Source organism: Ranitomeya variabilis, chromosome 5 (assembly GCF_051348905.1).
Source record: "Ranitomeya variabilis isolate aRanVar5 chromosome 5, aRanVar5.hap1, whole genome shotgun sequence".
Taxonomy (NCBI): domain Eukaryota; kingdom Metazoa; phylum Chordata; class Amphibia; order Anura; family Dendrobatidae; genus Ranitomeya; species Ranitomeya variabilis.
The window spans coordinates 555,010,552-555,154,730 of NC_135236.1; the positions used below are offsets into that span (position 1 = coordinate 555,010,552).

General features: G+C 43.2%; 1 protein-coding gene across 2 annotated transcripts; it reads right to left on the minus strand.

Annotated features, from left to right (window-relative positions):
• Positions 1-6,508: 6,508 nt before the first annotated feature.
• Positions 6,509-121,162, minus strand: DBN1 (drebrin 1). Of its 2 annotated transcripts, none has more exons than XM_077265922.1 (13): positions 120,789-121,162; positions 36,782-36,837; positions 30,869-30,981; positions 25,657-25,731; positions 22,538-22,684; positions 21,546-21,623; positions 20,668-20,819; positions 20,462-20,525; positions 20,304-20,363; positions 19,726-19,831; positions 18,313-18,953; positions 14,683-14,785; positions 6,509-7,480 (listed from the first exon to the last, which is right to left on the minus strand). In XM_077265922.1, exons 1-13 carry the CDS (start codon positions 120,872-120,874, stop codon positions 7,392-7,394), a joined length of 1,770 nt encoding a protein of 589 aa, XP_077122037.1. In that variant the 5' UTR covers positions 120,875-121,162; the 3' UTR covers positions 6,509-7,391. The 2 variants fall into 2 exon arrangements, with proteins under 2 accessions (XP_077122037.1, XP_077122036.1); XM_077265921.1 differs by having other exon boundaries at positions 20,304-20,387; positions 120,789-121,117.
• Between the last annotated feature and the right edge of the window lie 23,017 nt (positions 121,163-144,179).

A 144,179-nucleotide genomic window follows, 5' to 3' on the forward strand; every position in this document is an offset into this window, starting at 1 on the left:
CTGTTAATTTATTTAACCAACCCAGCCTGGAACCCTCTGTCCACGGGATCCACAGCAAGTGCTTTAAAAGGTATCTCCCTTCGTCCTTGCTCAATCTCCATCCATTGCTTCTTACTGGGGGAAAATTGCAAATCTATGAACTGAGCTATGGTAGAGGCTTGGAAGTATGTTTTCAATTCAGGAAGCCCTGCACCACCCAATTTGCATACTAATTCTAGGCCTAGATCTCCCCCACACAAATCTTATCATAGCAGAACGAAGCTTATAAAAAAAAAACTGCGTGAAGGAGAAATCAATGTAGTATATCCATTTTAATGGCATTCATCTTTCCAAACCATGATATGATCCGAAGTCCTTAAGAGTTCGGTCTAAAAAGTTTTTGATAGTCAAGAGAGAAAAGTTTGGATGGGTCATAAGGAATGAAGACTGCCAAATATTTTATGGCATCTGCATGCCATTTGAAAGGGAAGTTTGATGTTGCTAAATAAACCTCCTAATTGGAAAGTGAGATATTTAACGCTTCTGACTTTGAATAATTCACTTTGAAGTTGCTCAAGAAACTAAAGGTACCTTCACACGAAGCGACGCTGCAGCGATAGCGACAAGGATGCCGATCGCTGCAGCGTCGCTGTTGGTCGCTGAAGAGCTGTCACACAGACCGCTCTCCAGCGACCAACGATGCTGAGGTCCCCGGGTAACCAGGGTAAACATCGCTTCCTGCACTGTGTGAGCGCCGGCAGTAGCAGGGCACAGCGGTGACGTCACCGCTGTGCTGTGCTTTCACTTTCACTTTGCGGCGCTCAGTCAGTGTGGGAAGCGGACGCCGGGGGACGCATGTAAGTATGTACTGTTTGTTTTTTTTACATTTTACGCTGGTAACCAGGGTAAACATCGGGTTACTAAGCGCGGCCCTGCGCTTAGTAACCCGATGTTTACCCTGGTTACCAGTGTAAAATATCGCTGGTATCGTTGCTTTTGCTGTCAAACACAACGATACACGGCGATCGGACGACCAAATAAAGTTCTGAACTTTATTCAGCGACCAGCGACATCACAGCAGGATCCTGATCGCTGCTGCGTGTCAAACTAAACGATATCGCTAGCCAGGACGCTGCAACGTCACGGATCGCTAGCGATATCGTTACAAAGTCGTTTCGTGTGAAGGTACCTTTAATCAAACTCTCATTGCAGAGGGTAAAGAGATTTGGGGCTGTGATACTTACAAAAGGAGACCATCTGCATATAATGCTGTTTTGTAATTTGCTGAGCCTACATTTATCCAATGTTTGTTAGGATATAAAAAAATTCTTGATCTGTAAATTTGTTCATTCTGCCTCCCAAAGATCGCAGTAAGTCTCGGCTCACATTAATCCTGCGCTCTAGGCTGAGCGCTTACACCAAGGTTTTCATGTAAATCTCTGAAATACGTGTTTCAGATGGAACCCCCGATGGAAGATTCCCTATAATGAGGCACTTGGAGACACTGCGGACACAGTCTGGCCTATGATCTGGCGGTGTCAGTCTTATTACAAATGCATAAAAGTGATGTCGGACACAGTTTTCTGCACCTGTGAAATATAGGATACCGCTGAACAGAGTCTCGAAGGAGTCCAGAATAACTCTGCTGCCTCATTATATAGAATGGATCCCTCGGTGGTTTCATCTGAATCACGTCACTCAGATTTCGCAGCATAAATATGATCCTGTTATGTTACGATATGCAAAATGTTCCCAATAAAAGCTTCAACTCAATCCAGAAATAAAGCACGTCCCCATTCCCGTCTGTCATCTGAAATATAGGTGGCTTCCACATTACTGTTAGTACAAAGGCTCTGGAAAAGCCCTATGGTTCTCCCGCCCAAAAAAAGAAATCCAGCGAATTCTGCACTCCCAAAGTCCAAATACCCCCCTCCCTTCTGAGGCCCAGTATGCTTAAACCACATTTAGTGTCCACATGTTTGTCATTTCAGTAGCAATGAGCTAGGTAATAATGTACTGGGCAATACAGCTTACTGGGCACTACAATAGAAGATTTGCAATTTTCACTCCGCAACATCCACTGCTGCTTTTTTCTGGAAAACACCCATGGAGTCAAAATAGTCACCCACATCTGTAGATAAATTCCCAAAGAAGTATAATTTCTAAAACAAAGCCACTTGGGGGGGGGGATTTGGCACTTCTAGCAATTAGGGGCTCTATATGTGGAGTCCGCAAACTATTCTAGGAAAATCTGCGCTCCAGGAGGCAAATAGCGCTCCATCCCTCCAGAGTCTCACAGTATGGCCAAGCAGTACTATACAGACACGGAGTATTTCCATGTTAAGCAGAAATTGTGGAACAAGTTATGGTGCTATTTTTACACATTTTCCAGTGTGAAAATGTAAAATCTGGGATAAAATAAACTTTTTGTGGTAAAAATGTAATTTTTTTTTCACTGCCCAATGGTATAAAATTCTGTGACACCTGTGGTGTCAATATGATCACTGCACCCCTAGATGAGTTCATTGAGAGGTGTAGTTTGTAAAATGGGGTCACTTATGGAGGGCTCTGCTGTTCTGGCACCTCATGGGCTCTCCCAGTAGGTCATGGCAGCCACAAACCATAAGGGCTAGCTCCCACTTGGGATTAAATCAGATGAATGCAATCTGATTAAAAATCGGATTGCATTCGTACCAATTTAATCCTATGCTTGTGTTCTCAATGGCATTTAATTTGGCCTGTGAAAAAAATCACAATGAACTTGATTCCTGCAATCATCGGCAATGGAGGAGATGGAGAAATTTCTGTCTCCTCCACACCTGATTCTTTGATGCTAGAGGATCAGAGCACTGACACTTGGCTTACACTCGCAGCAAAGCAAGAGCAGAGGGTCATTAGCATTAGCTCTCGCATCGGATGTGATACGCTAATGTAACTCTGGCCTAACAGTAAAACCTGCATTAAATTATGGCGCTCCTTCCCTTCCGAGTTTTGCACTAAAAAGCAGTTCCCAATTACGTGTAAGGTATTGGCACAATCAGGATAAATTGCACAACAAACAGGTTCATTTTTTTCCTATTAGCCCTTATAAAAATTAAAAGTTTGGGGCTAAAACTTTTTTGCGGTAAAAATTTAATTATTCTTTCTTTACCGCCCAATGGAATAAATTTCTCTGAGGCACATGTGGAGTCAACATGCTCACTGCACTCCCAGATTAATTCATTGAGAAGTGTGTGTGGGGGGGTCTGCTGATCTGCCACCTCATGGGATCTGCCAATGTGACATGGCACCCTCAAACAATTCCAGCAAAATATGAACACCAATATGACTCCATCTCTTCTGAGCTTTGCACTGTGCCTCAAAAGTACCATATATACTCGAGTATGAGCCAACCTGAGTATAAGCCGACCCCCCTAATTTTGCCACAAAAACCTGGGAAAACTTAATGACTCGAGTATAAGCCTAGGGTGGGAAATGCAGCAGCTACTGGTAAATTTCAAAAATAAAAATAGATACCAATAAAATAAAATTGAGACATTAGTAGGTTACATGTTTTTGATTTTCCGTACTGAATCAGGAGCCCCATATAATGGTCCATACATTTCATGATGGCCCCATAAGATGCTCCATATACAAATATTCCCCCTTTTAATGCTCCAAGCAGTTCATTATGGCCCCATAGATGCTCCATATAACAATGTGCCACATATAATGCTGCAATAAAAAAATAAAAAAATGACATACTCCCCTCTCGTCGCTGCTCCTCAGCGTCCCATCTCTCCGCACTGACTGTTCAGGCAGAGGGCGGCACGCACACTAATACGTCATTGCGCCCTCTGACCTGAACAGTCACTGCAGAGGACGCACGGACGACTGAGCAGCGCTGACTCTGGAACAAGGGACAGGTGAATATGAAATACTCACCTGCTCCCGGCGCGGTCCCTGCTTCTCCCGGACAGATGGTCTCTGGGCGTGGCAGCTTCTTCCTGTGTCAGCGGTCACTGGTACCACTCATTACAGGAATGAATATGCGGCTCCACCCCTATGGGAGTGGAGTCCATATTCATTACTTTAATGAGCGGTATCACGTGACCACTGAACAGAGGAAGAAGGTGCCGGTACCGGAGACCATGGGACATGCAGGGACCGCGTCAGGAGCGCCAGGAGCAGGTGAGTATGCGACAGTCGTCGCTCCCCCTCACCCACTGACCCTCCCCCCGCCGACCATGACTCGAGTACAAGTCGAGGGGGGCACTTTAAGCCCATTTTTTTGGGCTGAAAATCTCAGCTTATACTCGAGTATATACGGTAGTTTGTTTTTGCTCACGTATGCAGTATCAATGTACTCAGGAGACATTGCACAAGAAATTCTATGGTCCCTTTTGCTCCTATTACCCTTGTGAAAATGAAATATTTGGGGCAAAGCCAATATTTTTGAGGGAAAATGTTTTTAATTTTCACAGTTCAATGTTATAAACTTCTGTGTAGCACATGGGGGTTCAAGGTGCTCACCACACATCTAGATACATTGCTTGAGGGGTCTAGTTTCCAAAATGTGTTCACTTGTGCGGGGTTTCCACTGTTTAGACACATCATGGTCTCTCAAAAAATGACATCCGCTAATTATTCCAGCAAATTTTGCTTTCAAAAAGTCAAATGGCACTCCTGCCCTTCTGCACCCTATCGCGTGCCAAAATAAGAAAATGAAAAATTTGGGGCTAAATACATTTGTGTGTGAAAAATATGACTTTTTATTTTCACGGCTCTACATTATAAACTTCTGAGAAGCGCTTTGGGGTTCAAGGTGCTCACCATACATCTAGATACACTACTTGAGGGGTTTAGCTTCCAAAATGGGATCACTTTTGGAGGTTTTCTACTGTTCAGGCACAACAGAGGCTCTCCAAACATTACATGGGGTCCCCTCTTGATTCCAGACAATTTTTGCACTCAAAAAGACAAACTTTGCTCCTTCTATTGTAAGCCCTGCATCCAAACAGTAGTTTTCCCCCACATATGGGTTTTCGACATACTCGAGAGAAATTGCAAAACAATTTTGGGGTTTATTTTCACTTGTTACCCTTGTGAAAAAAAAATATTGGGGGCTAAAAGTTAAATTTTGTGGAGGAAAAAAAAAAAAAAAAAAAGGTCAAATGGTCATTTTTTTCTTTCCACATTACATCTATTCCTGTGAAGAATCTGAAGGGTTAAACTTCTTGAATGTGGTATAGAAGACTTTGAGAGGTTCAGTTTTTAGAATGGTGTCACTTCTGGGTATTTTCTGTCAAAGGTCCCCTAAAGTAACATCAAATGTGATGTGGTCCCTAAAAAAATGGATTTGTAAATTTTGTTGGAAAATGAGAAATCGCTGGTCAACTTTTAACCCTTATAACTTCCTAGCAAAAAAAATTATGCTTCGAAAATTGTGCTGATGTAAAGTACAAAATGTGGGAAATGTTATTTATTAACTATCTTGTGTGATATAACTCTCTGGTTTAATGGCACAACAATCAAAAATTTGAAAATTGCAAAATTTTTCAAATATTTATTTTTTCTCACAAATACACGCAAATCGTATTGAACAAATTTTACCACTATCATGAAGTGCAATATGTCCTGAAAAAAAGACTCAGAATTAGTGGGATTCATTGAAGCATTCCAGAGTTATTACCACAAAGTGACAGTGGTCAGAATTGTAAAAATTGGCCTGGTCGGGAAGGTGAACACAGGCTCGGGGGTGAAGTGGTTAATTAAAATGTACTTTGCTCATGATACTACCCCTTTAACCACCAGTACTGGCTATGTCCCTATAGCCTGCTGACAACGTGTTTTCCTAAATCCACTGAGATGTATAGGAGAAATATAAATACAAATGCAGCCAGGTTTGCAACACCACTTGCCTGCTCCACTGGAATTGTGAAAGTTTGTCCCTAAACTTTGAGACTCACCGACACTCTGAGAAAGTAGGAAACTATTGGCAACAGTGAAGATGTTTGAAGATATTGAGGATACAAGAAACCCAGTAAATGGACCAAGATAACGCATAGTTTAGTACTACAGTATACAGATAAGCCTTGGAATTAGGTTGCATATACAGTGATGTTTTTTTGAAGGTAGGTAGGTTAGGGAGGTTAATCTGATTTTACTGTCTTAACACATCGATTTTAAGAGAAATGCAAAGGAGAAAAGACAAGTGGCTGCAAAGTGTTTGGAAACAGAAGTGGCATGAAAGCAGATTACAGATTTGTTAAGGTTCTCATAAACTCTAGAAAGGCAATTCATGTGTTCTTGATGGGGAGAGGAGGAAAAGCCTCTGGCAACGGCTTATCTCCTGGAGAACAAAAGGATTGGGCATTCGAATTCAAACTTGTTGATCCATAATTCCTCCTCCTCATCGTCTGTCAGTGCAGAATTGGAAGGCGATCAAGCACAAGAGATGGTCAGCCGATTCCGAGGCATTTTTTACTTTATTTTTTAGATGAATCGAGGCCACAGTATCCACTCTACAAAATAACCACAGTAGTCCCGATTTGGATCCAGACTCCTTTATTAACACACGAGCACAGTCTGTACAGTGTTGTGCTTTCAGAACATTACTAAACATGAAAAAGAAAATGAAGCTTTGCTGTAGGTTATGAAATGAGAAGGCGCAATAAGTCAAAGAGGTGGTCAACAGAAAAAAAAGCATCTGTGTGCACAACTTCCCTCCCTCTTCACTAACCTACCAGCAGGAGCTTATGATCCAAGAACAAGGCATGGCACCCCCGCATCCAGGGAATAAATAGGAGCACAGAGCAAATGAATAATATGAAGGAAGGGGGGATGCTACAGTGGAAAATATGCCCCCCTGCCCTGTGGGATTGTGCAGGGGTATTAAGGGTTAATTATTGCCATAAGTTTCTATTTTGTCTCCTCAAAAAGCTGCAGGAACAAGTTACAAAGATAAAACTACAACAAGAAATCCTCTCTGCATCCTTCAGTCCGAATGCAAAAGGCAGTCGGCACGGGCTGGTCAAAAAAAAAAAATAAAGTCAGCTAATAACACTGAGGGCACCAGTGGCTAAGTTGCCACTCCTGGATCCGATGCACAAGTTCTGCTCAACCTATAGGGGTTCATAGCAATCCCCATAAATCGGGTCGAGTAAAGCAGGGAGATGCCAGAGGGTATGTCTGGCTCATTAGAATATATAGAAAAGAATAATTGAAAGGTGGAGAAGTAAAAGACAGCCTGGCTCCTGCTCCCCCTCCCCTAAATAGTGGCATTACAAGAGGGGAGAAGCAGTCAGGGTCTTACTAGCATGGCTCCAGCAAGAGCAGAAACCTCAGCCATTACTACAATACTTTGCTGTTAAACGGCTGTGTCACATATTTTAGTCACGTGTGTCAGCACTTGTAAAGTGGAGAATGGATTACTAAGCACTTTCACCAAAGCCGCCTCCTTCTTCATCTTCTTCCTCTTCTTCCATGACCGGGTCAGAGTCCCAACAGGTGATGTCAATCTCTGCAAAGAATAAGAACACGATCAATAAACACCATACATTTCATAACGCACAAGATTTACAAGGGATGAAAACCTTAAATCTTCCATTATTATCAGGGGGGGTATCACACTCTTCTTAAAGGGAATCTGTCACCCCAAAAATCGTATATGAGCTAAGGCCACCGGCATCAGGGGCTCCTCTACAGTATTATGTAATGCTGTAGATAAGCCCCCCATGTATCCTGAAAGGTAAGAAAAACAGGTTAGATTATACTCACCCAGGGGCGGTCCAGATCCGGTCCGATGGGCATCGCGGTCCGGGTCCGGCGCCTCCCATCTTCATACGATGACGTCCTCTTCTTGTCTTACTCCCGTGGCTCCGGCGCAGGCGTACTGATTTGCCCTGTTGAGGGCAGAGCAAAGTACTGCAGTGTGCAGGCGCCAGGAAAGGTCAGAGAGGCCCGGGACCGCGACGCCCATTGGACCAGACCGCAGCGGATCTGCCTCTGGGTGAGTATAATATAACCTGATTTTCTTACCTTTCAGGATACATCGGGGGCTTATCTACAGAATGCTGTAGATAAGCCCTTGATGCCGGTGGCCTTATCTCATATACGATTTTTGGGGTGACAGATTCCCTTTAAAAAAAATAACAAAGAACTATAGATTTTATCTGCATAGCAGTGGGTGGACCTTTTTACATTCCATCTGGTCATGCCCTCGGATTCTTCCCGTCTGGTCGGAGGTACTCATTTATGTAAGCACAATTTGAATTTCATAGGATTTTGTCTCAAATATGGGTAACACTCCTTTAAAGTGAATCTGTCAGCAGGTTTTGGCTATTTAATCGGAGCAGCATAATATAGGGCAAGTGAGCCTGACACCAACCATGTATCACTTAGTTTACTGGGTGTAGTAGTTGTGACACAGAGTTCTTAGAAGCAGAGCTGAGAAAATTGCCACGCCTACACCACAGCTTTCTGTGTACATTGTCTATTGCTAGTAAGCTGCTAATCACAAGAGGGGACTGCGTCAGACCAGGAGGCACAGGGGCACCTAGTCCAACAGTGATAATTCCCAGGTGATGAAACCTTCATTATAAGTAAACAACAGCACACAGCCAAAAAAGTGACATCATTGAAATCTGTATTCCAGCCTCCATTTCCTGCAGTATTCAGATTACACAGCAAAAATCTGCTGATAAATTGCTTTAAAAGTTTTTGTTAATTTCTACTTTTCTCTGCCAAGAAGTTGGTTATGACCTGCTATTCTAGAAATACTCAGAATAATTCTCATTGGAACATATGTATAGAGTAGCTGAATCCAAATGACTGAATCTTCTATTAACAGGAAATATGCTTATTAATAAGCCTACAACCTGCAGTAACCACCGATCGACCAAACCGCTGCACGACCAGCTCTATCCTCACCTACTGTATCCACACCCATCCCTTGTAGACTGTGAGCCCTCGCGGGCAGGGTCCTCTCTCCTCCTGTACCAGTTATGACTTGTATTTTTTAAGATTATTGTACTTGTTTTTATTATGTATACCCCTCCTCACAAGTAAAGCGCCATGGAATAAATGGCGCTATAATAATAAATAATAATATGGGAAAGTTTGGTATAGGTTGCTGGCAACATCTGTGACAGCTCTGTAAGAACTTTGTCGAATAAAATTATCATTAGTCCTTACGCGCGTCTTGTTTGGGGCGGTTCATGCATGATAAGATCATGGGAAAGGAAAGCACGGAGGCAGGTGTGTGGTGATATTTATGGGTGAGTGACTGGTTTGAGTGATCATTAGTTTAGGTTTCATGTGGTTGAGATTTCTAAATATCTTTAAAGGGCCACTGTCACCCCCTCCAGCCGTTATAAACTAAAAGAGCCACCTTGTGCAGCAGTAATGCTGCATTCTAACAAGGTGGCTCTTTTAGTTTTTGGTTCAAGTATTCCCAAAATAAAGCGTTTTGAAACTTATCCAAAATACCTGTCTTTAGCCAGGGAGGCGGGTCCTCACTCCCCAGCTTGAACCGCTACTCTGCCGTCACTCAAATCTTCAGGGGCTTTCGGCGCCGCCCCCTCCGTGCTTTTTTCGCTTCAAAACCGGCGCCTGTGCGGTGTTTAAGCTCTGGCCGTCTGACGTCCCAGCCAGGCTTGCAGACTGCGCCTGTGCGGGCATTGCGGCCACCCACCTTGGGAATCCCCGCCCCGCAGTGTGTTATGCATTATGCACAGTGCGGGGCTAGGATTCCTGGGCATGCGCACTGCGTGTGCCAGCCTGTCACCCAGGTCCCCCGCCTTACAGCGTCTGTATACTGTACTGTACACTGTACTGTGTACTGTATGAGGAGGCACGATCAGCTGAATACAGTATACAGACGCGGTAAGGGAGGGGGCGGCGCCGAAAGCCCCTGAAGATTGGAGTGACGGCAGAGTAGCGGTTCAAGCTGGGGAGTGAGGACCCGCCTCCCTGGCTAAAGACAGGTATTTTGGATAAGTTTCAAAACGCTTTATTTTGGGAATACTTGAACCAAAAACTAAAAGAGCCACTTTGTTAGAATGCAGCATTACTGCTGCACAAGGTGGCTCTTTTAGTTTATAACGGCTGGAGGGGGTGACAGTGGCCCTTTAAATACCTTGTCTTCAAGGGTCTAGTATCGATCTCTGAAATGTTACAATGGCCCTCAATAAAAAGGTTAAATATATTGTGTCTTATTCGTGTATTTTTCATGTATAACAATTTCAAAACACGTGTGACCTGTTTAATACTGGCTGTTTGTGTATTAAAATTTACAAATAAAGTTAAAATTGTACATTTTATGAAGAAATGTTAAAAAGTAATGTTTTAAAAAAATTGTTTTAAAGCATTTTTGTTACTAGATTTGTCAATAAAAACTGCACACATTATTATAGAGAGTTTATAGATCAAAGGAGACCTACGTAATTTGAAAATCCATGGCAGAGGAGCTGCACAATCCGCATATTAAAATCAGCTCTAAATAATGAACAATTTAATATCAATATAATTACCATATATACTCGAGAATAAGCCGACCTGAGTATAAGCCGAGGCACCCAATCCTACCACAAAAAAAATGGGAAAACTTACTGACTCAAGTATAAGCTGGGTATACATTGGCCCTCATCCCTATCCTGGTCTGCATGGGCCCTCATTGTTGTTGTTATTATTTATATAGCACCATTGATTCCATGGTGCTGTACATGAGAAGGGGTTACATACATATTACAGACATCACTTACAGTAAGCAAACTAACCATGACAGACTGATACAGAGGGGCGAGGACCTTGCGGGCTTACATTCTACAGGATGGTGGGGAAGGAGACAGTAGGTTGGAGGGTTGCAGCAGCTCTGGTGGTGGTGAGGAGGCAGTGGGGACATTGCAGGCTGTAGGCTTTCTTGAAGAGATGGGTTTTCAGGTTTTGTCTGAAGGATCAGAATGTGGTTGATAGTCGGACAAGTCGGGGCACAGAATTCCAGAGGATAATAATAATAATAATAATTTTATTTATATAGCGCCAACATATTCCGCAGCGCTTTACAACTTATAGAGGGGACTTGTACAGACAATAGACATTACAGCATAACAGAAATCACAGTTCAAAACAGATACCAGGAGGAATGAGGGCCCTGCTCGCAAGCTTACAACCTATGAGGAAAAGGGGGAGACACGAGAGGTGGATGGTAACAATTGCTTTAGTTATTTGGACCAGCCATAGTGTAAGGCTCGGGTGTTCATGTAAAGCTGCATGAACCAGTTAACTGCCTAAGTATGTAGCAGTACAGACATATAGTGCTATTAACTGCATAAAGTGTATGAGAACATGATGCGAGGAACCTGATTATGTTGGTTTTTTTTTTGCTTTTTTTTTTAATTGGGGGATGGATGGGGGATATTCGGGAGAAGTTTTGGCGGTGGTTGGGTGAGAAGCAAATAAGTGTGGAGGAGAGAAGGAGGTCTTGGGAGGACCTGATATTATGTGAGGGAAGATATCAGGAGATTAGGTTAGAGATATATGGAGGAGACAGGTTATGGATGGGTTTGTACGTCATTATTAGTAATTTGAACTTGATACGCTAAGGTCTGCGTGGCCCCTCAATCCCATTCCTGGTCAGAATGGCCCCTCATCCCCAACCTGGTCAGAATGGCTCCTCATACCTATCCTTGTATGCAAGGCCTCATAAAAAAAAAACATTTAAATGAAAAAAAAAACACATCCTACTTACCGTATATACTCGAGTATAAGCCGACCCCCCTAATTTTGCCACAAAAAACTGGGAAAACTTAATGACTCGAGTATAAGCCTAGGGTGGGAAATGCAGCAGCTACCGGTAAATGTCAAAAGTAAAAATAGATACCAATAAAAGTAAAATTAATTGAGACATCAGTAGGTTAAGTGTTTTTGAATATCCATATTGAGTCAGGAGCCCCATATAATGCTCCATAAAGTTTATGATGGCCCCATAAGATGCTCCATATTAAAATATGCCCCATATAATCCTGCATAAAGGTTAATAATAAGATGCTCCATAGACACATTTGCCCAATATAATGCTGCACAAATGTTGATTATGGCCCCATAAGATGCTCCATAAAGATATTTGCCCCATATAGTGCTACACAAACGTTATGGCCCCATAAGATGCTCCATACAGACACTTGCCCCATATAGTGCTGCACAAACGTGGATTATGGCCCCATACAGACACTTGCCCCATATAGTGCTGCACAAACGTGGATTATGGCCCCATACAGACACTTGCCCCATATAGTGCTGCACAAACGTTGATTATGGCCCCATACAGACACTTGCCCCATATAGTGCTGCACAAACGTGGATTATGGCCCCATACAGACACTTGCCCCATATAGTGCTGCACAAACGTGGATTATGGCCCCATACAGACACTTGCCCCATATAGTGCTGCACAAACGTTGATTATGGCCCCATACAGACACTTGCCCCATATAGTGCTGCACAAACGTTGATTATGGCCCCATACAGACACTTGCCCCATATAGTGCAGCACAAATGTTATGGCCCCATAAGATGCTCCATACAGACACTTGCCCAATTTGCTGTTGCAAAAAAAATCACATACTCACCTCTCCGTCGCTCAGGCCCCCGGCACTTTCAATATTCACCTGACTTCGTTCCGGCGCCACTCCATCTTCAGCGTCTTCTGCACTGTCGTTCAGGCAGAAGGCGTGCACTAACATTTCACCGCTCCCTCTGACCTGAACGTCACAGCAGAAGACGGAGCGGCGCCGGAACGAGGAGCAGGTCCCTGGCTTCCCCGGTGCCCCAGCTTCTTCCTGTACTGAGCGGTCAGCGTTACCGCTCATTACAGTAATGAATATGCGGCTCCACCCCTATCGGTACCATGTGACCGCTCAGTACAGGAAGAAGCTGCCGGGGGAGCCAGGGACCTGCAGGGACCGCGTCAGGAGCAGCTGAGTATAATTAGACAGCCCCCGCTCCCCCTCCCCTGCCGACCCCTGGGTATGACTCGAGTATAAGCCAAAAAAATGGGCTGAAAATCTCGGCTTATACTCGAGTATATACGGTACCTTCCTGCGCTCCCTGACAGCATCTTGTTCCAGTGCAAGCAACTAATTTATGCTTGTAAGCAGCGCATGGCAGTGACATCATGTGCTGCTTTCAAGGAAAGCATGGCTGCCGGAATACTCGCTGCTCTCCACGCCGGGACTCTGTGCATGGAGGGCAGTGAGTATTCATTACCATTTAGTAACACACGCAGTGTCAGCCTCAGTGTGATCACAGTACCCGCTACTTAAGAGAAATTAATATTCACTTTTCTCCACGCCCATGGGAGTGGAAAAAAGTGAATATTCATAACTCTTGAGTAGCGGGCACATGTGACCGCCCGGCAGCTGCAGGAAGCCAGCAGCTGTGGCTGACATTATGCAAGCTATTACACAGAAATTAATATTCACTGGCAGCGAAGTGAATATTCATTTCCCTATAGCAGCGGTCACAGGCTTTAGCCGCAGTGGCTGGCTCCTGCCTCCTGTGACCCGCTGCTCCGCCACCATCTTCTGGACCCTCACTAGAGTAAAAGCCGAGGGGGGTGTTTTCAGCACAAAAAAAAGTGCTGAAAAACTCTGCTTATACTAGAATATATACAGTAATTGGGAAAATTTTTAAAAAATAGGATTATACAGCTGGAATGGATTTTCAAAATAAATACACCAGGCTCATCAGATCTCAGATTTAATTACTAAAGTGTGCATTTTGTATTGAGATCTAGTCGTAGACCCCATTTAAAAGGAGTTTTCCAGTTTTAAAAATTAAGGCCCCCCATTGTTTCCAATGAAGTAAATATATATTTAGTTATTAAATCGTATATAATTGTAATCATAATAAAAAAAGAGAGAAACAAGAAAATCAGATGGTACTCGCCCTCCTCCACCAAAAGCAGTTGCTCCCCGCCGCTGCTCTGATCTTAGTGTTTTGGCTGCCAAGGTGATGTCTTGTCAACTGCTCACAACAAGGCTGCAGTCAATCAAGCGAAAAGGCTGAGCTCAGCGATTGGCTGCAGCGGCAATGTGAGCCATCAACATGACATCACCACTGCAGTCAACACACGGACCAAAGCAGAAGTGGAAAATCAGCACTGGATAGGGAGAACACGAGTACTATTTGGTATTGTTATTTTAGATTACAGGGAACATTTGGTGTCCACTTTTCTAAAAGTAGAAAAAAAACCTTTAATATTTATCCCAAAAGTTATTGCTTGGATTTGCAAAATCCTACACCCACAGAATCTGTAGTTTGTTCTCCAAGAAGTTTGGAACAACCTTCATGCAGAGGTCCTTCATAGGGTGGCCACACCAAATATTGAATTGCTTAATTGATCTCTTTTTTGTTAATAGATGAGAAGAAGCTAACTTATATTTGTGCAAGCATTCTTTGCAGCATTTTCTCCACAACTAATGGAGGTTTACAATGTCATTTCCTACACCTCTAGGCACTGGCAGACAGACCGAAAAGGGCCCCTGTGCAAGAACAATATACAGGCCCTTTGAAGCCCAAGGGGTTACCTCTTGAGCCCCTGTGCAGCTGCACAGGTTGCATCATTGATATGTCCATCCCTGCCTCCAGGAGGAACTACTGTAAACTTGGGATTTTATTTAATTTTATTTTTTTATTTCCAAAGCCTGAGGACAGGAAAATTACCTGGTGGCTTGTTGTAGAACACTGGAGGTGGCGCTTTAGCAGACATGTCATCGTTCTGGGCAAAATCTTCATCCTGTGACTGGCTAAAGTAGCCTTCACTTGCCTGGAAAGCGCAAAGTCAAGAAATGTATTAGACAACTATGTAATCACAACAGAAAAAGCATCCCCGAAATTTTATATGAAGGTTGTGGAATAGACTTGTAGCCTACAGCTATAAGTCCCAGTGTTATCGTTGACTGTTTGCCAACTGCTAGTGTGCACATAGCCCAAGCCGCTGACTAGCCACAACTCAGATTCCAAAAGATTGAAAAAAAAAAATTATATATAAAATCCTTGATTGAAAATTTAAAGTAATGGCCTCTCATCACTAAAAAATTACTTCACATTTTTCAACATATAATGGACAATAATAATTTTATTAAAAAAAGGTTGTTTTTTAACACCTTTTAATAGTGGATTTTGGAAGGTTTGATTCAATATGAATAACAAATCCTTCCAATAGGGTGAACAATCATAAATTAAACAAAAATAAAAATAAGAAAAGTGTATAATTTTATTGATACATGTGAATTAAAAGCACTTAAGAAATAGGGGATGAGGAAGGGTGCCATACACACATGACCTATGGCATGTCTGCCTTTTTGATAAGTGTTGTGGGTCTCTTATCTTACCATTTACCTATCCGTTTGACAATTATTTGTATTTTTAATGACCCTGTTACCATATTTATAAACAGACCTATAAACTTAACTCTGGGAATATAATACTGCTATTTACATTATACCCACACTCTATACATTTTATTGTGAATTTTCAGTGTGTATGGCCCACCTTCCCCATCCCTTATTTAAGGGTTTTTAATTCATATATGTCAATAAAATGATATTCTTTATTTTTTTTTTATTTATTGTTATTCACGCTATTGGTATGATTTCTAGTATTCATATATTATAGTGCATATACACATATGTAATGTTTTATGACTCACATGTAGGGTGTATCGATTTGTATAAGAGTAGTAACTGATACACAGGAGCGCATACATACAGTATATAGCTCATATGCTGCAGTACACTATGAGACCCATAGGGATTACACTGTTCTTAGAAGATTTCACTGTGGCATCTGCTGACTACCTTATGACTGAAGAGAGACTAAGGCTGGCCATACACATCAGATGACTGTCAGCTGAATGCTTCAACTGATCATTCAGCCGACATTCCCATAAACAGGAGAACTCGCTCAGCTGAAAGTTCCTGTGTTGTCTATGAGAAGCTGCTGACTGACATGATGGCTAGAGGCTTATCTCAGGGAGGACAGCACGATTGGGTGTCCGAAATTGGACATGCGCGATTGACTATTTTTTTCATTTTATCATTATTTAAGCCTGGTGAGCACAGACCAACGCTAGACCTGAAGTGCAATGTAAATTGGAAAAGTAAGCATAGTTTGGTCTCTTATGGTCCATTTTTGACACGGGTTAATAAGCGTCTGTAAAATGCTGGTTCCCAACAACCAGCTATCAGACGGTCTAAACAGACAGGCAAACACCCGGTGAACGATCACAAGGCTTTGTATGGCAGATGTGATGATTTTTAAGTCGGCTTAAAAAAAAATTGTTAAATTGGCAGCAAATTGCCTGACAAACATGGTATGTGCCGCTGATAAAATGATAGTCAATTTGCACAGAAAGATCTTAATAATCATTCTGTTTAGACAGAACATTGGTCAGCTTATATAAACAGGCCAGTAAACAATAGCTGATTGCCGATCAATAGGTCTAAACAGACTAAGGCCCCAATTCACTTAAAAAAAAAAATTTGACACCAAAAAATTGGTATAAAAACTTTGAAAGAAAAAGTCACAACAATTTTGGCAAAACTCTGCGGCTTTTGCAGTCTTCATACAAGTTTGAAGCCACAGCTTGTCTCATTCATGATGCCACAGCTTGTCTAATTCTATACATCAGAAATCTCACTCCGGGAACCTCACTGGGGTAAGATTTCTGGCATGGTACACGGAGGCAACCATCATTTGTCAGACACTCCAGATTCATGAAGAAGCGAGCACATGTTCATGAATCAGGAGCACTCCACCACACTCCCTCATCAAGACCAGTGAAAAAACTCGGCGTCTTGATGACTTGAGACAAAAGTGTATTTGTATTGTCAATGGGAATATACACGCAAGCTACTGCCAGACACGTGAGAATAGCTTATCTGTAACAAAAAGAAAAATGGTGAATGCTCATTAATTGAACAGCATAAAGTATTGATAAGATAAGGTAATAAGCTTTACCTGAATATCCTGAAGACGACAAAAAAAAACACCACAACAAGCCAAAAGAATAACCAAAACTGTTCAGACATAAAGCTAAGCCTAGGTTCCCACATATACAGTCCTCTCTGCTGTGCACTCAGCCAGGGGTTCAATTGAAATTCCCAAGAAAAATAATTCCTTTGCAAACCCCAACAGGGCCTTGATGGAGCCATTGACTATTATGAGGTTATCTGACACTTTGATCACTGAGCCCTCCATCCTGACAGTTCTCACCTTTTCAGATGCCATCTGCCTTCAAATAGTTAAAGAGGATCTTTTACCAACCGCTGCACGATCAGCTCTATCCTCACCTACTGTATTCTCACCCATCCCTTGTAGATTGTGAGCCTTCGCGGGCAGGGTCCTCACTCCTCCTGTACCAGTTATGACTTGTATTGTTTAAGATTATTGTACTTGTTTTTATTATGTATACCCCTCCTCACTTGTAAAGCACCATGGAATAAATGGCGCTATAACAATAAATAATAATAATAATACCAATTTTTTCATGTGGAGCTTGACATAAGATTTAAAAGTGGCTGCAGAACAGAATAAAAAAAAGGCTTTTTTTGCCTCTCCGTTGCAGAGATAAGTATTGGCAATCACAGTATTCAGCACCTCTTTCATTGCAAATGTCTCTACAATGAAGAGGCTAAATAAAAGTAAAAAAAACGTGTTATTCTGCTTTGTAGCCACTATTAAATCCTGTGTCAAGTTCATCCTGGAAAATCTGGTGAAAGGTCCTCTTGGGCACATCATGGCGAAGTCAAACACTTGGACCCAGATTCAACAAAATTTGCATTTAGCACACCGGTTTTGAAGAAAGAGGCGCTGTAAAAAGATATGCCAAATTCATTATGAGGCATACGCCTCTTGATGAATTTGTTGCCTCTTCCACCTGTCATGTATCAGGGTAAGAGATGTACTCCAATTACTAATTCTAGTAGCCTTCTTTGACGATTATCATAATTTGTGTTACTTTTGAGACATAAATTATGATAACATTGTCTTCCGTGTTTGACCATGCATCATCCACAGAAAGCTCCACCCACTTGGAAGTTGCAAAAATTTTTCCAAACTAATTTTGAGACATTTCAAATAGTTTTACGACAGAATTCTGAAGCAAACTGATTCGACAATCGGGGCCAAGGTTCAAATTTACCATGTGACAATGTTGCAAGTCTGCTATAAACTGTATGAAATATAAAAAAGCAAAGCTGTGCCTGGGTCATTAACAGGGGAAAATTATCTGTTAAGGAAGAGAAATGGCAATATTTTATTCTAACATTCATATTAAAATTTGAGGCACACCTGAGTTCCTTCTCTTTGGGAGGTCTCCCCGTTTGTGAGAAGAGAGTCTGTAAGCTCTGGCTGATGACAAGAAGCTTCTTGCAGTGCATGCTGATAGCTCAAAGTCATCTGATGAGGACCCTCAATATGAATGATACTTTGGGGATCCTCCTCTGCCTCCATATCACAGAATGTAGGAGGTGGTTGTGGTAGCTCCTCAAAGTTCAGAAGGTTATCCTCAAGGACAGGAGGGCATGCCTCAGTTTCCACAAGAGGTTTTTGCTCTGTTTGGATGTCCTCATGGGATGTCATCATATTGCCATCTGTCCAGGTGGATTCCTGAGGCTCATCATTCTGCCAGAGATCAAGAAGACTAGGAGCTTCTTGTGTCGGGGGAGGAGGAGCGTCTGACATCAAGTCAACCTCTCCCAGCTCCATAACAGCTGCTTCTTCACTCCCGGTCAATTGTGGAGCAGCTGGGAATCCAATATCTTCATCTCTTGTCTCCATAAAAACATCTTCGGTGAGCCCTTGTGGCTCCCATGCACCATCCTGGACAGTTTGCTCAGAACTCAGGGCTTTGTTCCACTCTTCACCTAAGCTATTACGACGTTCTTTCTCAGGAGTACGAGGTGGTCCTGCTTCTGAGGAACTTCTAACTGCTGCAAGTAAGTGAAGAAAAACAAATCAATGAAGGAAAAAAACAGAATTATTATTTTGACAATGTGAATGTCCTGACAAACACCAAGGAGATAAAAATTTCTTTCAAACGAGACATCAAGTCAAGATGAGCCAACATGTGGAGGAGCCACCACTTGTAATCCTTATGGACTAAAACAGAGTTGAAAACAGCTCTAAACATGGAGAAATACAAGGCACGGTGGTTCAGTGGTTAGCATTATTGCTTTGCAGCGCTGGGGTCCTGGGTTCAAATCCCACCAAAAACAACATCTGCAAGGAGTTTGTATGTTTTCCCCATGTTTAAGTGGGATCCCTCCAGGTACTTCTGTTTCCTCCCACATTCCAAAGACTTACTGATAGGGAATTTAGATTGTTGAGACCCAATGGGGACAGCGCTGATGATGTCTGTAAAGTGCTGCAGAATATGTATGTGCTATTTAAACAAAGCAAATCACGGATTTCAGTCAATCCTTTATTATTTGTTTAGAGTATATAGGCCTGTGGTCTCCAAAAAGTGGCTAGGGAGCCACATGTGGCTCAAGAACCAGCGTGTGACTTCCCCTATTAGCCTGAAGGCAAAATGAATTGGCTACAATGTGACATCCACAGCAACACTATTAGAGACATACCCTAATGCCACACTGGCACAGTTAAGAACCTCAGCCATAGGCATAAACATGGTGACAAGAGTTTGCTGCAGAAAGGGAGCCAAGAAGATGCTTATTCTAGCTAGCCCTTTTTGTCCAGACATACCAGTCCGAGGAGTTAACAAAGAAACATTAACATCTGTAGCCTTCTCCTGTTGCTTGAAAAATTCCCTGGGGTTTTCTGTACGCTGGGCAATTATGGCAGCAGCTTCCTGTAAAAATAGAACAGAATAAACCTTAACCTTTGTATTATTTTATGGAACTTTAACATATACAAAAGGGTCAAATCTGTTAAGAAAATGAACTAAACATTGGGAAAAATGCTACAGAAAAGTGTTAGGGAAAGCTGTCAGTAGTGGAAGGCCTTTTTCCCAACAGGTACAAGATGCCATGTAAATTTGGTCTTCATAACAAATGCCATTATCACGAATGATAAAAAAAAAAAAAATATTCAAAGGGGGCAGTCTGGCTGAAAAAATACAATGCTGTGACCCCAGAAGGTCCTATAAGAATACTTATGGGGAACTCTCAACATCTTGTCACAATGACAAAAGAGTTCTTCACCCCTGAATAAGTATTTGCTTGTTGTATTGGATCAGTAAGCTTCTTTTAACAGATAAGTAACATTTTTATCTGCACCAGATACAATAGTGGCATATGTTGAAGAAAAACAAACAAACACACCTCCACTTCACTTTCTGTCCTTTTTAGTTCTGCTGCCTCGTCATCCTCTCTCTGGTCCATCTGGCAGGGTATAAACAGACAGTTCTATTAACAATAATCAAGCACTGCCGGCTACATATAGGGGGCAGAAAAGGTCTGTGTACTTGAAACTAACTCACAAATATGGAGTTGCTTTGTAATCTTTTCTTTGTCTCTTCTTCCTCTTCATTTTGCAGTTTCCTCCTGCCATGGAAAAAGGGCAAATTATGCTGATCTCACATGTGTATATTTTTAAGTCTAACAAGGTATAATTGTTTTTTAATTTATTTTTGTAAAGACTTGTTTTTAAACTAATGCAATGACTTGTCTAGAAGGAAGCTGGTACCTGTGTTCCTCTATTTGCTGTTCTCTTTCCTGGTAACGTTTCTCACGCTCCTCTTGCTCTTTTCGTTCTTGTTCCATGCGTTCTTGCTCAAAGCGCAATCTTTCCTCTATAGCCTTCTGCCTCTCTTCCTGCTTCCTTTCCTCCTCTTCTCTCTGACAAGAACATATCACTGGTCATTGGGTAACCAATACTTTCATGAAAAAGATGGCAAAGCATTCACCCGGAAGGAAAGGGGCGCCTCTTAATGAGTAAATATGTGGCCATTACATGGACAGGGAGTCAACACTAGATTAGTATAAATACCATAAAGACAAGGGAGGGGGGAAATGCAGAGAGCAACCATTACATTTATGGTGGAAACTTACTCTGTACAGCACACGTTCAAAAACCAAGAATTTTAGTGGCAAAACCCACAACAGCCGAGATGCAGAAATAATTTGGTGCCTTTATGAAAATATGGTGAAAGTGTAAACAGCCTGTAGTAACGACATGTCATGGAATGCTTGCGACCATGCCAAAACAGAAGGAAATTGAGGCAGATGTGAAGGTTAGTTTTGATGATAGAAATCGTCTTTAATGCCTATCCAATGGATAGATTATTAAGCATTAGATCATTGGTTGTCCCAATGCTGGGACCCCTGCTAGTCACGAGAATGTGATTCTGTGTGCCACATTAGTATAAAGCATGTATGCTGCCACTACTATCAATGTCTATAGAGCAGATGCCGAAGAAGCTCAGTCATTTTGGGTTCCTATGGTGGACATGGGAATCAGTGTTCTCATGTCTATTGGGATAGGGGATACACTTTGATTATTTGAAAACCCCAATAAAGTACAAGGTGTGTTTGGCGTGGGACATGGGGGAGAAGGAGGTTTACTTTTGCTTGCTCCCAGAACTGTTCCCTGTTGAGACGTTTCATTTCCACTGCTGCGTCTGTCTTTTGATAGTTGGTTCCCTGTGAAGCACACACACAAAAAAAATCTCATAATGAGGAGTACCTGCATTTATCAAATTGCAAAGAGGGACTGTTGAAACGTTGACTATATTTAGCTATAAACACTACCGCATCTGCGGTATAGCATATTGCCAAGTATTTATCCAGTGCACGTTACAATTAGGTGATGTAAATTTATCAAGCTTAAATTTTATCACATAAGTTTCCCATAGGTATAAAATGTTAAAGGGGTTTTCCCATCCCTAAGATCCTATACCAATGTGTAGTCTGTGTAATAATAATAATATCTGAAAATACCTCCAATTAGAAATTTAGTAGAGTTCTTCTGATTCGCTATGTCGCTTACCCCATGGGCATTGCATGAGCTTAGGTATCCATGGTTACAATTAATAACAACTAATTGTCACAATATGAGTGGTCGTAACCATGGATACCCAAGCTCCTGCAATGCCCTGCACATGAGGTAAGCACCATATCGAATTAGAAGAACTACTCAATTTCTAATTGGAGGGATTTTCTATTTTTATAGCACCTACTACATATTGGATAGTATCTTGCAGATACGAATACCCCTTTCAGCCATTTAATTAACGAAAAATTACGGTAAGTGAAAAATTTATGCTATTTAAATCAACCAAATATACTAGATTTCCCCATATACTAGTATTTTTTCACCATGCTACATTACTTGCATCATGAGCAATATAGTGCTCTTGAAAATGCCCCACACGTACATTTCTTGGATGCTGCAAGTGTTATATTTACCGCTAAAAATCTGTAAAAATCCAGTGGTGATCTAATAATATGTCTAACTAATGGGAGCAGATTATTAACTCATAGTATTGTAAACAGGATTTAGAATTTGTTCACAATTGCCAGTTTTAGCTTTTATACTCAACACAGTGGCCACTTACCACAGGATCCGTGCTTCCTTCATCTCGGAGTTGCAGTCGTTGCAGGACTGGACTTGCCAGCCGCCCAGAACCATTGGAGAGACGCTGATTTATGGCCAAAGGATCTATGTCATCTACGCTGCTTGCGTTCACTATAACATCCACACCCTTTATAACAAGGAATTAAAATGACAATGAATACAAACATCCGAGCCATAAAAGGTTGATAAATTATGGTGAGGTCTTCCCTAGTACTTTAAAGGCCCCCATACACATTAATATCAGCCAAACCATAAAATGTGTATGGGACCTCCTGACTGCCCTCAGACAGATGATGTACAAGAAGAGGATCAAGAAAGTCAGACTTCTGATGGATGATCCTTGTGTTTTCCAAGAGAAGTCGCTGCCAAAAGGAGTCTGGCAGCAACTCTCTCAGGCAAGACAAGAGCACTTGGCAAAGGCAAGAATTCCTTTATTTGGGGGAGTCCGGAGAGCGAGCGGTGGGCCGAAAATCAGCCAACAGTCATCTATTGTGTATGGCAGGCTTAAGTGTTGGATCAAAGAACAAGCGGCATACAATAAAGTACATGCACACACAGTTAAATACATACTGGTATTCTGAGTAAAGACCCAACATAAAATATACAAATGCACACCATGTCTGCCCCACTATTCTCCCCAGAGTAGACTCAAACGAGTTGAAGACAATTAAAAAGAACTGAAATAACTGCAGTGCAGGGCAGGCCTTCCACTTCAAGCCATGCTTTGTAAAAGTCCACACTGAATATGTACCATATTTTGTACTTTATCTTGTTTTCATGTTCCTTGTCTTCATTTTTCTCATTTAAAAAAAAAATAAAAAATGATAAAATCACATTTGAATATAAAAATAAGAAATCACTGGCATAGAACTGTTGTATCGGCAGGAAGATACTTATGGTAATTAAAATAGAGCCCTTGATGACCATGACCTAGATTTTACATATGGGACTTCAACTGTGTACAAAATCTATTCTCCCTTCCTATAAATTTATAATAAGGACCAGAGACATTTATACACAGCTGTCTATTCCATTAACATCAGAAAGGATCAGAGTCATAAGATAGATATTTACTCCTATCTGCCAGTCTCCTGTCACACTGAAGGTGCACCTCAATAGAAAAGAAATAAAATAAATCACAGTGCTTAAAGGGAATCAGTCAACAGGATCTTGCCACATCTGAGAGCAGCATGATGCAGAGACCCTGATTCCATGTCTCACTTGAGCTGCAAGCTTTAGTTTTGATAAAAATCACTGTTCTATCAACAAAGGAAACCTACTGTGATGTACTCCTTCATATTCATGAGCTCTGTATAACCCCGATTTCACCACTGATTGGCAGTTTTCTGTGTATCCCATGCATAGGCAGAAAACTGCCAATCAATGGTAAGGTAGGGTTATACAGAGCTCAGAATCCAGAGGGCCAGTAGAACTTCTTAATCAAACATGCAACAACCATCAAAGTAAGTGAGCAAAGTATTGTAATGTGCATGAGCGGGAAAAGGCCAGAGCGGCGACGCACGTTCAGTACAATGCTTTGCTCTGCAGTCAGCAGGGCAAAGAGAGATATGCCTATGCAGGAGCTTGATGGAAAACACTGCGTGAATGATGTAGGACGCATCATCCACACGATGCAAGGAAGGAGGATGGTGATCGCAAGAACAGAGGTGGTGCTGGGTCAAGACTAGAGACACCCATCAGACAGAACCATGGTGTAGGTGAGTATAATAAAAGCTATTTTTTTCTGGCCTTGCAGAGAGAATTTGGGGACATATATACTGTATTCTAGAATTCTGTATATGAGGGCTTACAGGTACTGGCCATAATTTATATGAGGAAAACATGGTGACAGGTTCCCCTTAAAGCTCCACATATACAGTATCTATGAAGCATACAGCAGAGCTGCAGCCAGGTCATGGTTGCTCTGTCTACAAGCGATTACCCGTGCCTCAAACCGTGTACAGAACAGGACACACACAGCACGTAATTCCTAATTTCTGTAAAACATTCAGAGTGCTTCAGCTGTATCCATCTAGTTATTGCTCTCCCACTCCTTGGGAAAGCTTGGGTGAAACGTCGTCGGAGAAGGAGCTCTTATTTTTGGTAGGTCCAGCTACGTTTGTGATCTACCTTTATGCACATCACTATTTTTCATAGGTGTATATATAGCTTTTTCCTACACTTTAATTCATATAGGTTTTCATTATTGTACATTTTCTACACTATACATATGCCTTGGGTCATACCCTTTCCTTACATTTATATAGTGTTTCTCTATGCAAAGTTTACCACAATACCATGCTGTTGACCTGCCTCATGGTGTTGCCTCGTATCTGATGTAATTCTCAAGTTTGTGTAGCACTCCATTCATTTTATGAATTTTATCATTTTATATGATATATTTTATGTTAATAAAAAATATTTATATACCAGTGTTCTAGTTTGGAGGCTCACACTATTGTGCAGTAATAATTGTTTGCGCAGAAAAATGATGTAAATCCTCAATATATGCAAAAGATCACTTCTGCACGGAATGTCGGAAACGTCCAGAAACGCAGAGAATTTATACTTTATTCAAACCCATAGGTGATTACAGACAAATTCCCCACCCCACAGTGAGACGATGTATACGATCAGCAGACGCCAACCTTATCCTCGATAAAGACCAAATGGTCGAAACGTTGAGATATTTGCCCCTGTAATCACCTGTTCGTTTGAATAAAGTATTAGTTCTCTACATTTCTACATGAGTGGTTATGTTATTTTCTAGGTTGGTTTTTTTTGTTTATTTTTTTTTAAACTTTTTGGTACCCACACTATACAGACTGAGATGGTGTTTTTTGTAAGTTTTTAGTTGTCGCTCTCCATAAGAAGTAAAGGGCTGCAGTAGTTTTAGCCTCCTGTTATTTTGCCCTATGCTGGAAGGAATGAAGAGTGCATCCTGCGAGTGAATGGAGTGAGCCAGACAACTCATCCTACTTTACAAACTTGAATTAGGTGGATCACTGAGGATACAATGCAGTAATACAAGACAAATTCGACAACTGCACAATAGGCCATTAAATTACAACAATGCTGTACATGTATTCCAACCCTCACCTGGAAAAAGTCTGCCACCTGCGCTACATGACTAGCACAAGCACACTTCCTGGCATCGGGTACATCTTCACCAACCTAAAAATGATACGCATGGGTAAGCATGACAGCAAAGGAGCTCTAGAACATTCATAGATTTTCACTGCAAATTTACATGCATCTGTGACTGAAGTCATAATAAAGAATCTGCAACATCCAGGACTGAAAAGTAATCTCCGCAGGCGAGAACTGCACAGCATAATACATTCTTTATTGGTGTTGCACCTATGGGAGAAAGTACTAGTATAACCAACTATACAGTCAATTTTTTATTTTATTTTTTTTTAACAAAACCATAATAGTATAAATGTAGCCTATAGTAGTATGTTAGTAACTGATTGGCTCCAACCAGAGGAAATCTGCTGGGAACTCTTCGTCTATTAAATGTAAATTCTGAGACGATATGTGGGACATTTTTTTTTTTTTTTCACAATGCATAATAAAAAAATTATACACAATATTTTATGGTGATATTAATTCATGCTTTTGGAATTATCTATTTGCACAGGTCTCCGTTCTTACTAGCGTTTCAATTGCATAAAATGATGGAATTCTCCTTGGGATAGGATCTTAATGGGTTCTTACCAGTTAAAAATAAAATTAGAAGGTTTCTCTTTATTTTATAAATTAATAATACACTTAAAAAAATAAGAGGCTTTGTAATATATCTTAATCAGAGAAATCTACTTCTTTCTGTGTCAGAACTGATAGTTCTGAAAGTTCTCAGTTCAGGGGTAAATCTGTATTCAATGAAAACAGATTTTTACATTACCGAGCTAGAATCTTATGAGTAGCACACTGTCATTTCCTATGTAGAGGAGAGGTGGGCGCTAGGACAAGAGCTTTTCCTACACCTCCTGACTACATAGTTGAGAAGACTGTCATCTCAGCAGTGTAACAATCAATTTTGAAGACATTTACTCCAGGTAGAGAAAGAAGCAGGTATACCTGATAAAATGTATTGCAAAGTTTATTTTTATGCTTACCATTTATTTAGGGAATAAAAATTGTTACTGTTTAAAAGGGCAACTGTGCTTTCAAGTAACTTTTCAGAGTAAGGCCTCTTTCACACTTCCGTCTGCTGGTGGGTGTCGTAATGCGTTGTTGTGACGTATCGACGGACGTCGTGAAAATAGTGAAAAATGTGTGTAATGGATCCAGTGTTTCGACAGATGTGTTGTTTCTGTTGTTGCCTGAATTTCAATGGAGAAATTTCCGGGGAGACGAGAGAGATAGAGAGAGCGAGAACGAGAGAGAGCGAGAACGAGAGAGAGCGAGAACGAGAGAGAGCGAGAACGAGAGAGAGCGAGAACGAGAGAGAGCGAGAACGAGCGAGAGCGAGAACGAGCGAGAGCGAGAGCGAGCGAGAGCGAGAGCGAGCGAGAGCGAGAACGAGCGAGAGCGAGAACGAGCGAGAGCGAGAACGAGAGAGAGCGAGAACGAGAGAGAGCGAGAACGAGAGAGCGAGAACGAGAGAGAGCGAGAACGAGAGAGAGCGAGAACGAGAGAGAGCGAGAACGAGAGAGAGCGAGAACGAGAGAGCGAGAACGAGAGAGAGCGAGAACGAGAGAGAGCGAGAGAGAGCGAGAACGAGAGAGAGCGAGAACGAGAGAGAGCGAGAACGAGAGAGCGAGAACGAGAGAGAGCGAGAGCGAGAGAGAGCGAGAGCGAGAGAGAGCGAGAGCGAGAGAGAGCGAGAACGAGAGAGAGCGAGAACGAGAGAGAGCGAGAACGAGAGAGAGCGAGAACGAGAGAGAGCGAGAACGAGAGAGAGCGAGAACGAGAGAGAGCGAGAACGAGAGAGAGCGAGAACGAGAGAGAGCGAGAACGAGAGAGAGCGAGAACGAGAGAGAGCGAGAACGAGAGAGAGCGAGAACGAGAGAGAGCGAGAACGAGAGAGAGCGAGAACGAGAGAGAGCGAGAACGAGAGAGAGCGAGAACGAGAGAGAGCGAGAACGAGAGAGAGCGAGAACGAGAGAGAGCGAGAACGAGAGAGAGCGAGAACGAGAGAGAGCGAGAACGAGAGAGAGCGAGAACGAGAGAGAGCGAGAACGAGAGAGAGCGAGAACGAGAGAGAGCGAGAACGAGAGAGAGCGAGAACGAGAGAGAGCGAGAACGAGAGCACGAGAGAGAGCACGAGAGAGAGCACGAGAGAGAGCACGAGAGAGAGCACGAGAGAGAGCACGAGAGAGAGCACGAGAGAGAGCACGAGAGAGAGCACGAGAGAGAGCACGAGAGAGAGCACGAGAGAGAGCACGAGAGAGAGCGAGCACGAGAGAGAGCGAGAACGAGAGAGAGCACGAGAGAGAGCGAGAACGAGAGAGAGCACGAGAGAGAGCACGAGAGAGAGCACAAGAGAGAGCGAGAACGAGAGAGCGAGAACGAGAGAGAGAGCGCGAACGAGAGCGCGAACGAGAGCGAGAGCGAGAACGAGAGCGAGAGCGAGAACGAGAGCGAGAACGAGAGAGAGAACGAGAGAGAGAACGAGAGAGAACGAGAGAGAGAGAAAACGAGAGAAAGAAAACGAGAGAGAAAGAAAACGAGAGAGAAAGAAAACGAGAGAGAAAGAAAACGAGAGAGAAAGAAAACGAGAGAGAAAGAAAACGAGAGAGAAAGAAAACGAGAGAGAAAGAAAACGAGAGAGAAAGAAAACGAGAGAGAAAGAAAACGAGAGAGAGAGACTTTTTCCCGGACTTGAAAATCCTTCCGGGCATGCTCAGAGTGGAAAAACGTGATTCCTGTGTGTGACGGTTAGCGACGGATCCTGCGCCCATAGGCTTCCATTATAGCCGACGACAGGCAGCACAGGAAAATGATGTTTTAGCAAGCAATTTTTTATTTTTGCAAGGGTAAGAGGAGAAATTGGACCCCAAAAGTTGTTGCCCAGTTTGTCCCGAATATGCTGGTACCCCATATGTGGGGGTAAACCACTGTTTGGGCGCACGTCGGGGCTCGGAAGCGAGGGAGCACCATTTGACTTTTTGAACGCAAGATTGGCTGGAATCAATGGTGGCGCCATGTTGCGTTTGGAGACACCTGATGTGCCTAACCCTAATCCCAACTCTAGCCATAACCCTAATCACAACCCTAACCCCAACACACCCCTAATCCCAACCCTAACCCCAACACACCCCTAACCCTAACCAAAACCCTAACCACAAGCCTAATCTTAACCCTATTTCCAACCCTAGCCCAAATTCCAACCCTAACTCTAATTCCAACCCTAACCCTAAGGCTACGTGCCCACGTTGCGGATTCGTGTGAAATTTTTCCGCACCATTTTTGAAAAATCCGCAGGGAAAAGGCACTGTGTTTTACCTGCGGATTTACCGCAGATTTCCAGTGTTTTTTGTGCGGATTTCACTTGCAGATTCCTATTGAGGAACAGGTGTAAAACGCTGGGGAATCCACAGAAAGAATTGACATGCTGCGGAAAATACAATGCAGCGTTTCCGTGCAGTATTTTCCGCACCATGGGCACAGCGGATTTGGTTTTCCATAGGTTTACATGGTACTGTAAACCTGATGGAAAACTGCTACGAATCTGCAGCGGCCAATCCGCTGCGGATCCGCAGCCAAATCCGCACCATGTGCACATAGCCTAATTCTAAGCGTATATGCACATGCTGCGGATCTGCAGCGTGTCCGCAGCCGTTTCCCATGAGTTTACAGATCAATGTAAACCTATGGGAAACAAAAAACGCTGTGCACATGCTGTGGAAAAAACTGCGCGGAAACGCAGCGGTTTACATTCCACAGCATGTCACTTCTTTCTGCAGATTCCGCAGCGGTTTTACAGCTGCTCCTATAGAAAACTGCAGTTGTAAAACTGCAGTGAAATCCGCAGAAAAACCGCGGTAAATCCGCGATAAATCCGCAGCGGTTTTGCACTGTGGAAAAATCCGCAGAGGACCAGAATACGTGTGCACATAACCTTACCCTAATTCTAGCCCTAACCCTAACCCTAGTTCTAACCCTAGTTCTAACCCTAACCCTAGTGGAAAAATAAAAGTAAATATATTTTCTTTATTTCATTATTGTCCCTACCTATGGGGGTGATAAAGGGGGGGGGTTCATTTATTTTATATTTATTTTTTTTATTTTGATCACTGTGATAAAACCTATCACAGTGATCAAAATGTACATGGAACGAATCTGCTGGCTGGCAGATTCGGGCGGGCACACTGCGCATGCGCCCGCCATTTTGGAAGATGGCGGCGCCAATGGAACAGACAGACGGACACCGGGAGGATCGGTAAGTATGAGGGGGCTATCGGAGCACAGGGGGGGTATCGGAGAACGGGGGGTGCGGACAGGACGACGGGGGAGCGGACAGGAGGACGGAGGGGAGCGGACCACAGAACGGAGGACTGGGGAGGAGATCGGTGGCGGGGGGGCAGATTAGGTTTTCCAGCCATGGCAGATGATATTGCAGCATCGGCCATGGCTGGATTGTAATATTTCACCACTTTTCATAGGTGAAATATTACAAATTGCTCTGATTGGCTGTTGCACTTTCAACAGCCAATCAGAGCGATCGTAGCCACGTGGGGGCAAAGCCACCCCCCTGGGCTAAAGTACCACTCCCCCTGTCCCTGCAGATCGGGTGAAATTGGAGTTAACCCTTTCACCCGATCTGCAGGGACGCGATCCCTCCATGACGCCACATAGGCGTCACAGGTCGGATTGGCACCGGCTTTCATGACGCCAACATGGCGTCACAGGTCGGGAAGGGGCTAAGAAAACACACTAACCGTGCACTCTGTTCCTGAATCGTTACTTCTGGTCTGAGCTGACAACAGAGAGTGCGCCATCATTCCTCATATTGCACATACCGCTGGGACTATCCCTACCCTTGAAACAAGCGTCAGTGACACTGAGTGTCCCAGCATGTACGGAGATTCTCAAACAAACAGTCATCAACAAGGAAGTCAAAAATTAAAAACAGAAAAGCAGTTAGTGTAGTTAGAGAACGGTATGGAATTTTTAATTCAAATACATAAGAAATTAATTTGGATTACGGCACTAAATAGATATAGATTTAGGAGAAAAATTACTTTGGACCACCACTTTAATACTTATACCTGAAACCATCTGCATTATTAGTGACATGTGAAAGGACTACTGCATGCAACACTATTGTTCTCAGGTCAAGTAATAAGGGTAAACTTCTCACCCAGTTGATGAGGACATATCGAGCTAGCATGGCATGAGGCTCTTTCACACTGCAGAACCCATACATCACTTTCTGGTTCTCAAAGTGGCTAGCAAGGTCAGGTAATCCACCACCTAGAAGTAGAAAAGATATATTAAAAATAATATATATCTATATGGAAAATGAGAAATCTGTAACGAAAACAAAAACACTCTAGAGATAAACGAGGAAAAACTATGTAGTCCGTAAAGTAACCGCTCTCCTTTACTGGTAGTATTCATAACAGAAAGTCTACTATAGTGAAGGAATATCTTTTATGAGGTAAAGTTATATGGATGCATTGAAATTTTATTTACAGTAATATTTAGGTAATTTGAAGGGGTTCTCCAGGAATAGAAAGAAAAAAAAAACACAAATAAAATGTAATTATAAAGATATTACCAAAAACCTTTAATTAGCAAATCACATTATCATTTCATCCCAGAAGATAAACATATTATCCACCTTTCTTAACCCCTTTACCCATCAAGACTGTTTGCACGTGAATGACCAGGCCAATTTTTACAATTCTGACCACTGTCACTTTGAGTTAATAACTCTGGAACTCTTCAACGCGTGAAATATTGTACTTCATGATAGTGGTAAAATCTCTTCGATATGACTTGCATTTAAAAAAAAAAAAATTGAAGTTTGGTGAAAATTTTGCAATTTTCAAACTTTTATTTTTTTATGTCCTTAAATCAGAGAGTTACGGTATATAACACAAAAAGTTAATAAATAACTTCCCGCATGTTGACATTACACCAGCACAATTTCTGAAATATAATTTTTTGTTAGGAAGTTATAAGGGTTAAAAAATGACCAGCGATTTCTCATTTACAAAACCATTTTTTTTTTTTTAGGGACCATATCACATTTGAAGTGAGTTTGTGGGGTCAATATGACAGAAAATACACTAAAGTGACACGATTCTAAAACCTGCACCCCTCAAGATGCTCAAAACCACATTCAAAAAGTTCATTAGCCCTTCAGGTGCTTCACAGGAATTTTTAAAATGTGGAAAGAAAAAAAAAAAAAAGATCAATTAACTTTTCAGCACAACAATTTTACTCCCAAGGGTAACAGGAAAAAAATGGACCACAAACTTTGTTGTACAATTTCTCCTGAGCATACCAAGATCCCATATGTGGGGCAAAACCACTGTTTGGGCACACAGCAGGGAAGGAGCGCCATTTCACTTTTTGAATGTAAAATTTGCCGGACTAATAAGCATACGCCATGTTACGTTTGGAGAGCCGCTGATATGCCTAAACAAGCGACACCATTTTTGGAAACTAGACCTCTCAAGGAATATATCTAGATGTGTGGTGAGCACATTGAACCCCCAGCTGCTTCACAGAAGTTTATAACATTGAACAGTGAGAATAAGAAAAAAAAAAACATTTTCCCCACAAAAATTGATTTTTAGCCCCAAAATTTTGCATTTTTCACAAGGGTAACAGGAGAAATTGCACCATACAATTTGTTGCGCAATTTCTCCTGAGTACATCAATACTCCATATGTGGGCAGTAAACTACTGTTGGGACTCCGAAAAGGAGTGACGTTTTGGACCACAGACTTTGATGGAATGGTCTGCCGGTGTCATGTCTCGTTTGGAGTGATGACCCTAAACAGCGAAAAAAAAACACACAATAAACACCATTTTGGAAGTTAGACTCCAAGGAACGTATCTAGATTTGTGGCGAGAACCTTGAACAGCTTCACAGAAGTTTATAACAGCCGTGAAAAAAAAATAAAAATGCACAATGCAAAGCTCAGAAGAGAAGCGGCGCCATATTGGAGTTCACATTTTGCTGAACAGGTTTGAGGGTGACATGTCACATTGGCACCCTCAAACCCATGTCACATTGGCAGAGATCCTGAGGTGCCAGAACAGCGGAACCCCACTTAAGTGACCCCATTTTACAAACTACACCTCTCGATGAATAAACCTAGGGCTGCAGTAATAATATTTAGACCACAGGTGGGTCACACAATTTTAGACCATTGTGCAATGAAGAAAAAAATAATTACTTTTTCCACCCAAATTTTGATTTGGCCCCAGATTTTACATTTTTACACTGGAAAAAGGTAAAAATGGCACCAAAATTTGACACATTTTCTGCTGAATGTTGAAATATCCCAGATGTGGTTGTAAAGTACTACCTAGCCATATGGTGAGACTCGGGAAGGATGGAGTGCTATTTGAAAACAGCGATCAGTCACTCCCAAGTACTGCCGTATGGCTAAGCAGTACTGTTATACAGGAGGCATCCTGGAATGCAGATTTTGCTGTAATAGTTTGCAGATTCCATATGCAGAGCCCCCAAGTGCAAGAAGAGCAGAATCCCCCCTCAAGTGAACCTATTTTGGAAATTATACCCCTTTGGGAATTTATCTACACGTGTAATGAGGATTTTGACTCCCTGGGTGTTTTCCTGAAACAGGCAGAAGTGTATGTTGCTGAGTGAAAATTGCAAAACTGGCGTTGTAGTAACCAGTATATTGCAGTACTGGTCACTGTACATTAGTAGATAGTGCCGAGCTCACGCATCTGTAAATTAGGCAGGCTCTCCTCGCTACAGAAATGCCAAACATGTGAACACTAACTGTGGTCTAGGCACACTGCGGGGCTCATTTGGATTTCATTCACTATAATGAGACAGCAGAGTTACTCTAGACTCAGTCTGGCCTCTGTTCAGCAATATTCTTTTTCAGACGTGCACAAAACTGTGGCCAACAGCACTTTAATGTACTCCTAATAAAAAGACAGACATGGCCAGATCACAGGTTCTTTAGCTTACACAGTGCCTCCATCTGCCTAATTATAGAGAATCTTCCGCCAGAGATTTGGTCTGAATTACATATTTCAGAGATTTACATGGAATCCCCAGTCTAAGCGCTCAATGAAGAGTGCAGGATAAATGTGCACAGAGCCTTACTGCGATCTTTGGGAGGCATAATAAAACAAATCCACAGCATGTGAAGATTTGGTTTTATTGATTTTTTACGTTGTTCCTCTTGCGATATAAGGGATTAGGTGACTTAGGTTTGTCAGCGTTCACACACTAAAAACATTTTTTTTTCCAAAAACGAATTTTTGCATCACCATATTTTGAGAGCTATAATTTTTCCATATATTCGGCAGGCAGTCATATAAGGGCTTATCTTTTATTCTTCGGGTCAGTACAATTACAGCGATTGACATTTATATCATTTTTTTATGTTTTGGCGCTTTTACACAAACTATTTTATAGAAAAAAAATTATTTTTGCATCGTTTTATTCCAAGAGCTATAATTTTTTTATTTTTCTGCTGATGGAGCTATATGGCGGCTTGTTTTTTGCAGGACTAGATTAAGTTTTCAGCAAGACCATTTTTATTTACATTTGTCTTTTTGATCATGCTTTATTACACTTTTTGTTTGGAGGTAGAGGATAAAGCATTGTTTTTGCACCCCTACCCCCCCACCCCCCACCCCTTGGTTGGGTCGTTCCAGAGGCGGCAATTCCAAATGTGTACTTTTTTTTTTTTAATCACAAAATAATAACAAAATAATAAAAACAATAAATCATAAAAATTATAACTGCGATCAGACTGCAGAATGTGAAAGTATAGCAATGCAGGTCGGCAAGCACCAGACGACCTGGACATATGGATACGTCTAAGGTCGTAAAGGGGTTAAAGAGGTTGTCCACTACTTTTTTTTGTTTATCAGGTCATTTTTATTAAGAAAATTACATAATAACATTTTTTGCAAGAAGATCAGTAGAACAAAGATTTTCAGTATTACATGGTATCAATATATCAGTATTTTATACATAAAATACCATATTGTTGTCCATCTTCAAAGGATTTGATTTTTTCCATTCAAACAAACTATTACAACCATACACCTCCCCTGATAAAACTCCAGAGAAATCTATATTCATACTATTTATCTTTTATTATGATTTATATACGTTAGAATATCTGCCATTCAGTTATAACAAATAATTATTACCGGTAGTTTGAATGTGTAATGACTATATCTATATTATTTAACCTGGAATGATCATACCACAAGTGGTCCTGAAGCCAGAAATTGCCATATGTTATCTCTCAGGAGTACTCCAGATGGCAGGCCTGGAAAATTCAACCAGGGTCCCCAAGTATCAAATTTCTTGATTGCTTTTCTTTCCATATACCCCTGTTTTCAACCAAATAATACTGTTTAGCTTATTAGCTCATTATCTGTCGGTGGTTGAGCATCTAGCCAGTGTTGTGCAACTGGCTTGGTTCAATGTTTGTGAAAGACCTATAGCCATGGGGTACTCAAAATCCACCAATTCTCACAAATTTCCCAATATACATATTTTATGGCCTGCTTGGATTCGCACACCAAATACTCTTTTTTATTAAAGATAAAGTGATTTTCCAGTAGGAGCCCAATCTACTGAACTCCCAGAACACGTGTAACTAATGCACATCTCCAGTTCCACATCTTTGATAATCTGCATTTGACGTACCCCAATTTTAAAAAGAAAGCTCGGTGTTCTATATACTCTATGAATAAGGTATATCTGCGAGAGCATCTGAGAGTCACATGGGGACAGTCTAGGAGTGAGTTCCAACACCTATTTCCACTGTTCTGGGCCAAAAACGCTAAGGAATTCTTATGCCAGCTAATTCAATGAGAATCCTGAAGTGCTGTGCACATGGTGTCAGTGACAGCTGCTGAGTAGTGATCAGCGAGTGTGCTTGTTACTCGAGATTTCCGAGCATGCTCGGGTGTTCGCCGAGTATCTTGGCCGTGCTCGTAGATTATGTTGTGTCCCCGCAGCTGTATGATTTGCAGCTGCTAGACAGCCTGAATACATGTGAGGATTCCCTAACAAGCAGGCAATCCCTGCATATGCTCAGGTTGTCTAACAGCTGCAAATCATGCAGCTGCGGTGACTCAAACATAATCTACGAGCACGGCCAAGATACTCGGAGAACACCTGAGCATGCTCGGAAAACCCCTTTGACAAGCACACTCGCTCATCACTACTGCTGACACCAAGCCCTAATGCCATTATCCTGATGCCACTACATCAGAATTAAAAAGAATGTGTTGAACCAGAAAATTATATCACACAACATATATATCTATATATATATATATATATATATATATATATATATATATATATATATATATATATCTATATAGATATATATATAGATATATATATATATATAGATAGATATAGATATATATATATATATATAAAAATAATTCATTGCTGTACAAATACGTGCATTTTTGCTGCAGCGTTTTGATGCCAGGAGATGCAGTAACCGTGCAGAAATTTATGCAAGCAGATACTCAACGTACGCACATACCCTAAGAGTTGCTGATATATCCACTACTTTTTCATTGATGACCTATCCTTAGGATAGGTCAACATCTGATCGGTCGAGGTCTGATACCCGGCACTCCCCCAGATCAGCTGTTGTTGGTGACTGCAGTCCGGAAGTACTAACTTGCGGACCTGGTCATCTTCTGATCATGTCTGTGGCAGTGTACTACAGAGCCGCCTCATATTCAAATTAGTAGGAGGCAGATGTGTAGTACCGTGTGCAGCAAGTTAGTACTTCTGGCTGGTGGCCGCTGACGCAGATAACCGCTGACTGGTGCGGGTGCCGGGTGTCGGACCCTGACCAGACACTGATGACGTATCCCAAAGATAGGTCATCAATGTAAGCAGTGGACACCCTCCCCATGTACATGGGGAAAAAAAATCCAGCAAAAAGCAAAAGTAATGTTAATTGGAGGCAGATCCAATTTGTTTTGCAATGTGTTCAGCAGGACCTTACCAACAGCGTTATATCTGTATACATATATTAATAATACAGAACATATAACTTACCTCCTGATGATGCCAAGGTTAGAATATCTGTGTCATCCTCGTATGTGTACAATGCCCTGATGAAAAAAACAAAAACAAGTATTATATCAAAATACAGGACTATCAACCCTTCTGCAATGATGAAACCCCTACAAAATATAGACTATTCCAATATACAGCTCTGGAAAAAATTAAGAGACTACTGCAAAATGTTGAGTTTGTCTGATTTTTCTTTTTATAGGTATATTTTTGAATAAAATGTAAAATTGTTCATTTATTCTATAAACTTCTGACAACATGTTTCCAAATTTCCAAGCAATAAATTTTGTATTTTTTTCTGACAAAGAAAAATGGTCAAAATTAAAACAACAACAACAGTGCTTTCAGACCTCAAACAACGCAACTCAAAAAGAGTTCAGAAATCAATATTTTGTGGAATAACCATGATTTTTAATCACAGCTTTCATGTGTCTTGGGAAGTGGATTAGGGTTAGCCGTATGCTGAAATCCACTCAGCACCATACGTGGAGGAAGGCAGAACAGTAAAAATGGACCACCGGTCACACGTGGTGATTACACAGACTATATGGGACCGCTACCACCCAGACTGCACTGCATACGGGTATTACAGCAGCCGTCACACAGCAACAAGGAACAAGAGTCCAGGCCCCAGTAAGAACAGATTAGCTGCCTGATAGCCGGTCACAGGCTGTAGCTGATCAGACTGTACCTACATCTACCTACACAGATCTCCACCAACCACTCATGGTGAACTAACACCTCTACATGGACAGTAACATATGACTAGTCTCTTTGAGACACCACAGGGTTCCTCATCCCTTCTCTCTGTACCCTTTTCTTACCTGGCACTGGAATAAGCGATTGTGTGATCAAGGCTCCAGAGGAGCAGAAACGTTTTTTATTTGTATCGTTTCCACTGCAGTATTCAGTTGCACTCCCAGATTGTGTGTTAATAAAATTTTGTTATTTTGGAATGATAATCCACAAGAGTGTGCAGTGAATTATAATGATCTCGCAGTGGAGTTGGCCGAGCTCATCTCAGATGGGACGAATCTGGAGATCAAAGATGCAGAGTTCTACACCGACAGCAAGGTGGTACTGGGATACATCTGCAACGAAACGCGCCGCTTCTACGTCTGAACCCGGGTACTGAGGATAAGGAGATCCACCTGCCCTAATCAGTGGCACTACGTGCCTACTCACCACAATCCTGCAGACCATGAGACTAGATCCGTTGCACCAAGTCATCTTAAGGACACTACATGGTTCACAGGCCCTGCCTCCTTGAACCTTTCTATGCCCCACATCAGCAGGTCTGATACATTTGAACTAGTGGATCCAGATACCGACGAAGAGCTCCAGTCCTCGAGTGTCTGCTCTACATACAGTGATTTCAAGTCAATAGCTCGAATCTCATCGGTTCATCGGGTTTTCAACCTGGAAGTCACTTGTTCGAGCCATCGCTTGTCTACTTCATGTAGCCCAGTCCTACAAGTCAGCACTACCTGCATTCCAGAAACCTTGTAAAGGTTGGCATCACTGCAAGCATGCGTTAACTGCACCCAACCTGGAAAGAGCCAAGGTTACAATACTTTGTGTTGTACAAAGCATGTCCATTGTCTTTTGGGACAGATGGAGAAAGCAATATCTCTCCACCCTGCAAATCAGGACAAAGTGGCAGAAAGACCGCCCAAACATCCAACCTGGCGATGTTGTACACGTCAAAGACAGTCAGTCGCATCGAAACGAGTGGCCACTCGGCCTAGTCACCAAGCCCTTTCCCAGCAAGGACAGGAAGATGCGCAAAGTAGAGGTCAGAGTGTGCAAGCTCGGGGAGAACAAACTGTTCCTCAGGCCAGTTACTAAACTTGAATTGTTATTTTCCCCAAAAGAACCAAATCGTGGCATTCGTTGATGCCAAGCAGGGAGTGTTTTACCCATTAATGTGCAGCAAGTTAATTCACAATGTAGTACCAGTTGTTACCATTAGAGGTCATTAGGTACATATTTATCCTATTCCTGTATTCAGGAGCATTTCGCTTTAAGCCCGGTGTTCTGACTAGAATGGCCCCCCCTGGTTTCCCAGGCAAGAGTAGCCATTTTCCCCTGGACCTTGAGTCTTACACATGTGTTCCTGGCTCTCTCTTCCTGCAGATCACTGCTCTTGATAAGCAGATTCCGGTGAGGCACAAATGTACTTACATGTGTGTGTTATGTTAAGAATCTATATATGCAGCCACCGTGCAATGTACTGTGTAGTTAGGTATATTTTGCAATGTATCCTGCACTTTATTATAATGCCTTTGCACTGCTTGCTTGCTGATAAATTGCATTTCTGTATAGAGCAGAACAGTGTTGCAGCTTGTATTTGCCTTAGATATTATAACTGCATTCCTGTTTTGTAATGTTACTGTGCAGCCTCTGTAATGGGAGCTACTGATATAATTGCACTCTGTATCATGCTTTTGTCTCTGTTATTTGCCAGTACTGATACACGGTTTATTCCTTTTGTAGCAGAGGTGTGAAACTGCATTCCTCGAGGGCCACAAACAGGTCATGTTTTCAGGATTTCCTTGTATTTTACAGGTGATAATTTAATCACCTGCACAGAATGATTCCAGCACCTTGTGGAATGCTAAGGAAATCTTGAAAACACTCATGGTTTGAGGCCCTCGAGGAATGCAGTTTGACACCTCTGCTTTGTAGTTTTTACCCATTATCATCCACTGTTCGTCATGTCAATAAATATAGAGTTAAGAATCCATACAGTTTGTTTACTGGGAAGTGAATGAGGGTTAGCCGTATGCTGAAATCCACACACCACCATACGTGGAGGAAGGCAGAACAATGGGGTTCAGGTCTGGAGATTGGGCTGCCCATGACATGGTTTTGATGTGGTGGTCTCTTTAATTTTTGCCCGAGCTGTACAATCAATTGTATAACATTTGATTTGCAATCAGATGGAATCATCTGAAGAGATAGTTTAGAACAAGGCTGACACAGTAATTAGATCCCTTTAAAAACGTTATATTGTTATAATTTTAAATTAATAAAAAAAAAAAAAAAAAAGATCAAATTCATTAAAAAGAAAGCTCTGGAACTATTTGTTTGGATATTGAGCACAAGGGAGGACTAGATAGCCCTAGTTTTCCCTTCAATGATCGCTACCAGACCGCAGTTTGGCAGCCTAAATATAAATGGCGCCCCTATCGTCTCTCCCTCTATGAATACCCTGGAAGTCCCTCATATGATAGGATATAACCCAAGTTATCAAAAAATGTATACTATAAAACATGAAGATTACAAGACAAATTTCAGGACAAAATTGATATTTAGAAATAACAAGTGCACTATTTTTAGATCGCTATGTGTCCAATATTATTTAGGACCAAAGAAGATTTTGGTGTCCTCAACTCATAAGTCCAAAAAGATACCGGTCCGAAGATAATGCGATATATGTCAAAAAAACTGACAGTCTAGAGGTAATGCAACATATATGTAATATAGAGAAAATAATCAAATACGATAAAAGTCATAAATCAAAAAGGAACAAACTTCACGTCAAGCATGTGTCTGCTCATTTTTACCAGTAAACACTCCACATCTCAACGTGTTTTCCCTGAGTCCAGGGTAATCAGAAGGCCAATAATGTTACTACATAGGACCTAAAAGAATCCGGCGCCATGAAAGCAGAGCGTATATTTTAATATACCGTATGTGATCTTTGGAGTTTTCTTGTTGTTTTGAGAATCCTAAATTATAAAATTAAAGCCCCTTTCCCCAAAACATTTGCTAACAATGATAAAGTGGCAAGCCCCTTTAAATATATCTAATATATAAAGGTGTGTGTGTGTGTGTGTGTGTGTGTGTGTCCGGGATTGGCATCTGCACCGTCGCAGCTACAGCCACAAAACTTTGCACAGTCACACGTCTGGACCCCGAGAGTGTCATAGGCCATGTTGTGAGGCGAAATTTTAACCCCGCGCGTTCCAATTCACCAAACAATTTTGCCCCTATCTACATAATGGGGAAAAAGTGAAAGGAAACGTGTTGGAGGCAAATTGACAGCTGCCAGATGTGAACAAGGGGGACTTAAAGAGTGAGAGCGATGGCGCCAAAGAGTATATACCATACAGTTGCTAAGGTGGGGCCCTGACATGGGATACCACATACGGGGATATGAACACACACACAAAATGCGCCACACACTACCACGTGCTTGAACACATATACCACCCTCAGCACACATTTCACCACACATACACCAACCTCGCCACATAAAAGTCGAAACACAAAAGTCGCCGCTCAAAACTCACCACGCGCAAAACTTACCACATGCAAAACTCGCCACACGTGCAAAACTCACCTCATGGAAAACTCACCACACGCAAAACTTGCACACGCGGAAAAATTGCCACATGCACAAAAGTTGCAACACATGCAAAAGTTGCCTCACACAAAACTTGCACATTCTCAAAACGCACCACACATAAAACTCGACTCGCATAAAACTTGCTGCACACAACTTGCTACACTAACCTGTCACATGCAACTCGACACACAAAAAGTTGCTGTACCATATAGGAATCCGGCAGCTGTCAGTCACATGACCAGTCTATTATGTGTATGTGTGAGATAATATATACTGCCAGGGGGTGGGCTTACTGTTGGCTGGGGATTTATCAGGCTGCCAATTTAGCTTACAAATACTGAGGTAAAAATACTGAGCAAATAACGTGTGAACGCGGTCTAATACAGGAGGAGATGACATACAGATATATACTATATACAGGGGAGATGACACACAGGTATATACTATATACAGGAGGAGATGACACAGGTATATACTATATACAGGAGGAGATGACACACAGGTATATACTTTATACAGGCGGAGATGACACTGGTATATACTATATACAGGGGAGATGACATACAGGTACATACTATATACAGGGGAGATGACAGGAATATACTATATACAGGGGAGATGACACAGGTATATACTATATACAGGGGAGATGACATGTATATACTATATACAGGAGGAGATGACACACGTATATACTATATACAGGGGAGATGACACATATATACTATGTACAGGGGAGAGGACATACAGGTATATACTATATACAGGAGGAGATGACACACATACAGGTCCTTCTCAAAAAATTAGCATATAGTGTTAAATTTCATTATTTACCATAATGTAATGATTACAATTAAACTTTCATATATTATAGATTCATTATCCACCAACTGAAATTTGTCAGGTCTTTTATTGTTTTAATACTGATGATTTTGGCCTACAACTCCTGATAACCCAAAAAACCTGTCTCAATAAATTAGCATATTTCACCCGTCCAATCAAATAAAAGTGTTTTTTAATAACAAACAAAAAAACCATGAAATAATAATGTTCAGTTATGCACTCAATACTTTGTCGGGAATCCTTTGGCAGAAATGACTGCTTCAATGCGGCGTGGCATGGAGGCAATCAGCCTGTGACACTGCTGAGATGTTATGGAGGCCCAGGATGCTTCAATAGCGGCCTTAAGCTCATCCAGAGTGTTGGGTCTTGCGTCTCTCAACTTTCTCTTCACAATATCCCACAGATTCTCTATGGGGTTCAGGTCAGGAGAGTTGGCTGGCCAATTGAGCACAGTAATACCATGGTCAGTAAACCATTTACCAGTGGTTTTGGCACTGTGAGCAGGTGCCAGGTCGTGCTGAAAAATGAAATCTTCATCTCCATAAAGCATTTCAGCGGATGGAAGCATGAAGTGCTCCAAAATCTCCTGATAGCTAGCTGCATTGACCCTGCCCTTGATGAAACACAGTGGACCAACACCAGCAGCTGACATGGCACCCCACACCATCACTGACTGTGGGTACTTGACACTGGACTTCAGGCATTTTGGCATTTCCTTCTCCCCAGTCTTCCTCCAGACTCTGGCACATTGATTTCCGAATGACATGCAAAATTTGCTTTCATCAGAAAAAAGTACTTGGGACCACTTAGCAACAGTCCAGTGCTGCTTCTCTGTAGCCCAGGTCAGGCGCTTCTGCCGCTGTTTATGGTTCAAAAGTGGCTTTACCTGGGGAATGCGGCACCTGTAGCCCATTTCCTGCACACGCCTGTGCACGGTGGCTCTGGATGTTTCCACACCAGACTCAGTCCACTGCTTCCTCAGGTTCCCCAAGGTCTGGAATCGGTCCTTCTCCACAATCTTCCTCAGGGTCCGGTCACCTCTTCTCGTTGTACAGCGTTTTCTGCCACATTGTTTCCTTCCAACAGACTTACCATTGAGGTGCCTTGATACAGCACTCTGGGAACAGCCTATTTGTTGAGAAATTTCTTTCTGGGTCTTACCCTCTTGCTTGAGGGTGTCAATGATGGCCTTCTTGACATCTGTCAGGTCGCTAGTCTCACCCATGATGGGGGTTTTGAGTAATGAACCAGGCAGGGAGTTTTTAAAAGCCTCAGGTATCTTTTGCATGTGTTTAGAGTTAATTAGTTGATTCAGAAGATTAGGGTAATAGGTCATTTAGAGAACCTTTTCTTGATATGCTAATTTATTGAGACAGGTTTTTTGGGTTATCAGGAGTTGTAGGCCAAAATCATCAGTATTAAAACAATAAAAGACCTGACAAATTTCAGTTGGTGGATAATGAATCTATAATATATGAAAGTTTAATTGTAATCATTACATTATGGTAAATAATGAAATTTAACACTATATGCTAATTTTTTGAGAAGGACCTGTATATACTATATACAGGGGAGATTACAGGTATATACTATATACAGGGGAGATGACATACAAGTACATACTATATACAGGTAAGATGACGCACAGATATATACTATATACAGGAGGAGATGACAGGTATATACTATATACAGGAGGAGATGAGACACTGGTGTATACCATATACAGGGGAGATGACACACGTATATACTATATACAGTGTCATGATTCCCAATGGCAGGGAAACATCAGAACACAAAATAACGGACGAGCTCTGGGTGATGGAATCTCGAGCTGACCGTGAGCTAAATCTACCACACAACTAATAGTAGCCAGGGAGCATACCTACGACTTCCTAAATGCCACGCGCCAGCCGGACGACTAACTACGCCTGGTAGAGGAAGGAACAGACCTGGCTTACCTCTAGGGAAATACCCCAAAAGATGATAGCAGCCCCCCACATGTAATAACGGTGAGTTAAGAGGAAAAGACATACACAGTATGAAAGTAGATTTAGCAAAGAGAGGTCCACTTACTAGATAGCAGAAGGATACAAAAGAGGACTTCACGGTCAACTGAAAACCCTTTCAAAAAACCATCCTGAAATTACTTTAAGACTCCTGTGTCAACTCATGACACAGGAGTGGCAATTTCAGCCCGCAAGAGCTTCCAGCTACAGAGAATAACAAAAACTGCAAACTGGACAAAAGATACAAAACAAAAGGACAAAGTCCACTTAGCTGATCAGCAGACTAGTAGCAGGAACATGCAACAGAAGGCTCTGGTTACAATGATGACCGGCAAGGAAATGACTGGAGAGCAAGGCTAAATAGGAAACTCCCAAACACTGATGGGAGCAGGTGAACTGAGACAGCAAAGCACACACAAGTCACCAGTATCACCAGCAACCACCAGGGGAGCCCAAAAAGCGGATTCACAACAATACAGGAGCAGATGAAACACAGGTATATACTATATACAGGAGGAGATGACACAGGTATATACTATATACAGGAGATGACGACATACAGGTACATACTATATACAGGAGGATATGACACAGGTATATACTATATACAGGAGCAGATGACACATGTATATACTATGTACAGGAGGAGATGACATACAGGTATATACTATATAAAAGAGGAGATGACACATAGGTATATAGAGGAGGAGATGACATACAGCAGGTATATACTATATACAGGGGAGATGGCATACAGGTATATACTATATACAGGAGATGACATACAGGTATATACTATATATAGGAGGAGATGACATACAGGTATATAGTATATACAGAAGAGATGACAGGTATATACTATATACAGGAGGAGATGACATACAGCAGGTATATACTATTTACAGGGGAGATGACATACAGGTATATACTATATACAGGAGATGACATACAGGTGTATACTATATATAAAGGAGATGACAAACATGTATAAACTGAGGGCAAAATGAGAGGTGTGAGGTGAAAATGAGGGGTGTGAGGTGAAAATGAAAAGGTGTGAGTGCAAAATGAGAGGAGTGAGAGAAAATAGTGGAGTGATCAGAAAATGACAGATGTAAGGTCGAAATGACAAGTGTTAGGGGGGAATGAGAGGTGTGAGGGGAAAAATGAGAGGTTTAAGGGAGAAAATGAGAGATGCGAGGGGGAAAATGAGAGGCGTGATGGGAAAATAAGAGAAGTGAGGTGCTATAACTAACCACAGATATGTACTATGCTCAGGCAACGCCAGGCTCTTCAGCTAGAGATATATATATATATATATATACACAAGTCTTAGCACAGGGTCAAATTGGGCAAGTTCTAAAGAGACAGCATTATAGCAGAGCGGATACATCCTCCAGCATCCCATTAGTGAGACTGCAAGATTTCACCCACAGGCCAGTTTCTTGTGGCCACCTAATCAGCTGTACTTACATACACTACATGTCTGCCAGAGATGAAAATGCTAAGTAAAAGTATATTTAGAAAAACTCCCTCCCGTCAAGCTCCTGCCGCAGCCCCTGGGCATGCATAATTGATCATCCATGTCATACGACTTTCTAGGGCTTGAGCATGTGAAAATCTATACATTCCAGAATGCATTTCGGTCGTTCAGGATAAACCAGTGGGGATGTCTGCAAGAGAGAACACGGGGAGAAATAATATTTAAAAGAAGAAAAAAAAAACCCTGAGAAAACACATGAAAGCTAGATGAAACATTTCCACACCCCCAGTCAGTCATTCTCCTCTAAGTATTTGGCTCTGATAAACCAATTAGTCTGCCTAGAAGTGAATTTAAGAGCCTAAAGCATGAGTAATGATTTGTCTTTGTTATCCTGCAATTATGGGGTTCCAGACCGTGATGCTACTCTGCACCGATTTTTTGGGGTCCCTCAGTTGCATAGTGGGGCCAGGTTCCAATATTACTCAATATTCGCAGCACAGCATTCACAGCATACAGGCGAGGAGAGGATTATAAGCTGGCACAGAGCTGCGGGCTGGAATCCAGGGGGTAGTGTCCCTAAATGTGAAACGCCATTTGAAAAAGCCAGCGACCACCCCTTTAGGAGCGGAGCACATGACAATATGAGATACAGCCTACAGAGGGGTGGCGAGGGGGACTGCTGGAAAAGCATGGATATGGGTAACATGTTCCGAAATAGAGTTACTACAAAGAGCTTATTCTAGAAATTCACTTGGAATAACAGAAGGCTATGACCATTGTATATTTGTGATTGACAACCAATAACACTGCTGATTAATCTAACCCCTTAGTGACAGAGCCAATTTTCACAATTCTGACCAGTGTCACTTTATGAGGTTATAACTCTGGAACTCTCCAATGGATCCCAGTGATTCGGAGATAGCTTTTTAATGAAATACTGTACTTCATGATAATGGGAAAAACCAAATCACATTGGAAGTGACTCTGAGGGGTCTGTATGACAGGAAATGCCCAAAAAGTGATATTCTAAAAACTGCACCCCTCAAGGTTCTCAAAACCACATTCAAGAAATGTATTAACCCTTCAGATGCTTCACGAGAACTGAAGCAATGTGGTAGGAAAAAAAAAATTAACAATAAAATTTTTTCACAAAAAATTACCTTTAGACACAAACTTTAATATTTTCACAAAGGTAACAGGAGAAAATGGACCACAAAATTTGTTGGGCAATTTCTCCTGAGTATACCAATACCCCATATGTGGGGGACTACTACTATTTGGGCGCACGGCATGGCTCGGAAGAGAAGGAGTGCCATTTTGATTTTTAAAATGCAAAATTGGCTGGAATTGCTAGCGGGCACCATGTCGCGTTTGGAGAGCCCCTGATGTGCCTAAAGTGGAAACCCCACATATGGGGTACTGGAATACTCCGGAGAAATTGCACAAGTCCATTTGCTCCTGTTACCCTGTGAAAATATGAAAGTTTGGGTCTAACAAATCTTTTATGGAAAAAGTTAAATGTTCATGTTTTCCTTCCACATTGCTTCAGTTCTTGTGAAGCACCTGAAGGGTTAATAAACTTCTTGAATGTGGTTCTGAGTACCTTGAGGGGTACAGTTTTTAGAATGGTGTCACTTTTGTGTATTTTCTGTCATATAGGCCCCTTAAAGTCACTTCAACTGTGATGTGGTCCCTAAAGAAAAAAAAAAAAAGTGGTTTTGCAAATTTTGCTGGAAAAATGAGAAATCTCTGGTCAGCTTTTAACCCTTATAACATCCTTACAAAAAAATATATATATTCAAAAACTGTGCTGATGTACAGCAGACACATGGGAAATGTTATTTAGGAACTATTTTATGTGACAGGACTGATTTGAGGGCACAAAAATTAAAAGTTTGAAAATTGCAAAGTTGTCAACATTTGCCAAATTGTTATTTTTTTCATAAATAAACGCAAGTCATATCAAACAAATTTTACCATTATCATGACGTACAACATGTCAGGAAAAAACACTTAGAATCAGTGGGATCCGTTGAAGCGTTCCAGATTTATTACCACATAAAGTGACATTGGTCAGAATTGTAAACAATTGACTGTCACTAAGGGGTTAAAACGTACTTTGTGAGACAACCCATTTAAGTTTCTTCTATAGGAAAAAGTTTATTATATTTGATGACAAGGAAAAGGTTCATCCATTGTAGATTTTTTCTTCGATAAATATCAAAGTTGGCCCACGACTTTGTCCAAGCTTTTAATATTTGCCCTTGGTGAATTTGAGTTTGACATCGCTGGCTTAGAAGGATTCAGCTAGTACGGTTTTAATCACATGATGTCATAGACAGAATGGAAAAGAGAAAAATTAACTGGGCTGAAAGGCAAAATAAGCAATTGTAAGTACACAGTGCTATATAATATGATGACTGCAATATAAATTGTAACTTTGATGAGAGTGCTTCTATAACTTTGAAGATGAGCTACGCAAATTAGTGGTTGACTAGTCTGAGGCAAGGTGGGGCCCTGATTACCCTGGACAATCCCTCGTTTTGCCTTCTGAAAAAAAGTCAATGAAAATATATTGGTGGCATATACAGGCTGTAAGATTGGCCATCTGTTTCTAGCCAGAAAATGTGGAGCTCCTCTGCAGTTGCCCGAAACATTACTGCTGCCTTCCTTCTGCATGCACAGACATACAGGGTAGACTGTCAATCACTGAGTAGGACCACCCACTGGACACACATACAAACAAGGATTTCACGGAATAAAATACAAGTTACATAGAAACTTTCCCCACAAAAGAGTATATCAATCTGATCAGCTCGATAACATCCTGACTGCAAATCAGATACCATTTTCAGCATGACCCTTTAAAGTAATCCCAATAAGACGAGTGGGAAGCCGGTTACCATAAAAGTGCTTGTAGCATATAGAACATGCATAGATACAAGTAAAGATCCATTTCCTGAAATAGAATATTCTTTTTTCAGTGTGAATAAGTAGCGGATCTCTTTATTTTGTGTATGAAGTCATTCACACAATATACATTGCAATGAATCACTCCACGCTGCTGAAGCGGAAGTCGTCAGATAACACAGGTCTGCAAAAAAAAACATTTTCTCAAGAGCTGTTTTGGCTATTCCACGTAATCTTTATGTTTTTAAGTGCGCTGAATCCGAAAATGACCTCCGTTTTGTCATAGGACATTACGTTTTCTGACAATTTAAGTAACTATGTTAAATAAGACAATACCTCAAAACATATGAAAATAGACTCATAAAATTAATTTTTTATTACAAATGTTTCATGAAAATCATTTTTTAACTGCAATGAGCTCACTAACACACACAAAAATCGATTCTTCTTCCCTGTGAGGCTTCTCTTGGTACATTTATGCTTGTGAGTAGCATCTGGAATGTCTCTCTGAAGCGTCCAACAGTAGTCTGCCATCCTTGTAATGCTCCATCTTCCCTAGTATCTTCTTTCCATCTGTTTAATGTCCTGGTGGAATCGTTCACCTTGCTCTTCACTCACAGCTCCCAAATTTTCAGGAAAGTTGTCAAGGTGGGAATGGAGGAAATGCACTTTCAAACTCATCAGGCAACATAAAGCTTGAAATGCTTTCAGCATTCGTCCGACGATTTTTTTGTAGTCAGGGTCTTTGTTATTGCCGAAAAATTTATCTACGACCTCTTTAAATGCAAACCACCCTTCTTTTTGAGTATGCGTCATGGTATTGATAAACTCTTGATCAGCTATAAGCCTTCTAATGTCTGGTCCGACGAACACACCTTCCTTCAATTTTGCCTCCGAGAGGCCTGGAAACTTGATGACCAAGTATTTGAAGCATTCTCCATCTTTTGGAAGTGATTTTACGAATTGCTTCATCAATCCCAATTTTATGTGGAGAGGTGGTAGAAGAACTTTATGGGGAGGAACCAAAGTTTCTCAGAGGACATTTTTTTCACCAACTGTGAGCACCCTCGGCTGCCAATTGTTCTTGGTCCAGTAATTTTGTCAGTCTCGACTGTCCCATAGAAACAGAAAACAAGGGTATTTGGTATACCCAGCTTGTTTCCTGAGCAGCATGCATAAGACTTTCAAATCCCCGCACACTTGCCAACCGTGGTCTTCATATTTAAGTTTACGAAGAACCAATTCCAAGTTCTCGTAGGTTTCCTTGAGGTGTACAGAATGACCTACAGGGATGGAAGCATAAAAACCGCCGTTGTGGAGTAAAACTGCTTTGAGACTTCTTTTTGAAGAATCTATAAAAAGACGCCATTGCACTGAATCATATTGGATTTTGAATTGACCCATCAAACCTTCGACATCGATGCAATAAACCAACTTATCTTCCTGGGCAAAGTAAGGAACGAACTTGTTTTCATGATGTCTGAACCATGAAAAAGACACTCCTGGCAACAATAAATTCTTGCTTTTGAGCCTTGATCCGAGTAACTCAGCGGCATCTTTGGGAAGATTCAAGTCTCTTACCAAATCATTCATCTCCTCCTGGGAAAACAATTTTGGTCTTGTATCATCTTCAAAGTCAGAATTTGATTCATCATCTTGTTCAGGTATGACTCCACCTTCATCGGAGCTAGTTATCTCTTTCAAGGTAGCAGGGGCCTTGGGTACTGGTATATCTGTGCCATGGGGGATGGGACGAATTGCTGAGTGAATATTGGGGTATGAAATGGAATGCTTCCATTTTGAATTATACCCTTTTACATCGCATGAACAAAAGTAACAATCGTCACTATGGTTCTTTTGCTCTTGCCATACCATAGGAATCCCATAACGGAAAGCTTTTTTCTTACCCTTGATCCAATTTCGGAGGTCAGCAACACACCGTTTGCACACTATGAGGCGCCCAAGCTTTATCTTGATCTCCAAGCTTTAGTCCAAAATAAGCGAAGTATACTTTTTTCACAAAGTTTGTAATATTCAGCTGTGGCTTCAACACTGTATATTTACCACAAATGTAACAGAAACTGTCAGGCGAATTAATACACTTCCGCTGAGCCATAATGCTAATTTTGGGAAACAGTTGAATATGACGAGCTAACACGAACGGAGATGAAAAAGTGTGAACAGGCGAGAACCAAGATAAAACAACTGAATCAAGCCCGAGCATGTCAGAGCCTGCTCGTTCAGCTTACAACATGTTGATGCTGGTTTCATTAGCTCACTCTGAAAGTTATTTTCTTTGAAAGTTATATTTTTTTGGCATTGTATATCTTCAATGCATTGACGTGAATTAATTAATAGTAATTTTGACTTTCAAAACCCTAAGATAAAAAAATACCAAAAATTGAGAAAAGTATACTAAATTTGAAGAGAATTTTGCATTTTGTGGCAAATCCTTACATCCAGGATTTTTTTCAATATTTTTTTCGTTTTCAGCACACTAAAATACATGGATATTAGATGAAAATAATCAAACAGCTTTTTAGTCGCATACCTGTGTAATATATAGCACCATATCCACCCAACCTGACTGCCAGGAGCCTTTTCCCATTTCACAATACAGGAATATGCATGACGGGCTTATGAGAGCAACTGAATGGCAGGAGGTAAGTGACGCAGAGGCAGTAGGAAGCGTGGGAGGAATAAGAGCATAATTACATTATACATCTATGAACACTTCACTGTTTAGAAATAAAAATAAAATCTTATTTCTATGCCCACAAATTCACTTGCCATTAATTTTTCTGCAGTTACTGGGAAAAGCAGGCTTCTCAAAATGAACCCTATATACTCCTCTTCCCTGGAGATATTTTCAAGGAAACTGAGATAAAAAAAACTAAATAAAGTGTTAAAAATGTTGTTTGTCCATCAAGCCTAAGGTGCAGCTCTGATCACCAGGGCGGCAGGCATTCTCTAACACGATACTCGAATGGGTTGCCTTTATGTCCCCACAGGTTAATGTGGAAAACACATGGAGATATAGGGTTAATCTGCATGTAAATGTCTTTACCATGCCGCTTGCTGACCATATTGAAAGTGCGGCTACCAGGAGAAAATGAACTTATTTCCACTAAAGAGCAGCGGATTGTCACGAGAGCGCGCACAAAGAGGCTAGTCAGCACTCACTGAGCGGCAGCAGCCAGCATGTCCCGGGACTTTGACAGCTCGATCTGCCCTGATGCGCTGCAGAGTGCCGGAGCATGCTTACAGCCAAGGCTCAAGGTATAGTGAGTGGTGGCATGCTTACAGCCGAGGCTCACGGTATAGTGAGTGGTGGCATGCTTACAGCCGAGGCTCACAGTATAGTGTAGGGGTCCCCAACCTGTAGCTCGGGAGCCACATGTGGCTCGCGGTCCCATGAATTGTGGCTCATGGCTGTCTGCCAGCTTGGTGAATTAGCTCCAGGTCTAGCAAACAGGTATGAAGAGCACATCTGAAAATGGTGAATTTTGTGAGCAGCCCTGCACAGAAGAGCAGATCTGGACTCACATATACTGGTCTTAGGGGTTTTGAGATGATTTAAGTATGGTACGCTGGAGACAAGATGATACCACCTGTCAGAGAAGATGTTTGAAGCTGGATGTGACAGTGTCTTGGGAGTGCTTTATAGGAGAATACTGAATGGGGTATTGTGGGAACTCCTGGATCTTAGTATACTGCTTTGGCATGATTTTTGTGGAAAAGCTTTGGTTAACCATTATGCCTGTAATGGGGGCTTTGGTTGCCACTATTGTGAGGGGGGCGGGAGCTGAATGTGGCTTGCGACCCTCTCTCAAGGCTGGATGTGGCTCCCGACCCTAAGAGCTGAATGTGGCTCTCAAGGTCAGAAATGTTGGGGACCTCTGGTATAGTGAGTGGTGGCATGATTACAGCCCAGGCTTATGGTATAGTGAGTGGTGGCATGCTTACAGCCGAGGCTCACGGTATAGTGAGTGGTGGCATGCTTACAGCCAAGGCTCACGGTATAGTGAGTGGTGGCATGCTTACAGCCGAGGCTCACGGAATAGTGAGAGGTGGCATGCTTACAGCCGAGGTTCATGGTATAGTGAGTGGTGGCATGCTTACAGCCGAGGCTCACGGTATAGTGAGTGGTGACTGTAGTCGCTTTGTGCGTTCTCACGTGACAGAACATTGCCTGCTATGAAGTGGAAAGAAGGTAATTTTCTCCTGGTAACCGCACTTTCAGTATGGCGGCCAGGCACAAATATAATGAGATTTACATGTTGATTAACTCTATAACGGCAGGTAAATAGCATTTTCCAAAGTAACAGGTTATCTTCAATAGATCAGGTATGTTTTTCTACCGTTCCCCACAAATCACCGACTGGATTGAGATTTGGAGAACATGGAGGTCAAGTCAACACTGATCTCTTGTTCCTCACACCATTTCTGAACCCTTTTGGAGCATATACACGTTTTAGACTAGTCCCAAAGAGCTTTAAGAGATTCCCATACTAATTAGTCTGTATATCAACCCCTTCATGACCCAGCCTATTTTGACTTTAATGACCTGGCCGTTTTGTGCAATTCTGACCAGTGTCCCTTTATGAGTTAATAACTCAGGAACGCTTCAACGGATCCTAGCGGTTCTGAGATTGTTTTTTTGAGACATATTGGGCTTCATGTTAGTGGTAAATTTAGGTCGATAATTGTTGCGTTTATTTGTGAAAAAAATGGAAATTTGTCGAAAATTTTGAAAATTTTGCAATTTTCTAATTTTGAATTTTTATTCTGATAAACGAGAGAGTTATGTGACACAAAATAGTTAATAAATAACATCACCCACATGTCTACTTTACATCAGCACAATTTTGGAAACAAAATTTTTTTTGCTAGGAAGTTATAAGGGTTAAAATTTGACCAGCGATTTCTCATTTTTACAACAAAATTTACAATACCATTTTTTTTTAGGGACCACCTCACATTTGAAGTCAATTTGAGGGGTCTATATGGCTGAAAATACCCAAAAGTGACACCATCCTAAAAACTGCACCCCTCAAGGTACTCAAAACCACATTCAAGAAGTTCATTAACCCTTCAGGTGCTTCACAGCAGCAGAAGCAACATGGAAGGAAAAAATGAACATTTAACTTTTTAGTCACAAAAATTATCTTTTAGCAACATTTTTTTTATTTTCCCAAAGGTAAAAAGAGAAACTGGACCCCAAAAGTTATTGTACAATTTGTCTCGAGTACGCTGATACCCCATATGTGGGGCGGAACCACTGTTTGGGCGCACGACAGGGCTCGGAAGGGAAGGAGCGCCATTTGACATTTTCAATGGAAAATTGGTTCCAATCTTTAGCGGACACCATGTCGCGTTTGGAAAGCCCCTGTGTGCCTAAACATTGGATCTCCCCCACAAGTGACCCCCATTTTGGAAACTAGACCCCCAAGGAACTTATCTAGATGCATAGTAAGCACTTTGAACCCCCAGGTGCTTCACAAATTGATCCGTAAAAATGAAAAAGTACTTTTTTTCACAAAAAAATTATTTTAGCCTCAATTTTTTCATTTTCACATGGGCAACAGGATAAAATGGAACCTAAAATATGTTGGGCAATTTCTCCTGAGTACACCGACAGGGCCGGCGTTAGGGCCAGGCAGACTAGGCAGCTGCCTGGGGCCCCCACTCCCTTGGGGGCCCCCAGCCCCTTGGGGGCCCCCAGCATCTACAGCAGATGCTTCACTGATAATAGCATTATCAGTGAAGCTTCCGATGTAGAGACTGGTTAAGGACCTGTAGTGACATCACGATCAGGTGACCTGCCATGTGACCGTGATGTCACCACAGGCCATGTGCTCAGGGACTGTCTGGATGTTTCTGCAGTGAAAAAGGAGCGTGCAATGAAGCACAGGAGCTGCGGCCACTGAACCTCCCCATCAGAGTGATAGAAGCGCTCATTGGCCAGTGCTCCTGCCCTCCTGCACGGAGCCTCTGAGGGGGAGCTAGAGATGGCAGCTACCAACCTGAGCTGGCAGATAAGTAGTAGAGCACCGTCCCACTGTGTGTGCTGCTCCTGGTGATGATGGCTCCTGTCCTGCTGTCAGCTCCTCCTGCTCTTGTCGGCAGTCCCAGCAGAGGAGAGGGCAGGAAGGTGTCTGCTGGGACAGTGCTGCTGGGAGCAGGAGGGCTGCAGCTGATAGTGTGGAACATCTCATTCCCTCCAGCATAAAGCATGTATCTGAGGTGTGTGCAGTGTATATGGTGTGCTGTCTGTGAGCTATGTGTGTGTTTATGTGAATCACATGTATCAAATGAGCATTTGTTGTGCTGCATCTGTATGTGTGTGTGTGTGTGTATATAAGTGTGTGCCGTGTATGTATATAAGTGCGTGCCATGTGTGTGTATATACTGTAAGTGCGTGCCATGTGTGTGTATATACTGTAAGTGCGTGCCATGTGTGTGTATATAAGTGCGTGCCATGTGTGTGTATATACTGTAAGTGCGTGCCATGTGTGTGTATATAAGTGTGTGCCGTGTGTGTGTATATACTGTAAGTGCGTGCCATGTGTGTATATAAGTGCGTGCCGTGTGTGTGTATATAAGTGCGTGCCGTGTGTGTGTATATACTGTAAGTGCGTGCCATGTGTGTGTATATAAGTGCGTGCCATGTGTGTGTATATACTGTAAGTGCGTGCCATGTGTGTGTATATACTGTAAGTGCGTGCCATGTGTGTGTATATAAGTGCGTGCCGTGTGTGTATATACTGTAAGTGCGTGCCATGTGTGTCTATATACTGTAAGTGCGTGCCATGTGTGTGTATATACTGTAAGTGCGTGCCATGTGAGGGTATATACTGTAAGTGCGTGCCATGTGTGGGTATATAAGTGCGTGCCGTGTGTGTGTATATAAGTGTGTGCCGTGTGTGTGTATATACTGTAAGTGCGTGCCATGTGTGTGTATATAAGTGCGTGCCATGTGTGTGTATATACTGTAAGTGCGTGCCATGTGTGTGTATATACTGTAAGTGCGTGCCATGTGTGTATATACTGTAAGTGCGTGCCATGTGTGTGTATATAAGTGCGTGCCATGTGTGTGTATATAAGTGTGTGCCGTGTGTGTGTATATACTGTAAGTGCGTGCCATGTGTGTGTATATAAGTGCGTGCCATGTGTGTGTATATACTGTAAGTGTGTGCCATGTGTGTGTATATAAGTGCGTGCCATGTGTGTGTATATAAGTGCGTGCCATGTGTGTGTATATACTGTAAGTGCGTGCCATGTGTGTGTATATAAGTGCGTGCCATGTGTGTGTATATACTGTAAGTGCGTGCCATGTGTGTGTATATAAGTGTGTGCCGTGTGTGTGTATATACTGTAAGTGCGTGCCATGTGTGTGTATATAAGTGCGTGCCATGTGTGTGTATATACTGTAAGTGCGTGCCATGTGTGTGTATATACTGTAAGTGCGTGCCATGTGAGGGTATATACTGTAAGTGCGTGCCATGTGTGGGTATATAAGTGCGTGCCATGTGTGGGTATATACTGTAAGTGCGTGCCATGTGTGTGTATATAAGTGTGTGCCGTGTGTGTATATACTGTAAGTGCGTACCGTGTGTGTATATAAGTACGTGCCATGTGTGTGTGTATATACTGTAAGTGCGTGCCATGTGTGTGTGTATATACTGTAAGTGCGTGCCATGTGTGTGTATATAAGTGCGTGCCATGTGTGTGTATATACTGTAAGTGCGTGCCATGTGTGTGTATATAAGTGCGTGCCATGTGTGTATATACATGCATGTCATGTATGTATGTATGTATGTATAAATGTGTGCCATGTTTGTATGTATGTGTGTGAATAAATGCATGCCATGTATGTGTATAAGTGCGTGCCATTTACATGTATGTATGTGCCATGCATGTTTGTGTATAAGTACATGCCATGTATGTGTATGTGTGTATAAGTGTGTGCCATGTGTGTGTGTGTATAAGCATGTGCCGTGTAGGTATGTGTATGTGTGTATATATATATATACATTTTTTGCATTACTCTAACTTGAATATATGTTAGTATATGTAGATGGCTGGGTATAGACACACAGTGATAGCGTGTGAGTGTGGTGTGTGTGTGTTTGTGTGTCATGCACATTTTTAAATACTGGCTGAAGAACAGACGAGAGTTCATTTATATATATATATATATATATATATATATATATATATATATATATATATATATATATATATATATATATATATATATATATATACACATGTTGGCAATCGTGCAACAAATGAGCAAAATGCTCATTTATAGGACATTTCATAACTTTCCCACATTATTATGAAAAAATTACAGCACATCCTGCACCCAATGTATTATATAATGTATTTAAGGAGACAGAGTCTGTCCATTTGATACCAACTACACCAAAATGGACACTGACTCCAACTTTCCAGCCCTCCTGCTTATAACATGATACTATATGGGGACAGATTAATCTACTAGTGTTCTGTCCCCATCGTTCTTCATTAGCCGGTGTAAAGAGGCCGAGAAACAAGAGCCAAACAACTTCAATATTGTAGATCACACGCATTGAACGGCCTGAACTCAGCTCATGTCAGTACAACCAAAATGTTTGAGAGTCATGGTGCAATATGTGAGCATTGGGGGCCTCATTTTAAACTTTTGCCTAGGGCCCCACATTGTCTAAAACCGGCCCTGTACACCGATACCTCATATGTGGTCACAAATGACTGTTTGTGCACACGAGAAGGCACGGAAGGGAAGGAGCGCCATTTGACTTTTGAATGAAAAAATTAGCTCCAATCGTTAGCGGACACCATGTCGTGTTTGGAGAGCCCCTGTGTGCCTAAACATTGGAGCTCCCCCACAAGTGACCCCATTTTGGAAACAAGAACCCCCAAGGAACTTATCTAGATGCATAGTGAGCACTTTGAACCCCCAGGTGCTTTACAAATTGATCTGTAAAAATGAAAAAGTACTTTTTTTCACAAAAAAATTCTTTTAGCCTCAATTTGTTCATTTCCACATGGGCAGCAGGATAAAATGGATTCTAAAATTTATTGGGCAATTTCTCCTGAGTACACCGATACCTCACATGTGGAGGTAAACCACTGTTTGGGCACACGGCAGGGCTCGGAAGGGAAGGAGCGCCATTTGACTTTTTGAATGAAAAATTAGCTCCAATCGTTAGCAGACACCATGTCGCGTTTGAGAGCCCCTGTGTGCCTAAACATTGGAGCTCCCCCACATGTGACCCCATTTTGGAAACTAGACCGCCCATGGAACTAATCTAGATGTGTGGTGACCACTTTAGACCCCCAAGTGCTTCACAGAAGTTTAAAACGCAGAGCCGTGAAAATAAAAAATCATTTTTCTTTCCTCAAAAATGATGTTTTAGCAAGCAATTTTTTATTTTCACAAGGGTAACAGGAGAAATTGGACCCCAATAGTTGTTGCCCAGTTTGTTTTGAGTACACTGATACCCCATATGTGGGGGTAAACCACTGTTTGGAATGTTGAAATCAATGGTGGCGCCATGTTGCGTTTAGAGACCCCTGATGTGCCTAAACAGTGGAAACCCCTCAATTCTAACCCCAACACACCCCTAACCCTAATCCCAACTCTAGCCATAACCCTAATCACAACCCTAACCCCAACACACCCCTAACCACAACACTAACCCCAACACACCCTAACCCTAATCCCAACCCTATCCCTAATCCTAATCCCAACCCTAACCACAACTTTAACCCCAACACACCCCTAACCCTAACCATAACCCTAACCACAAGCCTAATCTTAACCCTATTTCCAACCCTAGCCCTAATTCCAACCCTAACCCTAAGGCTATGTGCCCACGTTGCGGATTCGTGTGAGATTTTTCCGCACCATTTTTTAAAAATCCGCAGGTAAAAGGCACCGCGTTTTACCTGCGGGTTTACAGCGGATTTCCCGTGTTTTTTTGTGTGGATTTCACCTGCGGATTCTTATGTTGGAACAGGTGTAAAACGCTGCGGAATCCGCACAAAGAATTGACATGCTGCGGAAAATACAACGCAGCATTTCTGCGCGGTATTTTCAGCACCATGGGCACAGCGGATTTGGTTTTCCATAGGTTTACATGGTACTGTAAGCCTGATGGAACACTGCTATGAATCCGCAGCAGCCAATCCGCTGCAGATCCGCAGCCAAATCCGCACCGTGTGCACATAGCCTAATTCTAACCCTAGCTCTAACCGGAACCCTAGCCCTAACCCTAGCTCTAACCCTAAACCTAGTTCTAACCCTAACCCTAGTGGAAAAATAAAAGAAAATATATTTTCTTTATTTTATTATTGTCCCTACCTATGGGGGTGATAAAAGGGGGGGGTTCATTTACTATTTTTTTTATTTTGATCACTGTGATAGGTTTTATCACAGTGATCAAAATGTACCTGGAACGAATCTGCCGGCCAGCAGATTCGGTGGGTGCACTGTGCATGCGCCCGCCATTTTGGAAGATGGCGGCGCCCATGGAGAAGACGGACAGACACCGGGAGGCTCGGTAAGTATGGGGGGGGGGGGGGGGGGGGAGATCGGAGCAAGGGGGGGATCGGAGCACGGGGGAGCAGATAGGAGGACGGGGGAGCGGACAGGATGACGGAGGGGAGCGGAGCACCGGACGGAGGACTGGGAAGGAGATCGGTGGCGGTGGGGGGGCAGATCAGAGTTTCCAGCCATGGCCGATGATATTGCAGCATCGGCCATGGCTGGATTGTAATATTTCACCAGTTTTCATAGGTGAAATATTACAAATTGCTGATTGGCTGTTTCACTTTCAACAGCCAATCAGAGCGATCGTAGCCACGAGGGGGTGAAGCTACCGCCCCCTGGGCTGAAGTACCACTCCCCCTGTCCCTGCAGATCGGGCAAAATTGGAGTTAACCCTTTCACCCGATCTGCAGGGACGCGATCATTCCATGACGCCACATAGGCGTCACAGGTCGGATTGGCACAGACTTTCATGACGCCTACGTGGCGTCACAGGTCGGGAAGGGGTTAAAAAAAAGTGGAAATTGCGGAATTACCCACCAGTCTAATATGTAAGGAGTAGTGATGAGCAAGTAAACTCGTTGCTCGGGTTTTCCCGAACACACTCGGGAGGTCTCCTGAATATTTGTGACTGCTCAGAGATTTAGTTTTCCTTTGCCGCAGCTGCATGATTTACAGCTACTAGACAGCTTGATTACATGTGGGGATTCCCTAGCAACCAGGCAACCCCCACATGTTCTCAGGCTGGCTAGCAACTGTAAATCATGCAGCTGTGTCAACAAAAACGAAATCTCTGGGCATTCACAAATACTCGGAGACCACACGAGCAACGAGTACACTCGCTCATCACTAGTAAGGAGCCTCTTGACTCTTCCCCGACAGAGGAGGTCAGAGAATACAAGAGTTGGGTAGTTAGAGTTTTAACCCTCAACCTTATTGTTTCTCAGGGGAAAAGCTACTGCCACAGCAGCTTGGCAGCAGCGCTCTCCCTTCTAAAAACACAAAGGCACTCGGCTAACCCAAATGTTCAATTATACGGAGTCGTCAGGAAAGATAGCAGATGGCCAAATGAGCGCTTGGATGTCAGCTATTGTATCTGTATGGGTAGCCCCATAAGCTACATCTATTCTGATCCTGTCAAAAAATATGTCTAGATTGGTGGGGAATAAAGAGAAGGAAGCAAGCAAGATTAAGTTTCTTTATTTTATGAATGTGAGGGATAAGGCAGAAAATTTCCAACATGTAAGAAATATGCAATGTATAGTGTCTCAAACAATAGCTAAGAGCTTGAAAGTCCAATTATCTCATGTATAGTATTGTAATAGGAACTATAATGGATAAAATAAAAAGGCTCCCTTTATTCTTTATACATTGAGTTTATATTTTAGCAATAACCTTTAAGCTATGTGCACACAATGCGTTTTTGATGCGTTTTCGCAGCGTTTTTTTCCGCACGGAAATGGTCCAAAAATGCAACGGAATCCTTATGCAAGGTAATTCAATGACAATCCTGAAATGTTGTGCACATGATTAGTAAATTTCTGTGCATATTTGCAGTGTGGTTTTTTTTCTGCAGAATGTCAATTCTTTTTGCGATCCTGCAACGTTTCTGCACCCATTGACTTCAATTGAGTCAAATCCGCAGCAAAAACGCAGGTATAAATATGTTTGCGGATTTGCTGAGTTTTTGTTTTGCGGTTTTACAGACTTCCTATGGTGTTTCCCACGCTGTCATCTGTGCGACAGCATGGGAAACACTGGCGTGGTAGTTCTTATCGGCGGTAACGCTACCGCCAGTAAGGCTACTTTCACACTTCCGTTGTGTGACGGACATCGCAATGCATCGTTTTGGAGAAAAAACGCATCCTGCAAAGTTGCCCGCAGGATGCGTTTTTTCTCCATAGACTTGCATTAGCGACGCATTGCGACGGATTGCCACACGTCGCATCAGTCATGCGACGGATGCGTCATGTTTTGGCAGACCGTCGACACAAAAAACGTTACATGTAACTTTTTTTTGTGCGTCATGTCCGCCATTTTCGACCCCGCATATGCGGCTGAAACTCCACCCCCTCCTCCCCGGACTGCAGAATGGGCAACGGATGCGTTGTAAAACTGCATCCACTGCCCACAACTTGCAGATATTTCAGTGTCCGTTGGCCCGACGCATTGCGATGGGCCCGTACGATGGAATAGTGTGAAAGTAGCCTAAGACTTTCGGGTCAGAGTGCTGCGAGGTCATGCTGTCAGATGTCAGTGTGATCCCGCAGCTGGCGGTGACCTGCGGTAAAAAGGCGTGGGCCGATGAGACTACTGCTCCCATTGGGCTATGTCTGCTGTCACTGATACGTGACAGCAGGTGCCGCTGATGGGAGACTGCGCCTGTGCTCACAGTTAAAAAAAAAAAAAAAAAAAAAACGTTACATCTACATACATATTCAAATAATAATAAAAAACAGCATTATACTAATCTAACACCAAATACCCAACGTCCTTGTCTCCTATAGTCAAGGTAATCCAGAGTGTCCCACAGCGGAACTCACATGTAGAAAAGTCACATTGGGAGATGTGAGTATCACTGACCTGCTGTGAGAGTTCACCAGAGTTTATCAGCTCCGGTGTTCTCACTTATGGCACCGCTGCGTGAGAACTTTCCCATGCAGCAGTGGTGCCATAAGGGAGATCACTTGAGCTGATCAGCTGATGAACTCCAGTGAACTCTCTCACGGCAGCTCAGTGATACACTGTCAGGAGGTAAACGCTCCCGCAGTGTATCACCAGCTGTCTTTGAGAGCAGTCACATCAGTGATAAGATCGTCATGGGACATTATGGATTATCTTCTCTGCAGACAGGTGAGGAATATTGTGGTTTGTTATTTTATTTTTGTTTCAGGAGATGAGGGCATAGGTGGATAAGGCGTTTGGTAAGTATGGCTTAATTAAGGTTATTTAAGGAGCCTGTCATTATTTCAAATAAAAGGACTTTATTCTGGGTGTCTGTGTTATTATACACTATCACTATGGGGTTTAGTAATGGATAGGTGTATTATAGACGCCTCTCCATTCACTAGCCTGAGCTTGATGTCACCCACAAAGATATCAACCCCACAAATATGAACACCACTTGCCACTGCTACAGGGCAAGTGGGAAGAGTGAGGCTAAGCACCAGATTCAGTGCGTCTTAAAGATGCGCCTTTTCTGGTGTGGCTGAGAGCTGATGTTTTTAGTCTGGGAGGGACCAATATCCATGGCCCCTTCCTAGGCTAATAATATCAGCCCACTAGGCTGTCTGCCTAGCCTTTGCTGGTTAAGATTTTATAGGGGGACCCTACGTCAATTTTGTTTCTGGGATCTTCCTGTAAACTAGCCAGTAAAGCCTAAGCAAACCGCTGCAAGCTGATATTAATAGCCTGGGAACCTTTGGGGTATGTGCACATCTAATCTGGAGGACTGCAGATTTTTCCGCAGTGGATTTGATAAATCCGTAGGGCAAAACCGCTGCGGTTTTTCCTGCGGATTTATCGCGGTTTCTATTGCGGTTTCCGCTGCGGGTTTACACCTGCAGTTTTCTATTGGAGCAGGTGTAAACCCGCAGCGGAATCTGCAAAAAGAATTGACATGCTGCGGAATGTAAACCGCTGCGTTTCCGCGCTTTTTTTTTGCAGCATGTGCACTGCAGATTTCGTTTCCCATAGGTTTACATTATACTGTAAACTCATGGGAAACTGTTGCGGATCCACAGCAAAATCCGCAGCATGTGCACATACCCTCATGGCCATTGGCTCCTTCCCAGAATATTGACATCAACTCTCAGCTTTCCCTCTGCTGGTTATTTAAATTACGCGGGTGCCCACGCAATTTTTTTTTTCTTTAAAATTAACAGTTGCTGTCTGGTTACAGCCTATGTATGTTCATTCGGTTAACGCTCCTATATAGGCTAGTGACAATGTGTGTGTTTGTGTTTACTTATTGACTTAAGGTACCGTTACACTAAACGACTTACCAACAATCACGACCATTGATACGACCTGGCCGTGATTGTTGGTAAGTCGTTGTGTGGTCGCTGGGGAGCTGTCACACAGACAGCTCTCTCCAGCGACCAACGATCAGGGGAACGACTTCAGCATCGATGAAACTGTCTTCAACGATGCCGAAGTCCCCCTGCAGCACCCAGGTAACCAGGGTAAACATTGGGTTACTAAGCGCAGGGCCGCGCTTAGTAACCCGATATTTACCCTGGTTACCATTGTAAAAGTAAAAAAAAAAAAAACAGTACATACTCACATTCTGATGTCTGTCACGTCGGCATCCACAGGGTAAAGCAGTAAAGCTCTGCTTTACGGCCGGCGCTGACACAGTCAGTGCAGGAAGCTCTGAGCAGCAAAGTCGCTTAGTGTGAAGGTACCTTTAGTAATGAGGGTGTCAGGCAGACACCTTTTCATTACTAAGCCTACAGCTAGGTGTCAATGACAGCTGCTGACACCAAGCCCTAATCCCATTATTCTGATTATTCTGATGCTACTGCATCAGCATGAAAAAGGTGGTGTTGAACCAAGAAATTACATCACAAATTGTTTTTTTTTTTTTTAAATATCTTCATATAAGCTCAAAAAAGCATTAATTGCTGCACAAAAACACATGCAAAAACGCATGGGTTTTTTTCCGCAGCGTTTTTCCTGCCAAGAGATGTAGAAACCTTGCAGAAATTTTTGCAAGCAAATACTCAACATGTGCACATAGCTATGTTCATACGTTTTTTTGCAGCTTTTTTCTGAAGCGAAAACCTTAATTAATGGCAGAAAAACACTGCGTATAAAACACAAGCCATTTGCAGTTGTGTTTTTAGTTGGGTGTAGATTAGATGTGTTATTTACAATGCATGTTAAGAAAGTTAGCTTAATTCACCAAAAACGCTGCAAAAACGCTCTCTGTACATTCAATAGGTAAAAAAGGCTGCAAAAACGCTTAAAATTGACATGCTACAGATTTTCAAAAACAGTGCAGCGCAGTTAGTCAGGGAACAAAAACAAAAATCTGTGCATAACATTTTTGAAATCTAGCTCATTGCTTTTGCTAGTACTGTAAAAACACAGGAAAAAATGCCGCAAAATGCCACTTAGGAACATAGCCTTACTGTAGCAACTATGTCACTAAAATTTTGCACTAAAGCACCACTGCCATCAAGTTTTTTTTTACTAAATAAATCTGTGTATATGTAGTATAGTGCGAGTGTATTAATATACTTACCTACCACCACCTTTTCTGGGATCCAGCACTGTTCTGCTCAGACTTTTGGTCACACAGTGCTCTGCGTGAGCAGGAAGTGGCTTTTACAATGTATACCTATGGAGCGTCAGAACAAGGCATTATAGGCTTACATTGTAAAAGACTTCCAGTCCACGAATAGGGCAGAGTGAGCAGGAGAGTTTAGAGTGTGGTGAAGTCACTAAGAGCAGAACAGAGCTGAATAAAGGAGAAGGTGACAGAAATGTAGTGTGTATGTTAACATACTCACATTACATGCACAGATTTAGTAAGAAAAAAAAAGTCATAGGAGTTCTTCTTTAAAGTAAAAATGGAGAAATTAAATATGCATAAGTCCCTGAAACTTATGCCAACATCTTCAAAACACCAGTGAAAACCAGTAGCCGAGAAAATGACCCTTGTGACTTACACAGCATAGTACAATGGTCACATGAAAGCACCAAAACACCCTGAACTATGGTTACAAAGAATACAATATTTTTAAATGGCCATTTGCATAAAAACAGGCTCACTAAGCTAATAAAGATAAAACTCGCACCACTCTGATAAAGGTAACTAATAAGCCATTTGAATAACTTATGCAAATTGGATTCCTCTGCATTATGAGCACTTTCTGTATAGGACTATTCATGCTGCAAATGAACATTCAGGAGATGGAAAATTCTAAAAACATCAATGCAAAACAATGTGTCCACGTATAGAATTCCAGATGATTTAATAGAGAATGCACAGAAAACATTAGTTATTAGAATGTACAGACGGTGAAATAAGTATAGAACACTTCACGAATTTTCTAAGCAAATATATTTCTAAAGGTGCTATTCTCATGACCAGACAGCGGTAACAACCCATCTGATCCACACAGGCCATGAAATCAAACCATAGATGTCCATAAATTAATTTCTGTGTAAAAATGAGAAGTGACGCAAGGAAAAAGTATTGAACACAAAGATGCCAAAAAAAATTTTAAAAAAAGGTGCAAAAAGCCATGTAACCATAATCCTTAAGTGGAAAGAATAGAATTTCACCATAAACCGGCCATGACCAGGTGCTTCCCACAAGAATTCAGTGAAAAAAAATATCAGAAGAGTTGTCCAAGAGCCAAGAACAACCTGTGAGAGGTACAGAAAGACCTGGAATCAGCAGGTACAAATTGTTTCAAACAAAACAAGAAGGCTAAATTCATACAAGGCACTTTTTAGGATAATTTTCAGCTGCATTTTACAGTAAGTACTAGCAAAGCCTATGAGAATTCAGTAATCTCATGTACATCAGTATTTTGTGCTTTGCATGATTTTTTTGGACATAGAGCATGTCACTTCTTTCAGTCTTTTTCACCCATTGACTTGAATGGGTGGTGAAAAAAACGTGTTCTGCTGTGCTTTTTGTGCCAAAACCTTATTCTATGGATTAGGACTTTTTTTCTTCTCAACACTAAACTTTATCAGCATGCACAAGAAACAAATCTAGCATGCCAAAACCCGCCACAAAAAAACGCAGAACGCACACAAAGATGCCAAAAAAAAATAAAAAGGTGCGAAAAGCCATGTAACCATAATCCGTAAGTGGAAAGAATATAATTTCACCATAAACCAGCCATGACCAGGTGCTCCCCGCTAGAATTCAGTGAAAAGAATTATCAGAAGAGTTGTCCAAGAGCCAAGGACAACCTGTGAGAGGTACAGAAAGACCTGGAGTCAGCAGGTACAAATTGTTACAAACAAATCTAGCATGCCAAAACCCGCTACAAAAAAAACAAACAAAAAATGCATAAAAAATGCTGGAAAAAAACGCAAGAAAAATCAAGGAAAAATGCTTTCTTTGTGCAGCATCTTTCCTGCCAAGAGATCGCTGAAGAAACACCTAGTGTGAACTTACCTCAAGTAATCCAGTCAACCTCCATGGCCTGTATGCCCGCTCACCATGCAAGACTCCATTGCTGAACAAAAAGCATAGTCAAGCACATTTAAAGTTTGCTCAAAAACATTTAGACGTGCCTGTGAAATTTTGGGAAAATATAGTCTGGTCAGATGTGTCAAAGATAACACAGGGAAGATCAAGCAGATCCCACTGCAGTGGGGGGGGGGGCGTGCAGAGAAAGCACAGTAGTTTGACAATAAATGGCTTCACCCAACCACTAACCATGAGTGAAGAAAAAGTTTTGGTGTCATCATTCATATTCTCTGAACAAAGGCCAAGAAATCAAAAATGCTGCCGGGGCATGTAAACTTTTGAGCACAAATGTATATTCCCCAAACCAGGTATGCATGGGTCCCCTCACCCCCATCCTGGTATGCATGCCCTCCCCTCCCCCATCAGAAAAGCCGTATCCTGTTCTGATGCCAGCAGCCAATTTATGCTTGCATGCCGAGGACAGCTGCCGAAGTACTCACTGCTCCCCACGCCCGGGACAATGGGTGTGTGGAGCAGTGAATATTGATTTCTCGTTAATAGAAGGCACACTGTTAGCCGCAGCCACTGGCTTCCTGCAGCTGTTGGGCGATCACGTGTGCCTGTAACTAAAGGAAATGAATATTCACTGCTCTCCACTCATGGGCATGGGGAGAGCAGTGAATATTAATTCTCTTTAATTGCCAGCACAAGTAATCGTCCAGCAGAGGCAGGAAGCTGGCAGCTGCTCTGCCCCTATTAAAAAGAGGAATACTCAGTAAATCCCCATGCCCATAATCCCTCCCAGTCCCAACTCTCAATACCCGTTTTATTGCATAGAGGTGGGAGGGACTATGTGTATGGGGAGCAATGAATATTCCTCTCTTTAAACAGCAGGCACAGGTGTTATAGCTGCAGCTCCTACCTACTGTGACACGCTGCTCCCCCACCTCCCCATCCAAAGCCACAGCGGGTAAATCCAGACTATTTTTGGAGGAAACAAGTGTGCCTTACAGTCCAAAGTTAAGAAAGTTTATTAACCCTTCAGGTGCTTCACAATCCTGCAAAGCAATGTGGGAGAAAAATAAAAATGAGTTTTACTTTTTCCCACAAAAATGTTGTCACAATTGACCCCATTTTGGAAGCTACATCCCTCAACGAACCTACAATTTATCACAAAAGTGAGCACACCTCTCACATTTTTATAAATATTTAATCTTTTCAACAGACAGCACTTTGATACAGTGTAAGGTAGTCAGTGGACAGCTTGTTTAACAGTGTACCGTAACTTTTGGATTATGAGACGCACTTTTTTCCCCCAAATTTGGGGGGGAAATGGGGGTGCATCTTATAATGCGGATATACCTTACAGGCCATGGTGGAGCAGAGTTCCAGGGTCGCTGCTGGAGGAGGGGCAAGAGTGGAGAGTTGCTGCAGGCCGCAGGCTGGGATGAGGGGGTGTTCAGATCCAGCACAGAGATCTCATCTCCCGAGATCTTGGTGCCAAGATCTCCATCTGCGCATGCGCCGCCCCCCGGCAGCCATTTTCCTGAAGTCCACCACATAGTAAACCATGTAAGTGCGGGGGCTCTGGGCTTTCACAAAATGTCGGCAGAGCCCCCACACCACCGAGCACCGTCAGCGGCACACATCCGAACACCCCCCCCTCATCCCAGCCTGCGGCCTGCAGCAACGCTCCACTCTTGCCTCCTCCAGCAGCGACCCTGGGACTAAGCTTCACCGCAGCCACCACCCACCACCCCCGGTAAGCAATAAGACGCATGGATTATAAGAAGCACCACCATTTTATTAAAATTTTTTTTTTTCCTTTTTTTCTCCTCAAAACATGAGGTGCGTCTTATAATCCGCAAAATACGGTAAATTTGCTGTGGCCTCTAAATAACAGTCATTAATACCTAAACTGATTGTCACAGGTGTACTCACTTTTGTTGCTAACCTGCATCTCACCACCCCACCTGACATTACTATTACTTCAGAGGGATCACGCGGTACAGTCTCCGCACTTGAACCAATGTGACGTTCCACACTTCCTTGTGACAAGCAAGGTCCGCTTGGCACAGTTTTACACAGACAACCCCTGTCCACATGGTCCCAGGGAGGCATGGGGAGTGAGAAAAGGTGGCCCATGCAGAAGCTGGTATGGCACCACACTCGCTCAAAACCCTGACAGGTTGAGAGGCCCCTTTCACTAGCACCAGTTAAACAGAGCACTGCCAGCCTGTTAGGATGGCCATCCATTCCTATAAAGGTACCTTCACACGAAGCGACGCTGCAGCGATAGCGACAACGATGTCGATCGCTGCAGCGTCGCTGTTTGGTCGCTGGAGAGCTGTCACACAGACCGCTCTCCAGCGATCAACTATGCCGAGGTCCCCTGGTAACCAGGGTAAACATCGGGTAACTAAGCGCAGGGCCGCGCTTAGTAACCCGATGTTTACCCTGGTTACCAGCGTAAAATCTAAAAAAAACAAACAGCACATACTTACATTCACGTCCCCCTGCGTCCACTTCCTGACTGACTGAGCGCCGTACAGTGAGAGCAGAGCGGTGACGTCACCGCTGTGCTGCTTTCACTTTCACTTTGCGGCGCTGAGTCAGAGGAGGAAGCAGACTGCAGGGGACGCAATGTGAGTATGTGCTGTTTGTTTTTTTTACATTTTACGCTAGTAACCAGGGTAAACATCGGGTAACTAAGCGCGGCCCTGCGCTTAGTAACCCGATGTTTACCCTGGTTACCAGTGTAAAATATCGCTGGTATCGTTGCTTTTGCTTTCAAACACAACGATACACAGCGATCGGACGACCAAATAAAGTTCTGGACTTTATTCAGCGACCAGCGACATCACAGCAGGATCCTGATCGCTGCTGCGTGTCAAACGAAACGATATCGCTAGCGAGGACGCTGCAACGTCACGGATCGCTAGCGATATCGTTATAATGTCGTTTCGTGTGAAGGTACCTTAAGCCCGGTCTGTTAACAGGATTATATCAGGCCAGACACAAGCCCACTAGCATGTGAAGTTAAAACGAAGAACACCGATGTGTGGATTCGCGGATTGAGATAAAAGAGCAGCCCAAAGTTTGATTATATATTTAATTGCCTCAAGGGCACCATAGACAACAGACGATATACATATACAATGGTCAGATATGCAAATACAGGTAAAGTACAAAAGATATAAGCAGATGAATCATGTCAATTACCGGTTTGATGGTTGACCAAACACTGCTTCGCTACCTGGCTTCTACTAGCCGTTAAGTGCATCTCCCCACACTGGGGTGCTAGAACGGATCAAGACTCTAGAAAGCATTCAGCCCATTCCAGAGATCTCAAAAATGTAACCGGTATGTGGCTAGGATGTACAATAACTCCATATTCAATTAAATATCCTTGTGAAATTCTACCTGACTGGAGCAAATTTGAATGAAGCAGTCACAAACTATGGGCCCCATAGGTGTCATCTGGTATGAGCCTGGATACTAACTGGTGGGACTGAACCACCTTCTGTGCCAGGTGCCCTGCTACAGCTACAGAAGGAGGATTGTAAACTGACATTAAATCCCCCCATATTCTTCATAACACCCTTAAGTGAAAATGGCCAAATTGTGCCAAAAGTGTGAATATTTTGTGTGGCCACTCCTCCCTGATGACCACACGGAGCTGGTGCATGTTAGAGACCTTGCACTTTTCCACCTTCCATTTGACGATGCACCACAGATGCTCAATGGGGTTTAGGTCTGGAGATCTGCTTGGCCAGTCCAGCACCTTTACCCTCAATTTTTTTTAGAAGGGCAGTGGTCATCTTGGAAGTGTGGGGTTATGTTGAAATACTGCCCTGCTGCCCAATATCCAAAGGGATGGGATCATACTGCTTTAATATGTCACAGTACATGTTGGCATTCAGGGCTCCCTCAGTGAGTGAACTGTAGCTCCCCACAGCCTGCAGCACTCATGTAGCCCCAAAACATGACATGCCCATCACCATGCTTGACTAGGCAAGACACACGTCTTTGCACTCCTCAACTGGTTGCCGCCACACACGCTTGACACCATCAGAACAAAATAAGTTTATCTTAGTCTTAGGAGACCACAGGACACAGTCCCAGCAAGCCAAGACACCGGGGGGGAATATAGCAGATTTGGCACAATTTGATTACCTTTAACCCATAAGGGCTTTACAGAATTTTATAACGTTGAGCTGTGAAAATGAAATAACCCATTTTTTCCCACAAAAACTGTATGGTCCTTTTTTAAAAAAAAAACTACTGTTAGGGCACATGACAGGGCTCAGAAGGGAAGGAGCGCCAAATGAACTCTGGAGTGCAGTTTTGGCTGGAATGACAAGACAGCAGAAACCTCCACAAGTGACCCCATGTTGGAAACTACACCTCTCGAGGAATTCATCTAGTGGTGTAGTGAGCATTTTTAAGTCTCTGGGGACTCACAAAATTGCATAACATTCGACAAAGCCAATGGAAAATTTTTATTTTTTTTCCACTAAAATGTATTGGCATGTTTTTTGAAAGTTTTTAATTTTCAAAAGGGATATTAGGAGAAATTGAACAGTACAATTTTTTATGCAATTTCTTCAGAGTATTTATGGTCGAAAACTACTTTTGAGGCACAATGCAAAGCTCAAAAGGGAAGAAGCACCATATTGGAGTTCAGATGTTGCTGGAATGGTTTGAAGGTGCCAGATCACATTGGCAGCGCCTGTGGTGTCAAAACAGCAGAACCACTTCATAAGTGACCCCATTTTACAAACCACACCAATGAATTCATCTAGGGGTGCATTCAGTGGGTTAACACCATATGTGTCTCACAGAATTTTATACCATTGGGTGGTAAAGAATAAAAAATTACATTTTTACCACAAAAATGTTGATCTACAGTAGATCCAAATTTTTTATTTTTTATAAGGACTAATAGTAAATGGCCATGATGGGCTATTAAACAGAATCTCCTTTTTCACTGAACGGTGTGCTACCTCCAATGTTTGAATCTAAATATTTTTTAAAAAATATGTGTACATTTTTTTTTTAAATTCTCTTTACTTTTTCACTTGGGTCTTCCATGGAATTTTAACTTTTATTACTCTGATCGCTGGTATAATGGTATAATAATGGTATGATGCTCCAGAAATGCAATGCTTTATACCTGACAGTGTTGCACTGACAGAAGCCTCTTAGACAATGCTCTCAGTATGGTCCAACAAGCTTGCAGTAAGCTGGCAGATCTGGGGGTCATCATGACTACCTCAGATTACCATTAGAATTATCGGGCCCTCGCGATGAGGTGACCGATCAGATGGCAGAGGGAGCCCCATCCCTGTGTTTGCCTCCTAAATGTTGTGATAGATATCGATTGCAGCATTTAGGGGTTAAACAGCCATATGGGCAGAGCCAGGTCTCGGCTATCACGTAAGCAGAGTTCCAGGCGGCAACCGTTATGTCACAGCTCCTGTGCCGCGCACGATCGCCATGATGTACCTATAAGTCATTGGTCGGGGACCACTATCCGACCATGACGTATAGGCACTTCAACGGTAATTAAGGGGTTAAAGTATGCTCAAACACAGTTTCACAAGCCTGTGAAATACTGAAATATATAGTCTGGTCACATGAAACCAAAATTGAACTCTTTGGATGCCATAATGCACACCATGTTTGGAGGCCAAAAGGCACTGCATATCAACCCAAAAACACCATACTAACCGTGAAGTTTGGAAGTGGGAACACTATGGTGTGGCGCTGTTTTTTATCATATGGCACTGGCAAACTTCATATAATTGAAGGAAGAGTGAATGGACAAATGTAATAAGACATTCTTGATAAAAAAAATCTGCTGCCATCTATCAAGATGATGAAGATGAAAGGAGGGTGGACATTTCAGCAAGACAATAATACCAAACAACCAAGGAAATGCTCAATTGGTTACAGAGAAAGAAAATAAATCTGCTAAAATGGCCCAACCAATCACCTGACCTGAATCTAATAGAAAATTTATGGAAGGAACTAAAGGACCGAGTTCATAGAAGAAGCAAATTGAATCTTCAGAATGTGAAGAGTGTTTGTATTGAAGAATGGGCCAAAACCACACCTGAGCAATGTGTGCGACTAGTTCCTCCATACAAGAGGAGTCTCGAAGTTGTCATAACTAACAAAAGCTTTTGTACACTGTATTAAATAAAATGTCAGTAAGCGTGTTCAATACTTTTTCCCTGTGTCATTTCTCATTATTACGTATAACTACATTTATGGATTATCTATGGCTTGATTTCTTTGCCTGTGTGGTTTGGATGGGTTGTTACCGACATCTGGTCTGAATTTCATGTCAATGGCATCTTTAGAAATATATTCAGTATTGAACTCGTCACCAGTTTTCACCCGTAGTATGTAATTTAGAGGGATTGTCCAGTCGAAGAAGAAAAGTTTGCAGTCACTAACTGCAGTCTACCGATGCTTACACTTCTCAGCAGTCCCGTTGGGATTGCAGCAAAAAGTCTGGTACACCTCTCCTTGCATGTCTAAGTATGCTCACTAAATGCTCTTTCACAAGTCAAGAGTTCATTGTCTGAGCTTTCCCATGTCCATGTGATTGCTGTAAAAATTGTCTGATTATTCATTTATAATATTGTTTTTTCTAAAAAAAAACAAAAAAAAAACAAACATCCATTCCCTATAATGAGATGTGCCACTAAGCAGGCATTCTGTGACGTTCCTGGCATTGTCAGGTTGGCACTGTGCATTATGTGGTTAAAAGCATTAGAGGCAGGGAAGGGTGGGTCTCAATGCACTGGGTCCTCAGAATCCTTGAAAACATCCTGTTTGCTTTCATGTAGACAGCAGCAATAAACATAAACCTTATGATACAGTGGCGTAATTTCTCCATTAGAAAACACTTAATGGACTGAACCATGACACTTGAATATTAGATTAAACAAGTGTGAAGTACTATTGCTAAGTGTTTTCAAAAAGAGGAACAATGGTTAACTTTTGATTTATGAAATAAAACTTTTCCAGAAAATAACTTTGTAATAAATCTTATCAGAAATGTTCTGCCTCCTTGTCCTGGATTGAAGTTTCACACTTCATTCATTAGTAAAATCTGTATTGCAGTTGGTGCTCATAGTATTCTATGGAGAAAGGAGTGGGGAAGGTTGGCAGCTAGAGCTAGTTTTTCTGAAGTGAGGGCAGATTTTTCCAGAATATATATATATATATATATATATATATCTCAAGATTAGGCTTTGGCGCAACCTTGGCATGGTCAAGGGCACAGTTTTTTTCCCCACCGATTACCATCCTCCACCACCCCTTTGTGAGGATTGACAGCACTCACTTTTGTCGCCCTGCCTGCATGTATTGACACTTCTTGAGCAGAGAGAGCACACATCGTCAGTGTGCACACGTGTGTTCGCATCTCTCTGTGTGTATACTGGACGCTCTCTGCACACAGGATTACAAAACAGTGCTGACAGGAGAGAGATGAGAATGCGCAGCAACTGACACTGTGCACGCTCAATCATTTACTTCTGTGTGTAGCGGACACTTGCTGCACACAGGTTCACTCAGAAACGAGTGGATGATGCTGACAGAAGAGGGATAGTATGCACCCACTGACAGTGTATTGTAGGCCTCTGCAGTGTCAGTGTGTGTGGCTGGGGATTAAGATCAGGGCAGAAAGCCAAAGAACTCTGTTAATCACCATGGGGGCGAGATAGTGTGAGGGGCAGAAGCTGGTATTTGAGAGGAAAAAGTGGAATAAGGAGCCCCTGCAATGTCAAGGCCGCACTGAAGTCCCCTAGTTTACATGTGTCAAAACTGCTCATATAAAAATGAAAAATCTACAGTAATAGTATGGTTTTTATAGCAACCTAGTACCCTAAATGAATGTCTAAATAGATCAATTCGAGTTTTTTTGGGGGTGACAGGCTTTTATTTTTTTTAAACTTTTGTCCAAGTAGTGGACAACCCCTTCTCAAGGTCTATTTCTCCCAAGAGAAAGGGTGCGCAAGAACCCATCCAAAGTCAGAAGCCCCAGTGCAGACACCATGGAACAGCGCTGGCCTCAGACGAGAGTACAAGTCTTATTATTTTACTTGCAGGAATCAGAAATGGGAATTTCAAGCAGTGGACAACCTTTTTAACTTTTTTTTTAATTTTACCATAGTTTTACATTGTAATTGTGTTTCAGGTGAACTTGCAGCAAAATGTTGAAGTCGGCTTCCTCCTCCACGTCATAGAATCTTAAGAGTAGCAATGGAAGAATCTGTGTTCACTAATTGCAGATTATACTCTTGAAATCAGATTGAAAGATCAATCCAGAAGGAGAAAAAGAAAGCAGCTTTCTCTGACATATACTTCTGCAAATAAACATCTTTGGGAAGATTATAGATTTATGAAATAAAAATCAAAACAGACGGTTAATCTTTGAAGCCTCTCCACTGAGTTTTAAGTCCACTTAAACATAGGGAAGATGAAAATTTGGGTGAGTACTTTAAAAGAGCTCTTCCTTCTAACATTTGTCACTTATCCACAAGATGTGCTAGAAGTTGGAGACAAACAGTTCAGTGACCACGTATTATACCGTATAGACAGATATACTGTAAGGGGACATTGCAAATTAATTTAAAAAAATAATGTACAGTAACGTGGAGAAGACACAGAAAAAAGATCTTCGGATGGAATATCAAGGGGATATTACAATATCATAGTATCCAAGGATAGGGCAGAAAGAAATATCTGGTTCCCCTGGAATTATGTTAAGTAGGTCAGAGCTCTCTGCATGTCCTGAGTAAAATGCTGATATGTAGAAAACATAGAAAAAGGAAAAAAAGATGCTCAGCCAAGACTGAGGGTACTGTCACACAGTACCATTTTGATCGCTACGACGGTACGATTCGTGACGTTCTAGCGATATCGTTACGATATCGCAGTGTCTGACACGCAGCAGCGATCAGGGATCCTGCTGAGAATCGTACGTCGTAGCAGATCGTTTGGAACTTTCTTTCGTCGCTTGATCACCCGCTGACATCGCTGGATCGTTGTGTGTGACACCGATCCAGCGATGTGTTCGCTTGTAACCAGGGTAAACATCGGGTAACTAAGCGCAGGGCCGCGCTTAGTAACCCGATGTTTACCCTGGTTACCAGCGTAAACGTAAAAAAAACAAACAGTACATACTCACATTCCGGTGTCTGTCCTCCGGCGTCTCAGCTTCTCTGCAGTGTGAGCGCCGGCCAGCCAGAAAGCGAGCACAGCGGTGACGTCTGACGTCACCGCTGTGCTTTCCGGCTATGACGCTTACACAGTGGAGAGAAGCAGAACGCCGGGGACAGACACCGGAATGTGAGTATGTACTGTTTGTTTTTTTTACGTTTACGCTGGTAACCACGGTAAACATCGGGTTACTAAGCGCGGCCCTGCGCTTAGTTACCCGATGTTTACCCTGGTTACCGGGGACTTCGGCATCGCTCCAGCGCCGTGTATTGCAACGTGTGACCGCAGTCTACGACGCTGGAGCGATAATCATACGATCGCTGCGACGTCACGGATCGTGCCGTCGTAGCGATTAAAATGGTACTGTGTGACAGTACCCTGAGGGTTAACTGCAGACTGCCAATAGACAGGCTGTCTTCAGCTTTCCCAGAATAATTACTACAGCAACTGAAGCAAGATATCTCTCCTGCCCTATTATGTTAGTAATTTGTAGGGATCTTTGTATGCTCCTTCTAAGTTTGCTCTCACATTGCGTTATATTAGACTATGGTCAAATGTCCAGTAGAACGGATCCAGTAGCAATCCTTTGGCAAAAAAGTTGTGCAGGCACAACTTTAGTCTGTTTTTAAAAACTGATCTCTGCTGGATCCATTTTTTTTTATAGACAAAAAATCCGTTAATTAGCCATCCTTTTTTCACCCATTTCTAAAGGATCCATTTTATGCTTGCTGGATTCACTAGAAATGGGTGAACAGATGGCTAATTAATGGATCATTTGTCCATAGACTTCAGTGTTTAAAAAACGGAAAACGGATGCAGTAAAGATCAGTTAGTGTAAAATGAACTAAAGTTGAATCTGCACAACTTTTTTGCCAACGGATTGCTGCTAGATCCGTTCTAATGAATCACTACTGGACATGTGAACAAAGCCCTACACACTCTCTGACCCAGACACGTCCGATCTCTCCTTAAAACGGGATTCGAACATATGTGCCGATGGGGTCATTGGCTATAATGGTGCTGACAGAGTGAACATGCTTTCTCTTGTGGAACATTTTTGGACGTATGCGCCTTTTGGAGGCTGACACCCAGACATAGAAGACTGCATGTTGGGGCCCATCCCAAGTAGCCTGAAAGTTATGCACGCCAGAGCACACGTTCACTCTGTCGGTACCATATTAGTCTGGGGCCGCATAGGCGCATATGTCCAAATCCTGTTTTACAAGGAATGGAATGCCTCTCACATGATGAGGTTGGAAAAGTTGGGCTTGTTTAGCTTAGAAGAAAGATGCCTCATAGAAAACCTATGGAGGGAGTTGAAAGTCCGTGTTGCCCAGCAACAGTCCCAAAACATCACTGCTCTGGAGAAGATCTGCATGGAGGAATGGGCCAACATACCACCAACAGTGTGTGCCAGCCTTGTGAAGACTTACAGAAAACATTTGACCTCTGTCATTGCCAACAAAGGATTTATAACAAAATATTGGGATGAACTTTTGTTAATGACCAAATACTTATTTTCCACCATAATTTGCAAAATAAATCTTGCCAAATCAGACAAGGTGATTTTCTGGATTTGTTTTCTAATTTTGACTCTCATAGTTGTGGTCTACCTGTGACGTCAATTACAGGCCTCTCATCTTTTTAAGTGGAAGAACTTGAACAATTGGTGGCTGACTAAATACTTTTTTCCCCACTGTATGTGAGCCCCGATGGGACCACAGAGTACAACAAAATGCAATGTGAAAGCACCATAAGGGCTCGTGAACAAAGCCAGACGAGTTCTATTCGTGGTTTTGACGGATAGCACCCATACCCATGTCATTCTATCGGGCTGTGCACACGTCTGATTTTTTCCCCTCGAACCAAGTGGTCTGAGGAATTAAAAAAATAAAATAGATAATATGATAAGAGTGTGATTAGCATAATCAAACCGATTGTCTCGACTAAGGGAAAACATTTTGCTACCACAGAATTTGCTTTATCTCTCAGACATGGAACCCTTACTAAACAACGCAGCGTCATGCATGCAATGTATGGGAGAGAAGGATAATGAAGGTGACCGCTGTCACAGGTCTAGTGTGGGGATGGTCTTTTAAAGACCATCTCATATTAAAATTATCCAGGAAATTAACAACAGTGAACACGTTCAGCAGCCAGTGTATAGCCTGAGAATCCCATGTGTGGCACCAGGCTGAGCTAGCAGATCACATCACAGAGCCCCAAGGGCAACTCTAGCACCAACCAGTATTTAGGACATAAGCTTCCTGTCAGTGAACTGGAGCACAGCCATGCTCTGCAGCGATGGAGAATCCCTCACGAGTCGGAAACTTGTACACAAGCACAATCACAGATGAAAATCACACATCGATATCACAAAAGTTTGTTACGCAGCAATGGCCTGGACAATTGGCAAAATGAAGGTGAAAAAGATGAGGATGGAGAGAAAAGAATGGAAGACTGGGGGATGGGAGGACATATTACATAAACAGTAAAGAAAGAGGTGCCTGAGATTTTGGGGCAGTGCCCAGAGAACCTCACATCCCCTCCTCCTCTACAGTACACCCAGACAAAAGCAGACCCCACAGCTCTCATGTAAACAAGGGTCTGCAAGCTGTTGCCATGGTAGCAGACTGTGGAAGCCTACGACAGAACAAATTCACGAAGCGCTGGTATAAATGCGGAGCTACCTGTTAATAAACATGTCATATGCTCCTGCCGTAGACATAGAATGTAATCGGGAAATCCGCTGATGACCTCTAGACATGAGTGCAAAGACATTCACAATATGGATGAACATCATGATGGAAGTTTCTCCTAACCACACGATGAGGTAAAAAATAGGGGCAAAATCCAGATTGGCTACAAATGTAATTGGTCAAAACCAGTAATTATGTTGAATATATTGTAGAATGGCTTTATCTACCTATATAAAACTAATCTGACAATATAAAGCTAATCTGCAGGTCAATAGTCAGCCTTACTAGGCCAGCAGCTACAGGGAGAAAATGAACTATTCTCTGCTCGCTTCTAGCCATTGGGGCTCTTCAGTAAGCACTTCCTGTCACTGCTCACTAAAGTGAAGGTGCTGTAATCACTCCCTAGTACACTGACAGCCTGCTCTGCAGTGTGTGCGCAGAGGGGACTGTCAGTGTGGGAGACTGATTACAGCTGCCACTCCCATCATAGGAGGTGTCTGTAACCACTCCCCCCTATGCCTGGAAGCGAGCAGCTATAGGGAGAATATAAATTTGTTTTTACCCTGTAGCCACTGTCCAGTACATCAGCTATGCTGGATTTTAATGTCATACACTTCTCTTCTCTAAGGATTCTTGAAGGAACTGCTTAAGACAGACGCCATGCCAGCAAACTTAACAGAGCTAGGTCTTTAGGAGAATTTCAGATGTCCTATGCCTTTCACTCCAACGAGCACTTCATCGAATTCAAACAGTCCCTCACTACTTTTAAGACCACACTCACCACAGCAAAACAAACCTACTTCTCATCTCATATCCTCCCTGACTCACAACCCTAAACAGTTATTCAACACCTTCAACTCTCTCCTCCTCCCTCCCCACTCATCTCAGCTGAAGACTTTGCCTCGTTTTTTTAAGCAGAAGATTGAGAACATCAGAAACAGTTTTAGTCGACAACCCCCAGAGCCCTTCCTCCCAAATACCCAGCCCTCCACCATTACAGAAGATTGACTCTCCACTCTACTCTCAGGATCGCATCTCTCCACCTGTGCACTTGACCCAATCTCATCCCACTTCATCCCAAACCTCACCACAGTCTTCATCCCAACCCTAACCCATCACTTCAACCTATCACTAACAACTGGTGTTTTCCCCTCAAGCTTTAAACATGCCTCAATCACATCTATCCTCAAAAAGCCCTCTCTTGATCCAGCCTCTGTATCGAGCTATCGCCCTATATCACTTCTCCCCTATGCCTCAAAACTACTGGAACAACACATCCATCTTGAACTGTCCACCCATCTATCTTCCTGCTCCCTCTTCGACAGCTTGCAATCAGGCTTCCGGTCACAACACTCCACTGAAACTGCCCTAACTAAGGTCACCAACGACCTATTAACCGCCAAGAGCAAGCAACACTACTCTATCCTCCTCCTCCTGGACCTGTCCTCGGCCTTTGACACAGTGGACCATTCCCTGTTGCTGCGGACCCTCTCATCCCTTGGCATCACAGACTTGGCCCTATCCTGGATCTTGTCATACCTAACTGACCAGACAATCAGCGTCTCCCACTCACACACCACCTCCTCACCTCGCCACCTATCTGTCGGAGTCCCGCAAGGCTCAGTTCTAGGGCCCCTGCTCTTCTCCATTTACATTTTTGGCCTGGGACAGCTCATAGAATCTCACGGTTTTCAGTATCATCTCTATGCTGAAGATACACAGATCTACATCTCTGGACCAGATATCACCACCCTACTAACCAGAATCCCTCAATGTCTGTCCACTATTTCATCCTTCTTGTCCACTAGATTTCTAAAACTTAACATGGACAAAACAGAATTCATCGTCTTTCCCCCATCTCACGCAACCCCCCCCCCAACGAACCTATCGACTACAGTAAATGGCTGCCCACTCTCCCCAGTCCCACAAGCTCGCTGTCTCGGGGTAATCCTTGACACTGATCTCTCCTTCAAACCGCATATCCAAGCCCTTTCCACTTCCTGCCGCCTTCAACTCAAAAATATTTCACGGATCCGTACATTCCTAAACCAAGAATCTGCAAAAACCCTAGTCCATGCCCTCATCATCTCCCGCCTCGACTACTGTAACCTCCTGCTCTGTGGCCTCCCCTCTAACACTCTCGCACCCCTCCAATCTATTCTAAACTCAGCTGCCTGACTAATCCACCTTCCCCCCGCTATTCCCCGGCCTCTCCCCTCTGTCAATCCCTTCACTGGCTCCCCATTACCCAGAGACTCCAGTACAAAAGCTTAACCATGACATACAAAGCCATCCACAACCTGTCTCCTGTGACCTCGTCTCCCGGTACTTTCCTGCAAGCAATCTCCGATCCTCACAAGATCTCCTTCTCTACTCCCCTCTTATCTCCTCTTCACAATCGCATACAAGATTTCTCTCGCGCATCACCCCTACTCTGGAACGCTCTACCACAACATATCAGACTCTCACCTACCATGAAAACATTCAAAAAGAACCTGAGGACCCACCTCTTCAGACAAGCCTACAACCTGCAGTAACCACCGATCGACCAAACCACTACACGACCAACTCTATCCTCACCTATTGTATCCTCACCCATCCCTTGTAGATTGTGAGCCCTTGTGGGCAGGGTCCTCTCTCTTCCTGTACCCAGTTGTGAATTGTATTGTTCAAGATTATTGTACTTGTTTTTATTATGTTTACCCTCCTCACATGTAAAGCGCCATGGAATAAATGGCGCTATAATAATAAATAATAATAGTATCAGGCAATTACTCAGTACTTTAAAAACAGACAAAAAAGGGTTTACATGACGTATTTTAGGTTGTCCCGCTTATTCCCACAATTATAATATTAATGTACATTGACACTAAGAAAAAATAAACCCCTGAACATTCTGAAAGGTATTCCCCCACCTTCCTTCTGATAGTGGGCATATTAGTGTGTCCGTACCGCAAGTAAACGCAAGTCTTAAAAATTTGTGGCAGTACAATGTCGATAATTCAAGAGTCTATGCCTATGGAATAAACCACAACAAGTCAAGAGAACAAGAGACAAGAGCCATGTATCACTAGTACATAGACATAACATCATTTGTATGAGACAGTCTATTGCAGGTGGCGACAGTTTTTTGCACAACTTTTCTTGTGTCAGCGGTCAGGTCATGGTGTGGCATGTTAGCACTCACTGCCAGCGTGTAGTTATCAAATAAGGGTATGCTCCAGTATAACAATGGGTTTTGTACTGGAACTATATATAATGCAAGCAAAAAAAAAAAACCCACAACATTTACACTATAAAACCGTGCCAGTGTCTCCTTTGCAGAAACACTGTACACAGTGCCCAGAGAAAAAACTATCATTATCTGGGTTACAGACACTGGTCGCAAGCTGGGTACTTAAATCTGTTCCTGCAAATGCTGAAACTGCCGCATATTCAGGCAAGCGGCATCTCTCTGTAACCATGGCAATGCTGTGACTGCCAGGCTGGACAGCTAATGTCTTTAGTATAGGAACAAAAACGCCTCGATCCACCATTCTCCTTGCAAAAAAATAAATAAATTATCACAGAAGCTTTGAAGAAACCCCCACTAATAATTACAGACTATCTGGAGCAGCTGGGGGAAGGAGGGGTCGTCCATTGTCTGAAAAGAGCTGAAGATGAAATGCATCCATCCAGCTCCGCAGCCTTAATGTGTCATCAGACACTCGTAGGGGAAGCAGATATGACAATTTCTGTAGGTTTGGGAAAAGCATAGTGATAAGCAGGAAGGGGGAGTAGACAGGGCCTACAGAATGAGTGATGATGAACCCATGAGGTCATATCCTGAAAGGGGAAAATCAAAAGAAATCTGACCTTTCATCTCCACAAAGAACAAAGCACTTCCCTTGAAGTCAGGGAAAGGAAGAACACAGACACACCATAGTTCCACAAGACTATGCCACATCATCCTAAGCTAGAGCCTCAAAGCATCTTAAAAAATAAAATTAAAAAAACAACACAAAACTACCTGAAAAGAATTCCATGCTACCTTAAGTCTATAAATCAAATACATTTTTAACTCTTAAAAATATACAGAAGAAAGGTTTCATCTGTTGTGACGGGGGAGGGGGATGACTAGAAAAAGAGGACACAAGGCTTCAAATCAGGTTTTTAAATTATTTTTTTTACATAGAAAAAACAAAAACAATAAGGTTCAGCTTTACACTATCATTTACAGTGTAGTCTAGAATTATATGGCAGAACACTAAATTTTCATAATTTAGCCACTATCTCATAATTAGATCTTAAGCAGACAACAGAAAGGAAGTCTAGATAAGATGTGATGAATCTGATGTGGTCTGGCCTGGATTCTCCTCGCCCCACTCCAGTTGATAGGAAGAGATCTGTCAGTCACTTGGAGCGCCAATTAAATGACCAGCACTCGGCCACAAGTTTGCCGCCCCGCAGTTATTTAGTAGCATGTTTAAACAGGTCAACCACACTAGCCATGTGCACAGACTGATCGGTAAGAATCGTCCTGTGCCTAGTCTGTCATTCTTAGCACCACATGTCCTACTGACACTGGACTATGTGCTACAGAGAACTTTAAAAAAAAAACAAAAAAAAAACAAGCTTAACAATTTCACACTTTCAAACGAGTTTTGCTTACACAAATAGGGCGATTGGCAGTCTGTTTAAGTGACCGATTATCAGGAAACAAACATTCCTAGGAATTCTCATTGCCTATAAATGGCCAATGGAAATGCATCGGCTGTGTGCATTTACATGTATCTGATCAGGCTAAAACCAGTTTGTGTAAATGCCATATGTCTGAAATCCGTCTAATCTGCCAGAATATTCATCTAAAATGGCTAAAAATCTGTGACAATTAATGATTGTACTAGGTAAAGGGATATCTGAAAGACAATTCCATTATTAATCCGGTCACTGTAAATTCAGAGATTTTCTCCCCTCAGCCTAGTAATCTGACAAACGACCAAATTCTGGTAGCAGACAAAGAGGAAGGAATGGTTCAGTGGAAATAAAAGGACACTTGGCAACAGGAACCAAACACACAGCTGGGAACTGGCAGCTACAAGTAATGTTACTGTGCAGGAAAGCATTACATGGATCTAGGGACATGCACGGAACTCAACCATTTGTGCTTCTTCTCTACAACACAGTGTAATATGCATGTGGCCAAATGTTGCCCTTGTGACCTGATCGTTGCCTGTGGCTATGCATTCATCATCAATCACAGTGACAAGCAGATGTAAACACAGGCCCAAAGCAGCAGCATGGTCTTGCAGGGGAATTATTTTTCAGCCAAAGGCCCCTTTCACACATCAGATTTTTGCCATCAGTCACAATCCGTTGGATCGACGGATCCGTCACAGTTTGTGAAAAACTGATGCAATGGATCAGTTTTTTCGATGGATCCGACTAGGGGGGCTGGCTAAAGGATTCTAAAAAAAAAAACAAAAAAAAACCGGAATCCGTCACCGGACTCCATCATTTGTCGGATCCGGTACCATAGGCTTCCATTCTAGCAAACGACGGATGGCGATGGATCCGTCGCTGTCCGTTTTTTCGACGTAGACAAAAAAACGTTACTTTGTCCGTCGTCTCCGGCTGCTGGACAAACAATTTTCGACAGATCTGGCGAATGATGGATGAAATGTGAGGCCATCCATCGCAATCCGTCGCTAATACAAGGCTATGAGAAAAAAATGGATCTGGCAGCATCATTCGCAGGATGTTTCTTTTTCAAAATTCAACGGATTGCGACTGATAGGCCCCTTTCACACATCAGTTTTTTGCTAAGGCTCTGTTCCCGTTCAGTGGTCAAATCACAGCTAAAAACCTGCAACAGCCCTGTACCGCTGCAGTCTTTCCACTGTTTCCCTGCATGACCACTTAATCTAGGAGGGAACCACTATTTACCGGTAAGGCCATGTAGCTGATCGACATGGCACATGGCTTTGCAGGTCAAAGTTTCCCTGCAGGATAAAAGTGATTGTGCAGGGTAATAGTGGAAAGACTGCAGCGGTTCAGGGCTGTTGCCGGTATCCCCCAGGAAATTACTAAAATCTAGGAAATTACTAAAACGTGCAGTTTTATAAGGAGTTTTTTTGTGCTCCGATACCGGGTTGAACACAGTCCAAAAAGGTTCATTTACACCTGCCTCCTGAACTTATGATTTACTCTCAAAACAACTTAAAATCACCTAGTGAAAACAGGATGGGATGTAAACTAACTGAAGTATCATATTACAGCTGCCCATTGAAATGTATGAAGAGATGAGGAGGGAGGAGCACAGTAGGAGAAGCAGGCACAACCTGTTCTGTAATAATCTTTATTTTTATATAGCGCTAACATATTCCGCAGCGCTTTACAGTGTTGCACACATTATCATCGCTGTCCCCGATGGGGCTCACATTCTAAATTCCCTATCAGTATGTCTTTGAAATGTGGGAGGAAAACGGAGAACCCAGAGGAAACCCATGCAAACACGGAGAGAACATACAAACTCTTTGCAGATGTTGTCCTTGGTGGGATTTGAACCCAGGACTCCAGCACTGCAAGGCTGCGGTGCTATCCACTGCGCCACCGTGCTGCCCATCTTGTAGCTTTCCAGCGTGTATCTAACACCAGAGCTGGATTCAAGGCTAAATTGCTCAGTATTACTGTATATTGTCATCCATGGTGCTGCCATGGTGTCAAAACATGCGCTATACAGACAAGACAGCAGAACTCCTTCATGTCTATGGGGAGAGAGCACAGTTGGTCTCTACTCAATAGCTCAGAGAAAACTGAAAATCAGCGACTGAGCATGCACAAAAGTATAAAAGGTGTATATACATATCTACTATATAATTGTCTAAGGGTCACTTCCGTCTTTCTTTCTCTGTCTGTCTGTCTGTAACGAAAATCCCAAGTCGCTGATTGATCGCGGCAAAACAGCCACGACCAATCAGCGACGGGCACAGTCTGGCCGCAAAATGGCCGCTCCTTCCTCCCCGCAGTCAGTGCCCGCGCCATAATCCCCTCCAGTCAGCCCTCACACAGGGTTAATAGCAGCGTTAACGGATCGCGTTATGCCGCGGTGTAACGCACTCCGTTAACGCAGCTATTAATCCGTGTTCCTTGTGGCGACACTGCGCCGCCGCAAGGAATAACACAGGGCCCTATGCGAGGGTGCGAAGATCCCGGATGTGTGCAATGAACACATCCGGCATCATCGCGTCCCAAAAGGGGGCGGGGCTTAGCGCCGAGCGGGTTTGCCACTCCGACGATACCGCCGGCCATCCTGATCGTGGACACATACCCTAAGGGTAGCAACCAGACAACCCCCACATGTACTTATGGTGGCTAACAGATGTAAATCATTCAGCTGCGGCAAGGAAAACTAAATCTCCGAGCACTAAAAAAATAATCGGAGGACCCCCGAGCATGCTCAAGAAATCTCGAGTAACGAGTATATTCGCTCATCACTAGTAACGAGTATATTCGCTCATCACTACTAGTAATTTATCTATCCGAAAAACAATGACGACACTCATGGTAAAAACGGACACACAGATGCACAACACCAGTGACACCAATAACACTTTTTTGTATTAGATCATGTATTTAAACATGGCTGTGTGAATGAGGCCTAAAGCAGTTAGCTTAAATCAGAAGACCTGTCAGTCAGGCTGTGAAACATAGGCCATTTTACACATCAGAGCACGGCCCAACATTTTGAAAACCTAGTCAAGTCACGCATGCATCTCATTACTTCTGATCATTTATTTCTTTGTTAGCAGACCAATATCCATTATAGGAACATCCTCATGCACATTATGGGTCAGAAATTGGACAGATTCTGATTAGGTCACCCATTTCTTTTGGTATTTATATGTGCCTCCACTTTTGATAGGTCGTTAAATAAAATAGACATGTTATATATCTCCTTCTCTACAGGTTCCATGCCCATGTCATGTAACCTAGAGAGCTGCAGAGTGAATGTATTTTCTTTGAACTGGTCAGGGCAATTTACTTGACTACACCAGGGACATGTCATTATACTGTACGTTAATGCATTGTTAATCTTGCCCCTGGTTCAATTATCAGGCTACATTCACACACCTGTGTTACGGCCACCAGCTGTGAAATCTGGAACCATCCTCAGGCGTCATCCTGGTTGCAGCCTTTTTTTTTTTTTCTCATGTGTTTTTTTATTTTGCTAAAAAGAATGTCTTTGCTCCTAAGCCGACAAAAAGACCCCTGGCACACCAACTCTGCTTCCATTAGTATTCTGCCCAACACAGTTTTGTACGCAAGGAAGGGATTACAAATAAGGGACTAGAAACAATTCTTAATACATATTATGCATGGCTCAATATGTTTTATTGAAAGTGATTTGTAACAAGCAATATTTAATAATAAACAAGAATATTTTACAATAAGCAATGAAGGGAATTAAGTAATAGTATGTTTAAAAACTTGTGCATCGGTGCCAAAGGAAAATAATAAAAAAAAAAAATCATGCTAACAAAGAACTGTTACAGTGCACAATCACACTGTAGAAAGGAGTTTAGTTATTGGCCCTAAAGCACCCACTTCATCGTGCTTCATCGTTTTCTAGAAACCCATCAATATAAGGCGTAGATTGTTTACGAGGGTAGATCTAATATTCCTGAAATGAAAATGCAGCCATTTTATTTGGTTACCTTGTTTGTGATCTAGCAAATGCTAGCACTCATTCCAGAGAAATGCTGCACTGCCAGCACTACTATTGTCATCCGAGCGCTTGGCACAAATGCTGTAAATCGGACAGACTGTCAGCCTCATACTCTGCCAAGGGAAAGGTGGGAAGCTAACTCTGCGCTCCCTACACACAGGAATTGGCTGCAAAGCGTTAATTACATCAATGTAGAGGGAAAATCTAAAAGACAGAAAATACACTGAGACAAGGTTATGCAGCAGTCATCTGTACAACAGCACATGCTGCACCCTTTTATTAACCAAACACATGCAATTATCACTTCCAAAGAAATGGTAAAGGGAGGAGCTGGACAAATGCTTGGCATCTGAGCCAAAGCAAAATACTAGCTCCAGGATGACACATTACATGCTTCATCTCCCAAGATGTGGTTATAAAAGAAATGTCGGTCTGCACTTAAATATACACCAAAATATATTGTAAAACATGGCACGAGTCTGGTCGTATAATATACTAATTAGCTCATGTATTGTTTATCTACAAGATCTCCATCACATGCCTACATTTTAAAGGGAACCTGTCAGCCCCAAAATCGAGGGTGAGCTAAGCCCACCAGCATCAGGGGCTTAACTACAGCATTCTGTAATGCTGTAGATAAGCCCCCGATGTATCCTGAAAGATGAGAAAAACAGGTTAGATTATACTCACCCAGGGGCGGTCCCGGTACGATGGGCGTCGCGGTCCGGAGCCTCCCATCTTTTTAAGATGACGTCCTCTTCTTGTATTCACGCTGCGGCTCTGGCGTAGGCGTACTTTATCTGCCCTGTTGGGGGCAGAGCAATATACTGCAGTGTGATGGCGCCGGGAAAGGTCAGAGAGGCCCAGCGCCTGCGCACTGCAGTACTTTGCTCTGCCCTCAACAGGGCAGGCAAAGTACGCCTGCGCAGGAGCCGCAGCGTGAATACAAGAAGAGGACGTCATCGTAAGAAGATGGGAGGCCCGGGACCGGGACGCCCATAGGACCAGAACCGCAGCGGGACCGCCCCTGGGTGAGTATAATCTAACCTCTTTTTCTCATCTTTCAGGATACATCGGGGGCTTATCGGCAACATTACAGAATGCTGCAAATAAGCCCCTGATGCTGGTGGGCTTAGCTCACCTTCGATTTTGGGGGTGACCGGTTCCCTTTAATTATAATGAATGCAACTTAAATTGTAGGAGGAACACGATGCAAGTTAAATAAATATAGTACAGAACTGGTGATAAACCATGCTATATAGGAAATTAACGTCAACATTAATAAAAATGTAATTGTTCACCTGACGTATTTCAGAGATGCATTTCTATTATGCCCATGCCACTGGACAACAGAACCGAACTCAACCGTTCATAAAAAAGGCAAAACATTTCTTTAAAAAGGCCCTTTAATTTGTTCAACTTTTTTTTTTTGCTAAATACCTAATAAAATTCCACTAGTTGCCACGATTCTGCAGCTCGTTACCCTTTTTTGCGCTACATCACTCCGTTGCAGAGATTGACATTATTGTTACTTTAGGAGTGCAATATGTGAAATCTCTGCTTTTTGCAAACTGGGCGTTTCTTCAGCATCATATCTGTGGTTGTGTATGGTCACCCCTTCCTGCCAAAGCTGGTAATCATTGCAGTGTCTGATACTGCTAGATCAGGTGTTAAGATGTAATTTGGAGAATCTCTGAGGAAGAGAAGTGTGAAAGCACATGCAGGCAAAGAGTACTGTGCAAGCAGAAATTACACATATTGCGCTCTGCAACGGAGTACTGGACTGACAAAATGCAAAAGACAAGCAGAATCAGGGCAGCTCAAGGATTTTTACAAGTGACAGATCTTATTTAATATCTAGCTAATGTCTACATCACATTTGGGGTGCACGTTCCCTACAACTATGCAGCTCTGTGCCTTTCCAGTTATACGTGCATGCCGTGACTTCCCTTTGAAAAAAATCATACAGTAGTGTTTTTTTGTATAATTTATTGACTTTTTTCACTTCTATAGCGCCTTTAATCCCACAGCGCTTTACAAACACTATTGGCACTGTCCCCATTGGGGTCCACAATCTAGATTCCCTATCAATTATGCCTTTTGAGTGTGGGAGGAAACATGAGAACTCGGAGGAAACCCACGTAAACACGGGGAGGACATACAAACTCCTTGCAGATGTAACCTTGGTGGGATTTGAACCCAGGACCCCAGCACTGCAAGGCTGCAGTGCTAACCACTGAGCCTATAATGCATTCATATACATGTATAGGGCCTGATATAATGGTCATTTCTGTAGCACCAACATATTCCACAGCATTTTACAATTAAGGGGGACTAGTACAAACAAAGACATTACCAAGTAAGACAGCTTAACAAGAGCAAAGGTCCTGCTTGCGAGCTTACGTTCTGTAAGGAAATGGGGGGGGGGGGAATACAAGCACTTCTCAGGTATGGTCGAGCCATCATTCTAATAAATAGGACCTTTCAAATAAAGCTGCACGAATCGGTTGTCAGCCACTATCTGTAAGTACAGTTACAAAATGCTATTGGGTTCATGGAGGATGTGGAGTCAGATAAATAGGAGACCAGATGCTGAGGAAAAATTAGATTAGTAAAGAGATGTTCGGCCTGTCAAAAGAGGGTATTGTATTCCAGAAAACTGGCGCAGCATGAAAGAAGTCTTGGAGACGGAAATGGGAGGTTAGGGTTATGTAGGATGCTATGTCTTAGATCAGTTGCAGATGTGATGAGGGTAGTGAAGTAGGCCTGATGTAGAGCAGAGTTATACGTTTTGAGCATGAACTTCTAGTGGATGAAGTCTTCTGCTTAACAGGATTTTCTCCACTGAAGTTCAGCACACCCGGAGAACCACTGGAGAAAACAAAATTGCAGCATGTGCCAGGGTTGCCATTGCATCAGGTTGTTCTACATGTAGCAGGTGCTGCTTCATCCAGGGCACTGTCCAATGTCTTATTACAATGTGACAATGCCAAGTCTGGACAGGAAATGAAGGAGCTTTGGAGTTAAAATGACTATAGATTGTTCATAAACTGCTGGGTAGTGATGGCATGCAGGTTTCTGTATGTGCAGCAAGTGTAGGTGTCGTGACTGGGGCGACAGTTCTTGACAGAGAAAGAAAGAAGGTTGTGATCAGAAAGCGGGAGAGGGGAGTTAGTAAAATCATGAACCGAGCAGAACCGGCAGAAGATCAGATCCAGTGTATTCCTGTCTTCATAGGGGAGTTAGTAAGCTGTGAAAGGCCGAGAAAGGCGTTCCAATAGATGTTACTGTGCAGGCGCCATCTTGATGGAACCAATTTTTTTACCTCCAGCATAATGGCGATAGATGCCACTGCGCAGGTGCCGCCACCATTTTGATGATTTTTTGGAGTTTTCTCCTCAAAATACTATAGGACTAAAGCAGAAGCCATTTTGATGAATGTTAATTTTTTTTTTGTAAACCACACAATACGATATGCAGTATGTAAAATGGGGGGCAGGTCAGTGAAGGATCAGTGACATAAGCCCATACAGATGAATATGGCTACTTTCACACTAGCGTCGCGCACTGCACGTCGCTATGCGTTGTTTTGTAGAAAAAACGCATCCTGCAAAAGTGCTTGCAGGATGCGTTTTTTCTCCATAGACTTATTAGCGACGCAGTGCGACGCATTGCCACACGTCGCAACCGTCGTGCGACGGTTGCGTCGTGTTGCGTTGGCCCGTCGCCACCAACAAAAACGTTGCTTGTAACTTTTTTTGGTGCGTCGTGTCCAGCATTTCCGACCGCGCATGCGCGGCCGGAACTCCGCCCCCGCACCTCACAATGGGGCAGCGGATGCGTTGAAAAACAGCATCCGCTGCCCCCGTTGTGCGGCGCTTCCACAAAATGCGTCGGTGCGCTGCAATGTCGCATTGCGACGTGCAGTGCACGACGCTAATGTGAAAGTAGCCCATCTTAGAAGAGCACCACATAAAGACCCCCCACAGGCCGTCCCAGAGCACCAGAATCTGGTTAACTGAAAACCACAAATAAACAACAACCACAAGACAGATTTCATCAACCAAGGTATCATTGTAATCAGTATAACGGCGCCAACCTGACACTGTCTGTAGGTTACTGAGCACAATCCTGCTGACAGGTTCCCTTTAAGGGAAATGAAAAAGGAAGAAATCATGGATGTTGGGCAGTTTGTTAAACGCCAAATGTAGAAATATAGAGGACCAACATGCTATATCAGTGTAGTTCAGTTCAACTAATCAAACATATGCAGCATAAACCTGGACCCACTCATGGTAAGTGAGGATACAGGAAAGGAATGCAAAACGCGTGTCGCCACAAAGAGTGGCTTCCTCATGGGTAGATGATAAGTCTCAGAGTATCAGCGTATCCATATATATAGCAAAATCAAATATATTGTGTATATTGGACTATATAAACAATGTATTTGTTATTTTTACCTGTGCACACATTAGCACTACTTGTGCCTTATTTTGCTTGGGTATTTTGTGACAACTGCCATAGTATACATCTTTTCATTCAGTCCATGGGTTATTAATCACTTACCCATCACCTGTTTTTTAGTACGCAGTCCGTATACACAGGTTATTTACAGATTGCTTATGTTCACCTGTGGGGTCACATATTTTTGTATTTGTAAACAATTACATTTAGCTTGTGTGACTAAGCTAGGTAGGGTTGGTCATTTATGGTGCCCTTTCTGCTTTCAGTGTTTTTAATTGTTATGGCTTGTATCATTTTCAATAAAACATTTTTTACATTTTTTAAGGCGATTCCTTTTTTAAATGGCATGTTTTTTTCCTTTATGTCTTTGTGCCTTCCTTTGCTATGTCTTAGGTTGGTGCCCTCTTTTTCTCAATTTATAATTTGCAATCAACTCTGAACTGGTGGGAAGAGAAACTGCTATTATCTTTCCTATACACAGCACAACACCACAGGGGGATTCCTGCTCTATATTCCTTAGCACACAAGTAGCAGATGCATGTTCTTTATGCCTTAGTTAACATACAGACTGCAGTACCGAGAGGTGTAGAACTGAATCCAACTCTCGGGGTATGGGGAAAAAAAAAACATCACTTGTTAGAAAGCTCACCAACATCTTACGAGTTTCCCTCAAAAATCATAAGGCAGGTAAGAGAAAGGGAAGAAGTGGCTCATAAGTGGGGAAGCAGATCTCTGAGAAAATATACGGTAATAAAGTTTTTTATATCCGCCCGTACTACGAATTATGCAAAGTTTGTTTAAGTACAGTTTCCATTCATTAAAGGTACCGTCACACTAAGCGACGCTGCAGCGATAGCGACAGCAATGCCGATCGCTGCAGCGTCGCTGTGTGGTCGCTGGGGAGCTGTCACACAGACCGCTCTCCAGCGTCCAGCGATGCCGAGGTCCCCGGGTAACCAGGGTAAACATCGGGTTGCTAAGCGCAGGGCCGCGCTTAGTAACCCGATGTTTACCCTGGTTACCAGCGTAAAAGTTAAAAAAAACAAACAGTACATGCTCACCTGCGCGTCCCCCAGCCTCTGCATCCTGACGCTGACTGAGCTCCAGCCCTAACAGCAGAGCGGTGACGTCACCGCACCGCTTTCACTTTCACTTTAGGGCCGGATCTCAGTCAGAGCAGGAAGCAGACACTGGGAGACGCGCAGGTGAGTATGTACTGTTTGTTTTTTTAACTTTTACGCTGGTAACCAGGGTAAACATCGGGTTACTAAGCGCGGCCCTGCGCTTAGTAACCCGATGTTTACCCTGGTTACCAGTGTAAAATATCGCTGGTATCGTCGCTTTTGCTGTCAAACACGGCGATACACGGCGACCTAGCGACCAAATAATGTGCAGACCTTCTAGCAGCGACCAGCAATTTCACAGCGGGATCCAGATCGCTGCTGCGTGTCAAATACAGCGATATCGCCATCCAGGTCGCTGCAACGTCACGGATTGCTGGCGATATCGCCTAGTGTGACGGTACCTTAAAAGGAATCTGTTAGAAGGTTTTTGACACCTCATCTGACAGCAGTAGGCAAAGAGACCCCGATTCCAGCGATGTATCACATAGTTTACTGGGGCAGCAGTTGCGACACAGTTTTTAGATCTAGCAGAGTGCAGAAAACCAATCCCACCCACACCACAGCTCTCCCTGTACATTGTCTATTGACAGTAAACTGCTTATCAGAGAAAGGGGCCTAGGTGGAACAGGGCTCACGCCAGCTGTAGTCCAGGCAGTGAATCTCCTGGTGCTAAAACATTCATTAAATTGAAACAAAAGCACACAGCCTAATAAGTGACATTTCGCAGAAATCTGTGTCTCAGCCCCTACCTCAAGTTTTCCCCAGATTACATAGCAAAAAACTGTTGACAGATTCCTTTTAAGCTTTTCTCCCCCCCCCCCCCCCCCAGAGTATAACTTTAAAAAGGATTTGGGACAATTGTTTTAAAAACACAATAACCTCTGTGTACCCTGCGTGTTTTGATTGAGTTAAAGATCAGACCCTAAGGCAGTTCCAGTATTTTTCACATTTAACATGTGGTTATTTATTAACAAATGTTAGGTAATATAGTTACCTGTGTGGAAAGCTGTATCTGATACAAATTGGTACACAGCAGCCATGACGCACATGATTTACATGTCCTTGTAAGATACTGGATTGGAGCCATAGAATATTATAGTGACTAGGCGCTGACTGGCCCCTAATTTTCAAAGGAGACAGAGTCCCTGCCCGGTTCTTATCAGTTCTTTGACAACTGCAACATATGCAGGAATGACAAAATATTGGAAAAGTCTAGCGCACTTACACGCAAGATCTTTTTATTAGAATCTTTTATCGACAACAATAGTGGAGGCAAAATACAACATATAAAGTGGCAAATTCAAACATATTACATGTCAAACAAAGCTTTGTAGACAATTCCATAGATTACCTCCACAAGCAAAGTGACCACAAGGCAGGTAACCAGGGAAGTCAGAAGTTAGACACAGGGAACGTGGATGCTGAGGCTACGGTCCCACAATGAGTATATGATGTTGCAAATTTTCTGCACCTATTAGCTAAATTAAGTTATTGGCTGGTTGTTGGTTTTTCCCCACAATCCTCTTAGATAAGTTAATCAGTTACCTTTAGAGCAGATGTATTCTTTCTATAGTGAACCAACATCTATAATAAATAGCCGACAGATATCTATAGTGTATGAAGGGCTTAAAGGTCGGACCTTCTGGTACATATTTGCCAATTGGCGGCCATTTAATAGTCTGTCTAGTAATATGTGCACCAATTAATCAGTAGTAGTTCATTTAGGGTGCATAGGGTGGCATTATTTTACACAGGATGATGCGCCGCTGTGAACGATGAGCTTTTAAAACAGCAAAATGGCTACATGTATGCCAATCATTTAGCAGCCGCAGTTCGTGTAGTGGATATCATTTTTATTTCACTAGATGCTGTAAATCAGTATAGCTACCGTAAGTAATACAACGTGAATATATAGTTAACACCCAAGTAGTCTCCACCACCGCCATCTCTGTTGTCTATATACTTAGGGGCGCTCCCACTGTATATTATTTCTGTGATGTTTCACAAGATTTTGTTTGGTTTCCGCACCTTGTACAACAACGGCCATGACCTCATCCAAAATGGGCTGTAGCTCGTTATGAAAGAAACGGCATGCGCCACATTTTAAGACTGTCTGGTTGGTGTGCACTAAGAATTCAGATTGTGCCCATGCTGCTATTTATTAAGGAATGTCCTCATGACATGGATGTTCTGGAATCATTCAGGGATTTGAGCCATTATGTAAAGGTAGAACTATACATGGTCTGAGATTACTTTCCACTAATGTATACAGTTTCATAAATCACAAACATGTATGAACCGCAAAATGATACAGAGGTCAAATTGCTTCACAGTTATAGAGCAGTCTGCGAGTATAGTATTCTGAAATCTTTGGAACATTTCAGCTCTGCCTTGTATCCACTGGGAACATGATAGCTATAGCAATGTCTGTGCATGTGTGTTTATTATTACATCTATGGCACATGTAGAACTCAGGATATTGCAAAAATCCCGGCATTTTACTTTAACAAACAAGTGGTGTAAAACCGTCAAGAGTTAGTATGCTCCTTGCCTCAGCACAACAGATCTTCTAAGAAGGCAAAAATAACAAGACACCGTAGATCTAGGAATTTTGGCACTTCTAAAATGTTACCGAGTTTGGGTCCGGACACCCGTTGCTGTCAATACTCAAACCTTGGATGTAGGGTATGTGAAATTGGCCTAAGGAAGCAGCAGGGAGCCTCGTCCAAACCAAGGAAACACATGCAAGGATGGCCCAACTGCAGTGGACCAGGGTAGACAACAAATCTTCCCAAGGGGCAACATGAGACCGTGACTGTGGAGGGCCAAAATTTATTATGCTCGATTACAACATGTCACTTTTACGGTATATTAAATATTGAGCAGAATTAAGTATGTCGACATCCCTATATATATATATATATATCCTAAAGAAAACCAACCAGCTAAAATTGATCTTCCTTTGTCCATAGTGTGTATATTCACATGTGACAATCCATTCCAACCAGCACATTGTTACATCTTTGGCAGTGTAACAAACATATTGTGCACAGAACATCCTTATATTATGTGGAAACCACAAATGTATATAATGTATTTGATTATTAGGCCATGTTCACACTTTGCGGTTTTTACCGCGGAACCGCCGCGATTTTGATGCTGCGGGTCCGCAGCAGTTTCCATTGCGTTTAGATTTACATGTAAACCCTATGGAAACCGCAAACCGCAGTGCACATGCTGCGGGAAAAACCGCGCAGAAACGCAGCGGTTTACAACCCGCAGCATGTCACTTCTTTGTGCAGAATCGCTGCGATTCTGCACCCATAGGAATGCATTGAACCGCTTACTTCCTGCATGGGGCTGTGCCCACGTTGCGGGAAGTAAGCGGATAATGTGCGGGTGGTACCCGGGGTGGAGGAGAGGAGACTCTCCTCCAGGCCCTGGGAACCATATTTGGGGTAAAAAAAATAATTAAAATAAAAAATAATGATATACTCACCTCTCAGCGCTGCACGTGGCCGGCCGGTCAGAGTTGCTGTGCGAACAGGACCTGCGGTGACGTCGCGGTCACATGACCGTGACGTCGCGGTCACATGACCGTGACGTCACGAAGGGTCCTTCTCGCACAGCATCTTTGGAACCGGACCGCCGGGTGCAGCGCCGAGGAGATCGAGACGTCAGAGGGTGAGTATATAAACTTTTTATTTTATTTTAACATTACTATTGATGCTGCATATGCAGCATCAATAGTATAGGCAGAAACCCGCAGCGGAAACCGCAGAACAAACCGCGATAAATATGCAGGGATAGCCGCAGCGGTTTTGCCCTGCAGATTTATCAAATCCGCTGCGGGTCAACCCGCAGAGGGACGCCGCAAAGTGTGAACATGGCCTTAAAATGTTATGGGCTGTGGGATGGCATGTGACAAATTAATGGAGACAAGCAGATGTGCAGCTTTTGGTTTTGTATAACAATGTACAATAAAACAGTATAGGAAAATCTAGAGCAAAACACATTAGCACACAGGTACAATATAAGGTACAATATGGTCACCCATCTGGTACAGTGGTCAGTGGTTTCACAAGACAACAGTTTTCATTACAATGAGAAAGCTGACAACTCCAGCAGTCACACAAGTGCCCGGCATCTCATCTCCAATTGTGCTCATGGTATCCTCCTTTGTCAGTACAAAAACGGTCATCAGCAGCTGGCCAGAAACCAGATCAGCAAGCATGGATTTACACTAATCGACTTGTGGTGTTACACGACCGCTGATCTACGTGCTTGCCAATCAGCAGTCATTTAATAGCTGATTCAGACAGGTCAACCATGCTTCTGACGCCGCGCACAGACCAATCGCTATTAGATCTTTATGTGCACATAGACCGTCATGTCATGGTACTGTTTGCACAGGACAACACACAGCTGATAATCATTTTTAACCAAGCTTAGAAAATCACTTTACCCAACAGATGAGATATTAGTTAATTTGTTGGGCAATTGTCAGGAAATGAGCAGTCCTGGGAACGCACCATAAGAGAACGTTCGTTTTAATAATTGGGCAGTGTAAACAGGCTCCCAATCATCCAATGAACAAGAAAAACACAACTATATGCATATTGCTGCCATGTGCGCTGAAGATGGAGGGGAATCTGACAGTGTGCTCATTGCACACAATCATAACTAGTGTTGAGCATTCCGATACCGCAAGTATCGGGTATCGGCCGATACTTGCGGGTATCGGAATTCCGATACCGAGATCCGATACTTTTGTGGTATCGGGTATCGGTATCGAAACAACATTAATGTAAAAATGTGTAAAAGAGAGAATTAAAATAAAAAATATTGCTATACTCACCTCTCCGACGCAGCCTGCACCTTACCGAGGGAAGCGGCAGCGTTCTTTGTTTAAAATTTGCGCTTTTCTTTCCTTACGTGAAGTCCCGGCTTGTGATTGGTCGCATGCCGCCCAAGTGGCGGCGACGCAACCAATCACAGCAAGCCGTGACGTAATTTCAGGTCATTCAGTATTTTAAAATTACGCTCCGGCTTTGTGATTGGTTGCGTCGCAGTCACATGGGCGACGCAACCAATCACAGCAAGCCGTGACGTAATTTCAGGTCCTTAAGGATTTTAAAATTACGTCCCGGCTTTGTGATTGGTTGCGTCGCAGTCACATGGGCGACGCAACCAATCACAAGCCGTGACGTCACGGGAGGCTGGACACGCGCGCATTTTAAAATGGCTTCCCGGCTTGTGATTGGTTGCGGCGCGGTCAACCAATCACAAGCCGGGACGTCACGGGAGGCTGGACACGCGCCCATTTTAAAATGCGCGCGTGTCCAGCCTCCCGGCTTGTGATTGGTTGACCGCGCCGCAACCAATCACAAGCCGGGACGTCACGGGAGGCTGGACACGCGCCCATTTTAAAATGCGCGCGTGTCCAGCCTCCCGTGACGTCACGGCTTGTGATTGGTTGCGTCGCCCATGTGACTGCGACGCAACCAATCACAAAGCCGGAGCGTAATTTTAAAATACTGAATGACCTGAAATTACGTCACGGCTTGCTGTGATTGGTTGCGTCGCCGCCACATGGGCGGCATGCGACCAATCACAAGCCGGGACTTCACGTAAGGAAAGAAAAGCGTGAATTTTAAACAAAGAACGCTGCCGCTTCCCTCGGTAAGGTGCAGGCTGCGTCGGAGAGGTGAGTATAGCAATATTTTTTATTTTAATTCTTTCTTTTACACATTAATATGGATCCCAGGGCCTGAAGGAGAGTTTCCTCTCCTTCAGACCCTGAGAACCATCAGGAATACCGTCCGATACTTGAGTCCCATTGACTTGTATTGGTATCGGGTATCGGTATCGGATTGGATCCGATACTTTGCCGGTATCAGCCGATACTTTCCGATACCGATACTTTCAAGTATCGGACGGTATCGCTCAACACTAATCATAACCCAGCAGCCTACAGTCAGAGTAAGGCTATGTTCGTTTCCGCAGCTGCGGGTCCACAGCAGTTTCCCATGCGTTTACAGTACAATGTAAACCTATGGGAACCGCAATCCGCAGTGCCCATGCTGCGGGAAAAAAAATGGGTGGAAACGCAGCGGTTTACATTCCGCAGCATGTCAATTGTTTGTGCGGGAATCCGCAGCGGTTTTACACCTGCTCCATAATAGAAAACCACAGGTGTAAAACCACAGTGGAATCCGCACAAAAACAATAGTAAATCCGCGGTAATTCTGCAGGTAAAACGCAGTGCCTTTTACCTGCGGTTTTCACAAATCCGCTGTGGAAAAATCCGCAGACCTCAAGAATACATGTGCACATACCCTAACTGCGGAAATTCTGCTGTGCCTAGAACACAACTTTTTAAAATCAATTCAGTGACGCATTTACGGTAGATTCTTTTTAAGGCTGAGTTCACACTAGGCGTTTATGCAGCTTTATTCATGCAAATTTTCAGCTGTGTTTTACAGTACCAGCAAAGCCTATGAGATCTCAGAAATCTCATGCACACAACTTAGATTTTTGCGCTTTGCATGTTTTTTTTTTTTGCACAATGGAATATGTCACTTTCAGTGTTTTTTTCACTCATTAAAATGAGTGGGGGTGAAAAACGCTGGAAAAAAAAAAACGCACCAAAAATGCGGATACAGTATTCGGTTTTGCTGCGTTTGTGCCAAAACCTGATTCTACAGAATAGGACTTTTTTTTCCCCAACACTAACCTTTATCAGCATGCACAAGAGACAAACCCAGCATGCCAACACGGCTGCAAATAAATGCACAAGACAAGGAAAACCTGCTTTTTCTGAAGCTTCTTTCCTGCCAAGAGATTACGGTAGGTTATGCTGCAGAAAAAAAAAACACTGCAAAAACGACTAGTGTGAACTTACCCTACTACAAGGAAAATTATATTATGGAAGGGCTTCTATAACAAATACAGCTCGTCATGCGAGACTACTAAAGTTATACTCACACCCTGGAGTAAAATTATTAATACTTGTAATTCTTATCTCAATGTTATACTAAAGTTTATTGAGCTAATGCTTCCAAATTTATCAGATTTGAATCAATTTGAGCATTTGTGGTACGTACAAGACAAACAAATCTAATCCATGGAGGCACCATTTCAATCCACAGGATTTTGAGCGTTTGGTACTTTAATCTTTAGTTTAACAAATGTATTGGGGACATGATTTTATAGCACTTTATAATATATAAGCGCTACAGAATTTCATCCTGTAAAGAGTGTGTGTGGGGGGGGGGGTGATTGAGAGAGTACTAACATATATATCCCCCCATTTCCTTGTAGATTGTAAGCTTGCGAGCAGGGACCTCACTCCTAATGTCACTGTTTAAATTGTCTTAACTCGTACCGAATTTATTGTCTGTACATGTCCCCGCTTAATTGTAAAGTGCTGCGGAATATGTTGGCGCTATATAAATAAAAGTTATTATTATTATATACAAATATGTCCACTTAGGAAGCAACACTGTTTGACAATCAATTTCACATGCTGTTGTGCAAATGGAATAGACAAGAGATGGAAATTATTGGCAATTATCAAGACACCCTCAATAAAGGAGTGGTTCTGCAGGTGGGGACCACAGACCACATCTCAGTACCATTCTTTCTGGCTGATGTTTTGGTCAGTTTTGAATGTTGGTTGTGCTTTCACACTCGTAGCAGGAGACGGACTCTACAACCCACACAAGTGGCTCAGGTAGTGCAGCTCATCCAGGATGGCACATCATTGCGAGCTGTGACAAGAAGGTTTGCTGTGTCTGTCAGCGTAGTGTCCAGATGCTGGAGGCGCTACCAGGAGACAGGCCAATACACCCGGAGACGTGGAGGGGCCCGAAGAAGGGCAACAACCTCAGCCTTTGTGCAAGGAGAACAGGAGGAGAACTGCCAGAGCCCTGCAAAATGACCTTCAGCAGGCCATAAATGTACATGTGTCTGCACAAATAGTTAGAAACCGACTCCATGGCGATGGTCTGAGTGCCAGACATCCACAGATAGGGGTTGTGCTCACAGACCAACACCGTGCAGGATGCTTGGCATTTGTTACAGAACACCAGGATTGGCAAATTGGCCACTGGCGCCCTGTGCTTTTCACAGATGAAAGTACGTTCACACTGAGCACATGTGACAGAGTCTGGGGATGCCATGGAGAGCGATCTGCTGCCTGCAACATCCTTCAGCATGACCGGTTAGGCAGTGGGTCAGTAATGGTGTGGGGTGGCATTTCTTTGGAGGGCCGCACAGCCCTCCATGTGCTCGCCAGAGGTAGCCTGACTGCCATTAGGTGCCGAGATGAGATACTCAAACCGCTTGTGAGACCATATGCTGGTGCAGTTGGCCCTGGGTTCCTCCTAATGCATGACAATGCCAGATCTCATGTGGCTGGAGTGTGTCAGCGGTTATAATAATAATAATAATAATAATTTTATTTATATAGCGCCAACATATTCCGCAGCGCTTTACAACTTATAGAGGGGACTTGTACAGACAATAGACATTACAGCATAACAGAAATCACAGTTCAAAACAGATACCAGGAGGAATGAGGGCCCTGCTCGCAAGCTTACAACCTATGAGGAAATGGGGAGACACGAGAGGTGGATGGTAACAATTGCTTTAGTTATTTGGACCAGCCATAGTGTAAGGCTCGGGTGTTCATGTAAAGCTGCATGAACCAGTTAACAGCCTAAGTATGTAGCAGTACAGACACAGAGGCTATTGACTGCATAAAGTGTATGAGAACATGATGCGAGGAACCGGATTATGTTTGTTTTTTTTGTTTTTTGTTTTTTATTAGGCCACACAGGGATAGTTAGGTTAATGCGTTGAGGCGGTAGGCCAGTCTGAACAAATGCGTTTTTAGGGCACGCTTAAAACTGTGGGGATTGGGGATTAATCGTATTAGGTACCTAGGTAGTGCATTCCAAAGAATCGGCGCAGCACCTGTAAAGTCTTGGAGATGGGAATGGGAGGTTCTGATTATTGAGGATGCTAACCTGAGGTCATTAGCGGAGCGGAGGGCACGGGTAGGGTGGTAGACTGAGACCAGAGAGGAGATGTAGGGTGGTGCTGAGCCATGGAGTGCTTTGTGGATGAGGGTAGTAGTTTTGTACTGGATTCTGGAGTGGATGGGTAGCCAGTGTAATGACTGGCACAAGGCAGAGGCATCGGTGTAACGGTTGGTGAGGAATATGATCCTGGCAGCAGCATTCAGGACAGATTGGAGCGGGGAGAGTTTGGTAAGAGGGAGGCCGATTAGTAGAGAGTTACAATAGTCCAGACGAGAATGAATAAGTGAGACAGTAAGGTTTTTGCAGAGTCGAAAGTAAGAAAAGGGCGAATTCTAGAAATATTTTTGAGATGCAGATAAGAAGAGCGAGCCAGTGATCGGATGTGGGGGGATGGATGAAAGCTCGGAATCAAGGATGACCCCAAGGCAGCGGGCATGTTGCTTGGGAGCGGTTCTTGCAAGATGAAGGCATTGAAGCTATGGACTGGCCCGCCTGTTCCCCAGACCTGAATCTGATTGAACACATCTGGGACATCATGTCTCGCTCCATCCACCAACGTCACGTTGCACCACAGACTGTCCAGGAGTTGCGGATGCTTTAGTCCCGGTCTGGGAGGAGATCCCTCAGGAGACCATCCGCCGCCTCATCAGGAGCATGCCCAGGCGTTGTGGGGAGGTCATACAGGCACATGGAGGCACCACACACTACTGAGCATCATTTCCTTGTCTTGAGGGATTTCCACTGAAGTTGGATCAGCCTGTAATTTGATTTTCCACTTTGATTTTCAGTATCATTCCAAATACAGACCTCCATGGGACATTTTGATTTACATTGGTCATTTTTATGTTTTATTGTTCTCAACACATTCCACTATGCAATGAATAAAGATTTGCAACTGAAATATTTAATTCAGTGATATCTAGGATGTTGTATTTTAGTGTTCTCTTTATTTTTTTTTAGCAGTGTATATTTAGTAAGTGACAAAATTATGTAGAATAAAGTGAACCATCCTTTTAGAGGATCTATTGCGAACATCTTATTGGTGCATTTAGGCCATCAACGCACTATTTGGCTGGTTCACAAGTCGCAACCTCTGAAGTTTTTTTGCGACAGTCATTTTCTAAAATTGAAGCAAAGACTTTGCAGGGAAGAGAAGAAAAATAAAATGCAGCCTCAACTTCGATATGCAAAAAGTTGCTCAATGCTCATTTACCAGTCTGTTTACCAACGTCAATAAACTATGATGACAAGTACAAAATGATTGCCAATCATCGGTGTCCCCATACTGTAAGAGTAGGTGCACACTGGAAGTGGCAGCACTTTGGACGCAGCACATGTCCGCTTCGTCCAATGCGCTGCCAGATATTGAACGCAGGTCAATCCGCATGTGTTCACTAAACTGTGCAGATTTACCGAGTTCAATACATTGTACAGGTGAAATTTATCTTGCGTAGGATCACATCTCAGCAAGATAAATAGACATACTGCGGTCTGGAAAGACACGCCGCATGTCTGTCTCCACGGGTGAGCAGTGGGCGTCTGTGCACGCATAGTTGGCATGGGATTTCTAGAAACCCCATCCACTATGCTGTAACATTTGGACGATGCAGGATGGATGCTGTGCAATTATGCAGAGTCCAACCTGCAGCGTTTACTAATCATCCGCACATACCCCAAGAACATCCCCCCCCCATTTACACTGGGTAATGTGCAGTTTATTAAAAAAAAACAAAAAAAAACACCACATGGTTATTTAATGGACGATGTGATCACCAGATGAATGAGTGTACTTATTCATCAGGTGATCACCGGCAGGTTTACATGGCAGATAATCGGGAAAGATCATGCCTATCACCAATCTAAATGCACCATTTGTGCCAGATATTACATAACTCCTTCAAAAGGTCTCATGGAATCTATGGCTCTACTGGTCAAATGTTTTAGCCCAACAAAGGGGACCTACACATTAGGGTTTAATTTCATGCCTGTGACATACGTACGTACAGTACATTAGTAAATGTATAACTCAATATAGAATAAAACACATTGATGCTAGCTTCCTATGGGTCATTTTTTGTTGTTCCACTACACAGGACAAAACATTGTGGGTTTTTTGACAGATGGTGTAACAAAACAACAAACAAATGTGAAAGGAAATTTAAATCTTCCTGTCATTTCAGAAAGACATCCCACAGGCAGCAATCAATGACTTGACAGCTGTTTGGAAGCTCCAAAAAAGCAAAAAGGGGGAAATGCTGATCGCCCTGCAGGGATCTCTCTCATCACACCTTACCAAATATAGATCAGAGCAGTGTCCTAAGACCTCACCAATAATGCGGTCATGTCACAGAACCTACAAGATGGAGCTCTGTGTAGATAAAGTGCAGAACACTGATCAAGATGCTCTGAAAAATAGAACACATACTGCACATCTTCAAGCCTGAACACGGCCATAACTATGACACACATTAACACAAGAGATTCTCAAGCTCTAGAGCGGTCTCACAATTTCTAGAATTGTTGGGAGCTTCATTTGGTAAAGCATTGCATCAATAGCCTTTTATCATGGCAGTGTGTCCCCAAGGGGGCAAAATTCTATAAAATACATTAACAGGCCCTGTTCACATCTGCAACAAAGGCTTCAAGCATATAAATTTGGTTTATGAACAACTAAAGAAAACAGCTTAGGCTACTTTCACACTAGCGTTAACTGCATTCCATCACAATGCGTCGTTTTGCCGAAAAAACGCATCCTGCAAAAGTGTTTGCAGGATGCGTTTTTTCACCATTGATTAACATTAAGCGACGCATTGTGACGGATTGCCACACGTCGCACCCGTCATGCGACGGATGCGTCGTGCAGTGGCGGACCGTCGGGAGCAAAAAACGTTGCTTGCAACGGTTTTTTGCTCCGTCGTACACGTCTTTTCCGACCGCGCATGCGCGGCCGGAACTCCGCCCCCACCTCCCCGCACCTCACAATGGGGCAGCGGATGCGCTGGAAAAATGCATCCGTGGCCCGTTGTGCGGCGGAGAAAACGCTAGCGTCGGGAACCTCGGCCCGACGCACCACGACGGGCCGAGCCCGACTCGTGTGAAAGTAGCCTTAGTCAGCTCTCCTGACAGGTCTGCATTTATGAAAATTAATTGCTGGGCTTTTTTTTCCTGCCACCCCAATTCCAAGTGCAAAATTGATAATTGAGCATTACCATGTCACTTGGCAAAAATGGTGTCCTGAAATTTAGGTGTACAATGTAACACGCAGCTAAAATTTGCATAGAAAATGCTGCAAAAACGCCTCGTGTGAACTTGGCCTTAGAGTACCAGATTGTATAAGGGGACGCACACCTTACCTGGCAACAACTAGTTGTGATTTCACAACTTTCAAGAAGTAATAGAAGAGGTTTTAAGGAATAGAACATTGACAGCATAGCTCTTAGGTCCCTTTCACATGTCCGGGTCTCCGGAACGTGTGGTGACAGTTTTCACACGTACCAGAGACACGTAGACCCATTCAAATGAATGGGTCAGTGCACATGTCACTGTGTATCCACGGACCGTGTGTCCATGGGCAAAACACACTGACATGTCCGTTTTTTGCCATCCGTGCTATTATCCAAGTCTGGGAGCTAAATAGTTTTCAACCAGGACGGTACCAAGATGCAACCGTCCCCGCTGAAAACCACTGGTGAATGAGCTGCAGATAGCGCAGCATCATTCAATTCACCAGCGGTGACAATCACGGCCGACCTGAACTGAGGTGACCTCTGGACTGTGGGAAAAAGCCGGTGATGATGTCACCGCTGGTGAATGATGCTGCGCTCTCTGTAGCTCATTCACCAGTGGTTTTCAGCCGGGATGGTCACATCTTGGCACCGTCCTGGTTGAAAACTATTTAGTCCCCAGACTTGGATTACAGCGTGGGACACAACGACGGGGACAGGTATGGTATATTGTTGGTTTATTATTTTAGTTTTATTACAGGAGATCAAGGGCATCGGGGAATTAGGTGTTACAGTAAGTATGATTTCATTTAGAACATTAAAGGAGTCTGTGTCATTTTTTCAAATAAAGAACTTTATTCTGGCAGTATCTTTAATTTACCATACAACTATAGGATTAGTAATGGATAGGTGTCAGACTAAGCCAATGGCTTACAGTCACCTGAAAGGTGACAACTACCCCACAAATATTACCCCACTTGCCACCACTACAGGGCAAGTGGGAAGAGCTGGGCAAAGCGCCAAAAAAGACGCAGCTAATACATGCATGTGCCTTTTCTGGGCAGCTGCAGGCTGCTGTTTTTAGGCTGGGGGACCTATATCAATGGCCCCTTACCAGTCTGAGAATAGCAGCCCCAGCTGTGAGTTTTAGCAATGCTGGTTGTCAAAAATAGGGGGGACCCCACACCATTTCTATAAATGATTTATTTAAATAATTTAAAAAAACAGCATGGGGACTCCTATTCTTGATAACCAAACTTGCAGAAGCTGACAGCTGGGGGTTGCAGCCCCCAGCTGTGCGTTTTGTCTGGTTGGTTCAATAAAATAGGGGGGAACCCACGTTGGGTTTTTCATTCATTTATTTCTGAACAATCACAGCCGGCGGTTGTGGAATAGCCCAATCCTCCGCACCTACTGTCACTGTTATTAGCGACAGCAGGTGTCAGATGATGGGGGGGGGAACAAGAAAAAAAAGAGTCCCAAAAGCCACCACCTGTTGTCGTTCGGACTTTAATATAACACTCATCCTTCATCTCTGCTCGCCGGCAGAGAAAGGGAGAAGTATGACAGCCGGCTTCAGCTCCAGCCGCCGGGGAACAGCAATTACTGTAGCGCTTCTTCCCCCATGGCTGTCCATGCGGTATTGATGCGGTACTCGGTGGCCACAGGTAGTACACACACGGACATCTCTGGCACCAGTTTTTCCGGTACCGGAAATATACGGACGTGTGAAACCGGCCTTATACTGTTGAATATTTTATGAAACACAGATCTAATAGTAAATGGCCAAAAAAAAAAAAAACCTTGCTAATGACATTAAAACAAAGTACAATTCATATACATGGTCTCGTGAAGAAAACTACGGTACAATTCCAAATATTAGTCAGATCTCGATTAAGACTTTGCCTAGAGGCAATGATTTTGTATGCAATCTGCTTAATTCTGATTACATGAGTGACATCTGGTTTTGATCATTTACAAATTATATTGTAATCACCGTTTATGTGATTAAGCAGCTTATCCGGGAGGGGCAGTTTACAAATTCATGATGTAAATTACGACAAAAATATACTTTAGCCTTTAACTAGAGTACATCTCGTAATGATGGTGCATGACAGCTAAGGGAGGCGCCAAATTCATTAAAAGAGGTGCACGCCCATTAATGAATGTGGCGCATCCGTATCAAAATCTGCACACAAAACAACATCCTTGATGAATTTGGGCTTCAATATTTTGCAACCAAATAATCATATTGGATATATCACATTTGCAGAACTGTGCTTTAGCTAATTTTGTGCACTTCCAAAAAGTAATGGAGCATTAGGGACATGTAGTAGCCAGTCATCTGTTGTAAAAAAAAAAAAATCTAGTCTAAAAAGATGCCTGGAAGAGGCCCGAGTGTCTTTTTTTGGGGGTATGTGCACACGATGTACAAGCAGAATCCATCTGAAAAAGCACAACAACAAAAAAAAAGCCCCATACACTGAACATGACATTGGTATTGTCGACTACCGTGATTAAGTAAGTGCTTTCCCAAGGGGGGGGGGGTCGCAGACCCCTTAACTTCCCAACCTCCAAATAAGACATGAGTCTCAGGTTGGATATAATTGGCCACAGCGGCCTTTATTATAAACAAACAACACATATAACCGTAACATGAGCTGGGAAGGGGTCCTTGAAGCTAAGGGTACTGTCACACAGTGCAATTTTGATCGCTACGACGGTACGATTCGTGACGTTCTAGCGATATCGTTACGATATCGCAGTGTCTGACACGCAGCAGCGATCAGGGACCCTGCTGAGAATCGTACGTCGTAGCACATCGTTTGGAACTTTCTTTCGTCGCTTGATCACCCGCTGACATCACTGGATCGTTGTGTGTGACAGCGATCCAGCGATGTGTTCGCTTGTAACCAGGGTAAACATCGGGTAACCAAGCGCAGGGCCGTGCTTAGTAACCCGATGTTTACCGTGGTTACCAGCGTAAACGTGAAAAAAAACAGACAGTACATACTTACATTCCGGTGTCTGTCCTCCGGCGTCTCAGCTTCTCTGCACTGTGTGAGCGCCTGCCGGCCGGAAAGCGAGAACAGCGGTGACGTCACCGCTCTGCTTTCCGGCTATGGCGCTTACACAGTGGAGAGAAGCAGAACGCCGGGGGACAGACACCGGAATGTAAGTATGTACTGTTTGTTTTTTTTACGTTTACGCTGGTAACCAGGGTAAACATCGGGTTACTAAGCGCGGCCCTGCACTTAGTTACCCGATGTTTACCCTGGTTACCCGGGGACTTCGGCATCGCTCCAGCGCCGTGATTGCAACGTGTGACCGCAGTCTACGACGCTGGAGCGATAATCATACGACGCTGCGACGTCACGGATCGTGCCGTCGTAGCGATCAAAATTGCACTGTGTGACAGTACCCTAAAAGTCTGGTGTCAACCATAGTATAAACAAGTGGACAATAGACCAACCGTAGATTACGCTCAGCCGTTACCCCACAGGCTCGAGAGCACCAAACTACCCTGAAGGGTTACCATTGTCCACTTCCAACTTACGAATCTGGCCCACCGTTACCAAGATTCCCCCAAATCACCAGACCCGCAACCAAAACTTATACCAACTGGAGAATCCGTATCCCGACGGACCCCCCAGGCCAATTTAGCACCAACTCCAAGGACCCCTCCCCCCGCCTACAGCCACTATGACCCGAAAACAAAACCAACTAACATCATCGAACCCAAACATAAAGGGAGAGCGGGCGGGACTGCTCACAGATCCTCTGAGCGGGAAGTGATCGGCTCCTCCCCCCCGCTCACCCCATATTCCTTCTCCAGCCAACATTAACCCTCCCCTAGGAGCGAACCCCACGCCCCCCTTCTTCATGCTCCAAACCCTCTGTCATGGCGGCTTCCACGTACGCCGCCTGGGGGAGGGGGTGGGTGGCTCGCTCCAGCCTGGTCTTTATGCACAGCAATGTCAAAACGGTATTACTGTGCACATATTCCTTCTTAGTTCAATTTTAACCTTTACAGGGTTCGTAAACAATAGAACGCGGGTAGCTTCACAGCACAAACTGGCCAAGGCATGAACATGGCCTCATAAAACCCATTCATACCAATAAATAGACAAGACACTTTTATTAATGGATAAAAATGGTCGTGCAGTTTATTTAGGGTTACATAAAACTTAATAAATGACCAATAAATAACACCTCATAACAATTCAAAATTCCAAAATGCCAAAAACCAATCCACCCAAAATGGGCGATTTTCCCACAAGTAAACTACACGACAGTAAAATAAATTAACAATAAATAGGGGAGGGAGGGCTCTTCTTAATCCTCTGGCGCCGACGGAATGAGAAAAACCACAGAGGCGGCGGCTTTTATAATTAAAAAAAGACGGCCAAAACCACTATCCACCAATGAAAAAAAAAAGTTAAAAAGAGGCACCAATGACTAATAAAAACTGGTTCTAACTAGTGCTTCTAAAAATACTGGAGCTCATAGCGCCCCGACTCTTCCTTGGTCTTCTCTGAGAGAAATAGCCAAAGGAAAGCCTTAGTAGGGTCTATGAGGCCATGAGACCCCCGCCATATTTCATTGCCCTTCTCGGCGGGGGGGCTAACATATGCATGGGAGTGAAAGTATAGAGTGAAGGACGCAAGAAAGACCCCATACCATTAGAGTGTGTTGTACGTTTTTGTTTAAATTCATTAAAAATGAAGAACGTCCAGAAAAGAAAGCTCAAATATGCAAAAAAAACAATCATAAAATGCGAAAAAAAAAACAATGCTTAAAGCAAACCTGTCAGCAGAATTGTGCTCAGTAAACTATGCACAGTGTCAGGTTGGCGCGGTTATACTGATTACAATGATACCTTGGTTGATGAAATCCATCTTGTGGTTGTTGCTTAATCTGTATTTGTAGTTTTCAGTTAATGAGATTCTCGTGGTCCGGGGCGGTTATGTGGTGCTCTGCTTACATATTCATCTGTATGTGCTTATGTCAGGTCACTGCCCCCTATTTTACATACTGAATATACTATTGTTGGGTGAGGGTAAAAAAAAAAAATGTATTTCATCAATATGGCACTGGCGGCGAGTGCACAGTAGCATCAATTCACATTTCAATTTATGCTACTGCATAAGCGCCGGCGCCATTTTACTGGAGAAAAAAAAATGGCTCCATCAAAATGGCACCGTAGCACCCAGTAGATGCTACTTGCCATGCGTCACTGCTCATTGCGTCATTTTGCTAAAATGGCAAAGGCGGCACTTGCGGAGTAACATCTATTGGAATGTGATGGATGCTACTGCGCATGCGCCGCCATTTTAAAGAAGATTGATGAAAAAAGATTCACCCCACAATATTATATCCAGCAAAATAGGGGGCAGGTGACTGAGGGATCAGTGACCTGTCATAAGCGCATACAGATACATATGTAAGCAGAGCACCACATAAATACCCCCCACAGGCCGCCTCAAAGAGCCAGAATCTCATTAACTGAAAATAAAGATTAAACAAAAACAACCACAAGACGGATTTCATCAACCAAGGTATCATTTTAATCCGTATAACAGTGCCAACCTGACACTGTCTGTAGGTTACTGAGCTAAATCCTGATGACTCGTTCCCTTTAATCCCTTTCTGACATATGACGTACTATCCCATCGAGGTGGTATGGGCCTGTATGACCACTGACGGGATAGTACGTCATCACCGATCAGCCGTGCTCACGGGGGAAGTGCGGCCGATCGGGGCCGGGTGTCAGCTGACTATCGCAGACCGCTCCTGGCACATTAACCCCCGGAACACTGTGATCAAACATGATCGCAGCGTTCCGGCGGCATAACGAAGCATCGCGCAGGGAGGGGGCTCCCTGCGTGCCTCCCTGAGACCCTCGGAGCAATGCGATGTGATCGCGTTGCTCCGAGGGTCTCCTACCTGCAGGCCCCGGATCCAAAACGGCCGTGGGGCTCCTTCTGGGTCCTACAGGGAGGTGGCTTCCAAGTGCCTGCTCAGAGCAAGCACCGGCAAGCCTCCCTGCAGGCCCCGGATCCAAAACAGCCGCGGGGCTCCTTCTGGGTCCTGCAGGGAGGTGGCTTCCAAGTGCCTGCTCAGAGCAAGCGCCGGCAAGCCTCCCTGCAGTGCCTGTCAGATCGCTGGGACAAAGTAAACAAAAAAATATTTACATGTGTAAAAAAAAAAAAAAAATCCTAAATAAAGAAAAAATATATATTGTTCCAATAAATACATTTCTTTATCTAAATTAAAAAAAATAAATAAAAGTACACATATTTAGTATTGCCGCATCCGTAATGACCCGACCTATAAAACTGTCCCACTAGTTAACCCCTTCAGTGAACACCATAAAAAAAAGAAAAAAAAAAAAAGGCAAAACACAACGCTTTATTATCATACCGAACAAAATGTGGAATAACACGCGAACAAAAAGAGGGATATAAACATGGTACCGCTGAAAACGTCATCTTGTCCTGCAAAATACGAGCTACCATACAGCGTCATCAGCGAAAAAATAAAAAAGTTATAGTCCTCAGAATAAAGCGATGCAAAAATAATTTTTATATAAAATAAATTTTATCGTATAAAAGTGCCAAAATATAAAAAAAGATATAAATGAGGTATCGCCGTAATCGTACTGACCTGAAAAATAATACTGCTACATCAATTTTAGCAAACGTGGAACGGTATAAACGCCCCAAGCCCCCCCCCCCAAAAAAAAGAGAAATTCATGAATTGCTGGTTTTTGGTCATTCAGCCTCGGATCGGAATAAAAAGCGATCAAAAAAATGTCACATGTCCGAAAACGGTACCAATAAAAACATCAACTCGTCCCGCAAAAAACAAAACCTCACATGACTGTGGACCAAAATAAGGAAAAATTATAGCTCTCAAAATGTGGAGACGCAAAAACAATTTTTTGCAATAAAAAGCATATTTTAGTGTGTGACAGCTGCCAATCATAAAAATCTAAAAAACACTATAAAAGTAAATCAAACCGCCCCTTCATCACCCCCTTAGTTAGGTAAAAATAATAAAATAAAAAAAAATGTATTTATTTCCATTTTCCCATTAGGGTTAGGGTTTGGGCTAAAGTTAGGGATAGGGTTTGGATTACATTTACGGTTGGGGGTGTGTCAGGGTTAGGGGTGTGTTGGGGTTAGGGGTATGGTTGGGATTAGGGTTAGGGGTGTGTTTGGATTAGGGTTTCAGTTAGAATTGGGGGGTTTCAATGTTTAGGCACATCAGGGGCTCTCCAAACGCGACATGGCGTCCGATCTCAATTCCAGCCAATTTTGCAGTGAAAAGTCAAACGGTGCTCCTTCCCTTCCGAGCTCTGCCATGCACCCAAACAGTCGTTTACCCCCACATATGGGGTATCAGCACACGCCCGAAAAAGGAAAGCACAGCGCAGGCGCCGGGTACGTAACTGAAGGCAGAGGAGGCGGCGCCCAATCGTTCCATTTGGGACTGGTGAGTTCAGTCTGGCGGTTGAGCATGCTGCAATCTAATGGGAATCAATATGCCCTGTCCTGGAAGCAGTACTGGTCCTACTGGTCAAATCCCACTGATCAATAGTCCATCACCTATATGGTCCCAGTGGTCAAACCCCAATGATTAATAAGCAATCACCTATATTGCAGACAGGCGACAACTTCTTTGCACCCGACAAACCTTTTAAGTAAAGCTACTGTACTAATTAGGTTTCTACAATCCATGACACATTGTATTATTCTTATCAGCTAAGGTTTCTGTTATCAACCTCAGCATGTCAGGCAACTTTGCTGTTGAAGTTCAAGGTTATTTATTCTTGCCTGAAATCCATTTCAATTAGGTGCTATTAATACAAGTAACAGAAGGTCTCGGCTTCATACATGAAGGACTTCCTGAACTTTTGTGAAAACTGCTGATATTGTACTAAACCTCTAAATAAAAGTGAAGAAGATTTACCGTATAAGGAGTGGGGATTTATAATTCTCTTGTATAGTCATGTAGAAACAGCATGGACCTGATTCTGTGCAGAGAACATATTTTGGCTATGAGCAATGCTTTACAGAACAGACTAAGGCCTGCTCCACACCACATTTTTGTGGTGTCCTTCACCTATCCGTTTGTACAGTGAAAAAAATATTTTTCCACAAGATGGATTTAATCAACCAAGGTATCATTAATCCGTGTAACGGTGATGACATGACACTGTAGGTTACTGAGCACAATCCTGCTGACAGGTTCCCTTTAAAGAGGAATATGTCACCAGATTTTCTTACCAGCAGTATGATCTAGGAGCAGAGACACTGATTCCAGAGATGTGTCACTGTCTAAACTGCCAGCTGTCATTTTGGTAAAATCACTGGTTTTATCTGCTAGCAGCTAATCTAATATTGAGCCCTGTATAACCCTGCCCTACCACTGATTGTGTACACGGACAGCCTTCTGGCCATGTACAGATAGCTGCCAATCACTTGTGGGTGTGGGGTTAGATTACCAGGCAGCAGGTTTACTAGCCTTCAAATAATAACCCTTGACTGATAAAACAGTGATTTAAAAAGAAAAAACACACCTACACCAAGCTGCCCAGTAATTGACATCACTAGAATCTTGATCTGTCACGATTCCACCAATCACTGGGTCCTAAGGAAGCTGTGACAACTCAGTCGCCAATTTGAGGCAGGGGCGTGCTGAGCGATCAGTAGGGCGAATGATAACTCAGCTGCAATCAGGCCGGGCCTGTGGTGTTTCCTCCAGGTGTCACTCGTTCTGGGCAATTACCTGGCTATTTAGGTGGCAATGCCAGTTATAGCTTAGCACAAGTGGTGTGTTTGCTCTGTGCTCCTAGTACTTATATTCGGATCTGTTGCCAGGCCTTGGATTTGCCTTTGACCATCCACTTGCCTAGCCCTTTGTCTTGATCTGCTATCTTCTTAGAATTTTGACCCTTTTATGTGACCTAACTACACCTTTGTCTCACCACTCTGTTTATGACATACCCTCCTGGCTTATGACCTTGGACTCCTTGATGGCGAGAAGAGACTCAGCTTCACATTTCAACTGGCCTATACATTTGTCTTTTTCACCAGTATGGATCCTGTTCACAAGCTCTGTGACCAGGTGGCAAAATTTCAGGATTTGGCTAAGGAATATAAGAGTCTTGAATTGTCACAACATCAATTGCAGGGTCAGAAACTTAGATTGATGAAAACTTCCCATAGCTCTCCATTGCCGGGAGAAAAAAACAAAACAAATAGGGCTTTCCATTACAGATTCCCTAGGAAACTTGGGGGTGGCCGACAAAAGAAGAGGGTACTGTCACAATTCCACCAATCACAGTTTCCCAAGGATGTCCTGATTGACAGCTCGGCAGCCCAATCTGAGGCAGGAACGTGCCAAGCTATCAGAATTGTGATGACAGCTCAACTGTCCAATCTGGCCAGGCCTGTGGCTCCAGGTGTCATCCATTCTGGGTGATTACTTGGCTACTTAGCTAGCAATGAGAAGACGAACATTGCCAGTTGTATCTTAGCTCAAGTGGTGGGTGTTTGGTCTGTGCTGTGAGTGATTATATTCTGATCTTTGTTGCCAAACCTAGGATTTGCCTTTGACCAACTGTTTGCCTAGCCCCTTTGTCTTGATCTGCTAAATTATTGGAATTCTGAAGTAGGAATTTGACCTGACTACAAGCGTGCTCAGATAAGGTGTTATCGGAGCATGCTCGTGTACTAATAGAATATCTTCGGCATGCTCGAATACAATGTTCGAGTCACCATAGCTACATGCAGGGATTGGCCGTTTGCTAGGGAGATCAAAAGCAGTAAAAAAGGATTTTAGGGAAATATCAAAAGCAAAAAAGATGCTATAGGGTTTCTACAGGATGAAAGGGTGAAGGGGTCAAAAATGCATCTGTGTTCTCTAAGAAAGCAAATGCAACATCAACTGATCTTCATGGTGCCAGCGAAAGAAAAAACAGAATGCAAACTCTCGATAAACAGAGATGGTGAAGTCAGGTCAAAGATTGCATAGGGAACAACTGATTATTTCCTCTATAATATATGACCATGGTATTAATAAAGTGAAGCATTGTTTTGAAACAGACCAGCATGTGTGAATACACCTGATAAGTGTTTCACTTATTAATCAGGATGTAGTCGATAAGGCAGCTTCTTCGGTCAGCAGAGAGTACAGTACTACAATAGAGCAGATCGCAAATATCTTCATATATGTCGTCAGATTATGTCCAATGGTCCCCACAACCAGTCTTTATTCCATCACAGAAACCATTGTTTCATCATTACCCATCGGTCCTCACTGGTTGGTAAAGCCTATGTAATGTCCTGAAACAAGGCTGAAAAGTATAGGTTGGTATAAAGGCAGAAAGCACTTTCGGATGAGAAACGTAAGAGGTATACCTCCAGAGATATTCTCCAAATAAATACTAGCAGATCCTCAGTATATTTCAGACCTTATGCGCATGGTTTTCCTATGGTTCCATATTACAGAGCAATTAGTGTCCCATGTGCTGCCATATGGCGCTTTCCTACTTCATGGTATTCTCTTCTAGAAGCATTTCTCTGTGGCATGTTCCATTTCATGCCAAATTACAGTTCTATTTTCACAGACTTCTGAGTGTAGTGAGCGTGGTGAGATACAATATAGGCCCACAGATTTCTATGAGTGCTGAATTAGATACATACAGTATTGTACAAGTATAACGCGGTTAGGTACATTTCACTCTAAAGAACTGCTCCCGTGTGTGTAAAACAGACATGGCTGCAATAACAGAGCCAGTGTCCGATTCATACCAATGCCCACCAACTAATTCATTAGGGTCAGTAATTACATCATATTTACAAGGTGAATGCCAAATCGGTAATTTAGTTTTACATTTCCAGAAACGGCACAACGCAAAGTCCTCAGAGAAAGTTCATTTGTGGTGGAATGGTCGCAGATGTTCCACAGTAAGGGCAGATTCACACCTCCATGTTTTGAAGGCCAACACAATCCAGCTGCGAGTCTTCTGAAGTTCTGACCCAAACTAAAAGCCTCATATGTCCCTTTGAGAATGTTGTGTTCCGGTCAGGAAACATCGATGCATGAATCTGGCCTTGGGGAAAGTTCCCAAGGTATGGAGTTGTTGAAAGAATCACTATTAGATTTGTGCAGGTGAAATCTGCAATTTCTAGATGAAGCCGCTACAGAAACCTAGCGTTTTTTTCCAGTGTCTTTTCTCTATACATTCCAGTGTGTCTGTTTCTACTACCAGTGGCAATAGATGTTTTCACATCAAGTGACAAAACTTCTATACTTTACAGTGTTAGGCTACTTTCACAGTAGCGTTTTTGGCTGCACGTCGCAATGCATCGCTTAGGAGAAAAAACGCATCCTGCAAAGTTGTCTGCAGGATGCGTTTTTTACCCGTAGACTAACATTACCGACGCATTACGATGTATTGCCACACGTCGCAACCGTCGTGCGACGGTTGCGTCATGCTTTGGCGGACCGTCGGCACAGAAAAAGTTACATGTAACGTTTTTTTGTGCGCCAAGCCCGCCATTTTCGACCGCGCATGCGCAGCCAAAACTCCGCCCCCTCCTCCCCGGACCTTGCAATGGGGCAGCGGAAGCGTCGTAAGACTGCTTCCGCTGCCCACGTCGGGCATTTTTTTCACAGTATGCGTCGGTACGTCGGGCCGACGCTAGTGTGAAAGCAGCCTTAAACACGGCCAGCACATCCACGTGCTGTATGTGATTTTCACAGATCCATAGACTTCTATCAGCCCTTGAAACCTGTGCGGCAGGAAAAAGATGGACATGTGTGTTTTTACACGGACCGTGTGTCCATGCCAAAAGCAGACATGGGATTAGCACCATAGATTATAACTAAAAGTGTGTGTCTATATCTATCTATAGCTACACATCAATTAGAAAAAAAAAATGCAATCTGTTGCTCCCTGCCGAAAAATCACTCTATTAATTCATAATCAAATGAGGCTTACGTGGGTGTGATCAGAGCCTCTGCCTCCCCCTGACTATTCTCCACCCATCCTTGACGCCGCAGTCTGTGAGCTGAGTGGCGGAGAAGTGTTCTAATCACTTACGCATTATTTGAATATGAATTAAAACCCACAGTTTTCTACTGAGGGAACAACAGATATCAGGAAAATGTATGGATGACATTATCTTTCAGAGCGCCACATGACCATAGAAACAGGTTGGTGGCGTGGATCGTGTCTGACATATTCCCTTTAGGAATCCATTAACTATTTCATATTCTGGTAATTGAAAACATTTGATCCAATACTTAAGTGATGACGAGTATTATCATTTAGATAAAGCGAATGTTGGAGCCTAAGGTCCGCAGCAGCTTTCCATGCGTTTACAGTACAATGTAAACCTATGGAAAACGCAATCCGCAGTGCCCATGCTGCAGAAAAAAACGCGCAGAAACGCTGCGGGTTACATTCCACAGCATGTCAATTTTTTGTACGGATTCCTCAGCGGTTTACACCTGCTCCATAATAGGAATCCGCAGGTGTAAAACCGCAGGTGGAATCCGCAGGTAAAACGCAGTGCCTTTTACCTGCGGATTTCTCAAATCCGCTACGGAAAAATCCGCAGAGCTCAAAACTACGTGTGCACATACCCTCAGAAAGCTCCATTCTAGAGCGCTGTACTTGTGATCAGACACCAGCTGCTGCTGCCAATGATCAGATGTCAGGACAATGCAGTGATACAAGACACAGCTGTATGCCTCGCTCAGTACAGCCTAGCCTGCAATGCACTGAAGCTAAGCTCGGAGACAATCTCAACATCTACTTGATGCAGGTCTCATATTTCATTAGTGAACTGAAAACAAAAGGGAAATGTGCCAGAAAACACATCGCTATATTCCGAGCTTATCCCAGAAAATTGAAACCTTGACGCTCCATGTGGTGACTCATAACCAGCATTTATTAGGAGGGCAAAGAGTGATGAGGATCAACTATCGGCATGGAGTCAAAGGACATGTGGATAGGGAGGTCTGCAGATCATCTGATGCCCATGGCCTACCACACAGACAGTCAGCAGTTGCCACTGAAAACATGCCAACATAGAAGTAACTTCTACAGCATGTCACCTATGGTAAAGGTCCAGTACAAATAATTACCGTAGTTTGTTGTACATACAGGCAAACCTCAAATAAGTCGCCTAGAAATAGAGCAAGGAGCCTGTACATCAGTAATAAGAGTGGGAGATCTAGAGCCGAGCAGAATCATGTGACAGCTGCGGCTCTGACAACTATAAACAACTAATCAGGACCAAATTCTTTGCCCTCACTTTAAAATTATGAATATTCAGTGGCTGAAGACACTAGGAAGTGCATTGTTTTTTTATAGGCACGGGCTGACCAAAAGATCTAGTTTTTCCCCTGCACAGTGCCACTTTCCAAAAACTTTTCCAGAAGTGACTGATCAAATCAAATCGCCAGGATGGGGATCCTATGAACCCTGTGCTGCCCTTTAATTCAGTGTCTATGGAACTGACAGCGACAGCCTTGTCAGTCCCATCTAAGTTAGGTGCAGATCCAAGTTCTAGTCCCTCCTGATCCTTTTTTTTAAGCTAGAGGCTGCAAACTATAGTTCCCTGAGGAGTTAGGTGGGTGCTCCATGGTGCAAGAAAACCAATGAAAGGACCCATCTTTAAGATTGGTGGGAATCCCACAGGTCAGACAGTGATACCATAATCTAGCTTCAGATTCTAAGACAAGAACACCATTGTAAAGGAGCATGCAAGTTAGAAGCTATCAAGAAGGACTGCTGGGTCACTTGCCTGCCATTCAAATAGAGCGATAGTTGACGGTATGCATTGCTGAGGGGCTGCCCATAGAATAGGTGAGAATTTATCGGTGGGGTCTACCCACACCGTTTGGCAGAAGAGGGCACTTTCATCACCATTAGAATAGAGCGACAATGCACTGCTCCAATCAGTGGCAGACACAGACGGAAGAGGGCGCAAGTGCAAGAACAGTTTATTGGGCACTCTCTGAGTCTAACAGGACATGCTTGCTGATTTAACGGGAAAGTGCACCCCTTTACGGATGCACGAATGATATCTCCGACCCTGGCTCCAATCATTCTCTCTGGGGCTTATGAGTGCCTTGTTCAGCTTTTCCTGCAGCCCCCATAGAGTATGATTGCATCGGTGTCTCTCCATTCTAATGATGGATATGACGGATACAAATTCCCTGTTCTGCAGTCCGGGAGACCAGACCCCCCACCAATCAATACGTTATTGCTTATTCTATGGATAGGTCATAACCTGTTTTAATCGGAGACTCCCTTTAAATCCTGATCACGGGAATGTATATGGGACAGTGCTCAGTTATGTCCATCAGCTCCACAGACTGTGACTTGAATGGCAGTAAACATTAGAAATCCCCCCTTCTATTAATCTGTGGGGGTCAGCAGTCAGTTATCCCCTAACTGGCAGATTGGTGAAGACTTGTTAAAAGGATTGTTACAAAGGAGGAGACTAAAAACCTCAATTATGCAGATCCCCATTGACCCATATTAGGGGGAAATTATTTCCTAACTCCAAATATGGCTAATACATTTAAGCAAGAATGGTACAGGGGTCATTTTACGTAAGAACCTGAAGTATGTGGACAGAGATATGCAGGAGGGTAGGACAGGGGTTAGGAATGCAGAAAACCAGATAGGATCTGAAAGTGCTGTAGTGCAGCACTGCAACAAGTTGTCAGGAGGTACAAGACAAAGGCAATAAAACATGTGAAGGTGGGTGTGTTAGTCACACAGTGCCCACCACGGCCCTAGACAGCTCGTCACACAGTGCCTGCCACGGCCCATCACACAGTACCTGTGTGGTCACATTGCAAGACTTCCTTTGTGTTAATGGACATAATAGACAAGTTGCTTTAGGAGCATTAATCAGCTGTTTGCTCTATGGCTATGGTTATATTTCTCTCATTATTGGCTTATGAATGAGATGTTGCAGATTGATAGTATATCGACTAACAACAGGATCTGCAGAGCAGGAAACTAGCAGGGAACAAAGAAAAAGGTAAAGCAATAAAGGGATGAGATAATACACAGTAGCACGGATTGTGAGTGAGCCAAGTGGGCAAGTCAATGGACAGAGCTGCCCCAGTAAAGATGCACCATCCCCCACATTCCTACTATCCCTCAATCCCAGGCTACAGAACTACCTCCAAAAAAGGCTAAATTAACCCCTAAAACGGTATAATACCCATAGACAGTTCCAGCAATCCTATGAGCTGATCTCAACCATTTCTTTCACATGCTGTAATGATTTGTCTGATCTCACACCCTCTCCTCCCCCCTCCATTCCTTCCCCACCCAAAATGTAAGTTCTCAATGTCTCCCCAAGGTCCCCTCCCACACAATCCCCCCTAAATCATCTCAGATAACAGAGCAGAGCCCTGGACTCTTGTGAGCCACCCTCCCTGTTCTCCAGCAATGTCCTCCAATTCCCTTTCTGCTGTTCACCAGACACAAAGAGGCAGATCTAGAGCAGCCCCCATCCAGACCTCTGCCCAGCTCCGCAGCCCAGGCTGTGGATGATGCCATCTGCCTGCCAATGCAGCATCCTCCTGCCATCCTAGCTGCAAACGCAGGCAGACCAGGAACAATGAAAGAAAACTACAGCACAGCAGCCTGAGCATCACTGACAGCCACACAATCCTGTCTAATAATCCAATCAGGCCTTCAGCCATGTAACAGGGGCAAAGAGATCCCTCCCTGCCCCCTGACAGGTGGCCCATGCCTCCAGAACATGGCCCAATGTGCCCCACCCCTCACAGCAGCACTAATGCCAGCTGCTGACACTGTATGCAGCCCCCTCATTACATGTCCTTGTAGTGGGGGCCCCTATGCCACAGTCACCCCAATCCCTGCAGGGGCTAAGGCCCCTCCCCCAGCCCTGCCCTATCCACCACATTATGTACTGCACCATTTTATCCAATGCCCCCCACTTACCCACCAGCCATTGCCATGACAATGCCCTCCTCATACCAGCACTGTCATTCTACTGCAGCACAATGCAGTGTCCATACACGTGCATGTGCCCGTACCCAGTGCCAGCTGCCCCACAAGTATACCCCGGGCCCTGCAGGGTCCTAATGCCGGCGCACTCACCAGTCTGTGGGGATCTGCTCCTGGATCACATCCTGATAGGCAGCCAGCAGCTCCAGGCGATGGGGTTTGAAGCTAACGGAGGCCATGCCGGCTGCAGGCTGACTGTGTGCCGGGGGATGGAGAGACGAGGCAGCGGACTGAGGGAGGGATGAGGAGGAGAGAGATGGAGAGAGGTGGAGGCAGTAACTGCAGCTGGGGAGGGGAGGGCCGGGGCGGGAGGAGGGGGAGCTGCGGGGTCCTAGAGCTGCTGCCCCGACCACTCATTTACCCCACGCCACTGCAAAGTGTAGCGTCCTGCCACGATCATTGCCACACCTATAGCCCACCACATCGCTATAGCCCACCACAACACACTGGCAAATAGACAATGTAGTAATTAGCCGATGTCTGCAATTGATGGCATGGAAATGGCTGATAACAGATTGCAATAGCTCTTCTTGATTAACTGGTAGAATAGAAAAAGCCTGATAGAGGACGCTGCCACATTGACAAAAACACTGCAATAATAATAATAATAATAATAATCTTTATTTATATAGCGCCAACATATTCCGCAGCACTTTACAATTAAGCAATCACAGCTCATGAGGATTTTGTGTGCTCAGGTTTAGTTCCCCCAAGGAGTTTTTGTTTTACTAATTTTTATTGGGTTTTTTAAACAATGTGTATCTGGGGTAAATAATAGGAAAATGGGGAAAGGAATATTAGCAAAGAGTAAAATGTGCAAAGGAATATTAATAAAGAGGAAAATGGGGAAAGGAATATTAATAAAGAGGAAACTGGGGGAAGGAATATTAATAAAGAGGAAAATGGGGGAAGGAATATTTACCACAGGAGTAAGTGATTGCGTGCCCTTCTTTTGTACTCAGTGTGCACTGTCACGTGCTGCGTGTCTCGCATGTCCGTGTCTCTGGCAGCCACACTGGGTTTTCTGTGCGGAATTTCCTTTTATAATTACATTAAATGCAGAAAATCCTCAGGTAAAAAAATGCACGTGTGTTTCCGCTGCAGAATTGCGCTAAAAACGCATGTTCTGCACAGGACTGTATCAGAGAAGCTGTCAGTGAAATACCACAAAGTATCAAAAACAAAGCGGCTTTACTAAATCCTGACAAAACTACAGCATCAAAAACACCATAAAAAATGCAAAGAAAAAACTCATGTGACTTAATTTACCTAAGGCCATGCGCTCACGAGTAGTGTTGAGCATTCCGATACCGCAAGTATCGGGTATCGGCCGATACTTGCAGGTATCGGAATTCCGATACCGAGATCCGATACTTTTGTGGTATCGGGTATCGGTATCGAAACAACATTAATGTAAAAATGTGTAAAAGAGAGAATTAAAATAAAAAATATTGCTATACTCACCTCTCCGACGCAGCCTGGACCTCACCGAGGGAACCGGCAGCGTTGTTTGCTTAAAATTCACGCGTTAACTTCCTTACGTGAAGTCCCGGCTTGTGATTGGTCGCGTGCCGCCCATGTGGCCGCGACGCGACCAATCACAGCAAGCCGTGACGTAATTTCAGGTCCTTCAGGATTTTAAAATTACGTTCTGGCTTATGATTGGTCGCGTCGCGGTCACATGGGAGACGCGACCAATCACAAGCCGTGACGTCACGGGAGGCTGGACACGCGCGCATTTTAAAATGCGCGCGTGTCCAGCCTTCCGTGACGTCACGGCTTGTGATTGGTCGCGTCGCCCATGTGACCGCGACGCGACCAATCATAAGCCAGAACGTAATTTTAAAATCCTGAAGGACCTAAAATTACGTCACGGCTTGCTGTGATTGGTCGCGTCGCGGCCACATGGGCGGCACGCGACCAATCACAAGCCGGGACTTCACGTAAGGAAGTAAACGCGCGAATTTTAAGCAAACAACGCTGCCGGTTCCCTCGGTGAGGTCCAGGCTGCGTCGGAGAGGTGAGTATAGCAATATTTTTTATTTTAATTCTTTCTTTTACACATTAATATGGATCCCAGGGCCTGAAGGAGAGTTTCCTCTCCTTCAGACCCTGAGAACCATCAGGAATACCGTCCGATACTTGAGTCCCATTGACTTGTATTGGTATCGGGTATCGGTATCGGATTGGATCCGATACTTTGCCGGTATCGGCCGATACTTTCCGATACCGATACTTTCAAGTATCGGACGGTATCGCTCAACACTACTCACGAGTATTTGTTGAGTTTTTTACCTCTGTATTTGTAAGTCAGACCCAGGAGAGGAACAATCAGAGGAAAAGTGTAGTAGAAACTCGTCACCACTTCTGTATTTATCACCCACTCCTGGTTTTGGCTTATAAATACTGAGGTAAAATACTCAACAAATACTTGTGTGAACATGGCCTGATAGGTTCAGAAGTGCTGCAGAAAATCTGCAACATCAAAAGCTCACCAAATACTCATCATCATGGCAACATGGCCTTACCTATACATATGAAGGGGGGCTCCAGGGCTTTGTGCCCACCATGAGAGTTTGATGCTGTGTATTTTCTCTGTGTCAAACAGTTCCAGCAGAGTGGATGGGATGTAAAGCGGTCTCGTGCCCACTGCGCTTCTTTTTTACCTCAGTGTAATGTGTCCTGCGGTGTGCGTTTCACATCCCTAACTTGTGGATTTCTCTTGCGGTGCGCTGAGTTTTCTGTGCCGATTTTTCTCATAGACTTGTATTAGATGCGGAAAATCCATAATAACTAAAAAACATGCATACGTTTTTAGCGTGTTTCCGTGGCAGAAAATGCAGGTAAACCACATAGGACTGTATAACTAAAGTTTGTCAAAGCCAAACACCGGGAAGTATCAAAAAGATGCAGCTTTATTTAAAACGTGACATATCAAAAAGAGACAGAAAACGCAATAAAAACGTATGTAAAAAAACCCAACCTTATTTGCTTAATAGGTGCAGAAATGGCGCCGAAAATCTGCAACATCAAAAGCTCATCATGGGAACGCAGCCTTCGGCTATATTCACACTTTGCATTTTTGCTGCTTTTTTCTGCAGGCAAAACCTGCTTTCTTGGCAGCAGGGCCGGTTTTAGGCAAAGTGGGGCCCTAAGCAAAGTTTAAAATGGGGCCCCAAATGCTAACATATTGCACATCACACGGAAGCATTTCGGTTGTATTTACATGCGCTGATCTCAGGCCGCTAAACGAGTGTGATCGACAATATTGAAGTTGTTGGACGCTTGATTCCCGGCATCTTTCCACCATCTGAGAAAGAATGAAGGGGACAGAACGATCACTAATAGATCACTAACAGATCACCATACAGTATCATGTTATCAGCAGGACATCTACAGTTTATACCGGCGATGTGCTGCTGAGAACAATGATTTTTATTCCGGCATAAACAATCCAATCACCCAATGAATATGCAGCATTTTGCTTGTTTAGTATAATACACTCCATAGTCCTCCATATATTATAATGTGCACCACAGTCCTCCATATTGTAAAATGCACACCCAATAGTCCTCCATATAATATAATGTGCCCCATAGTCCTCCATATATTATACTACACTCCTCATAGTCCTCCATATAGTATTATACACTTCCCAACTTCCCATAGTCCTCCATATAGTATAATACACTCCTCATAGTCCTCCATATATTAAAATATACTCCTCAGTCCTCCATATAGCATAATACACTCCTCACAGTGCTCCATATAGTATAATGCACCGCCATAGTCATCCATATAGTACAATTCACCTCCCATAGTATAATGCACCCCATAGTTCTTCATATAGTATAATGTATTCCCCATAGTCCTCAATACAGTATAATTCAGCCCACATATAGTATAATGCAGCCACCCCAGAGTATAATGCAGCCACCCCAGAGTATAATGTAACCCCCCCACAGAGTATAATGTAACCTCCCCATAGAATATAATGCAGCCCCCCATAGTATAATGTAGCCTCCTCATAGAGTATGATGCAATCACTCCTCATAGAATATAAATATAATACAGCCCCCCCAATAGAATATAATGTAGCCCCAAACAAGATAATACAGCCCACCTCCCCATAGACTATAATGTAGCCCCATCAAAGGGTATGATGCAATCATCCCTCATAAAATCTAATAAATAAAATCTATTATAAATATAATGCAGCCCCCCATAGTATATAACACAGCCTCCTCCATAGAATATAATGTATAATGTACCCCCCAAATATATAACACAGCCACATAGTATATAACACAGCCTGCCCCATAGAATATAATATATCCCTATAGTATATAGCACAGCCCACATAGTAGTATATAGCACAGCCCACATAGTAGTAGTGTATAGCACAGCCACTTAGTATATAGCACAGCCCCTTAGTATATAGCACAGCCCACACAGTAATATATAGCACAGCCCACACAGCAGTATATAAAACAGCCCACACAGTAGTATAAAGCACTGCCCACACAGTAGCATACACCACAGCTCACACAGTAGTATACAGCACAGCCCACAGAGTAGTATACAGCACAGCCCACAGTAGTATACAGCACAGCCCACAGTAGTATACAGCACTGCCCACAGCACAGCCCACAGTAGTATACAGCACTGCCCACAGTAGTATACAGCACTGCCCACAGTAGTATACAGCACAGCCCACAGTAGTATACAGCACTGCCCACAGTAGTATACAGCACTGCCCACAGTAGCATACAGCACAGCCCACAGTAGTATACAGCACAGCCCACAGTAGTATACAGCACAGACCACAGAGTAGTATACAGCACAGCCCACAGTAGTATACAGCACTGCCCACAGTAGTATACAGCACTGCCCACAGTAGTATACAGCACTGCCCACAGTAGCATACAGCACAGCCCACAGTAGCATACAGCACAGCCCACAGTAGTATACAGCACAGCCCACAGTAGTATACAGCACAGCCCACAGTAGTATACAGCACTGCCCACAGTAGCATACAGCACTGCCCACACTAGTATACAACACTGCCCTGGCCACACAGTAGTATATAGCACAGCCCACATCCCTCCTTCTCTCCCCTCCCGAGAATGGCCACACAGTCCAGTAAAAAAAAAAAAAAAAAACACAAGCTCCTTACCTCTCCCCGAGCCCGCGCTGCTCCCTGCTCCTGTGTCGGCGGCTGTCGCCTCACTGTCTGACACACAGTGAGTGCGCGATGACGCGCACCCGCTGTGTCAGAGGCAGAACGGGGAATGATGGGAGAGGGAGCGTCAGGTGACGCTCTCTCCTCCATCATTGCTTTGAACTGTACCAGCAGACGCCGGTATAGTTCAATGCGGCGGGGGAGTCAGCGCTGGCGGCAGGCGGGCCCCCCTGCCTCACAGGGGCCCCATAGCTGCGTGACTTGCCGCTAGCTGGGGGCCCCTGGGGGAGCGGGGGCCCCAGGCAGCTGCCTGTTCTGCCGGCCCTGCTTGGCAGTAAAGAAGCAGCACTCAAAAAGCAGGTTTTGCTGCGGACTTGTTGTGTTTCTTTGCATGCTGACGAAATATTGTGCCCCCCCCCCCCCCCCCCCAAAAAAAAAAAAAAAAAAAATGATGATGCAACTTCCTTGAGGATTTTGCACCAAAAACGCAGCAAAGCCTTAAGGCTATGTGCACACGCTGCGGACTGGTCTGCGGATTTTTCCGCACTGATTTTGATAAATCCGCAGGGCAAAAACACTGCATTTTTCCTGCGGATTTATCGCGGTTTTACCGCGGATTTACCGCGGTTTTTGTGTGGATTCTGCTGCGGTTTTACACCTGCGTTTTTTTAATATGGAGCAGGTGTCAAACCGCTGCGGATTCCGCACAAAGAATTGACATGCTGCGGAAAATAAACCGCAGCGTTTCCGCGCGTTTTTTTCCGCAGCATGTGCACAGCTGTTTTTGTTTTCCATAGGTTAACATTGTACTGTACACCGCATGGAAAACTGCTGCGGATCCGCAGCAAAAACCGCAACGTGTGCACATGGCCTAAACCTGCCTTTTTGCATTTACTCATTGCTTTGTAAGGGGGAAAAAACGCTGAAAGAAGTGACATGCTTCAGTTTTCCAATTCGCCTAGGGAATAAAACCAAGCTGTGTTCATGAGATTTCTGAAATCTCATAGCTTTTGCTGGTACTGTAAAACGCAGTTTAAAATTTGTATTTTAAAAAATGCCGCAAAAACGCAACGTGTGAACATAGCCTTTGTCTGCAAGTAAACTGCTCATCTGATATTGATCTATTGCATTTCTATTGCATTTCTGCATCAGAAAAACACACATAAATCAGTGCAGAAAATATATTAGATTTTCCATATAGGAACGCTGCATATTTCAGTTTAACATACATAACACAGTCTTTGGGCTCATTCACGTGTCAGTGATTTTTCTTGTACACAAAAAAAAATTGCGCTTCATCAGTGTTTTGATAAGGCTGCTTTCACACATCAGTTTTTTGCCAACAGTCGCAATCAGTTGTTTTTTTTAAAAAACGGATCTGTCGCAGATTGTGAAAAACTCATGCGACGGATCCGTTTTTTCGACGGATCCGACTAGGGGGGCTGGCTAAAATGATTCCAAAAAAAATCAGAGCATGCTCAGTTAAAAATAATGGAATTCGTTGCCGGATTCCATCATTTGTCGGATCCGGAGCCCATAGGCTTCCATTATAACAAACGATATTTTGGACGATCGTCGCTGTCCGTTTTTTCGAAGTGAGAGAAAAAAACGTTACTTTGTCCGTTGTCTCCGGCCGCCGGTCAGACAATTTTCGACGGATCCGTCGAACGACAGACGAAACGTGAGGCCATCCGTCACAATCCGTCGCTAATACTAGTCTATGAGAAAAAACGGATCTGGCAGCATCAGACGCTGGATCCGTTTTTTTCAAAATTCGACGGATTGCGACTGATGGCAAAAAACTGATATGTGAAAGCAGCTTAAGTCTCATCAGTGTTTTGTCAATGCCCATTTTTGCCATCAGTTTAGTCAAAGTTTCATTACTTTTTCTTAGTTAAATAATAATAATAATCTTTATTTTTATATAGCGCTAACATATTCCGCAGCGCTTTACAGTTTGCACACATTACCATCGCTGTCCCTGATGGGGCTCACAATCTAAATTCCCTATCAGTATCTCTTTGGAATGTGGGAGGAAACCGGAATACCTGGAGGAAACCCATGCAAACATGGGGAGAACATACAAACTCCTTGCAGATGTTGTCCAAGGTGGGATTAGAAACCAGGACTCCAGCGCTGCAAGGCTGCAGTGCTATCCACTGAGCCACTGTACTGCCCTTCATGATAAAAAAAAACAACTGATGGAGGTTTCTTAAACTTCTACAGTCCGCGAAAGAGAAATATTCACGATGTTTCCCGATTTTTTTTTACAGATCTGAGACATATAATCAGTGCTTTCCATGTGTAGCTTACTGTACATGTATTTAGTTTAATAAATCTCAGAAAAAAATGGCGTAGGATTCCCCATAAATGTAATAAACCAGCAGAGGCAAAGCAGAAAGGCTGGGGGGTAGATATTTATAGCCTGGGAAGGGGTTAATACCCATGGAGCTTCGCAGGCTATGAATATCAGCTCACAGCTAGCTATATAATTAGCCTTTACTGGTTATTAAAATGGGGGACCCCCCAAAAAAATAATGTAGGCTTCCCCTATAATTAACCCCTTAATCCCATATGACGTACTTGTCATGATATGTACTTTTGCCCTGTCCTGTATTTGAATAATATGCCATTTGATGTATGTAACTGTTCTCTGGTTTCTATTAGCTGTAGTTTATGTATTTTCTTGGCTGGGAGTTTACCTGTAACAATGTCTCCTTCCCCCAATACTTGCAGCCCTAAGCTATAATGAAATTTAGCTTTGTCAACTAGTGAAGGAATAGCCATTCTTCCTCACAGCAGGTGGCTAGTCAAATGTACATACTACCTAGACTAAGCGGAGCCAACCAGTGTAGAATCTTCTGATGGACCCAACCATTGAATAGAAGGTGTGACCCCTACCCCCCTTCATGGGCGGATCCCAGGAGCTCAGACAATCCATTCTTATTTTGAGATCAGATGTGAGTTGATCCTAAAAGGAGAAGGAGTGGGGATTCTTAGCTGAGGCAAGACCCCACGTCCATCTGTGACTGCGGAAGCGAACGGGGCGAGACTTGAGCTGAGGACATATCTCGTCATTCGTGAGATTGTTTTGGGATCCCTTGGACTCGTGTGGACTATTGCTTTGTTAGCTGGCACAAGGATTATCGGGAGGTGCCCCCGTATCTGTTCTGTGGGACTCGTGGAAGGACTATTGTTTCGTTTATCGGGTGCGGGATTACTGGAAAGCACCTCCAGATCTGTTTCTTTACTTGGACTTATTGTGGACTTCTTGTGAACTTGAAGGACATTATGGATATTTGATGTTGTATGCTCCCTGCTTTAATAAATCTCATTGGATCGTCCCTCGGCCTGTTGTCCCTTCCTGCTCTGCCGTACACCCCGTCACAGTACTATCCTGTCAAGGTGACCAGGGACTTAATTCCCAGGGACGGGATAGTACATCATAGCGATCAGCCATGCTCACGGGGGGATCGCGGCCGAGTGTCAGCTGACTATCGCAGCTGACATCCGGCACTATGTGCCAGGAGCAGTCACGGACCGCCCCCGGCACATTAACCCCCGGCACACTGCGATCAAACATGATCGCAGTGTTCCGGCGGCATAGGGAAGCATCGTGCAGGGAGGGGGCTCCCTGCGTGCTTTCCTGAGACACTCAATACTAGGCGATGTGCTCAACTTGTCCCGAGCGTCTCCTCCCTGCAGGCCCCGGATCCAAAATGGCCGCGGGGCTGCATCCGGGTCCTGCAGGGTGGTGGCTTACCAAGCGCCTGCTCAGAGCAAGCGCAGGTAAGCCTGCAGCCCTGCATGTCAGATCGCTGATCTGACACAGTGCTCTGCAAAGTGTCACATCAGCGATCTGACCTTATAACATGATGCCCCCCCCCCCCTGGGGCAATGTTAAAAAGTTAAAAATATATATTTAGATGTGTTAAAAAAAAAAAAAAATCCTAAATAAAGAAAAAAAAAATATTGTCCTCATAAATACATTCCTTTATCTAAATAATATAAAAAAAAACAATAAAAGTACACATATTTAGTATCACCGCGTCCGTAACAACCGGCCTATAAAACTATCCCACTAGTTAACCCCTTCAGTGAACACCATAAAAAAAACCGAGGCAAAAAAACAACGCTTTATTATCATACTGCCAAACAAAAAGTGGAATAGCACGCGATCAAAAAGACAGATATGGTACCATGGTACCGCTGAAAACGTCATCTTGTCCCGCAAAAAACGAGCTGCCACACAGCATTATCACCAAAAAAATAAAAAAGTTATAGTCCTCAGAATAAAGTGATGCAAAAATAATTCTTTTTCTATAAAATAGTTTTTATCATATAAAAGCGCCAAAACATAAAAAAATGATATAAATGAGGTATTGCTGTAATCCTACTGACCCGACGAATAAAACTGCTTTATTCATTTTACCAAACACGGAACAGTATAAACGCCTCCCCCAAAAGAAATTCATGAATAGCTGGTTTTAGGTCATACTGCCTCACAAAAATCGGAATAAAAAACGATCAATGAAAATGTTGCCAATAAAAACGTCAACTCCTACCACAAAAAACAAGACCTCACATGACTCTGTTGCCTAAAATATGGAAAAATTATAGCTCTCAAAATGTGGTAAAGCAAAAAAATATTTTTTGCAATAAGAAGTGTCTTTTAGTGTGACAGCTGCAAATCATAAAAATCCGATAAAAAACCCACTATAAAAGTAAATCAAACCCCCCTTCATCACCCCCTTAGTTACTGAAAAATAAAAACAATTAAAAAAATGTATTTATTTCCATTTTCCCATTAGGGTTAGGGCTAGGGTTAGGGTTAGGGCTAGGTTTAGAGCTAGGGTTATGGCTAGGGTTAGGGTTGGGGCTAGGGTTGGGGCTAGGGTTAGGGCTAGGGTTAGGGTTGGTACTAGGGTTAGGGCTAGGGTTAGGGTTGGGGCTAGGGTTAGGGCTAGAGTTACGGTTGGGGCTAGGGTTAGGGTTGGGGCTAGGGTTAGGGTTTGGATTATATTTACGGTTGGGATTAGGGTTAGGGGTGTGTCAGGGTTAGAGGTGTGGTTAGGGTTATGGTTGGGATTAGGGTGAGAGGTGTGTTGTAGTAGTGAAATACTTGGGGGTTCAAAGTTCTCACAACACATCTAGATAAGTTCCTCAGGGGGTCTAGTTTCCAATATGGGGGTCACTTGTGGGCGGTTTCTACTGTTTGGGTACATCAGGGGCTCTACAAATGCAACGTGATGCCTGCAGACCAATCCATCTAAGTCTGCATTCCAAATGGCGCTCCTTCCCTTCCGAGCTCTGCCATGCGCCCAAACAGTGGTTGCCCCCCACATATGGGGTATCAGCGTACTCAGGACAAATTGGACAACAACTTTTGTGGTCTAATTTATCCTGTTACCCTTGTGAAAATACAAAACTGGGGGCTAAAAAATCATTTTTGTGAAAAAAAAAAATTGTTATTTTCACGGCTCTGCGTTATAAACTGTAGTGAAACACTTGGGGGTTCAAAGTTCTCACAACACATCTAGATAAGTTCCTTGGGAGGTCTAGTTTCCAATATGGGGTCACTTGTGGGGGGTTTGTACTGTTTGGGTACATCAGGGGCTCTGCAAATGCAACGTGACGCCTGCAGACCAATCCATCTAAGTCTGCATTCCAAATGGCGCTCCTTCCCTTCCGAGCTCTGCCATGCGCCCAAACAGAGGTTCCCCCCACATACGGGGTATCAGCGTACTCAGGACAAATTGGACAACAAGTTTTGCGGTCCAATTTCTCCTGTTACCCTTGGGAAAATACAAAACTGGGGGCTAATAAATAATTTTTGTGGAAAAAAAAATATTTTTTATTTTCACAGGTCTGCGTTATAAACTGTAGTGAAACACTTGGGGGTTCAAAGTTCTCTCAACACATCTAGATAAGTTCCTTAGGGGGTCTACTTTCCAATATGGGGTCACTTCTTGGGGGTTTCTACTGTTTGGGTACATCAGGGGCTCTGCAAATGCAACGTGATGCCTGCAGACCAATCCATCTAAGTCTGCATTCCAAATGGCGCTCCTTCCCTTCCGAGCTCTGTCATGCGCCCAAACAGTGGTTCCCCCCCACATACGGGGTATCAGCGTACTCAGGACAAATTGGACAACAACTTTTGGGGTCCAATTTCTCCTGTTACCCTTGGGAAAATACAAAACTGGGGGCTAACAAATCATTTTTGTGAGAAAAAAATAATAATTTTATTTTCACGGCTCTGCGTTATAAACTGTAGTGAAATACTTGGGGGTTCAAAGATCTCAAAACACATCTAGATAAGTTCTTTAGGGGGTCTACTTTCCAAAATGGTGTCACTTGTGGGGGGTTTTAATGTTTAGGCACATCAGGGGCTCTCCAAACGCAACATGGTGTCCCATCTCAATTCCAGTCAATTTTGCATTGAAAAGTCAAACTGCGCTCCTTCCCTTCCGAGCTCTGCCATGCGCCCAAACAGTCGTTTACCCCCACATATGGGGTATCAGCGTACTCAGAACAAATTTAACAACAATGTTTGGGGTCCAATTTCTTCTCTTACCCTTGGAAAAATAAAAAATTGGGGGCGAAAAGATCATTTTTGTGAAAAAATATGATTTTTTATTTCTACGGCTCTGCATTATAAACTTCTGTGAAGCACGTGTTAGGTCAAAGTGCTCACCACACATCTAGATAAGTTCCTTAAGGGGTCTACTTTCCAAAATGGTGTCACTTGTGGGGGGTTTCAATGTTTAGGCACATCAGGGGCTCTCCAAACGCAACATGGCGTCCCATCTCAATTCCAGTCAATTTTGCATTGAAAAGTCAAACGGCGCTCCTTTCCTTCCGAGCTCTGCCGTGCGCCCAAACAATGGTTTACCCCCACATATGGGGTATCAGCGTACTCAGGACAAATTGTACAACAACTTTTGGGGTTCATTTTCTCCTGTTACCCTTGGTAAAATAAAACAAATTGGAGCTGAAATAAATTTTGTGTGAAAAAAAGTTAAATGTTCATTTTTATTTAAACATTCCAAAAATTCCTGTGAAACACCTGAAGGGTTAATAAACTTCTTGAATGTGGTTTTGAGCACCTTGAGGGGTGCAGTTTTTAGAATGGTGTCACCAGGGGCGTAACTACCGCGGTCGCCATTGCGACCGGGCCCCGCAGGTCAGGGGCCCCGGGCCGGCAGGTCTGAGCAGGGCCGGGCTGGCCATCGGCACTTCTGGCAAATGCCAGAAGAGCCGTTGCCAGTAGTGGGCCGCTGCACTGTTCCTCCCCCGGAACCCCCCCCAGTGCCGCCGCCGCCGCATTTAACTATACCGGCGTCTATGACACCGGTATAGTTCAATGCAATGATGAAAGAGAGAGCGTCACCTGACGCTCCCTCTCCCATCATTCCCCGCTCTGCCTCTGACAGTACACTGCGGGTGCGCGATGACGTCATATCATCACGCACCTGCAGTGTCCTGGGCAGACTTCAGCCGCCAGGAGCAGCGCGGGCAAAAGGAAAGGTGAGGAGAGTTTTTTTTTTTCTTTTTAACCGGACTGTGGGGCCATTATCGAGGGGGGGTGATGTGATGTGATGTGTGCATACCCCTGTGCCGGCTGTGCTGTATATACCCCTGTGCCAGCTGTGCTGTATATACCCCTGTGCGGGCTGTGCTGTATATACCCCTCTGCGGGCTGTGCTGTATATACCCCTCTGCGGGCTGTGCTGTATATACCCCTGTGCGGGCTGTGCTGTATATACCCCTGTGCGGGCTGTGCTGTATATACCCCTGTGCGGGCTGTGCTGTATATACCCCTGTGCGGGCTGTGCTGTATATACCCCTGTGCGGGCTGTGCTGTATATACCCCTGTGTGGGCTGTGCTGTATATACCCCTGTGCGGGCTGTGCTGTATATACCCCTGTGCGGGCTGTGCTGTATATACCCCTGTGCGGGCTGTGCTGGATATACCACTGTGCAGGCTGTGCTGGATATACCACTGTGCGGGCTGTGCTCTATATACCCCTGTGCGGGCTGTGCTGTATATATCCCTGTTCGGGCTGTGCTGTATATACCCCTGTGCGGGCTGTGCTGTATATACCCCTGTGCGGGCTGTGCTGTATATACCCCTGTGCGGGCTGTGCTGTATATACCCCTGTGCGGGCTGTGCTGTATATACCCCTCTGCGGGCTGTGCTGTATATACCCCTCTGCGGGCTGTGCTGTATATACCCCTGTGCGGGCTGTGCTGTATATACCCCTGTGCGGGCTGTGCTGTATATACCCCTGTGCGGGCTGTGCTGTATATATCCCTGTGCGGGCTGTGCTGTATATACCCCGTGCGGGCTGTGCTGGCTATACCCCTGTGCGGGCTGTGCTGGATATACCACTGTGCGGGCTGTGCTGGCACCCAACACCATGTTGCAGTGCAGGAGATTCCTGCAACAGTCCGAGGCGTATCTAGGGGAAGGTGGGGGGGTAGGGGGGGCGGGGGAAGGTGGGGTGGGCGGGGTTGGTGGGGGGGGCCCCATTTGGAAGTTCGCACCGGGGCCCATAACTTTGTAGTTACGCCACTGGGTGTCACACTTGGTTGTTTTCTATCATATAGACCCCTCAAAATGACTTCAAATGAGATGTGGTCCCTAAAACAAAATGGTGTTGTAAAAATGAGAAATTGCTGGTCAACTTTTAACCCTTATAACTCCCTAACAAAAAAAAAATTTGGTTCCAAAATTGTGCTGATGTAAAGTAGACATGTGGGAAATGTTACTTATTAAGTATTTTGCATGACATATCTCTGTGATTTAAGGGCATAAAAATTCAAAGTTGGAAAATTGCTAAATTTTCAAAATTTTCGCCAAATTTCCATTTTTTTCACAAATAAACGCAAGTTATATCGAATAAATTTTACCACTACAATGAAGTACAATATGTCATGAGAAAACAATGTCAGAATTGCCAAGATCAGTTGAAGCGTTCCAGAGTTATAACCTCATAAAGAGACAGTGGTCAGAATTGTAAAAATTGGCCCGGTCATTAACGTGCAAACCACCCTCGGGGCTTAAGGGGTTAAACATTCCAAAAATTCCTGTGAAACACCTGAAGGGTTAATAAACTTCTTGAATGTGGTTTTGATCACCTTGAGGGGTGCAGTTTTTAGAATGGTGTCACACTTGGTTATTTTCATATCAAAATGACTTCAAATGTGATGTGGTCCCTAAAAAAAAATGGTGTTGCAAAAATGAGAAATTGCTGGTCAACTTTTAACCCTTATAACTCCCTAACAAAAAAAAATTGTTTCCAAAATTGTGCTGATGTAAAGAAGACATGTGGGAAATGTTACTTATTAAGTATTTTGTGTGACATATCTCTGTGATTTAAGGGCATGAAAATTCAAAGTTGGAAAATTGCGAAATTTTCCAAATTTTCGCCAAATTTCCATTTTTTTTTCACAAATAAACGCAGGTAATATCAAAGAAATTTTACCACTATCATGAAGTACAATATGTCTCGAAAAAACATTGTCAGAATCACCGGGATACGTTGAAGCGTTCCAGAGTTATAACCTTATAAAGGGACAGTGGTCAGAATTGTAAAAATTGGCCCGGTCATTAACGTGCAAACCACCCTCGGGGCTTATGGGGTTAATAACCAGAAAAGACTAGGCAGACAGCTGGGGGCTGATATTAATAGCAAAAATATTAGCAAAAATCAAAATGTGGTTTTAAAACATAACTTTTACTAGTTACTCATCTAAAAAGAGGTCATTACCTCTATAAAAACAATGTGACCATTTTCCCATCACACATCTCCAAATAGATCTCTCAAACCCCTATCTGGGGGGATATAATACAGATCCCTATTCTCTGTCAGAGATAAGAGTGGAATAGATTTTTTACCTGAGATATTTAGCGTGAATCAAAGTATACAACCCAGAACCCCACCTCAGAGAGTTCCACTTGAGTTATTTCCTGTATATACTATTCACAAATATCTTAATATCAGAGTAAATCTGCCACAAATTATTTCATACATAATATAGGAAAAAAAGGAACAATCTCACCATATCCATCTTTTTCTCCTTTTTTCCCCCTTTTTTCTTTTTAATACAAATTCCGGAGTCTGGGTCCAAATAGTCACTGTCAGTCCCTAATTCCGGCTGACCCTGGTACCCCAATGACTCCTGCCCTTACAAGGGCAGTCCACAGCTAGCCCTATATCTAGCCAGCCCTGGAGTGACCCTCTCGACGCATTTCTTCAACAAAGTGATTCATCAGGGGATTGGCACCCTATTCCATATCAAGAGCATTTGGGCAGCGTCTCCCTTCAGTCAAGGGAGAAAAAAGGCAGTGGCTAGCTGTGGACTGCCCTTGTAAGGGCAGGAGTCATTGAGGTACCAGGGTCAGCCGGAATTAAGGACTGACAGTGACTATTTGGACCTAGACTCCGGAATTTGCTGGATATGGTGAGATTGTTCCTTTTTTTCCTATATTATGTATGAAATAATTTGTGGCAGATTTACTCTGATACAAGATATTTGTGAATAGTATATACAGGAAATAACTCAAGTGGAACTCTCTGAGGTGGGGTTCTGGGTTGTATACTTTGATTCACGCTAAATATCTCAGGTAAAAAATCTATTCCACTCTTATCTCTGACAGAGACTAGGGATTTGTATTATATCCCCCCAGATAGGGGTTTGATAGATCTATTTGGAGATGTGTGATGGGAAAATAGTCCCATTGTTTTTATAGAGGTAATGACCTCTTTTTAGATGAGTAACTAGCAAAAGTTATGTTTTAAAACCACATTTTGATTTTTTGCTAATATTTTTGTTTCTCCTGTGGTAAAAAATGGTGAAAGAATTTGATTTTCTTCTCTGGCTATATATTTCTGATATTAATAGCCTAGGAAGGGATCATGGATATTGGCCTCATCCCAAACTAAAAATCTCAGCTCTCAGCCACCCTAGAAATGGCACATCCATAAGATGTGCCAATTCTGGCACGTGGCCTCAATCTTCCCACTTGCCCTGGCACTGGCAAGTGGGATGATAGTATTAAGGTTGATGTCACCTTTGTATTGTCAGGTGACATCAAGCCCAGAGGTTAGCAATGGAGAGGCATCTATTATATTGCTCCATACAGAATAATGACCAAATATAATGCTCAACGCAGATTAATGAACCCCATATATTTTTCCATACAGAATAATAAGCCCCATATATTGCTCCATACAGAATAAGGAACCCCATATATTGCTCCATACAGAATATTGAACCCCATATATTGCTTCATACAGAATAATGAGCCCCATATATTGCTTCATACAGAATAATGGGCCCCATATATTGCTAAATACAGTATAATGAGCCCCATATAATGCTCCATACAGAATAATGAGCCCCATATATTGTTCAATACAGTATAATGAGCCCCATATATTCCTTCATACAGTATAATGAGCCCCATATATTCCTTCATACAGTATAATGAGCTCCATACAGATTAAAGGGCTGCATATAATGCTTCATGCAGAATTATAGAACCCATATAATGCTCCATACATAATGAGCCCAATATATTGCTCCATGCATAATGGGCCCCATATAATGCTCCATACAGTATATGATGGGGCCCATATATTGCTCCACATATAATAGGCCCCATATAATGCTCCATACATAATGGGCCCCATATAATGCTCCATACAGTGTATGATGGGGCCCATATATTGCTCCACAAATAATAGGCCCCATATAATGCTCAATACATAATGGACCCTATATAATGTTCCAGTATATGATGGCCCCATATAATGTATCAAACAATATGGACTCCATATAATGCTCCAGTATATGATGGGAACCATATATTGTTCCAAGCATAAACTTTTTTAAAATGGCAGCAGCCGTGCCTGCGCAGTAGCAGCTATCGGATCACCTATATACACCAATAGGTGCTACTGTGCAGGCACCCTTTTAAAATAGATTTTTTTCTATCTGAATAACATCAACCACATTTATTATAGGGACATTAAACATGCGATTATGCTGCAGTGCAGGTGCCATGGCTGGCACCTGCCTGCAGAAAGGTTTTTTTTTCTTCAGTATGTACAGATATTCATTATGCAAGCTAGGGGGCAGATCACTGAGGGATCAGTGACCTGTCAGCAGTCTGCATTATGAATATCTCATCAGAACACCACATGAAGCCCCCCACAGGCCGCCCCGGAGCACGAGCATATCATTAACTCAATACTGAAAATAAATTTTAAACAACAACCACGAGATGGATTTCATCAGCCAAGCTATGATTGTAATCAGTATAACAGCACCAACCTGACACTGTTTGTAGGTTACTGTGCACAATCCTGCTGACAGGTTCCCTTTAAGAAAAAAATATAGTTTAAATATCCGGCAGGGACACATAGGCAGAAACAGGCAAGTCGAACACCATCTGCAGTCAGCTTTCGCCCCTTCTGCACTGCTCTAGTTGATTGTCAGGTCTCTTATATGTATGTACACTGGGAGAGACCTGTCAATCACCTTAAGTGGGGCTCAAAACTTCTGGAACAAGGTAATTTGGAGTGATGAGACCAAAATTGAACTTTTTGGCCACATCCATAAACGTTACACTTGGAGAGAGGTCAACAAGACCTATGATGAAAGGAACACCATTCCTACTGTAAAGCATGAAGGTGGATCGCCGATGTTTTTGGGATGTTTGAGCTACAAAGGCACAGGAAACTTGGTCAAAGTTGAAGGAAAGATGAATGCAGCACATTATCAGCAAATACTGGAGGCAAATTTGCACTCATCAGCCCGGATGCTGTGCATGGGAGGTACTTGGACATTCCAACATGACCATGATCCAAAACAGAAGGCCATGTCGACCTGTCATTGGCTACAGTAGAACAAAGTGAAGGTTCTGGAGTGGCCATCTCAGTCTCCATGACCTCAATATCATTGAGCCACTCTGGGGAGATCTCAAGAGCACAGTTCATGCTAAACAGCCCAGGAATTTACAGGAACTGGAGGCTTCATGCCAAGAAGAGTGGGCAGCTTTACCATCTGAGAAAATAGAGAACCTCATCCTCAACTACCGTAATACATAGGCTTAAGAAATGGGGTATGTAAACTTTTGATCAGGGTCATTTGAATGTTTTGGGTTTTCATTATGATTTAAAAAGAGAAAAAACAGTAGTTTGACAATAAATGGGTTCACCCAACCACTACCATGAGTGGATAAAAAGTTTTGGTGGTATCATTTATATTCTGTGAAAAAAGGCCAAGAAAGCAAAAATCCTACCGGGGTATGTAAACTTTTGAGCACAACTGTATATGTCAAAGGAGAGAGAAAAATTATGCTCCCAAGACCACCCGGTACCTCCGCCATACATGGCTCATTCCTAATTCATCCTCCGGCACGGCGTCATCTTTCTGGAAAAAAAATGGTGGGAGCAAGCGTTGTGCACCCGTCGAGATCTGCTAACCGGTAACCGGCAACAATAGGAGTTTTTCCTATTGGTTTCTTTTGTTCACTATACTGCACCCGAGCACCCAATGCAAATTAGAGTAGCGACCACTTGCGCTCAACACTAATGGCGACATATTCAATATGACGGCCTAATGTTATCAAATTAAGTGTCGTACCTGTAGGTTAAAAATGCTCACTATACCCCTCGATAAAATCCTTGAGGGGTGTAGTTTCCAAAATGGGGTCACATTTGGGGGTTGTCCACTGTTTAGGCACATTAGGGGCTCTCCAAACGCGACATGGTGTCCTCAAATTATTCCAGCATATTTTACATTCAAAAAGTGAAATGGTGCTCCTTCTCTTCAAAACCCTGCCGTGCACCCAAACAGTAGATTTTCCCCACAAATAAGGTATCAGCGTATTCAGGAGAAATTGCGCAACAAAATTTGGGCTCCATTTTCTCCCGATACCTTTGTGAAAATATAAAATGAGTTTGGGTCTAAAATTTTTGGTGTCTGCTAGTACCTGCCTGTGTGACTGTCGTGCCAGCCACTGTACCAGCTCTGCCAGTCAATACTTGCCCAGTCTGCCATCTCTGCCTCAAGTCCCTTGGGGCTCAGCTGTCATTTAACTGAGGTGGGGGGGCCAATTTAATGCCCTGCACTCCTTCAATATGTTCCCTGTAAAAGCGGTATATTCCATATGTTGTGTAGTGTTGATATAATGTGTAATGCATTGTGCCTATGTTTGTTTGTTGTAAAGATATAGGGATAGTGTAGAACTTAAGGTACCTTCACACGAAACGACATCGCTAGCGATCCGTGACGTTGCAGCGTCCTCGCTAGCGATATCGTTTCGTTTGACACGCAGCAGCGATCAGGATCCTGCTGTGATGTCGCTGGTCGCTGAATAAAGTCCAGAACTTTATTTGGTCGTCCGATCGCTGTGTATCGTTGTGTTTGAAAGCAAAAGCAACGATACCAGCGATGTTTTACACTGGTAACCAGGGTAAACATCGGGTTACCAAGCGCAGGGCCGCGCTTAGTAACCCGATGTTTACCCTGGTTACCAGCGTAAAAGTAAAAAAAACAAACAGTACATGCTCACCTGCGCGTCCCCCAGCCTCTGCTTCCTGACACTGACTGAGCGCCGGCCCTAAACTGAAAGTGAAAGCACAGCGGTGACGTCACCGCTGTGCTGTTAGGGCCGGAGCTCAGTCAGTGTCAGGAAGCAGAGGCTGGGGGACGCGCAGGTGAGCATGTACTGTTTGTTTTTTTTACTTTTACGCTGGTAACCAGGGTAAACATCGGGTTACTAAGCGCGGCCCTGCGCTTAGCAATCCGATGTTTACCCTGGTTACCCGGGGGCCTCGGCATCGTTGGTCGCTGGAGAGCGGTCTGTGTGACAGCTCCCCAGCGATCAAACAGCGACGCTGCAGCGATCGGCATCGTTGTCGCTATCGCTGCAGCGTCGCTTCGTGTGAAGGTACCTTTAGACCAGTAGGGGGAGTACAATAGGATAGGGATTAGTTAGACCAATAGGATTTGTCTGGCTAGGAGGGGCTAAAAAAGAGTAGTTGGGGGAGATTCCAGGGGTTAGTTAGTGTGTGTGAGCCGGGAGTAGGAACAGGACAGTCGTGTCCGGGGGAATGTTTAAGCAGAGGAGCCCAGCAGTCCAGGGCCTAAGAGCTGACAGTCACACGGTGGTGGAGGAATATAAGGGCAGCAGAAGAATGGTAGCAGCTATCTTCATGGGAGCAACCCTTAACGTCCGAAACCTACGGCCTAGCAAGAAATGGAATAGCCATTCTTCAACTTCACCTTCGGAGAGGGAAGCAGGCGGGGAAATCCTGAAGCGGGTTAGTCTGACCAGTCAGGAAACTGCGGTACCGGCGGATCCGGTGTGGAAATGTGATATTCCTGGAGGAGTGAGGAAGAGTACAGGGAACGGAATGGTGATATTCTGCGAAGAATCTTGTGCTGTTTCTGTGACTAAACTGAACGAGCTGAGTAAAATTGTTTTGTTGAAGATGAACTTGGACTCTGACTATCATTGTGTGGTGTTAAAAGAAAAGAAGCCCTGGCAGTGTGGAAAGGACATTGACTTACAAGTGATTGGACTACTTTGTATTAATGTGGAGGAGAGCCCGGGTGTGCCAGTATTGGCACCGTTAGCCACGACTACCCCCTGGCCTCCGTTACAGTATCACTACAACGCACCTACTTACGGAGACTCAGTACTCACACTGCACAGGCCAGAGCAGCACGCCTGTATTAATTAGGGTTTTGTTTAGATTTTTTAAAATGTAAGTACCTGTGGGAACCCTCATACTGAGTGGTGAACATCATACTGAGTGGGGATTGAGCTGTGGTGGAATTATACTGAGTGGGGTGGACATCATGGTCTGGGGCACTTCATTCTGAGTAGGATAGACGTCCATAAATTATGTGTAATAATGAGAAATGACACAGGGAAAAAATATTAAACACACTTAATGAAATTTATTTAATACTTCATACAAAAGCCTTTGTTAGTGATGACAGCTTCAAGACACCTCCTGTATGTAGAAACTAGTCACATGCATTGCTTAGGTGTGATCTTGGCCCATTTTTACACACAAACACTCTAGAAATCCTGAAGGTTCTGTGGGCTCCTTCTATGAACTCTGAGCTTTAGTTCCTTTCACAATTTCTTTTATTGGATTCAGGTCAGGTGATTGGCTGGACCCTTCAAGCAGCTTTATTTTCTTTCTCTGAAACCAATTGAAAGTTTCCTTGGCTGTGTGTTTGGGATCATTGTCTTGCTGAAATGTCCACTCTCGTTTCATCTTAATTATCCTGGTAGATGGCAGCAGATTTTTATCAATAATGTCTCAGTACATTTGTCCATTCATCCTTCCTTCAATAATATGTAGCTTGCCAGTGCCGTATGCTGAAAAAAAGCCCCACACCATGATGCTACCACCTCCATACTGTTTGTATGGTGTTTTTTGGGGTGATATGCAGTGCCTTTTGGCCTCCAAGCATGGTGTGTATTATGTCATCCAAAGAGTTCAATTTTGGTTTCAGCTGACCAGACTATAGTCTCCCAGTATTTCATATGCCTTCAATGTTGTTGAGCAAACTTTAAACATGCTTGAACATGCTTTTTGTTCAGCAATGGAGTCTTGCATGATGATAAGCATACATACAGGCCATGGAGGTTGAATGCATTTACTAATAGTTTTCTTTGAAACAATTGGACCTGCTGTTCCATGTCTTTCTGTGGCTCTCCACAGGTGGTCCTTGTCTCTTGGACAACTCTTCTGATAATTCTTTTCACTCCTCTGAAATCTTGTGGAGAGCACATGATGATGGCCAGTTTATGGCAAAATTATGTTCTGTACAATTCCGAATTATGACCCCAAAAGTACTAACTCTTCAGTAGTTCTGAAGTAATTCTTCTGTAACCAAAGTCATCAGTATGTTTTGCACCTTGGTATTGAGACATCTTTTTATAGGCCATCAGTTAAACCAGCTGATATTATTTTTCACTAAGAGGCAGAATTGCTTTCTAATTACTGATAGATTTTAGCTGGTGTAATGACTTTTCATGGCTTTTTCCACCTCGCTTTCTTCATGTGTTCAAGACTTTTTTCCCTGTGTCATTTTTCATTATTACACAGAACTTAATTTATGGACATCTTTGCTTTGATTCTTTGCTTGTGTGGATTGAATGGAATGTTACCGACATTACTTGAGAATATATTTACTTAGAAAATTGGTGACATATTCAGAACTTATTTCACTTGCTGTATATTTTATAACTTTTTTTTTTTACAATAAAATGTTTTTTTTCTGTGCTACCATATTTTAAGAGCCATAACTTTATTGTAATTTTTTTACAATAGTGAAGAAAGACTTTATAAGAAGAGTGTGAAATAAGTGCAGCTTACATTTTTGGATTTTGGATTGTTATTACTTTTCTAAAACTTTTTCTATTTCGTTTTACTTATTTCTGCATTGCAGTGTAGTACACATCATTTTGACACTGACATTCATCTAATTAGGCCGGCGTCACACTAGGCGTATGGAAATACGGTCCGTTTTTTTACGGCCGTAATACGCAGTAATTGTCCCAAAACACTGTTCCGTATTCAATGCGAGGATGCGATTTTTACGCATAAATTTATCCGTGTGTCATCTGTATGGCATCCGTATGGCTTCCGTACGGTGATTTTTTCTCGCAGGCTTGCAAAATGGACATATCATGGATCCATCAGCTCAAATATTCTTAAAAGCATATATACAGTCTATCTATCTATCTATCTATCTATATATATATATATATATATATATATGTCAGTGAGACACATATATATATAAATATATATTTATATTTAATTCAGCGCTAGATAGCAGAAAAGCCGGTAATTCAATTGCCGGCCTTTCCTATCTCCTTCACAAACCCGACAGGATATGAGACATACAGTAAACCATCTCATATCCCTTCTTTTATTACATATTCCTCTTTACTAATGTAACAAGTGTCTCTGTGTAAAATTTGGGGTCTCTAGCTATTAAATTAAAGGGTTAAATCCCGGAAAAAATTGGCGTGGGCTCCCGCGCAATTTTCTCCACCAAAGTGGGAAAGCCAGTGACTGAGGGCAGATATTAATAGCCTAGAGAGGGTCCATGGTTATAGGACCCCCCCTGGCTAAAAACATCTGCCCCCAGCCACCCCAGAAAAGGCACATCTGTAAGATGTGCCTATTCTGGCACTTAGCCTCTATCTTCCCACTCCCGTGTAGCGGTGGGATATGGGGTAATGAAGGGTTAATGTC

Excerpts from the sequence above, each read along its gene's own strand:
- DBN1 (XM_077265921.1), bottom strand. The coding sequence starts at position 120,874 with ATGGCCTCCGTTAGCTTCAAACCCCATCGCCTGGAGCTGCTGGCTGCC. Across the intron at positions 36,838-120,788 it reads GAGCAGATCCCCACAGACTG|GGCATTGTACACATACGAGG; the intron begins GTGAGTGCGCCG and ends TTTTTTCATCAG. Across the intron at positions 20,820-21,545 it reads AGTTCTGGGAGCAAGCAAAA|AGAGAAGAGGAGGAAAGGAA; the intron begins GTAAACCTCCTT and ends TGTTCTTGTCAG.